The sequence below is a fragment of the Camelus dromedarius genome, chromosome 19 (assembly GCF_036321535.1).
Source record: "Camelus dromedarius isolate mCamDro1 chromosome 19, mCamDro1.pat, whole genome shotgun sequence".
Taxonomy (NCBI): Eukaryota; Metazoa; Chordata; class Mammalia; order Artiodactyla; family Camelidae; genus Camelus; species Camelus dromedarius.
In genome coordinates this window covers 19,902,502-20,008,600 of record NC_087454.1, presented here as the reverse complement: position 1 = coordinate 20,008,600, position 106,099 = coordinate 19,902,502, and the positions used below count along the sequence as shown (strand labels likewise).

General features: G+C 47.9%; 8 protein-coding genes and 1 long non-coding RNA gene across 19 annotated transcripts; 5 read left to right on the top strand and 4 right to left on the bottom strand.

Annotated features, from left to right (window-relative positions):
- Positions 1-13,609: 13,609 nt before the first annotated feature.
- On the bottom strand, positions 13,610-23,829 carry LOC105087479 (MHC class I polypeptide-related sequence B). Of its 4 annotated transcripts, none has more exons than XM_010978149.3 (7): positions 23,199-23,829; positions 20,907-22,699; positions 16,972-17,265; positions 16,407-16,694; positions 15,544-15,726; positions 15,313-15,423; positions 13,610-14,115 (listed from the first exon to the last, which is right to left on the bottom strand). In XM_010978149.3, exons 2-6 carry the CDS (start codon positions 20,974-20,976, stop codon positions 15,350-15,352), a joined length of 909 nt encoding a protein of 302 aa, XP_010976451.3. In that variant the 5' UTR covers positions 20,977-22,699; positions 23,199-23,829; the 3' UTR covers positions 13,610-14,115; positions 15,313-15,349. The 4 variants fall into 4 exon arrangements, with proteins under 4 accessions (XP_010976451.3, XP_064332363.1, XP_031291257.2 ...); XM_064476293.1 differs by having other exon boundaries at positions 16,972-17,232; XM_031435397.2 differs by lacking the exon at positions 23,199-23,829 and adding an exon at positions 23,005-23,192.
- A 5,702-nt stretch (positions 23,830-29,531) lies between these two features.
- On the bottom strand, positions 29,532-30,072 carry LOC135318653 (transcription initiation factor TFIID subunit 13-like). Its single transcript, XM_064476626.1, is given in 3 exon segments — positions 29,532-29,682; positions 29,684-29,935; positions 29,990-30,072. Coding segments are annotated over 3 exon segments (453 nt in total). The 3' UTR covers positions 29,532-29,564.
- Positions 30,073-38,038: 7,966 nt separating this feature from the next.
- POU5F1 (POU class 5 homeobox 1) lies at positions 38,039-42,572 on the top strand. Its single transcript, XM_031435411.2, has 5 exons — positions 38,039-38,443; positions 41,101-41,221; positions 41,492-41,622; positions 41,948-42,106; positions 42,212-42,572. Exons 1-5 carry the CDS (start codon positions 38,039-38,041, stop codon positions 42,476-42,478), a joined length of 1,083 nt encoding a protein of 360 aa, XP_031291271.2. The 3' UTR covers positions 42,479-42,572.
- Positions 42,573-43,814: 1,242 nt separating this feature from the next.
- Positions 43,815-47,713, bottom strand: TCF19 (transcription factor 19). 3 transcript variants are annotated; one of them, XM_031435387.2, is made up of 5 exons: positions 47,448-47,635; positions 46,469-47,029; positions 44,859-45,414; positions 44,382-44,604; positions 43,815-44,260 (listed from the first exon to the last, which is right to left on the bottom strand). In XM_031435387.2, the coding sequence occupies exons 2-4, from the start codon at positions 46,704-46,706 to the stop codon at positions 44,397-44,399; spliced, it is 1,002 nt and encodes a 333-aa protein (XP_031291247.2). In that variant the 5' UTR covers positions 46,707-47,029; positions 47,448-47,635; the 3' UTR covers positions 43,815-44,260; positions 44,382-44,396. The 3 variants fall into 3 exon arrangements, with proteins under 3 accessions (XP_031291247.2, XP_064332362.1, XP_031291248.2); XM_064476292.1 differs by lacking the exon at positions 44,382-44,604 and having other exon boundaries at positions 47,448-47,713; XM_031435388.2 differs by having other exon boundaries at positions 43,815-44,604.
- Positions 47,714-47,918: 205 nt separating this feature from the next.
- On the top strand, positions 47,919-60,153 carry CCHCR1 (coiled-coil alpha-helical rod protein 1). Of its 5 annotated transcripts, none has more exons than XM_031435364.2 (18): positions 47,919-48,022; positions 49,017-49,149; positions 49,228-49,441; positions 50,687-50,990; positions 52,996-53,159; positions 53,280-53,415; positions 53,595-53,705; positions 53,904-54,053; positions 54,525-54,635; positions 54,721-54,827; positions 57,264-57,376; positions 57,551-57,596; positions 57,744-57,880; positions 58,016-58,204; positions 58,301-58,402; positions 59,216-59,367; positions 59,477-59,648; positions 59,887-60,153. In XM_031435364.2, the coding sequence occupies exons 2-18, from the start codon at positions 49,134-49,136 to the stop codon at positions 59,997-59,999; spliced, it is 2,337 nt and encodes a 778-aa protein (XP_031291224.1). In that variant the 5' UTR covers positions 47,919-48,022; positions 49,017-49,133; the 3' UTR covers positions 60,000-60,153. The 5 variants fall into 5 exon arrangements, with proteins under 5 accessions (XP_031291224.1, XP_031291228.1, XP_010976454.2 ...); XM_010978152.3 differs by having other exon boundaries at positions 47,954-48,022; positions 49,083-49,149; XM_031435367.2 differs by lacking the exon at positions 49,017-49,149 and having other exon boundaries at positions 47,974-48,022.
- A 2,029-nt stretch (positions 60,154-62,182) lies between these two features.
- Positions 62,183-63,761, top strand: PSORS1C2 (psoriasis susceptibility 1 candidate 2). Its single transcript, XM_010978153.3, has 2 exons — positions 62,183-62,332; positions 62,932-63,761. Exons 1-2 carry the CDS (start codon positions 62,281-62,283, stop codon positions 63,285-63,287), a joined length of 408 nt encoding a protein of 135 aa, XP_010976455.3. The 5' UTR covers positions 62,183-62,280; the 3' UTR covers positions 63,288-63,761.
- Positions 63,762-68,810: 5,049 nt separating this feature from the next.
- LOC135318613 (uncharacterized) lies at positions 68,811-97,665 on the bottom strand. Of its 2 annotated transcripts, XR_010376836.1 has the most exons (6): positions 97,467-97,665; positions 96,845-96,970; positions 86,321-86,455; positions 81,880-82,025; positions 73,357-73,700; positions 68,811-68,948 (listed from the first exon to the last, which is right to left on the bottom strand). It is a non-coding gene; the product is annotated as an uncharacterized LOC135318613 (long non-coding RNA). The 2 variants fall into 2 exon arrangements; XR_010376835.1 differs by lacking the exon at positions 68,811-68,948 and having other exon boundaries at positions 72,949-73,700.
- Positions 77,010-81,510, top strand: CDSN (corneodesmosin). The gene is made up of 2 exons (XM_010978156.3): positions 77,010-77,127; positions 79,321-81,510. Exons 1-2 carry the CDS (start codon positions 77,043-77,045, stop codon positions 80,742-80,744), a joined length of 1,509 nt encoding a protein of 502 aa, XP_010976458.3. The 5' UTR covers positions 77,010-77,042; the 3' UTR covers positions 80,745-81,510.
- Positions 84,249-85,518, top strand: C19H6orf15 (chromosome 19 C6orf15 homolog). The gene is made up of 2 exons (XM_010978154.3): positions 84,249-84,327; positions 84,560-85,518. The coding sequence occupies exons 1-2, from the start codon at positions 84,249-84,251 to the stop codon at positions 85,435-85,437; spliced, it is 957 nt and encodes a 318-aa protein (XP_010976456.3). The 3' UTR covers positions 85,438-85,518.
- Positions 97,666-106,099: the final 8,434 nt, after the last annotated feature.

The window sequence follows — 106,099 nt, the reverse complement described above, 5'->3', positions numbered from 1 at the left end:
AGAGCTGATGAGGCCACCAAAGAAGGCAGTGATGGCTGTAGAAGAGGAAGGAACAGAACTGAACCCTGGACACTCCCCACCACCAACGCTGTGGGATCTGATCAGACCACACATCTGAGCAGACTCCACTGTTCTGGCTCTGGGTCTACAAGGCATGAAGATCCTGGAGTCCCAGTCTTTCCTTTGTACAGGAAACCCCTGGACATATTTTTAAGATTCAGAAAGTTTGGAGTCGAGTCTGAGATTCTAGATTCACAAGGGTGGTGCTGATGCTGCTGGTCTTCAGATCACACATGTAATAGCAAAAACATAGACCAGGATTCCCATGTGGCTGGGCATCAGCCTCACAGGAAGGGCTTGTGAAATAAACAATTCCTTGGTCTTGTGCCTAATACTCTGAGAAGGTGGTTCTGCGGAGAGGCCCGAGCATTTTGGAAAAAGCAGCACAAGCAATCCTGGTGCTCAGCCAGTTGGGAACCATTGAGGTTAGGGATAGAGAATGCCCAGAAAGGGGTCTTAAATCCACATTTAAAGGATTTTTTTCTTTTTCTTTCAGAAGGAAAATGGAGTAGCTATATTGTCAATTATGAGATGTGATGTTGGGATATACACGTAGTTCTCTCTACCATGGGGCATAGTCAGGTGGAAGATTTAGGAAGTGGTTTATAATTCAGTATAATGAAAAACTCTGAATTCTTGCTCTTTGAAATTATTCTCCAGATTGAGTTCTCATTCACTCTTGGAGCAAACAATAGAATCTAAAATTTTTCTAATTTAAGCATAAAGTACTATATGTATATGGGGGGGTATGTATATCTGATATGGGAGATAAAATTATTTATTTTTATTTTAAAAAATAATTTTTTTTTCCTTTAACAGAGGCACTGGGGATTGAACTCAGGACATCATACACGCCAGGCATACACTCACCTTTGAGCTATATCCCCCACCCAGCCTTATATTATTTTGGGAAGGCCACAGAGCCAGGCTTGAGGCTACATGGGAACAGAATCCACAATATCCACCCTAGGCTGGGTCCCACATAGGAACATTTGTCCCTGCTGCTGGGCACAGATGTCACTGCTCACACCAGAGAACCCCTCAGGCTGGACATGGACCCTGTGGCTAGGACAGCTGTCACTACGGCACCTGACAGCTGGATGCTGTGTAGCTCCCATTCGTACCGCCCTCGCTGAATGCATTATGCACAGTTCCAGCCTCTCTGTGTCACCACATCCCGAGAAGAATCTGACCTGCATGGTGGAGCCTGATCTTCCTGCTCTGTCCACCAGCAAGAATGTTTCGGAAAAAGGACTTTCCTCTTTTATGGAAGGAAGTGGTCTCTGCCTCCTACCAAGACTCTGTTCATGTGGCATTCTCCTAATCTAGGAAGAGAGCTCAGGTTCAGGGGACGAAGGATGGAAAAAGAAGGTCAAATTTCAATTCTTACAGCAAAGATCTGTGACTAGCCCTTGATCTGGTACACTGTAGGCAAGCGGGTTTGGCTGAAAGAACAAGTGACTAATAAATGACACCCAAGGTAGAGGCTTACTTGCTTACTCTTACTCTGAATTTCTAGGAATCAAAGCCCAAACAGGCCCCTGGGAGGTGGAGAGTGTGAAGTGATCCCCCCAAGTAATGCATAGGAGCAGCTGGTGGATTGACTGGCTGGTCAGGAACTTCAGTAAAATAAAGTTGGAAAACAGGTGAAGGAGAGATGTGTTCATGGACCACTTGCTATTAGCAGAGTGGGTAAAGATGCGGGTGTGCGGGGGTGTATGCCCAGAAGAGGGTATGCATGTGGTGGAGGCTGCTTGTAATTGGGTGGGGGACATGAATTGATGGAAGGTGTCACTTAGCCTCTCCCCAGCACCACAAGGTTTGCTCGTGAAGTCCCTGTACAAAGTGGCAGTGACAGCAATGTAACTTTCCACTCTCCAAGGACTCCCTGGCATCTGCCACTGCTGATTACTCAGCCCTCAATTAGCAGCTTTGAAAAGAGAAAAACGGTGAAATTAATTAAGAACAAAACAGAGTTGTCTGAGATAAATATGTCACCGCAGATATAGGAGAGATTTAAACAATCATAAAATTATGAAGAAATTGATGTCAATGGAAAAGACTTACTGCAGGTAAATAAGTTAAAGAAGTTGAATTCCCCAGGGAGAAGATGTAGTTCAGTGGTAGAGGGCATGCTTAGCATGCAGGAGGTCCTGGGTTCAATCCCTGGTACCTCCATTAAAAAATAAATGAGCCTGAAAAAAATTCTGTTTCCCTTCAGCCATATCCAAAATGTTTTGCAGGTAAGCCTTACCAAACCTTCAAGGAAAGCTCCTGATCTACATAAAATATTCAAGAGAATGAAAAATATAGGGAAAAGCCAAACAAATCATTTTATTATTTATGAATAACATAAAACCTAAAATCAGGGAACACATAAGAAAAAAAGGCATAGGAAAATCACTTTTAAGATAGTAGATGTGAGAAGAATGGTAGCGTATATCCAACAATGTACTAAGCAGTTAAATAATTTGACTAAGTTATCCCAAAAATACAAGGCTATTTCAACTTTAAATCTTTTGATGCAATTCACTACTTAAAGAATAAAAAAGGGAAAATTATATCTTAGCAGATACAGAAATTACTGCAGATGAAATGCAACACTCCATCTGACCCACACTTCTTCAGTCCTCTTCCAGTGTTTTAAAATTTATCTTTTAATTAAAGTATAGTCGGTTACAATGTGTCAATTTCTAGTGTACAGCATAATGTCCCAGTCATACATATATGTGCATATATTTGTTTTCATATTCTTTTTCATTAAAGGTTATTATAAGATACTGAATATAGTTCCTTATGCTATGCAGAAGAAATTTGTTTTTTATCTATTTTTATATATAGTAGTTAATATTTGCAAATCTAGAACTCCCAAATTTATCCCTTCCCACCCCCTAGTCCTCTTCTCTTTTTAAGGACCCATTAAAAGATTAGGCACTCACCCCAATAGTCAAGATATTCTCCATTCATGCCTTTAGTCACATCTACAAAACCCTTTTTGCTGTGTATGGTAACATATTCATAGGTTCCAGTGATTAGAGCTTGGACATATTTGTGGGGCTGTTATTCTGCCTGCTACATCATATATGGTGATTCAGTGAAGAAGTATAACATTATTTAAAGTCCTAAAAGGTGAAAGGGGAGTATGTGGAGGGAAGCATTGTATAAGAGATGATGGCTAAGGATTAAGGAAATGTATACAGAGTGATAAGAATGAAAAGAGATCCACACTGAGTCATACATATTTCACGGGAACATCAGATGATAAGGACAAATGATAATCTTAAAAGTAGCCGCAGAAGAAAAACAGATCTAGAAAGGAACTATGTTTAGATTGTGGCTTCTTCCTGTCAGGAATGACAGCCAGAAGACAATGAAATAACATCGTCAAAGGTGAAGAAAGCAAAATCAAACTAGGAATTTGAGACTGAGAAATCTCTCTTTCAAGTATAAGTTAAAAAAATATTTTTATATAAATAAAATTGTTGATTTAGTAGTAAAATATCTACTCTAAAGATGTTTATGAGGTCATAGAGGTATAAAAGCAAGCAGATAAATTAATTGGTAATGATTAAGTGCATGTAAATCAACACTGTATAAAATACTGGGGGAGGATATAGCTCAAGTGCTAGAGCACATGCTTAGCATGCAAGGGGTTCTGGGTTCAATCCCCAGTACCTCCTCTAAGAATAAATAAATAAATAAACGTAATTACCACCCCCCTCAAAAAAAAAAAAGACTCTAAAAAATACTGTATAAAATATAAATGTGGAGTTAAAAGCACAGTTGTAAGATAAATAAAATACTTAATATGTTGTGTTATAATTTCTTCACACAGCCTCCTACACCTACCTAGGCTATATCATCCATGAAGATGGAGAGACCTTGATTCTTTTTACTCAGATTCCAGTCTGTATACACAGTAGCCAGAATAAAATAGCTACTAAAGTACCCAGTATAAAAATAGCTATTCCAGCTATTCCTGCAAGTCCTTAAAAGACCAGGTATGGTGATGCAAAAGCACAATTAAAAAAATTTGAAGGGGATGACATCAGAGAAAATAGTGGTTTAGGGAACTTGAAAGACTTGTGCTCACATAGAACAATGAAAAAACTAGTAACAACAGTCAGAATCAAGTCTATCAGAACCCACGAAAATCATGGAGTATTTACAGCGACTAAGAAAAAGCTAAAAATAGAAAAAAGCAACAGAAACTCGGTTGTTTTGTGGTGCCTTAACTTTGACATATTCCCTCCTCCCCAGCTCAGCGGTCAAAAACATTGCTGAGAAATATTCCAGGTTTTCCCTTATTTAAGAAAAAAAAAAATTGTAAGTGATCTCAGTGGCGTTATTATTCAGTATGTTCTCAACCTTTTAAAGAAGCTTAAAAGTCTACTGGACACATCTTTTCATAGCAATATATTAAAATCTATTTTACTCCTTAAAATGGCCACTTAGAATTTTATCATATGACCTTTCTTTTGGGGACAATGGAAATGTTCTTTATCTTCACTGTGGTAATGGTGACATCGATGTATAAAATGCCAGAACTCAACCAGCTGTGCATTTCAAATAGATACATTATAGTGTATGTAAAGTGTGTCCCAACCAAGTCGGTTTTAAAACCATCGTCCTCTTTGGAATCTGTACTTTGGTTATGTAAACCAACCAACCAAAGAAAACACCTTGTTCTTGTTGCTAAGAGCTTACACCCTGCACATCTGGAAGTAGAGTCCCCATGTCTGCAACTTACTCTCAAGGGGTCCGGCAATAAGAGTAATAGCTGTCTGTGTATTCAGAGGGAGAGCAGTTATGATACATTTTAATAAATGACAGAATTAGATAATAAATACAAAAGTTAGAAATAATAAAAAAAAACTTTAAAATTAGATTTCCCCTGTAGCTTTTTTCATCCTTGTTCTTCACGCTTCCTTTCTTCAACACTTTCTCCCTCCCTTTCCCCCCTTTTCCAGTCTCATTTACATCTTATCCCTTGCACACTGGAGCCCCACCAGCTAACGCAGGTGACTGCGTCCACCTACAGGTCAGGTACCCACAGGCGAGTAGACGTCGCCAGGGCAATTTGTAAGCTATGCCTGGACCCGCTGTTATTGGATCCTTTCAGTGAAGTCACTCCAGTCTTAGATGGAAGTCACACCAGGTCTAAATTACGTTCCCCACAGGAGTAGGCAGAACCTCGGTGGTTATTTCCTGGATTCTTAGTCATTGATTTTCAACCAGACAAGCAGAGACGGATTCAAAGGGGACTCTCCGAAGGGACCCCTTGCTTCCTGGGGTGGGAACGAGAGGCTGGGGGAATACAGGAAGTCGTTTTTGTTCTTAGACTCGAAGGGTGGGGCCCGGGATGGGGGTGAGTGGGTCAGTGTGGGTAGGGGCGGTGGCTGGAAGAAGCATTTCCTCATAAACACGTCTCAGAATAAACCCGGATGTTGTTTAAAATGAGTCTGATTCCAGGTCCTTCTTCCGGCTCTACCGACTCCGAATTCAGGCAGGTCTTCTTTTTCACAACCGGCAGTTTGAGAACCAGAAACCTAAATGCAGCTCGCTCCCCTCCCAACTTGCACATAAGTTCCTTTATTGAATTATTCTTTTATAACAGTGAACAACTTTTATTTCCTTCAAGGTTTGGGGAATGAGTGATTTCCTGTCCTCCCTGTGAATTCTGGCCCCGCAGACTTGAAAAAACTCCAGGGCCTCCCTGCGAAGTCCCGCCTTCGGTGATGTGGACATCCGCTCAGTTTCATTTCCGGACTCAGCGGTGAAGCCAAAAATATGCGGAGATAAAGACGCCACTATGTTTGTGAGTCCAGGGGTACAAAGGTGACAGTGGAGGGAGAAAATGCCTTTTATGGGGTAGAGCAGAGGGGGCTGGAAGGAGCATGTGGGGCAGGGAAAACACTTTGTACAAAAGACAACCTGGGAGGGGAGGGTGGGTGGGGCGGGGAGCAGCCCCAACCCTGAACCCTGTACCATCAGGGCCTCTTCCACCCCAGAATGAATAACATTGGCTTTATCTCTGATTACAATCATCTCTAGATGCTGTGCAACAAATCTGGCATATTATTAATATTAAAGTATTGAGTCTTTTTTTTTTTGGTGGGATGAACTGAATGACACAGTTTGCTGGCACTGCCACAGCTAGAAGTCCTCCAGTGAGGGTTGACATCGTGGAGCAAGGGGCTTGGGACCCGCTGTCAGGAGACCTGGGTTCCATCTGCCTCTCTATATCTCACTATCCTTCTTATCTTTAGCTGAGAATGGGGACAGGACCCAATCCCTGACTGGCTAAATAAATTATGATGCTCAAAGTAATTAACTATTAAAAATGGATGTAAAATCTAAGAAATGGTTAGAACTTCCTGATGCATGACATTTCCATCCACAGAAAAAGTGTAGGATAGGGGTCTTAGCGGAATGCTTAGTAATGATAGGCAGAGTTCAACTTGAAGAAGCATTTGTAGGAAGACAAAGATGAAATGAACACAGTTCCTGGTCCTGGAGTGGCTCATTGCCTAATGGGGGGAGTATATGATGGTCATATGGGGTTCAAAGCAGGGCATGCTGGGTACCATTAGGTTCAAATTATGGGCTGGACCAGTGGTTCTAAGACTTGCCAGTGCATTAGAATCACCTAAGGGAGCTTTAAAAGATTTGGAGGTCTGGGTCCAACCCAAGGGATTCAATTGGTTTTGGCCATGGCCTGGGCATACAGGTGATAAAAACTCTCCAGCTGGTTTTTGTTTTCTTTGAAGGATAGTTGATTTACTATGTTGTTTTAATTTCTGTTGTACAGCAAAGAGATTCAGTTATATATATATATATTCTTTTTCATTATAGGTTATTATAAGATATTGAATATAGTTCCCTGTGCTATACAATAGGACCTTGTTTATCTATTTGTGTGTGTGTGTGTATGTATTTTACATACAGTAGTTCGCTAATCCCAAACTTCTAATTTATCCCAAACCCCACCCCTTCCCCCTTGGTAACCATAAGTTTGTTTTCTATGTCTGTGAGTCTGTTTCTGTTTTGTAAATAAATACATTTGTGTCATTTTTTAGATTCCACATATAAGTAATAGCATATGATATTTATCTTTCTACTTCTGACTTACTTCACTTGATACGAGAATCTCTAGGTTCATCTATGTTGCTGCAAATGACATTATTTCATTCTTTTTATGACTGAGTAGTATTCCATTGTATGTATATATCACATCTTCTTTATCTAATCATCTGTCAATGGACATTTAGGTTGCTTCCATGTCTTGGCTGTTGTAGTGTCCAGCTGGTTTTAATAAGCAGCCAAATTTGAGGACCATAGTGTAGGTATTCCAAAGACTAAGAGATGTGTGTTGGCACAACTTTCAGTAGAAGGAGGTTTACAGGATAGCATTATTGTTATTGTATTATTATCAAGATACAGTTCATATATCACATAGTTCACCATTTTAAAGTTACAGTTAAGTGATTTTTAAGATAATCCCAAGGTTTTACCACCAATCTCACTATGTAATTGGGATGATCTTGTAGGATGTGCAGTTCTGATGGGTTGAAGGCAGAGAATAGTCCATGGGAGGGTGATGCAGAAGCAGTGGCATCCTGGTGGGACAAGTTAAGGAGATGGGCCACTTCTACTGCAACCCAGGGAAGATATCACCAGAGAAGTGGGGGGTGATACCAGACAGCTGGTTGTGTCAGCTGGGGCATCAGTGAGGGAGCAGAGGCATTATGTGTTATATCTGCAGACGGGGCAGCTGTGGATGGCTTGGGCATCACGGTTATAACTGGGGACAGGTACAGGTTTAGGAGACCTTTGCGGTTCTCTAGGCTGAAGTAGATGAATGCCTGGACTAAGGTAGCTGCTGTGGGATGGAAAAGGGGTTGGGGGAGCTGATGGTGAGTCCAAGAAAGGCAGGGGGAAAGGGATCAGAGGGGACCAAGCTGGTGGTGTTGCCAGAGAACTAGGGGGACAGGGAGAGGCTGGTGTGCTGGGAGGTGTAGAGTCTGCTTGTAGACCTGCTGGATTTGAGGGGCAGGTGGCCCCAGAGGTGCAGATGTCCTGAGGCAGGTTGGAAAGGGTGTCTGGAGAGAGGTTGGCGCTGGAGTGGATCATGGGGAGTGGCCTCACTGGACTTGTGATCCCTGTCCCCCCCACCACCCCGCTGCGGGGGCTGAATCTAGAGGTGGCTCTGGGTAAGTCCGATACTTACCGGATGAGGCTACAGGAAAGGAGACCTGGCTGGGTCTTGGAGTCATTGGGAAGAGAAGGAGGAGATCATAATGGTGGTAACATCTAGGAGAGTGAGGCAACTGGGGAAGTGGTTTCTGAGAGGCAGAGGTGGCTGAAATCTGCCAATAGGTCTACAAACCTGATCCCCAGTGACCCTGCCAATAATGTTGCTGTGTGTAGCTGAGGGAGGGGCTGTGGGAGCCAACACTGGGAATGAAGAAGCAGTGAAAGACCAGCCAGGTGGCTGTCTCTAGAGGAGCTTGGTGAGACCAGAGCTGCTCCTGGCGAGGAATCTCCTTTACTGGGGAGAGTGGCAGTGATCTGGGTGCTTCTGAGGTTGGGCTGCTAACACTTAGCTGCTCAGAGCCCTTCCCTGCGGCTTTTGACTGCACTCAGCCCCAGTCACACCTCCGTGGGATTCTTAAAACAAAAAAGTTTTCCCAATCTGAAATATGCATAGTTTACTGTACAGCAATCATACCACAATAAAGGTGTTTAAAAAAAGGAAAAACAGGAGAAAGCTTAAACAAACAAACCAAGAAGGGGAAAAAGTTTCCAACAACAACAACAACAAAAAAAAAAAAAAAAGAGGAGAAATCTTCCAAAAGAAAAAAAAAGCTTGCCCAGCTTTCATTTTTCTCCGGTGGCTCTGGTACTAGGCCCAGCCCACTGACTTCTCCCTGACTCATTTTGTCTGTTCATTTGGCAGGGCTCAAGGGCCTACAAGAGAAGCCCTCCTTCTGATTTTTTTTTAACGCAAGTTATTTCCTCCTTCTGATTTAATTAGAAGAGTCTAGATTTTCTTTTTTAGCTGGAGAAATTCAAATCAGATGTTTTAGTTAATTTTCTAAAGCAGCATCTCCGCTGCTCAGGCAGTTCTAAAACAAAATCGTGGTCACGTGGCTGGACCACGTCCTCCTGCTTCTGTCCAGCGCTGCCTTTTTTTCACCCCTGGGTACCACCACTGGTGAGTGGGGTTCAATGAGGTCCTCAGGCAGGAGGCTGGGGCATTTCCAGGGGTCCGGGAAGGTTTCGGTGTCACTCAAGTGTCTGTTCAGAACTGTCCTTCCCCTTTCTTCCCAATTCCGGCCTCTTCTAACAAGAAGTTTCCAGGAGGCTGTGCTCAAGGGGCCTCCGTCCCTGGAGTTAGGGACATTTTTCTAGTGACCAGAAGCTCTAGGAAGGGTCCCCCCAAAACAAGTACTTTTACTTGTTTTCTGTATTAAGTAATTCTGTAACTGCATGGCAATCTTAAAAAAAATTATTTTTTTCCAAAAAAGCAGCATGTCCTACTGTAAATCTCCACTTCCATGTCACTGGCCAGAATCACATCAGATGGGCACCCCTGACCAACCACTGGAATGAAGGTGGGGTTAATCACCTAAGCAATGATGTCAACCACATATACTTTGAACTTATATGGTTATGGTATATACTGTTTCCATTGTTTCAATGGTCACTCAGAATTCTTTTAAATGAGGGCTATTTTTTTCCCCTAATAGTCTAAGGTTAATTGGTATTTTGGGGGCAGAGTGGAGGTAATAAGGTTTATTTATTTCTTTTTTAGAGGAGGTACTGAGGCTTGAACCTAGGACCTCGTGCATGCTAAGCATTCACTGTACCACTGAGCTATACCCTGCCCCCTCCAGTGTTTTATCTTAACTTCCTCTTGAAGAGAAGATACTTAACAGGCTTTACCTTTTCTCTGAATGACTTCCCTCCAAACCCAACTTTAATAGTGTGATGGAGTTTTGGATGCAGTAATAAGCCATGTGAAAATCAGGGAAACACAGCAAGATATGCTTTGCAGTGCAGGAACCATCTTGTTCTGCAGCAGAGCTGGAGCAGAGTGCCTGGTCTCTGACTCTAGGGCAATAGGAGCCAGGTGAAAGAAAATGTTGGATATGGTGTTTCTGCTAAAACAACCCCTTTATATGGGTCACATTTTGCCTGGTTACGTTTTGCAAAGCTTCACTAAAGCTCAGGTGAACACTATAACCTAACCTTTTCTCACTCCACTCTGGTCTTTACATCCTGCCATGTAGCTCAGAACAGTCATTGTTGCTGATGCTTAAAAGGAAACTCAAGAGGAGTGACTCTCAGTCTCAAATCAACTTAAGGGAAGAGGAGGTCTAGAGCCGTCTTCTGAAGCCTCGTTGGGTCCATGCTCTAGGATGAGTTGAGGACAGTCACTCATGTCACTCAGCTGCTGTCCTGTCCTTTTCCATGGACAAAAATATATGACAAGATCAGTGAACTGAGAGTTCCATGCCCAAACATGGCTTGGTACTGGACTGGTAGAGACAAGGGATTAAAAAAATAAGTCCAAACTCCTTCCCTGGAAAATCTGAGTCTTAAGGTCTTGTTTCCTGGTACCCCAGTTGATTTTTACCTTTACATGCTTTGTGTGATGTTTCTTCTTCCTCTAAATGCCAATTATCACAGCAACAAATACAAAAACGGTAGCCATGAATCTCTGCCACAATCCCTAAATTGCGGGCACGCCTGAAATGGGATTGTTACACTGAAAATTTCTGCATGCCCTCTCTCTTTCTTTCTCTCTCTGTTTCTTCAAGAGAGGAAATAAAAACATGGAGCAATGCCTTCAAAATTCAGAAGGAAGAATCCTGGCACGGAATTCGTCACCTAGCCAAACGATCCATCAAGCCAAAGAATAATACATTTTGAAATACCTATCATGTACTTTAAATATGCTCATAAGAAACCACTAAAATATTAATTCCACCAAAATGAGAGAGGGTGTAAAATAGAGGAAGTGTGCATATCCACGTTAATTGCAGCATTATTCACAAAAGCCAAGAAGCGGGAGCAACCTGTTTGTGCATTGACAGATACATGGATAAAGAAAATGTGGTATACACGTATAATTGAATATTATTCAGCTGTAAAATGAAGGAAATCTTGTCATTTGCGTGGATGAGGTCTAAGGACATTATACTGAGTGAAATAAGCCAGTCACAGAAGACATACTGCATGATTCCACTTACATAAGGTACCTAAAGTAGTCAAACTCTTAGAAACAGAAAAGATAATAGTGGTTGCCAGGGACCAGTGGGGAGAGAAGCCTGGAGAGTTTTTGTTCAATAGATAGAGAGTTTCAGTTTTGCAAGATGAGAGAGTTCTAGTGATCTCACAATAATGTGCAAATATTTAACACCACTGTACTGTACACTTAAAAATGGTTAAGTGGTAAATATTACCTTATGTGTTTTTTTACCATGATGAAGTTACTTAACCCTATTACTCATTGTAAAAGAAAACACATTAATTAATTAAAATGTATTCATGTGAGGGGAGGGTATAGCTCAAGTGGTAGAGCACATGCTAAGCATACTCAAGGTCCTGGGTTCAATCCCCAGTACTTCCTCTAAAAATAATTAAGTAAACCTCATCACCTTCCCCTACAAAAAAATTTCTTTTAATGTACATGTGGATTTACCATTAAAAAAAAAAAGAGAGAGAAAGAAGTAGACTACAGAAAACTGGACATACAACACAGAAGAAAGACGCAAGATACTTTCTACCTCAACTACCAAACACAGACCAGCAGAATCAGCATTGCATGAAAACCAAGCTCACAGTTCCCATCCTTGGCATTCTTATTCAATCTGCATCTTAGTAGGATGCCCAGGTGACACCACTGCACTTAACAACCCTGCCAAGATGGTGGTGGAGAGAGATCCTAGGAGGATGGCTCTGCTCCAGATGTAGAAGAATCCAGCCCAGGTGGGAACCCGTCAGAAGGGCCCAGGAGGGATAGTTCCAAGAAGGAAAAATTGATAGAATACCCAAAGTATCCTCACTTCTTGAAAGAGTCATCCAAATAGAAGAAATGGCAAAGTTGAATTAGTGACAGCTACATAGAAAATAATCAGACGAAAACAAAGGCAGTTATTAACTCCAGGGAGAACAAGAGGTTGTGCAGAAAGTGAGAAGTAGTAGAGTTTACATACGAGAGCATTAGTCATGGAAAAGAAAACACTGAGTCAGCTAAACATGATTCCCATTTAAATATACTGGGAAAAAGAAGGAATGGGAAGAATGAAAGAAAACAATGACTATTAACTATTGAGTCAGCCACTGTTGTGATGCAACCGACAGTGGCTGCAGCAGAAAAATCAAGCAGCAGTAATAAAGGCATGGTGTTTAGAGATTTGGAAGTAAAAGCCAAAGGAATCAGCTGAAAAATACTGAAAGCGGTCCCCTCTGGGAAGGCAGAAAATGAGAGGAAACAGAGAGGACTACAATATAGTATATTTCATGAGAAATCTTGTGCAGATATTTGACTCCTTAACTTACAGGCAATTGTGCCTTTGATTAAAATAACCACAAAAAAATTGAATGGGTATAAAATTTTATGCTTAGTGACAACTGACGACAACAAATGACACTTGAGAATTGACTAAAAAGCAAGAATACTCAAATGGAAACATACATGCACAGGTGTGTGGATGACATCAATCCTGAATAAAAACGTGAAAGAATATGTCAATATACACAAAGCTGGGTAAATAGATGCGTGAATGAATTCTTTATCCCAGCCACCTTACTGTGCACCTTATGAACCAGGGAGAGAGGGAACAGCACCTGACTAGGACCCTTCATCATCCTCTTGCTTCCAGGCAGGTCCTGCTGCAGAAGGCACTCCCCTCAGCTGCCTTCAGTCTGTGGGAGGTCCCCCCTAGCCCACTCTGCCATCAGTGCTTTACCTGGGTGGGGCTAAGTTTGTCCTGACTGGGAAAAGCACTATGCACATGCATGCCCCAAGACCAGAAGTTAGGAAGGACTAAGCATCAGGTGGAGAAATATCTCACCTCCCCACCTGCCTTGCAGAAATCATTCTGAACTGATGGAGAGATATGCTGATGTATGATTGATTCACTCACATTCCATGTTCCTTTACTCTCTCATCAGCTTAGTCCTCAGCAGTCACTTCACCCGAGGAGCAGACGGACCCCTATTCTTATAATCAGGAAACCCCAAAGCAACGTCCCTGTCCCCTCCCCTGATGTCACTCTTCAGCTCTGCTTCATCACATGAGGGTTCCAACTATTCAGGGAAGATTTCCCCCTCAGGGTCAGCCCCTGAACATTGGCCCAGGCGTTCCATTGCATCTTCTCCCAGCCCTGTATGCTTCTGTTGTGACTCTGTCAGTCACTGGGAGCTGGAGGGGTCAGGGGGAGCAGAATTTTCAGTGCTGCCTCAAGGCATGGAGATATACCTCCCCTTCTCTGATATCCCTTTCCAGACCCAGGAAATAAAACATAGACCAGATATGTGTGTTTAAAGAACATTAAAACTTATAATGTGAAATTATAAAGATACTGCAGAGTGAAGTAATGCATATACGAGCGCGACGGGGGTGAAGGGAACATCAGGTTTCCAGAAACCTATAATAAGTCTCCTCAGGAGGAGCCGCAATGAAGGAATTTACAGATAAATCTTATTTATAATAATATAACCAGTCCATTTAATATATTACTCTAATATAATAAGAATAGTGTTAAATAGTGTGGAGCAGCTGGAAGCACCTCATATATATTCCAGTTTTAGTCCTATGAACCTCACTTGGAAATAAACACTGTTTTTCTCATTTTGTGGATGAGGAAACTGAGGTATCAAGAGGGAAAGTTCCAGTCAGACCAGAGTGGGGAGCTGAACTTAGGCCTCCCAGGTGCAGAGTCTAAGCTCCCGCAGTTGAATTAGATCTGACTACAAAGACTTAAATTCCAGTTGTGAGGCTACTACGGTGGTGTGGAGCCAGGTCTTGTAGGCTAATGTGCTCTGGAAAAAAAGAGAAACCAATAAATAAATGACCAACTGGTTGCAGAATATTGCTTTCTATTCCCTTAGAGATTCTCCTTCAGTTGCTCCAAAATCAGACTCTGCCTTTCTCCGAGGGACAACGACACTCCTCCTTTGTTCCTGCTCACCCCACTGTCCCCCGCCCTGGCTGGACTCCTCCCCTGCCTCCCTCAACATCATCACCTGTCCCTGCTTCCAGAACCCTCCATGCAAGGGACAAAAGTCCACAGGACTAGAGGACAAGATCCAGGAGTGGATACTTCAGTCCAGATGCCTCCCTCGACCCGGTGCCAGGCTGCCCACCAGACAGACCCTGGCTCCATGTTCCTCCAGGCCTGGGATGGACACACACACAACTCCTTTCTCTCCTCACTTCTCAGGCCGCTTCACCTGCGCCAGCACCTGCATCTCAGGCCCTGACCTCCCACCTGCAGCCCAGCCTCCTGCCTTCCCCAGGCCCTGAGCCAATAGCTCCTCACTGGAAAGCCCATTGGGAAGCCCAGGTGACCTGCAGACCCAACTAGAAAAACTGGGCCGCCCCAGGCTCTGTACCTGACCTGACCCTGGAGCAGCCCTTGCTCACAGAGGCCTGGCCCCGCCCCGCCCCTCACTCCCCACCCAGGCTCTTGGGCTGCACTTGGCCTTCCCTGCTCCTTCCTGGTCCACTGGCTCCTGAAATCTCAACTCCACCCCAAGTGCTGCTGCTTGGCGAAGCTGCGCGTCCCTCCTGCCCTGTTCCAAGCAGGGATTCAACCAGGACCTGCCCTCACTACTTGTAGGGGACCTGCTTCTCAATGTGGCTAGACCTCTGATTCCAGGATCACCTAGACCCTCCCAACCAGCACATGATCCAACACATCCGCCTAGATGAGGCCTGGTGGGCCTGAGAGTAGCAAGAAAGGGATGAAAACAGAGCACACAACCCTCACTGCCACCCAGTCTTATCCAGAGCAAGGAGAGGCCCCAGCCAGACTCTAAGGGCCCAGCCTAGCCCTGGCTTTGAGCGGGGCTGAGGGCTAAAAGCAGAAGTGGCTCCCATTCCCCTCACAAATATCCATCACCCACTTCCTGTTGCAGAGGCTTGTTATCTTCTCGTTTCTGTGCAGAGGGGCATCTGGGGGGCCCTACATCCTAGGCAGAGCACCCCGCTTCCCTCCCTCTGCCCAGATTTCTCACCTGGGCTCTCCACAGCTGATGTCGTCGTCTTCTTGGATCAAAACATGATGAAAATACAAACCACAACAGCAGCCAGGGTCAGCCATGGGCTCCAATGCATCAGGGTATTTCCTGAGAAAGGGCCTTCTTATAACCCGGGCACCCCAGAGCCACAGGCCTGCTCCCTCTCCCCGACCCTGGTCTCTGACCCTCCCAGGGTCAGAACCCCCTCCGGGATCACCCCAGCCTCACCAGAGGACACAGGGTGTGCACTGTGATTCCCGCTGTGGTCCACGTGGCACGTGAACCTCTGCTCCTCTCCTTGGGGAATATTTACGGTCACCCAGGTCCAGTAAGTCCCGTTCCCATCAGGCAGGACACCCCCAGACTGCTGGGCATCCTGGCTCACGGGGTCCTCATCCTGAAGCCAGGCCACTGAAATATTCCAGGGAAAGAAGTCAAAAGCCCAACAGGACAGGTTGACCCTGCCCTCCAAGGCCTGGCTTAGGGTCACGTTCACTGCTGGAGGCACTGGGGGAGAAAGCACAGAGCCAGTGAGGCTTGTGGCCAAGCCCTGCTCCCCTCTAAGGGAGACGAGAGAATGGGGCTGCTCCCCACTACCTCTCCAACTCTGGCTGAGCCCTCGCCCACCCCAGCCCTTCTCCAAGTCTGCTTTGCACCCTGGGGCCCAGTTCCTTTAGACAGGCAGGAGGATGGGCCGAGACTGGATCTACATGTGATGCTGAGGAGGGAGATGTGAGGGCTGGGCTCTCAGGGACCAGGAGGGAACCTGCTGTGACAGAAAGGCTGGGAGCCAGGGCGCCGACCCCCAGTCTAGGAGCTTCCTCTCCTGCCTGACACCCACCTTCCCTGGGACAGTTTTCTGTCAGAGGGCCCGCTGCTTCCCTGGATTACTGTCACTGGGATGGTTCCTGCCCCTCCCCTCCTGTACCTGCCCGTCTCTCTACAGATGTTTAACAGAACAGCAAATCGCAATACAACACACCAACGCGACATACATGCACCTGGACTGTAGGGAGGGTTTCTGTGGGCAGAGCTGGGGCGTGGAGGCTATAGGGATCTGGGACAGGAAGGCCCCGGCCCAGGGTCAGTACCTGTTCTGTCCGTGAAGCCCATGCGGGACTCCACGTAGCTCCGCAGTCTTGCACAAAGCTCTCCCTGCACATGGGCCCAGTAATGCTTGCTTTGAAAGCCATCTGTGTCCCAGGACTTCTTGATTTTCATGGCCAAGGTCTGATCCAGGGACTGGGGCACTCTACATCCATGGGTCTCCGGGTGACAGGAGAGGAAGAGCTTCCCATCATAGCAGATACTTCTGAAGCCCCTGGCCTGGCCATCTTCTCGGATTTCACAGCCCACAGTCTCCTGCAGGGAATGCAAGCCTGCCCCCACCGAGCAGTGACCCTCCGGTTCTGGTTCCATGTCCTTCTGCCCTTCGGCCCAAGTGAGAAATTCCAGCCAGAGGGCTCCCTCTCTGCTGCCCTCCATGTCTTCCCTGTGCGGGCTGAGTCACGGCCACCTCCCTGCTGACTTCACAGACCCCCTTCCTCAGCATTCCCCTCCCCCACCAAATCCAGGGGAAAGAGACAGATCCCTGTTCTGGGCCCAGACTTGCCTGGGAAATGCCTCACAGCACTCTCGCCCCTTCCCCACTCTCACCTCCTTTATCCTCCTGCAGGGACATTGTTTCTGCCAGAAGTTGTCTGAGGTCCCTTCCGTTCTCTGTCAAGTCCTTGATTTCTGTGTCCCACATCTCAGCTGCAAAGTCTTCTGCCCACGGTCCCTGGGGCTCTGCCCTGCCCTTCCCGCGGTCATAGTGCAGGAAGGCCTGACCATCCAAGCGTCCCTCAGCTGAAAAGCTCGGCTGCACAAACCCATCCTGCCACAGCACTGTGAGACTGTAATGGAGACTGTGCAATCCTGGGGAGGACGGAGTGCAGGTGAGACTGCTTTCTGGAAATGAGGGCCCATCAAATGTTGAACAGAAAGGTTCTGCTGCCCTGACCTTCTCCAGATCTCAAGGATGCAAAACAGGCATGTATACCGAGGGACGAGAATGAGGATTTCCACACAGGAATAAAAGGAAAGGAGAAAGGAAGGAGCTAGGAACTGAGGAACGAATGGGGGGAGGAGGACAGAGATGGCAAACATGTAGGACAGGTGCCAGGCAGGGCAACACTGGCTCCCTAAGGGTCCAGGTAGGAGGTCCAGGGGAGAGGCTGGCCTGCGGAGGAAGGGAGAGGCAGAGAGAGGCAAGAAAACCAGGGTGAGGGGAGCTGGACCAGAAGGGAGGCAGGGGCTCTAGCAGGCCCAGGATCAGAGAGGCCCACCTGGCAGAGGGCTCCCTGGTCAGGGGTGGGTCAGGGGTGGGTCACGGTGAGGTGGAGAGTGAGGCCTGCTGTCTGTGGTGAAGGCTCACTGGGGACAAGGTGGAGTCAAGGGAGGGTGAGGCAGGAGGCAGAGGGGCCTGCGGGGCTGGCTTGTGGCGCTAACAGAGTTTCAGGTAGGCCAGTGCCCCCCGGGGGAGCCGAAGGAGGGGGTCTGGGTCCAGAGTGCAAGAGGCATGGTGAGGCCCCACTTGGGGAGGGGAATAAACCTGCCAGTGTCCCCTGGGGAGAGGTAGGTGTTGGGGGATTCAAAGGGTCAGTGCAGTGTGCCCAAGGGTCATCTAGAATTAGAAGGAGGGGCTGGCAAGAGAAAATAGAACTTCGGTGCCTAGTGCACATTGGGAAGGACCTACATGGTGGGAGTGGTTTGGGGGGCAGGTCTTACCCCACAGAGGGGTAGGGTCAGACATCCAGCGCAGGAGGGGCAGTGCTGGGAGAAGGCCCCTGTAGGGAAAGGCCAGCCCACCAGGTGGCATAAACAAGGACTTTGGATACATGGTTGAGGTAGTGATAGCCCACTGGGGTCAAGGAACCAAAGAAGATATTGAAGGCCAAGGAGCTGGGCAGTTGGACCAAGGATTCTTTCAGGGGGAGGGGTTGCAGAGGGGATCATGCCTGGGATTGGGGAACAGGGGATGAGTGGGGCTCAAGGGTGACTCTGGGAGACCTTGGGTTAGGGTGAAGACAGAACAGGAGGAGTGAGGGACCTTGAGAATACTGGTTCCCAGGGGAGGGGGCTTGTGACTGATGAGAACTTGGTGAGGATCCAAGGCAGGTGGGCAGGGGTGGGAGCAGGGTAAGGTGCCATAGGGGGAGGTGCAGAGGGACCAGGGCAAGTGCAGTCCAGCACCTATGGGGTGGAGAGTGGAGGCCTCAAGAGGGTGAGTTTAGCAGCATACACAAAAGTAAACTCAAAATGGCTTAAAGATTTGAACGTAAGACAAGACACTATAAACTTAAGCCTCTTAGAAGAAAACATAGGCAAAACATTATCTGACATAAATCTTAGCAGTGTTCTCCTAAGGCAGTCTACCCAGGCAATAGAAATAAAAGCAAAACTAAACAAATGGGACCTAATTAAACTTACAAGCTTTTGCACAGCAAAGGAAACCACAAACAAAACAAAAAGACAACCTATGGAATAAGAGAAAATATTTGCAAATCATGCGACTGACAAGGCTTAATTTCCAGAATATACAAACAGCTCATATACTTTAATAACAAAAAAAGAAACAACCCAATCCAAAAATGGGCAAGACCTAAACAAGTAATTCTCCAATCAAGGTATACAAATGGCCAATAAGCACATGAAAAAATGCTCAGTATCACTAATTTTTGGAGAAATACAAATCAAAACTACAATGAGGTATCCACACCAGTCAGAATGGCCATTATTAAAAAGTCCACAAAAGATAAATGCTGGAGAGGGTGTGGAGAAAAGGGAACGCTCCTACACTGCTAGTGGGAATGTGGTTTGGTACAGCCGTTATGGAAAACAGTATGGAGATTCCTCAAAAAAACTAAAACTAGTCTTACCATGTGATCCAGCAATCCCTGGGTGTATATCCAGAGGGAACTCTAATTCGAAAAGATAAGTGCACCCCAATGTTCATAGCAGCACTACACACAATAGCCATGACATGGAAACAACCTAAGTGTCCACTGACAGGTAATTGGATAAAGAAATTGTGCTGCATCTTCTTTGTCCATTTATCTTTTGACGTGCACTTGGGATGCTTCCATGACTTAGCAACTGTAAGTAGTGTTACTATTAATGGTGGGGTGTATGTATCTTTTTGAAGTAATGTTTTTGTTTTTCTTAGATGTATGCTCAGGAGTGGAATTGCTGGGCCATGTGATGGTTCTGTTTTTGGGTTTTTAAGAAACCTCCATATTGTTTTCCGTAGTGGCTACACCAATTTACATCCCCACCAACAGTTTTCAAGGGTTCCCTTTTATCCACATCCTTGTCAACATTTGTTATTTGTGTTCTTTTTGATCATGGCCATTCTGACAGGTGTGAGATGATATCTCGTTTTGATTTTGATTTGCATTTCCCTGATATTAGTGATGAGAAATTTTTCATATTCCTGTTGGCCATCTACATTTCCTCTTTTGGAAAAATGTCTGTTCAGTTATTCTGCCCATATTTTAAATGGGTTGTTTGCTTTTTAATTGAAGTACAGTTGATTTAAAATGTTGTATTAGTTTCTGGTGCACAGCATGGATGGACTTGGAGGGCATTGTGCGGGGTGAAATGGGCCAGACGGAGAAAGACAAGTACTCTAAGATATCACTTACATGTGGAATCTAAAAAAGTACAACAAATACAACAAACTAGTTGAATATAACAGAAAAGAAACAGACTAGCTGATGTAGAGAAGGGACTACTGGTTACCAGTGGGGAGAAGGAAGGGGGAGGGGCAAGATAGAGGTGGAGGATTAAGAGGTACAAACCATCTGGTCTAAGATAAGCTATAATATTGTACATCAACTATACTTCAATTTAAAAAATATGATATTGTAAAATAAACATATAAATAAAATTTTAAATGGTTTTTAAAAACTCAAAAAGGAAAGAAAAAAAGAAAAGAAAAGAAATGTGGTCGGCACTTGGGCCCTTCCTGGAGCTCCCTAGTCACTAAAAAAAGGCCTCTAAGTCCAGGGACTGAGGCTCCTGGAGCACTGTCTGCCTGGAAGTTCCTTTTACCCACAGGCAGCGAAGGGAAGAAGGCTGGGCAGAAAACAGCAAGAAAGAACAGTGCTCAGGCACCTGAGAGGGCAAAATCCCCCTCAGACGGGAAGGAATTGGTAAACTCCAGCATCGGGGGGGGGGGGGGGCGTCGTAATCGGGGTGATGGTGGGGGGAACACGGGTGTGGGGGCAGCCTTCCGACCCAGGGGTGTCAGAGAACTCAGGTCTGAAGAAGAGGAAGGAGGGAGGGAGGGTAGGTGCAGCCGGAAGAGAAGCTGGAAAGAGAGTGCAGAAGCCAGACTGAGCTGTGATGGGAACAGGCGGCACCCGGCTTCCGGCCCCCACCCCGACCTTACCCTACCTCTCCCCATCTCCCCCAGCTCTTACCCCGTTCCTTGCTCCCCACCCGCGCCGCACCGCCAGTGAGTTGGTCCCCTCGGCGCTCAAGAATTCCACCCGACCCCTGAAGCCGCCCCAGGCTCCCGGCTGCGAAGCTCAATGAACCCCACTCACCGGCTGTGAAACCTAGGAGTGGAAGAAGGGTAACATCGAATAGAAACATCAGGACACGGAGAAGCCGCATGGCCTAGACTTTTCCAGCCTCCCGGAGGCTGCAGCACAGCAACAGAAGGCGCCGGGACGGAGCGCTCAGTGCGGCAGTCCTGAGCAACTCCACAAGTTACCCTGAAAGCACGCCTCCCGGCCGGGCTGGGAGCCTAACTTGCAGCCACTGACTCAGCCACGGGGGCGGGGCAGGAACCGCGGGGAGGGGACAGGGATCACAAGCCCAGTGAGGCCACTCCCCATGATCCACTCCAGCGCCAACCTCTCTCCAGACACCCTTTCCAACCTGCCTCAGGACATCTGCACCTCTGGGGCCACCTGCCCCTCAAATCCAGCAGGTCTACAAGCAGACTCTACACCTCCCAGCACACCAGCCTCTCCCTGTCCCCCTAGTTCTCTGGCAACACCACCAGCTTGGTCCCCTCTGATCCCTTTCCCCCTGCCTTTCTTGGACTCACCATCAGCTTCCCCAACCCCTGTTCCATCCCACAGCAGCTACCTTAGTCCAGGCTTTCATCTACTTCAGCCTAGAGAACCGCAAAGGTCTCCTAAACCTGTACCTGTCCCCAGTTATAACCGTGATGCCCAAGCCATCCACAGCTGCCCCGTCTGCAGATATAACACATAATGCCTCTGCTCCCTCACTGATGCCCCAGCTGCCACAACCAGCTGTCTGGTATCACCCCCCACTTCTCTGGTGATATCTTCCCTGGGTTGCAGTAAAAGTGGCCCATCTCCTTACTTTGTCCCACCAGGATGCCACTGCTTCTGCATCACCCTCCCATGGATTATTCTCCTCTGCCTTCCAACCCATCAGAACTGCACATGCTACAAGATCATCCCAAACAGATGGTGGGGAGGGTGGCACAACCTTGGGATCATACTAAAACCAACCTAACTGTATGCTTTAAAAAAAAGAATTATGTGATATATGAACTATATCTCAATAATAATATAATAACAATAATGCCACCTTTAAAGCTTCCTTCTACTAAAAATTGTGCCTTATTGCCAATACACATCTCTTGGTCTTTGGAACATCTAGCCTGTGGTCCTCAATTTCGGCTGCTTATTAGAACCACCTGGGGAGTTTTTACTATCCATATGTGTAGGCCATGGCCAAAACCAACTGAATCAGTATCCCTTGGGTTGGCCTTAGTATTTTTTAAAACCCCCTCAGTGATTCCAATGTGTAGGCAAGTTTTAGAACCACTGGTCTAACCCTGGTTGAAACCTCCTTGATGGTACCAACTCTGCCGTGCCTTGAACCCTATCTGACCATCTTACACTCCTCCCATAAGCTAACAAGTCACTTTAGGATCAGGAACTATGTTCATTTCATCTTTGTCTCCCTGTAAATAAATGCTTTTTTCAAAGTTGTACTCTGCCTCTCAATACTAACCATTCCACTAAGCTCCTTATTCTACACTTTTCCTGTGAGTGAAAATGTCAGGCCTCAGAAAGCTTTAACAATTTCTTAGATTTCATATTATTTTTATTAATTAATTACTTTCACCATCACAATTTATTTGGCAGTTCAGGGATTGGGTCCTGTCCCATCTCAGAGAGATTCTTTTCATTGCTGAAATTCACAAGGGTAGTGAAAGTATAGAGGCAGATGGAACCCAGCTCTTCTGAAAGCTGGACCCAAACCCTTTCCTCTGTGTCAGTCCTCCTTCAAAGACTTGCTAGCTGTGGCAGCTCCAGCAGACTGTCTCATTCAAGTCACTGCACCCCCAACCCTGCAAAAAAAAAAAAAAGACTTAATACTAATATGCTAGGTTTGTTCCACAGCATTTGGAGGTGATTGCAATGAGAGATAAAGCCAACTACTCCTCCTGGGATGTGGGAGAGGCCCTGATGGTCTAGGACTGCAGATTTAGGGTGCTCTCCTGGATCTAGCCATGGCCGCCCCTCCCCCATCAAGCCTTGCAGCTGGTCTTTTGTACGGTTTTCCCTCCACCCCACCCTGTTTCCAGCCTCCTCTGCCCTTCCCTATAAATTACTTCTTCTCCCTCCACTCTTCCTTCTGTAACCCTGGACTCACACAAATACTGGAGTCTTTCAGCAAATTTCCGACGACACTGCTGGGTCCGGAAATGAAACCGAAGAGATCAAGCGAGACACTTCATTCTTGGCAGGGCTTCACCGACCCCTCAGAAGATCACTCCATCCCCCTAACTCTGGCTTAAAGGAAATAAAAGCTGTTCTTTGATATAAAAGCAGAATGAAGGCGCTTACAGGTAGGTTGGGAGCTGCATTTCGGGTCCTGGTTCTCCATCTGCTCCATGATTACTTCTGCAGGCTGTGAAAATGCTGTCCTGCCCGGGTCCGCGGAAATTCCGACTCAGGTCTGAAAGGAGATCTGGAAACCGACTGATTTTAAACAGCCTCTGGATCGATTCTGAGGTCTAGGTGTAGCGCAATGCTTCTTCCAGCCCCGGCCTTCATGGGGCCCACCCTTAGATTCCAGGATCCAAAAACACTTCTTACAGCCTCGCGTCACCCCAGGAAGGGAACAGACCGTCCAGGGCTCCGCCCGCCCAAATGAAAAGCTGAGATCCAGAATCCAGCAATAAACCACTGACGTTCTGCCACGCTTAGAAAGAAAACTACTTTAGACCCCATGTGACTTCCTGAAATCATATAATAACAGCAGAACCGGGCAGCCGTTTTACAAAATAGCCTGGTGAGCGCTGACTTCCTGGTGGGTACCTGACCTGTCCCGAGTGAGTCAGGTATGTTCGTGGCTTCGAATATGCAGGGGATAAGCTGTAAAGCAGAGAGCGGGAAAAGGAGGGAGCGAAGGGGAAAAGGCTGAAGAAAGGAAGAGAGAAGAAAAAGAGATAGAAAAGCTACCGGGGAAATAAAATTTTAACGATATAATTTTATGATTTCTGACTTTCATTTTTATTCTTTATTTATTTTATTCTGTCGTGTATTCGTTTTGTTATAGGTGTTTGAGTTCTGTCTGAATATGCAAACAGCTATTATTGTTATTGGTGGACCACTTGAAAGGAAGATGCAAACATCAGGACCCTTTAACTTCAAATGTGCAGGGTGTAGCTCTTAGAAACAAGAACAAAGTGTTTTGTTTGTTTCTTTTGTTTACCTAAGTATAAATTACAAAAAGGATAGTATTTTTAAAACCAGCTGTGGTGGGGAATGTATGGCTCAGTGGTAGAGTGTGTGCTTAGCTTGCAGGAGGTCCTGGGTTCAATCCCTAGTACCTCCAAATTTTTTTTTAATTAAATAAATAAATAAGCCTGATTACCTACCCCCTCCAAAAAAAAAAGAAAAAACTTCTTTCATTTAAAAAATAAAATTAAATAAATAAATAAAACCAACTTTGAAGGGACATAATTTACATACAACATAATGCATCTATTTGAAATGCACAGCTGGTTGAGTTTTGGCAACTTACATGCCCACGTCACCATTACCAGAATAAAGATGTAGAACATTCCTACTGTCCCCAAAGAAAAGCCTTGTGACATAATTCCATGCAGCCAATATAAGTAATAAGATAGATTTTAATGTGTTGCTATGAAAAGATGTGCCCAAGACATGTTTAAGCTTTTGTAAAAGCTAAAGAACATGCTGAATTATAATGCCACTAATACCACTTATAAAATACATTTTTAAATAGAGGAAAACCTTGAAGATTTCTCACCAAACTTTTGACACTGGTGTCTCCAGGGAGTGAGATAATTTGATGACTTACAATTTGTCTGAAATGTTGGAATTTTCCTTTAGCATAAATTTGGATCTGTATGGGGGTAGGTCAGGGAGATAATATTTGTGCTGAAAAATATTATGATGCTAAGAGCCAAAGTCAATAAGCTACAGATGTTTAAAAACCAAACTGTTAACTAAAATCCAACACTAGAAACTGTATTTTGAAATAATCCTTCACATTTTCAAAGCCTCGAATCTTTCAAAGTCTTTTTGAAAAAGGGCTGTTTTTAGTAAAGTAGACAGATATGTAAACAAACAAGAGTAAGAGGTGCGGGCTACAATAAAAAGAATTGCAGATTGAGTGGGGACACACGGGATCCTGGCACAGTTACACTCAAACCACTTTCGACAACCATATTGTCCTAGCGTTCTCCAGGCAGGAAAAGGGTGGAGTAAATCTTGTTCCTAGAGCCTGGATTTGTCCTTGAGAAAAGTTAGTCTTTCAGAGCAAGTCTGAGGAATGATACTGACTTTCTGATTTGAAAAAGCTTCAAGAATGCTGGGCAATGACAGTGTCTCCGTAAGAGCATCCAGCCCATGTGGGTGATGTTCACTGTGGCTCTCAGGTTGGCAACAGCTCAAAGAGAGGACGCAGAGAAACTGCACCTTCAGGTCCAAGGCCCCCAGGAACTTCCGGGCCAAGCGTTCCAGTGAGGGTTGGGGTGGCAGCGAGGAGGCAAAGAAACTCACATTAATAACCTGAGAGGAAGAAAATACCGAAGTGGGAACCAAAAGCCTCCACACTCATCCGCACTCCCCTTCCTGTTGGCATTGGAGGGGAACCACGAGGCTCTGGGAGGAAGAGAACAGGTGGCTCCTTGGCGATTTCTCATGAGCTTAAATTGAGGGGAGATCGTAAATTTATTCCTTTGGAAGGTAGGCTCCAAATCCTCCACTCTGACTGGTTTACCAGATTCCTCCTGATCAAACACAAAAACAAAGCCTGATTCTTCCTGCCAGTAGGTCTGCACTCTCCTCAACAACTCTATTTAGGGCTGTAGCCCAACAGCTCCTACATCTTGGGGCCCCCCAAAAGGACCCTATCACTTCAGCAGCACGCAAGGAGATCATTTCTAGGGGGGAAAATGCATAATCTCCTTGAATTCCTGAGATTTTTACATTTAGTCAATGACTTTGTAGATGTTGATTTAATCTTTGAACATCTTGGAATTAATTTGCTTTGACTCTGTGTGTAGAACCGGAAGCAGGTAGCAAGGGACTGATCCTGCTCTATTGCCCCACCCGGTGGCTCTTTTATGCAATCTCTTTTATATAAGAGATTACGAACCAATGAAATCCATAGCTAGGGAAACAATCAACTCTCCATTTCAGCAAATGTTTCAGATGTTCCAGCTTGCCTAGTAATAATGTTCTAGCTTTACCCCAGTCTTAACAGTTTAAAATTTCTATTTTTGTTGGCGTTGATTTTTAAATAATTCATGTAGACTACATTGGGTTTATGGCAGTAAGACACCTCAAATCAGCTATAGAATTAAGGCAGGAAAATAAATATGTGGTTTTCCATCGAGTAACTGCTAACACCATCTTTAAAATGTATCAGCACTGAATCCAGTCACTTCTCACACCTCTACTGCTTCCACCTTAGAACCATCCTCTCTACAGTAGTTAACATGTGCACTTTAGAGGTGGGCTTCCTGCTGACTCTCATGCCCTGCTGTCCATTGCCCACATAACAGACAATGTGATCTTTTAAACTGTGAATCAGAACACATCCTCGCCATCACATTGCACGTAACACTCCAGTGTCTTCTCTCAGGCAGAATGAAATCCCAGTCCTTCACCACTTCTACAAGCCCCTTGTGCCAGGGCCCCTCTCACCACCCGGGCCTCATCCCCCCATCCCCCACTCTCAGCCCAGCTCACTTGTCTACTCTCATGGACCTCTGACACTGCCCGGTTCGGTCCCAGGGCTCTTGCCTCTCCTGTGACACCCCAAGTGCACCTCCTCTCCAGAGACTCAGATGGCTGCTCCCCCAACCATTCAGGTCTCTGTCCAAGTGTCCCGTGGTCAAGTCCTCAGAAACATCATGTCCAACAGACTAGCTAAAATATACGGAAGGCTATTTAAATATAAGACTATTAATCAGACATTGTTTATAATGGTAAAAAAAAAAAATGCCAGTGCTACCTGTCCTGGGTCCATGCTTTGAGAACCACACTAGAACCACTTTCCTGGAGAAAGAGTGAGGGTTTATCAGTTTAGTTTAGTGTCTAGTATTGGAAGAGAGGTATAGGATAAACCAGACCACATCCAGCCCATCCTGGAACCCTACTCCCACCACAGAGATCCAGTGTTTGGTTGCCTTGGTGTCACAGGAATGGCAGCCAGCAAGGTGGGGGCCAGATGTGGCAGTTGGAGAGGGCGATCTGGAGGCAGTGTTCTGCATTCAGCACCTGGGGCTGCTGCAGCTGTGCAGACCCACTCCTTCACGCTCAGGTCCTTCCTCAGCCCTCACGACATTGACCTCCAGGTCTTCTTTGCTACACCTAGGCTGTTTGGGCCTACGATGTGACGAGAGGAGCTCTGACCATACTCTCTGATCCAAAGATAAGATGACATATTCTGACAGGCATGAGCAAATTTATAGGGATTACAGAATGGGTTAATAATAAGAGCCCTGAAGTGCTGGCACATGGCTTCAATCAGGTGTCCTAGGAGAAACACTAGTGATTTCTTTTTGTAGACACTAGAGGGCGTTCTGAGATTGCTGAAGCTATAAGCATTGTGTCCACCTACCAATAAATAAATAAATAAATAAATAAATAAATAAATAAATAAATAAATAAATAAATAAATAAATAAAATCCTGCAGATTGGGCCTTCCTGTTGGAATCAAGATTTGGTCAATTTCCTTGACCAAACAAATTGCTTCTGTCGATTAATCATCCTTTATTTTACTTTTTAATGAATGAAAGATAGATATGTAAAGAAAGAAAATACAATTAAAAAAAAGAAAACAACATACTGAATTAAAATAGTAGTAAACATCCTTGTCCAAGGACTGATATAAGTTTTAGACAATTTAAAATAATTTTTTGAGTTACAGTTGATGTATAATATTATATAAGTTATAGATGTACAATATAGTGATTAACTATTTTTATTAAAGGCTATACAATTTTTCTTATCTTGATTAAGGTAAAAGAATTACTTTATCAGAGTTTTTTTAAAAAGTTTTTCATTTTGAGTTTGTCAGTTTTGCTTTGTCTCCTTTGGAATTAGCTTTTGCTTTGTTTTGATTTGGTTCAAAATTCAAAAGCTTTAAAAAAGGTAAGTCTCTCCCACTCCTGTCCCATCCCTGACAGGCAACCACTGATATTACTTTCTTATTTATTCCTCCAAAGACACTTTATGAATATGCAAGCAAACATAAACATATATGTATAAATTCTTTTCCCCTTCATACAAAACGTAATGTGTGCTATCCTGCACCTTGCTTTTTTACCCTTAACATTGTATGATGGAGACCACCATTAGGATATATCAAGAGTATCTTACTTTTTTTTACTTACAGTACTTTTTTTGTATGAAATGTAGTACTTTCTTGTATGCAATGCTTCTTAACCAATTCCCTACTGATAGTCATTTGGATTGATTGATTGATTGCTTTTAAAACCAACACTAGGATGTGGGGGTATAGCTCAGTTGGTAGGGTACATGTTGAGTATGCACAAGCTACCTGGTTCCATTCCCAGTACCTCCATTTGTTTTTTGTTTCTTAATCTTTTAAATTTTTCATACTTTATTACTTGTATTGATAGGTTAAGAAAGTAAAATTTTCCTAAGTACTGTTTCATAGATAATGTTCATAAGCAGCACACAAAACATTCAGTTTCACAAAGAGTAATGTTCAATGATCCCTCTAAATGCAGTTTTAATCGTTTCTTTAAGCTAAGTGCAAGAATAATACAATAAGCTCAATACACACAAAACCTGTATATGTATATCCTGAACTACAAAAGTGGTTTCCACAGCCATGTATGGTTTTAGTCAGGAACACATTTTCACAGTGAACAAGTACTAACAAATATGTTAATAAAAAGTTACTGCAAATGCTTATTCTGCCATCAGCTTTTTCAGCAACACCATTCCTGCTGCAGAAAGCACTTATTATTAGAAGCTTTAATCTGGACCTAGGAAAATGAGTTCTCTTAAAACTTGACAAATAGTGTATTATAAAGTTTTAAATCAAATAAGCCTTCCAACACAAAAGCAGTCACATAAAACTTCTGGTTTCTCAAAAAATAAGAAATAAAAAAATTTAAAATCACTCTTGTTATCTAAAGAAAAGAGTATTAAAACAAATTATCTTAAGACAAATAAACACTCCTACAAAAGGCTGTATTTTCTTATATCATTTTCTCCTTAAAAGAAACACAAATCAGTTCACTACCTTTTAATAACTTCTTTGACTACTGTAGTCTAAAAACTTTAGAATACATGAAACACGTCTTTATGAGCGATCATAAAGTCAAAGGTGCCTTTTAAATTTCACGTATTAAACAGCTACAGTACAGCCTACAATGGCACAAATACACCTAACATATAAATACTACTTCATTTAAATGGTCAAAAGTCAGAAGGAACTGAACGGTTTGCAAGGTACTTTGACATATATGTGGTCATTAAAATCCAAAAAGTAATTCAAGTCTGGTAATATAATGGCAGGCAATTAAAGGCTCAAATATCACTCTAAAAAATCAAAGACATGAAAATTAAGACTGAAAACTTTGTGGTTCTCCACCTTTCATTCACATGGCTAGATATCAGGACCTTACTGTGAAAAATACAGTTATTAAATGTGGTTTCCCCAGAAGACAATGAAGCTTCAGAAAGTACAAAAGGTGTCAAGATCCATAGTTTGCTTCATCAAATGCTTTTCTAGCTTGTTTCAATTCTTCATTCATAGTAAGCAAGTCTTTAAACCTAGCAAACTTTCTTGGGTCCTTTCAAATCAAAAACAGTATCTTCAATTTGTACAAGACCTTGTCTTCCAATTGACATTGCCTTGTGAGTCGTTGCAGTAGTGAACTCTATGACAAGGTCTTCAAGAATATCCACTGACTCAGTATAAGGATTCTGGTCATCCCCAAACCCATACATCATATATCTTAATTCTTTAGAAAAAAGTCTCTTTCTTTTACCCTGTCTACCTTCTGTACCTCTTCCAATTTCTTCATTTTCTTCTTCAAACCGATTCTGAACTTGGCCTCCGCTACTGTGCCCGAAGGGGTAAGGGAAAAAGCAGGCTGGAATAGAGGTGTTCACTCACAGTGAGGTCTTCTTCTTCACCTGCCATTCCACCAGCCAGCCACCTCCAGCAGCCTCCCGCTTCTGCGTGCCCAGTACCTCCATTTGAAAAACTAAAATAAAACCACTATTACAACGTGTAATTTTGAATAGTCATTTTACAGATACGCCAGTATGTTTTCGGACACATTCCTAGAAGTAGGACTGCTGGACGTATGCATTTTTTAATTTGGACAGAGATGGCCACATTGCCCTTCATAAAAACGTTACCAGTTTACAGTCCCATTGGCAATATAGTTGAGTATCTGTTTTGGTGTGGTTATTTTTTAATCTACAAAAATATACAGAGATCCATATTTGGGAGCCATCCACATATAAACGATATTTAAATCCCGGGACTGGATGAAAATAGAGTGATTAGGAAGGCAGTAAGAACGGAGTAAGCAGTCTAGGTAAAGTTCTTAAACATGCCAACATTTAGAGCAAAAGGAGCTGGCAAAGGAGATTGATAAGGAGCAGCTGGTGTGGGAGGAAGAAAACTAGAACTCTATATGTCACAGAAGCTTTAAAGGTTGTGGGGTGGTGGGGGAAGTATAAATATAAATTAATACAATCACTTCGGAGAACAATTTGGCATCACGTGGTAAAGATGTGCAAAAATTCCACTCCTATTAAAATATCCAAACAGGACACACAAGTGACCAAGGAGAGAAGCTCCTAAATGTTCATTGCCGCAAAAACAACCTAAAGGTCAATGAAGAGAAAATACGAGGTACACTGTAGCATTTTTATACAATGAATACCATCGAGGAATGAAAATAAATGAAGTATTTGTATAAACGTGGATGTATCTCATATACAATGTTGACTGAAAAAGAAAGCTACAAAAAAAAAAAAGAAAAACAAAAAAAGTAAAAAATAAGCAAGCTACAGAATGATACATTCAGCAAGGAGCAATTTCTAGTCTTAAAACATACCAAATGAAAGGATTTAAAAAATTTTTTTTCATTTCTTTCTTTTTTTTTTCTGCCTTAACACAGGCACTGGGGATTGAATCCAGGACCCTCCTGCACACCAAGCCTATGCTCTACCACTGAGCTATATCCTCACCCTCTGATTTTTAGAATTCTTAACAAAACATAAAAGCATACACAAAATTCAAGACAAACACACACACACCCCTCAGGCTGTCCTTGCCTGTAAAGTGTTAACTGAAACACACGCATATCAGAACAATGCAAAATGAGGACTGTCTGCATATATTTCTACTCCTTACCATATATACCACTTATAGCAAATGATACTAAAATGTGACAAGCCGACAAACCTGGGTGGTAACTCCATAAAGCTTTCTTACAATTCTCTGTTCCTTTCTTCCAGCTCAAACTACTTCATAATAAAATTCGTGAAGTAGATCCAAAAGAAGTGAGCAAAATAAAGAAAAATGTTATCAAGTGTGGGAAAGCTGCTGTTGGGAGGTAAAGAAAGATGAGCTCATAGACCTCTCTATTAGAATAAACTGTACTGAGTCTGTTAGTGACCTTGACCATAGCAGACTTCCTTGAGGAATGTGAGCTGAAGTCAGAATGAAGTGAGCAGAACCAGGAAAGAAGGATGAAGAAGGACCACAGGCACAAATAAGCCTTAGGTGTCAAACTCTGGGGGTGTGGCAGGGTGGGCAGGAGTGGAAGGCGGAGGTGGGGTTGGATTCTGAGCATTCTTCTTTGGATCTAAAGCTTAGAGAAAGGGAATTAACATTTATTTAGCTCTTTCCACAATCTTCAGAGAGATCTGAAATAGTTTTCACAAACTGAAGAATGAATTCCTCCAATAGCTCCTGGGTCCCTTGGAGAAATTCAGTACTTTGGCCTGTTTTCAGAATACAGAGACAGTCATTTGAAGTTCCTGGGGGCTAGACCTCACAATCTGGGCCATTATTCTTAATGGTGTGTGAAACATCAGTAGATTTTGCTTTCCAGAATAATTTTTTAAAGGAAGGTTCTTTGTTAGAATGTTTGCAGTACATGTATCTGACAAAGGATTTATATCCAGAGTATATAAATGACTCCTATGACTTCATAATAAAAAGACAGAAAGCACAGGGAACTATATTCAATATCTTGTAGTAACCTATAATGAAAAAAGCATTTGAAAAGGAATATATGTATGTATATGTATAACTGAAACATTATGCTGTACACCAGAAATTGACACAACATTGTAAACTGACTATACTTCAATTGAAAAAAAAAAAAGAAATCCTCAATAAACAAGGTTCTAATGTATAGCACAGGGAACTGCATTCAGTATCTTGTAATAACCTATTATGAAAAAGAATACGAAAAAGAATAGATATGTATAGCTGAATCACTATGCTGTATGCAAGAAACGAACACAACATTGTAAATCAACTATACATCAATAAAATTTAAAAAGGGAAAAAAAGAAAAAAGTAACAACAAAAAATGAGTAAGACTTAAACAGTCACTTTACAAAGAAAGATACATGAATGGACAACACATATATGTGAAAAACTTCCCAAGATCGACCAGGAAAAATACAAAGTCAAAACACACTGACAGACCACTGTGCACCCATCAGAAAGGTTAAAAGAGCTCCAAAGCCCTGATATCTGACACCTCCACGTTGTTCAAGAGAAGAGAGTAAAACAAATGTACCAAACGATCCCAGGTTAATGATATAAGATCGTATATAAGATTGCAAGCCAACATACTGTGACTTGTAGTATTTCAGAAAAAAGAGAGATCAATGTGGCCAGAGGAGGCATTAAGGGTTTTGGGGGCAGAAGGTAGAATCAACTGGGAAGTAGCTTGCTTCTTTGCAGCATGTGTACTAATTGCCAGGAACTTTAGGGCAGTATCTCATTTAATCTTCACCATGTTCCTGTGAAGAGGAACCTTCCATTTTAAAGATCAATAACTGAGAGTCTGAAATTTAAGTAACCAGTCTACAACATCACCCAGGAGCAAAGCTGGAGGGATACCCAGGACGCCTGCCTCCAATCCTGCCTGTTTCCATTATCCCACCTCAGGACTCCTAAGAGGAGGGAAGAGTTTGAATGGGTTGTGAGACTGGGGACAATGCATGAGCTAGATCTGCACTAAAACAGTGAAGAAGCACCCTCCCTCCCCTCACCCCATGCCCTCCTCCAAGGACTGCAATCATCCCATCTGACCCTCTGATTTACCAGGCACCCCTTACTCTCCCTCTCCCCACAACAGTTAAGAGAATAGGGGAGGGAAGAAGGAGAAATTGCTTTTGCCTTTCTTGGCCTCTTTCTCCAGGGGTCTCTGCCTTTCTGCCTTTTACTTTTCCCCGCACCAGCGGATTCACTTCACAGTTGAGTGCCTACTGTGTGCCAAGAGCTCTGCCTTCCTCTGGGGATAAGAAAACGAGAAAGACAGCTCCTGCCCCTCAAAGAACTTACTGTCTAGGTGGGAATGATTGTAACAAATTCCTTCAGTGTTAAAATTAAGTATCATCCCCATCATTGGAGGGAGGACAGGGATAATTCAGGGAAGGTGACCTGGATGGAGCTGACACATAGGGTTTGACAGGTTCCAGAACTCTCTTTATTGCAATTCAAATCTGGACACAGGTATATAATGTCTTTCTGACTGAATTCCTTTCAATCTTCCTGACAGATGGGCAGCTCATTCTGGAACAAGGAAGACAGGTGGGGTGAAGAGACCACTCCCCAAGGACATAGGCCCAGGACACTTGTGTTCTCCTGGCCACCACTGCCCACCCACACTTCTCCCAGGACTAGCCTTCTTCCAAACCTTTCACAGCCCTTGACTATATTCTGTGGTGTTCACTGTGGATACCCTGGCCACAGCCAGCCTCAGAGTCAGACTATTGAGAAACAGAGCAACACTGATCCTCGCTGAATTAATATGGGGAGCTGAAGTCTCTTTGAGTCAGAGATAAACTTGGCAGGTCAGCCTCATTAAAAGCTTTAATTACAATTCCAGGGGGTTAGCGCATAGCTCAGTGTTGGAGTGCATGTTTAGCATGCAGGAGGGCCTGGGTTCAATCTTTGGTACCTCCATTAAAAATAATAAACCTAATTACCCTCTCCCTGAAAAAAAGAGAAAAAAGAAAGTTTCTTGGTGATGGCTGCACAACGATGTGAATGTATTTAATGCCACTGTACTGTACACTTACAAATGGTTAAAATGGTACCTTTTTTTTTTAATAGAGTTTATTCTTTTAGAGCAGTTTCAGGTTCACAATAGAAATGAGCAGAAAATACAGAGTTCACATATAGCCCTCCCCACCTACACATATATGCTCCCCTACCCTCATCATCCCTCCTCAGTGTGGTATATTTGGTACAATCTATGAACCAACATGGGCACATTATTATCAACCAAAGTCCATAGTTTACATTAGGGTTCACTCTTGGTATTGTACATTGTGTGGGTTTTGACAAATGCATAATGACATGTTACATGTCATTAAAATGGTACATTTTATGTTATGTGTATTCTACCACAATGGAAAACAAAAACAAAACCAGAAAAAAAGAATGCGTCTTCAAATGAACTGGTGACTAAGAATGGAAGTTGAGACTAGTCAGAGGCTAGGAAATCAGACATGAAAACGGATTTTTAAAAGCGTAATATTTAATTGCTGAGGAGTCATCTGAGCATAAAAATACTTATAATCCCATGGTGACCCAACGAAGAACAATGTAAACTCAGAATGCCAGGGACCTTGTTTTGCAGACCCTTGGTTTATTCCTGCAGACTACAAGCAGAGAGCTGATTCTGAGATTTGAGGTAACATTATCTGGATTTGGGAAAAGAAGACTTCAGTTTGCAGACTTTGCAGGAGAGACCATACTGTCCGTTGTTGAGAAGAGGGGCGTTGGTTTACGGTGAGCGGTGGAATATGTATAAATTGAGATTAAAGGAGATAGTCTCCCAAAGTGGACAAAGCCTGAAACTTCTCTCTTCAGCCCTCCATTCTTTCTCCTTCTTCTGCCTTCAGATTGACAGAAGCTACAAGTCAAAATAAGTGGTTTGCTACCCTGGTCTCAAGCAAGTCTTCACTGGTCCCCATCTGGGTCGTTTCGATTGGTTTTCCCAACCAAACAGCACCCCCATGCCCCAGCGAGGGGACAGCAGCAAGGCCACCATCACGCTTCTTTGCGGCTTGGCCACCAGTCACAGCTGGTGGGGAGTGGTGGCCCTCACTTGCTCTCCCTGAGTCTTGGGGTGCACTCTGCAACCAGATACTCGCATTTGTCTTTGCGAAGGGCCTGGACATTGCACTATAATAAAGGTGTGTGTGGAGAGTTTGTGAGCCCAGTCCTAAATTGGTTTGGGGGGCTTGAAGTTTTTTAGTGACTCCCTGAGACCCGAGAGAGTGGAGGAGCCACATCTAATGACTCGACTCTGCTTCTGGTCTCCTCCAGGCCTGCAGAGAGCTTGGCCTTGGCAGAAGTGACGTGGCCTACCCTTCAGGTGTAACTCCACCAGCCAGAGCAGCCCAGGAGGGGGCTGGCTAGGAGTCCAGACAAACTGAACTGGCCATTAAGGTTCTGGGTCAGACTCCAGGCAAACACGGGACTGACCAGGCTTAGGTCTGGATCCAAGCACCCACCCTGCCTCTGGCTCTCCCTCTGGAATGGGGCTCTTACCCAGGAAAGAAACACACCACCTAGAGCAACTAACCGATTGTAATCTAAAAAACAGAGTTGTGTTGTTTAGAGGGAAATGGGGAAGGTGTTTTAGGGGTTGATGGGAAGACAGGTGTTCAAGGGCTCTATGGACCACATGGGGAAAGGGGCTGCTGGGCGCCTAGAGGGCGGCGAGCCCAGGAGCCCTGCAGCTGGAGATTTCCTAGGCCCACCCCTCCCCCTCCTCTGGGAGGCCGTCTTCTTGGCAGACAGCAGATAGATGCATGACAAAGGGGCTATGATGGCTCTGTCCTGGGGGTTGGGGAGATGGCTGGGGAAGGGCCCCTCCTGTTTCAAAGCACATCTCTCCACCCCCACCAGGCCCCTTAATCTATCTGCCTTTTGGGCAGTTAGTGGTTTAGAGGTAAATACAGCTCCAGCCCTGCTGCCCTGTAGATCTTCCAACAGACCTGTAGGAAGTATTCAAATGCAGGTTACAATTGGTTGCCCAAAAGTATGTACAGATGGTCTGGAACAGGGGCTGTGTGATATAGATTCAGAGGGAAAAACCCCCCCCCAAAAAAAACCCCATGCTCAAAGGACTCCCAGATACCACCAAGGCTGCCACAGTCAGGAGGACCCCCACCAGAACACTCAGACCCTCAGAAGGAAGATGCCAAGACATGACCCCAGCAAACAACCCCAGACCAAGCTGAGATGAAGTGACGCCTAAGTCGGCAGAGTCCCAGGCTCAGGATTCTGGCTTCCAAGCTGTAGGGAGCTCTGGTCCACAGCCTTTCCAGAGCCCCCCTCAAGTCACCTCGGGGCCTTCATTTAGGGCAAGTTTGGGGAGCAGACAGACAGGCATCATCCCAAACAGACAGTCTGAAATCTATTCTCTTGCAAACAGAATCAAGGACTAGGCCAGCAGCCTGAGCCCTTAGGACAGGCCCAGAAAAATAGACCCTGTGGGAGAGAGAGCTTAGGACAGGCTTCCTGTACCCCCTCCCCAAGTCACTCTCCACCCTCTCTGCATCTTTTCGCCAGCCCCCCTAAACAAAGGCTTGGGGGGCTGGGGGAGGGGTGGGTGTCAAGGCTGGACGCCTGAGTCCTCTAGAAGGGGACGGGATACCTGGGTCCCAGCGGGGGGCCCGTCTGAGGCTCAGTCTTTGAGGGGATGTAGGGATAGTTGCTGGAGCTCTTGTAGCTGCTCTGAGGGGGATTCTGTGTGAGGGGATTGGGGCTGGGGGGTTGGGGGGCAGGAAGCTGTCCCCAGGGGAGCCATCCAGGCCCATTCAAGGGTTGAGCACTTGTTTAGGGTTAGAGCTGCCCCCTCTGGGGACCAGGATTGTCCAGCCAAGGCCATTGTCCGGCCCCCTTCCCCCAGTCCCTCCCAAAGCCTCTTTGAACCTGAAGTCAGATATTTTTTTCTCCCCCCTCCCTCCTTGGCTTTCCCCACCCAGGGCCTAGGGCTGGAGGCCTGGGCTGGGAGGTGGGGGAGGGAGAACAGTCAACTACGGTGCGGATATTCGGGTCCCTGAAGTGGGGTGGGGTGGGCAAGAAACCTGATGTGTGCGACCCACAGTGGGGGATCCTTGAGGGGGTGTCCGATCCCTCTGTCTGGACAAAGGTTGGGAGATTCAGGCCCAGTCGGTCCAGAGCTAGCCCTTAGAAGGGAAAGTGGGGGTTCAATCCTTGGGTCTGGTAGGTGAAGGGGCTCTGGAACCAGGAAACTGGGGTATAGAATGGAAGCCTTGTCTGGCAGTCAGCTCCTGGCGATGGGGTGGAATTTGGCAGACTGGGCAGATGGGTGCCGGGCACCATCGCAACTTTGGGGTAACTGAATCTGACCAGTAATCTGGATGGGAATGCCTAGGTTCCCGGATTGGGGTGGGGGAGGACAGCAGCCGGGGTCTGCTAAGGAATTGAGGCATACCCCCAGCAGTACTTGGCACATTACAACGAATGTTTGAGGAGCTGGCTGGCTGGGCTCCAGTGACAGTGCCAAGGTCTTTGGAGAGGGGTCCAGCACCCTGGCTTCTGAAAATCGTGCAGGAGGTGTGGAAGGGATCCCAGACGGCTCCCGATGTGCGCGGACGGTGGAGAAGGCGGGTGGCTTGTCGGGAGTTGGAAGTGAAGGTCCGCATGGGGCACTTGCAACCAAGAGCCTAGGGGTCTGGGGCCTGGAGAGGTTCCCAGTTGGAGCTCCAAGGTTTCGCCTTCCACCGATACCATCGCCACTGTCAGGCAAACACCCTCCGCCTCAGTTTCTCCCACCCCCACCGTCTCCTCCCCCACCCATCCAGGGGGCGGGGCCAGAGGTCAAGGCTAGTGGGTGGGATTGGGGAGGGAGAGAGGGGTTGAGCAGTCCCTTGGAGAGCCCTCGTTTTACTAGGCCCCCGGCTTGGGGCGCCTTCCTTCCCCATGGCGGGACACCTGGCTTCCGACTTCGCCTTCTCGCCACCACCGGGCGGTGGAGGCGATGGGCCAGGAGGGCCAGAGCCGGGCTGGGTTGATCCTCGGACCTGGCTGAGCTTCCAAGGGCCTCCCGGTGGGTCAGGAATCGGGCCGGGGGTTGGGCCGGGGGCCGAGGTGTGGGGGCTTCCCCCGTGTCCCCCGCCCTATGACTTCTGCGGAGGGATGGCCTACTGTGGACCTCAGGTCGGTGTGGGGCTGGTGCCCCAAGGCGGCCTGGAGACCCCTCAGCCCGAGGCCGAGGCGGGAGCCGGGGTGGAGAGCAACTCCGAGGGGGCCTCCCCGGAGCCCTGCGCCGCCCCGGCTGGCGCCGTGAAGCTGGACAAGGAGAAGCAGGAGCCAACCCCCGAGGAGGCGAGTGAGCTGCAGCGGGGCCGGGGGCGGCCGCGGGAGGGGAAGTGGTCGCCTGCGGCTGCCTGGGTCCCGGACCTAGGAGGGGAGCGGGCGGGGGCGGCGCTCCGGGCAGGCAGGGGAGTGTGGGGACTGCGAGCTGTCCCGAGAGCAGGGGCAAGGTGGGAACCAGAGGCCAGAAATTAGAGGGAACCGCAGGTGAGGGCAGGGGCTCCCTGGGGCAGTCGGAAGCCGGCCTTGCTTCCCCCTTCGGCCCTTGTCAAGTAGGTCCTTCCACTTCCTAGGCCTGACCTGGGTCGGGTCACTCATTACCAGTCCAGCATCAGACCGAGCTTGGGGTTTGAGCCCCTTCGACCCGTATCCCTTCTGGAAAATCTGAGCCTTATCAGATCCAGGATCTTGGCCTTAGGGTTAAGAGTGGCCTGAGGGTGAAAACAGTGCTTATCCCAGGGTTATTGTTCCTGAAAGTCTAGGGTGTGACTGGTTTCTGATAGAAGCTCCTGTTTGGGCTGTGTGGACGTGTAGAGTTTGGGTTTACCTTCCATCAAGTTTAGGGCTTGTCTTCTTCCCTTGACCTCTGCCTTGGTTGGGCCTGGTGAGTCACCCTCGTGCAGACTGCACACCCTGGCACCCCCTTGGAGACAGCTGGAAGTACCGATTTCAGCCGTAATTCCACAAGTAGTGAACTGGGGGGGAAGGGGAAGAAGTCATCTCCAGGCCGTTCCCCAAATGTAGGGCTTGCTGAGGGATTGAAGACTTCCGCGTCCAGCCCTGCTGGGGACTATTAAGGATGTATCTTCTAGTCTACCGAATAGACAAGTGCAAGCAATTAGAGATCTAGTACTAAGCCTTTAGACCTCAGAAGGAGGTGTGAGTGGTTTCAGCTGACCAAGTAGCCCTAGACTTTTTGCAAGAGGCTACTGCTGAGCCTTGAATAATAATGGCTGCCAATTGTGGTCCATTTCCTAAGTGCCTGGCTGTGGGCTCAGTTTCTACATCATTATCTCATTAACCAGCACAAAATCTCCTAGGGAGGTATTATTAACCTATTTCACGGGTCTTAACTGCTAAATGATTAACCTAGGGTTCGAACTGGGGTTTCCCTTGTTTCAAGTCCCCAAAATATGATTTGGAAAAGCCGAGATGGGGACAGCTGGGGACATTTTTAGGTTTGCAACATTGGTTGAGCAGAAGTTGGGAATGGAAGTTAGCCTGTTTGAGTTTGGTGTGATTGATCACCCTGGAAATACTTCTCTTAAGTTTCCGGGACTGCACTGGCCTTCATTGGAGAGCCTCGGGGCTCCGTCCATCAAACTCTGCTCTGTCTACCTTTACTTCCTCTCATCCACCCTCAAGGCTCAAATACCTTGTAGACCTGACCACTGCATTTTGTCTCCCGCTGGGATGGCTCCCTGCACTGCCCCAACCTGTCCATTACCCAGTAGTTCAAGGCCCAAACCAGTCATTCTCATTCCTTTCACATCTTTACATCCAAACCTTTGGAGACACCACTATCTTTACCTTGGAAATACATCCTGAATCAATCACTTAGAGCCAGTCTGGTCCCAGCCACCATCATCTATGCTGGGATGACTGCAGTTGCCTCCTCCTTAGTCTATGGCCAATACATCAACTGGAGTGAACATTTTCAAATGTGAGAGATCACTTTACTGCACAAAACCTTTTTGCAGCTTTCCATTTCACTGAGTAAACCAAAGTCGCTGCAGCATCTCCAGAATCTGCCCTGATCACCTCCCTGACCTCATCAGACCCTCTTTTTACCATTCCTCCATCCTCTTACCCTGCTGGCTTTGCTTTTGGCCTTGCTACTACCGCCTCCCCCCCACCCCCCGCCCAACGCCTTTCCTCTTGGCTCCTTCCTTTTGCTCAAACATCATCTCTGACTATCTTATTTAAAAATTTCACCTTCCCCATCATCCCCTCCCCTGCTTTACTCTTCCGTAGCGCTTCTAACATACTGGGTAATAGTTATTTTTCTCTCTACATCAGAATGAAAGCTGCATGAGGCCAGGGAATTTTTGTCTACTTTGTGTAGCCACTGGCTTACAGAAGGTGCTGTTGAAATTAGTGAGGATGCTTCTATATTGCAAAAAGAAACAGTAAAAAATAAGGCATAATCAGATTTTTTAGATTGAGCACTAACTGTATACAAAGCACTTTATTCATACTTCTTATGACACCTGTTTTGTAGTGTGTCTATTTCTGTTTGTACACGCCGTGTCATAGTGTGTGGGACCCTCAAGGCAAGATGGAGAGTATATTTGGAATGAGACTCAGAGAAACATGATGCTCTTTATTTCACTAGTCTCCGAACTTCCTCAGGCTAGGGCTAATTCCTCATCAAAAAGCTTTTGTGAGTATTAAATGACCTAAAAAGACTGGAGGTCCCTTCAGAACCTGATAGGTGTTCTCACTGAGGCTGGGGCCTCTTTCCATTATTGACTGGTGCTCTGTGTCTGATGGATGTGTCACTTTCTGGGGTAAATGACAGTTGTATATGGGTTATTTCTAGATATTAGATGGGCAGTCTGGAGGCAGAGATACTCCCACAGGCCATTCCTTGGGGCCCAAAAGGAAGGGGAGTGGGGTGGATAAATGGTATGTTTATGTTCTCATGTGTCCTGTCTTTTTGAATACAGTCCCAGGACATCAAAGCTCTTCAGAAAGACCTGGAACAATTTGCCAAGCTCCTGAAGCAGAAGAGGATCACCCTGGGATATACCCAGGCCGATGTGGGGCTCACCCTAGGGGTTCTCTTTGGTGAGTCTCCCTCAATGTGTTCTGACCCACGGAACACAGGGACCACATCTCCCCTGGAAGGAACATCCCTGAATTTGGGCCTTTCCTCCCCACCAAGGATACAGTAGGAAAAGATTCTGTCCTTGGGCCTTGATTTCTCTCTGGGAAGAAGTAGGACCCTGGTGGGGGATCTTGTGAGAATGGAAGAGGTGGTGAGGCCTGGGTCTTGCGGTCACAAGGGCCCCCAAAGGCCTGCTGCCTCATCTTGCTTCTTTCAACCCACCTCCCCAGGGAAAGTGTTCAGCCAAACGACCATCTGCCGTTTTGAGGCTCTGCAGCTCAGTTTCAAGAACATGTGTAAGCTGCGGCCCCTGCTGCAGAAGTGGGTGGAGGAAGCTGACAACAACGAGAATCTACAGGAGGTGAGGGTGGGAGGGATGCCCAAGGGCTGACCCTGCCTCAGCCCAATTTCTGCTTCCATGCCTGGCTGGCAGCTTTCCCCCGTGGAGTCAGTAGTTCTCGACAGGATGGAGTGGAATTCCTCAGATCTGCTGGGAGGAGGGCCAGGGCCACTGGTCTAAACCCACTCTTCTGGGATCTGTATTTTTCATATCACCTGGCGACTCATCCAGCCAGTGCTCCTTAGCAGTTTGCTCTGGAGTCACTGACCCCCTGGTGCTGCTGCTCAGCAGGTTCGAGGCTGGCCTTCCCGTTTCCTCCCTTGTCATCCCCTCCCCGCCTGCCCAGATATGCAAAGCAGAGACCCTTGTGCAGGCCCGGAAGAGAAAGCGGACTAGTATCGAGAACCGAGTGAGAGGCAACCTGGAGAGCATGTTCCTGCAGTGCCCAAAACCTACCCTGCAGCAGATCAGCCACATCGCCCAGCAGCTCGGGCTTGAGAAGGATGTGAGTGCCCCTGTCCCCTGTCCTTGCGTGCTCCATCTCCTCCCCGGTCATGTCTCCCAGAGCTTCTGATCGATTGTCACCCCCCCCCATATCCTCCACCCCTAGGTGGTCCGAGTGTGGTTCTGCAACCGTCGCCAGAAGGGCAAACGATCAAGCAGTGACTATTCGCAACGAGAGGATTTTGAGGCTGCTGGGTCTCCTTTCTCAGGGGGACCAGTATCCTTTCCTCTGGCACCAGGGCCCCACTTTAGTACCCCGGGCTACGGGGGCCCTCACTTCACCACACTGTACTCCCCGGTCCCATTCCCTGAGGGTGAGGCCTTTCCCTCGGTGTCTGTCACCACTCTGGGCTCTCCCATGCATTCAAACTGAGGTGCCTGCCCTTCCCAGGAATGAGGTGGAGGGCAGAGGAAGGGGAGAGCTAGGGAGAGAACCCTGGGGTTTGTACCAGGGCTTTGGGATTAAGTTCTTCATTCACTAAGAAAGGAACTGGGGACACAAAGGGTGTGGGGCAGGGAGTTTGGGGTAACTGATTGGAGGGAAGGTGAAGTTCAATGATGCTCTTGATTTTAATCCCCACATCACTAATCACTTTGTGCTTAAATAAAGAAGCCTGGGACCCGGTAGATGGATACACTTGTCTTTGGTTTATCCTCCTTTGGTTACTGAAGGGTGGACGGGGATATCTAATAGTGGATATTAACAGCTCTCAGACCCAAATGACCCTGTAGCTAAGGTGCCCTTTAAGCTGCTCAGAGTCACAATGTCACAGGGAGATCTGGGATTGGAATCTGAGTTTATAAGTAGAGGGCTCATATGGGTGTGAACTTAGTTCTTAGGAGCCTGTGACCTGGCTTCTGGGTAAATTGGAGGTAAGTGCCTTATTTTTGCCCAAAGATGCAGTTACTGCATAGTCCATTTCCTATTACAAGCTGGCTTTTTGCTTCTCCTCACTTTACTCTAGAAGTCCTTAGTGGCTTTATGCCAAGAAATCGAGTCTTCTAGATAACTTCTTTCTTCTGTATATCACCCCAACCAGAAACCCCACTTTTTGCGTTGATACTGGGGTCCATTTGGTTTCCACCTAAGGTTTTTGCCTACCCTGTCTGTAAGTGACTCACCCCACCCCACCCCAATTTTAGTCCTGGCTCTGCCACTACCTGATTGGGGCCCTTGCTCTGGACCTTTCCTCAATGTGTAAAAAAGTTGGGTTGGTAATAAGTAGGAGATGGAAGGGGATGGACATGCAGATTGCAATAGAATAGGTCAAGATGAGGCTTTCCTAATTAGAACCATAGAAATGATGCTTTGATAGCATCTTGGCTTGGAGTAAGACTCAGAAGAGAGTCATTGTAGCATATGTGGATCAACTGATACACTGGACCAGGTTGCATCTGCTCTAGCCCGTGTCCTAGATTTTCTCTTCCTGGTAGTACTGGTGGAACTTGTAAAAGTTCTGCCACCCTCATGAACTTGACCAAATTCCAAATACCTTATTTGAATGGCACTGGATCTGTTTTCCTTTAAACGAGAAACTGTAATTACCTTTTTTCCTGTCTTTCTATCTGCAGTTCATCCCATGCACCTTTTCAGTGAGTAGGTTCATATTTCTCTGTCCCTTGTCTGCTCATCTCTCTTCCCCTAAGAATCTGATTTAGTTCTCCAGACTTTACCAAGTCCATTCTCCAAAGAATTGGAAAGCAAGGAGTATCAGACCCACAGACAGAAGCTGCTTATTCTTTATTTGGAAATGGAAGCAAAGCTCTGAAAAGCCAGGTCACAATCATTGTCAGTGGAAGGATTACTCACAATGTAAGAAGGAAGTCTGGGGCTGTGCCCTAGGTTTTCCCAGAGGTGCCTTAGGTGATGCCATCCAAGGACATTAAGAACTTGCTTGTTCAAGTCTGGGGCTTCCACCTTCCCAGGCATGACCTCTGCAATTTATGGGTGCTCTTGACCACAGACATCCTAGGGTCCATGACAACATCTTATAAGTGGGACTCTCCAGCTCACTTCCTAGCTGGAGCAACTTCCTAGATGCAGCAATATCTTTGGCAGGAAACCATCTCTTCTGTCACCTTGGCCATGAGGGCTTGCTCCAGGCCTTGAATTGACATCCATAGCCATGGACCCTTCCCCTGCAGTCATTCCCTCCTGGGGAGGCAAGGGAAGAAGAGGGTATCTCTTAGGATCCACTGGCACCCCAGTGTCCACCTGGAAGTGCCAGCTCTGTCCTCTGGTGCTTTGGTGGTGGGCCTTAGGTCTGGATACCTACACGACACCCTGGGCATCAAAAGTCGGCTTCCCTGGCAGCCTGGATGCTGCAGCCAACACAGGCCACGTGGAACCAGATGTCACAACCATCACACTGAACCCAGGCTACTGTCTCTTCTTGGGGTAGGCAGCAACAAGGGGCTGCACAGGGCTCCCCGCCCCCAACTGCAGGGGGGGCCCTGGGCGTGCTCACTGGGTGCTTCCGAGGACGCCCACGTCGATTTCTGAAGAAAGTGACACAAAAATCAAGGTCACTGGAAACCTGCAGTAGCCTAGGACTTTCCCCTGGATAACTGAGAGTGAACCTAGATAGATTTACTAGACGAATGGTGAATCTGGTTAGTAGAACCAACCCAGGTCTTGCCATTCCAAAATCTGTTCCACCTCCAACCCCCCAAGCAGAGAGCCACCTCCCAGCCTAGGGCTCTAAAACGGAATCAAGGCAGTGAAATACTGAGACTGAGATTTTTCCACTTACCCACTGGGTGTCGGTGGAGTCTTCTCTACACGGAGTTTCTTCCTGGGCTCCATAAGGACTGGTGGGGGGCTCTCGGGAGCCTCTCTCTCATCATCCAGTTCTGCCAGCACTCGGTGAGCTGATTTCCTCCGGTTTCTTGGGGCTGGGGCAGAAGGGGTGGTCCCTACTTCCCCAGGGGGAGTTGGAGTGGGCCGGCTCTGTAGCACCCCCCCACTCCGAGAGAAGGTGAGGGGCTGGGAGTGGAGCTTGCTGAGGCTGCCAATGGAGTTGAGGATCAGCGTGGCTTTGGGGGCAGGGGAGAGGGTGCTGAGGGGGCGCTGTGGAGCCCCTTGGGAGGGCAGCACGGGCTGGAAACCAGTCCCGGTTCCCTGGTCTCCCCTAGACCGTGGAATGGTAATGGCAGCAAAATCTTGAGGTTTGACTCGGACTTGCTGAAACATGTAGAACTCCGAGGGGCTGGTTCCTGGGGGGCCTTCTGGACCAAAGGTCAGAAGGTCACCATCACTCAACTCCAGCCTGTGACCCCTTGGGAGTCGGACATTATTGACCAAAGTCCCTGTTGATGGTAGGGCACCAGACAGAACGACAAAAACAAACAACTGGTCAGAAGTGGAGAAATCTGGTCCTGTTTGATTTTCTGGGGAACACGAGGAAGAACATGACACCTGTCATTAAATTCTTACATTCTAAGTCCCTCCAGGTGACATCAGATATGAACTCCTTGTGAGTTGGGAATGTTTATTTTTCTTATGCCCCCCCCACAGGGCATGTGGAAGGAATGAACTTCCATCACACCACTGAGGTCTGATTCTCTGAGATGCTGTCACGCAGCTCCAACTCAGCACTTATCAACATAGCTCAGACTGTCTGGGTTCAAATCCAAACTCCACCACTTACCAGCCATGTGACCCTGGACAAATTAGCCTCTTTGTACCTCACTTTCCTTGTCTGTAAAATGGGGATGATATTTGTGCTCATTTACATTTAATGCACTCAGAACAGTGCCTGGCTCTTAAGAGTAAACACTAAATAAATATTGGCCGCTATAGTTAACCAATCCCCACAGCACTTCCTAAGCAGACCTAGCAAAGACTTACATCTTACCTAAGAGTAACCTAAGACATAGAGAGGTGAAGTGACAGGCCTGAGTGACAATGCCAGGGGCCAGTGGCAGAACTCAGATGTGAATCCAAGCCTGAGGATTGGATGTAAATCAGGAAGTAAGGAAGACACTCCCAGATCATTCGAACAACTCAACATATAACTGTCCTAAGCAAAGACCAATGTGCCTTCGCAGATACGGAAACTGAGTCATGTCTGAGCTTGGTCCCCAAAGACTCCAGAACAATCCCAATGTGATACTGCCCTGATGATACCCCATGCCCTGGATCTACCTACCAGCCCTTGTATGAGCTAAACAGGGCCCATCAAGGATCAGCCCTGGAAAGAGCTTCTGATACTGCACACTCCTGGTGGGAAGACAGGTCTGGATGACAATTGTCAATCCAACCTGATGGGGAGTTTGGGAGGCAGGCAGGGTCCCTGTGGAGACTCATTCCAGCCCAGAACTGTGGCTGCCCAGGTGCAAGGCTGCTCTGCTCACTCCTCACCTTGGCTGCTATGGTCCTCCAGGCTGACCCTCCAGTCATCGCCCCGACGCTCAGCGTGCAGCTCTGCGTGGACTCCAGAGATGAGGCCAGGCTCCTGCTGGGGCCGCAGGGCCACATCACACAGGTCGGCCCGGCAGCCCAGGCGGTAGGTGCAGCCAGTCCCGCTTGGAGGGTGGAAGGTGTAGAGATCGACACCCTTGCCGCCCCCTATGCGCAGCAGCTGGAAGCAGGGCAGCATGGGCGGTGCCCCCTCCACAATCTCTTTCACTTCAGGAATCCATCACCTTTCCCACTCCTGGGCCATGCACAGCTGGCCTAAGTTCACTTTCGTTCTGATGCAAACTTGAGCTGTGCTTTGGGCAATTTCAACTTTGGGCACACTCTCTGAGTAATGCAAATTCAGAGTGCGAGGAGCCTAGGATGTGATGTAAAATTGGCTGTCAACAGATTTGCAACTGAAAAATTTGGTGAAGGTCCCAGGGTAGTGCAAAAACGAAGGCGTCCTATGGCATTAAGTTGAATCAGATCCTCAGTCCGCAAGATATTCCAGGAGCCTTCAATCTGTGCAAGGCAACAATACATTAGGCAGCTTCTAGGGAAGTTCTGTAGGTGTATGGGTTGGGGGTGGGTTCCTGCTTGTGTGTGATACTAACTTGTCACCTCGGTGTAATCTGCAGAAGAGAAGCTTCTTTCTGTCAAACATTTTTATCCAAATGGAGTAACCCTCCTGCTAGCCCGCGCCTGGCTCTTCTGGCCAATCCCACACTCATAACTAGTTAGTCTGAACCACAGTAGAAAATGTATCCACTGTCACCCTCAAAAGGCAGTGCAAACGAGTCTCTACGTTCTCCAACCAAGCGGATCTAAAACCCTGCTTCCTGACTTCTCCAGGAGGGGTAAAAACAGGAAAGGGCTCCCCAGGATCATGCAAGGCAAAACCAGCATTTTTCCTCCCCGCCCCAGCCCGGTTCGTATCTACCGCGCGGTGCAGTCTCGGAGTGGTCCCCTCTCCAGGCAGTGCCAGCCTGTGCGGCAGCCCAGGACCTCTCGAGCTCCGGCCGGGGCTGGCTCTCCTGCGGCTGTTTGACAGCGAGGAAGCGAGGCCAGGAGGGGCGCGGCCTCAGTGCGCGGGCAGCGCCGACCCCGCCTTCGGAATTCCCGGGTCCGAACTTCGCGCCGAGCGAGCCCGCCCCTCGTGCCGTTTCTGATTGGCCACCTCGTTTGCCCTCCTTCTCTGCATTGGGTAGCTTGCTGGGAGGATCCCCGATGTCCCGCCTTCCGCTTTTTCTGATTTGTTCACAAGTTTTCCCGGGTTCCCGGAGTCGGGAGGAGCCGCCAGGGCGCGGAGATGCCCCCAACGCCTTAATTGGGCTGGGCTTTAGACACTACTGCGCCTGCGTGCACTTCTTTCCCTCCTCCTTCCGGGGTGGTACAGGGCTTTAGAGCGGCCCGCCAACCTGCCCGCTTTGCGCAGGCGCGGTCTGGCGCGGAGGCCACGCCCGGGATCTAGGTGTAGGGGGTGTGGCCAAAGGGCAGAAGGGTCTCTCGCGCTGGGTAAGGGGCATTCGGGGAGAGTCGGTTGGGGGCGGGAAGGGGCTGTGAAAGGGTTGCAGGGGTGGGTTCAGGGATCCACAAGGTGAAGAGTACACGGGCCGGGGGAAGGAACAAATGAGGTGGTCAGAAAGCCTTCGAGCTCAGCGTCCAGCAGAGTGAAGACTCAGGAGTATCTGGGGAAGAGGAGCGAGGGAGAGCAAGGCTATCGAGTTGAGGGATGAGAGTGAGGGGCCAGAAGAATTCCTTCAGGATAAAAGCGAAGTAGGATGTGGGGAGGGGGGTAGGAATCCCAGATTGGGGGAAAAATAGATGAATTCGGGTGGGAGAGTGGGGAATTCTTGAAGAGCCCTCTCTATGCTCTAAGTCTCTGGAGAGGCTGATGGGCGACAGGAATGGAACCTGAGGGGACAGTAGAGAGAAACTGAGGAAAGTTGCTGGAAGGGTTTGGATGAGATGTCAGGAAGCTGACTTTCCTGCCAAGGGGTCTAGGCTGCCTGGATCCCCCCACCCCCCACCCCGGGGCCCTGAGTAGGCATCCTGCCCTACATTTGGCCACATTCATCCGGGGCCAGGCCTTGGGCCAGTGCTTTGAGAGGGAAGGATCCAGGAGTCATGGCTTGGTGGTGTCTGGATGGGCTTCCTCAAGGCCTTGCTGAGCCGTGGAGAGAACTCTGGAGATTGGGCTCACAGCCCCTGCACTGCATACCTCCTTTCTCACCTCCATCCAGGAACGGCAGAGACTGTAGAAACTTAAGGAGGATGGTAAAGGCACTGCCCAGAATTCTAAACATATGAGTAAAACCTAAGAGCCTCTCAGCCTGTTTCAGTACATTCTCTCCATCTCATGGCTGTTGCTGTAGTTCTATCAGGAACCAAACTGAGAGAAGCAAGTTGATCTTCGAGTATTTCCTACTTCTTTTGGGAAGGAGGAAAAGAGGAGTTAAGAGTTGATGGACCTGGCTGTTGTTTAAGGATTATGACTTTGTTATTGTAGGAGCGCTCTCTTGGGAAGGTGGCCTGAAAATTGAGTTGGAGTGTCCTTGTTTCTCCTATTGTCCAGGGGAACATAGATGGCTGGACACAGAATCTAGAGACTTCAAATAATGTGGAGATGTTTCGACCTTCAGGTCAGTGGGACCTGACAAGGGGACTGGTGATTGCGTCTCCCTGGGGAACTGACCATCTTTGTCCTTACGATTCCTCAGGTTCCACTGGGCTGATTCCCCCATCCCACTTCCAAGCTCGGCCCCGTCCAACTCTGCCAAGAATGGCTCCCACTTGGGTCTCAGACATTCCCCTGATCCAACCCCCAGCCCATCAAGATGTCTCAGAGAGGCAGCCAGACAACCAGAGACTTCAAGTGACCATGTGGGAACCGGAAGTTTCTGGCAAAGGGCAGGAGCCCAGGTGGAGAGGCAGGTAGGGATCCACCGTGGCTGTTTTCTCAGGCTTGGTCGCCAGTGACCCTTCTTCAGTGAAATAGATTCCTTATGCTATTTCAGCCCTTAGTTCCGTGATTTGTTCATTTTTAAGTAAGAAATTGTTGGTGCCTATAATGCGTAAATAATCGTAAGGCCATGTGTTAGCCGCTAGGGACAGGGGTACCAAAAATGAGTAAGAGAGATCCTGATATTAAGGAGTTTAAAATCCTAAGAGAAGAGATAGCTTGGTCCGCAGCTAATATATTAAGCATAGTATAAAACAAGAAGTGTGGGCTGGGCATACAGACCCGGTGCTGTGGCGGTGTGCATTCATTCTGATGGATTTGGCTGTGCTATTTGTCAACGTGCTGTCTGTTAAAATTCTTATTCTTGATGTTTCATGTGGGTCTTTTCCCAAATGGACTGGAACATCATTTTCTGCCATTTTGCTCTCGAGCAGAAATGCTGATGGATCTACCTTGGACCCCACCCTAGAGAAGGGAGCATGATGATGCAAAGGGAGCCCTGGCGTGAATGTCAGGAGATGGAGACTCTCCGTGGCTAGTTTGGCTACCAGTGAGGAGTCTTTTGACCAGTCACTTAATTACTCTAGGCTGCAGATCTCTGCCACTTTTTAAAAAAAGTCCTGTGGTCCTGGGCCTCAGTGAGGGAGCTGTATCAAGAGCCATGTCATAAGCAGCTTTAAACTTTATGTGACGCCAGTAGGCTGTGCTCTCCAGAGGTTGGGACTATGTAATTTATTGAGGTGCTGCCCTCAGACTTCTCACGCAGTATACCTGACATTCAATAAATGATTTTAATGAGCGCCTGGCCTTGCTGTACTGATACTGGAAGCTGTGACCTTTCTTTGCACCTCCCTAAATTTTCCTTGCCCTTAAATCAGAATTCAGAAGTCTCCAAGTGTCTTTCCAACTTGGACTGTGTCACCTCATAATATGCACATTTGATGTTTTAACATATCTGCCTGTGTATCGCCCCCAAGAGAGCATGTTCTGTGATCTCAGCTAGCCTTTAGGTCCTGTGGGCCCAGGTATGCTTAGTGGGGCCTGGATGAATGTTGATGCTGGTGGAAGTGCAGAGATCCCCAGGGCCCAGTTTCATCCCCTGCCATCTCCCCACTCAGGAGCAGAGGGAGTCTCTTCTCCTTCTCCTGTCTCCATTTATGCCTTGGCCACTCTCCTGGCATGAGACAGGTCTCACCTGTGCTAACCTGTCTTCGAAGGTCTGTGGAGCTACCTGGGTCACAGGCCCTGAGCCAGCAGGCTGAGCTGATCTCTCGGCAGCTGCAAGAGCTGCGGCGGCTGGAGGAGGAGGTCCGGGTGCTGCGGGAAACCTCACTGCAGCAGAAGATGAGGCTGGAGTCCCAGGCCATGGAGCTGGAGGCTCTGGCCCGGGCGGAGAAGGCCGGCCGTGCTGAGGCCGAGGGCCTGCGTGCTGCCTTGGCGGGGGCCGAGGTTGTCCGGAAGAACCTGGAAGAGGGGAGCCAGCGGGAGCTGGAGGAGGTTCAGAGGCTGCACCAAGAGCAGGTGAGTGTGGGTGTGGGAAGGGTTCAACTTCTCAACGTGAACTGGGCAGGAGCTCCCCAGCAGAGAGCAGTGATGAGATGTTTGGTGAAGGTGAAAAAACTGGTGCCCTGGAAAGAAGGAGGACTTGGGTGTGTTGGTCTTATTCAGACTGCACTTTCCCCCAGGACTCAGGTGACCTCCCATCACTTGAAGCCCTCCTTCCCCTTCCAGTAGGAAGTAGTTTGTCTTCCTACTTTTCTCTAGGTACCCAGTTCATAAGGGAGCACTGGGAAAGGGGAAGCGGAGTCCTAAGGTGGGCTGGAAAGGGGAGATTATTCAGTCAGCAAGCATTTATCTCTGCTTGCTCTGTGCCATCCTGAGACAGGAGCTGGGACACTGGGGTGAGCGAATCAGCCCAGTCTGCCCTCAGGGGTGGAGCTGACAGCCTAGTGAGGGCACACACATTCAAGGCTTAATTTAATCCTAATTCATTCATTGCCATTGGGAGAAGTGCCATGAAGGAGAAGGACAAAGGAGCCCTAACTGGTCTGGGGGTTTTCAGGACGCCACCCTAACCAGTTGACGTGTGAGGAAGTAAAGACATTGAAAGAAAATATGGGTGAATACCCATAATCTGGGAATGGGGAAGCCTTTCTACCTATGAATCAAAATCCAGAGCCATTAAAGTTTGACATATTGACTTTATAAAACTAAACTTAAGAATGACAAGATAAAAGTAAAATTAAAGGACCAAATAAAGGAGGGAAGATTATTTACAGCTTGTATCATAGGAAGAAGCTAACATCCCTATTCTATAACGTGTGCCTAGAAATCAGGATGGAAATACAGCAGTCCAGTCAGAAAATGAACAAAGGAGATCATTCGAAGAAAAATATATAGGGCCTTTAGATTCATGAAAGACTCTTAGTGATAAGAGGCTGACATCTGTGCGCTAGGAGTGGCTGGTGGGGCGGCCTGTGGGGCGCCAGTGGGGCTGGTGCAACACTGGGCAGCACATGGACGGGAGGAGGCCCGAGGGGCATGAGTGCAGGCAGTGAGGGGGCGCTGGGTGCTGGGGTGGAGTGTGAGGCCTCGGGCTGTTCAACTTTATACTTTACCTTAAGAGCAATGGGCAGCTGTCGAAAGATTTTAAACAGGGAAATGACATGATTGGATTTCTATTTTAGGTCTAAAAGGACCACTTTTGTGATTTATGTCCAAACAGCTCACTGTGACGGGGTTCTGGAGATAGGACTAGAGGCCGGCAGGCAGGAAATGGGGGCAGCCACTTCCCTCCTTCACTGGCCAACCCCTGACTCCTTCAGCATCTCTGACACCCTTAGCACTGTCGGAGGTGCCGTGAGAAAAGGACAGGCTCCCTGTCTTCCTAGAGCTTCCTTTCAAATGGAGGGAGGCAGGTAGTAAGCACGTGTAGAAGCAAGATGGTGTCATAATGATAAAAATGCAGGAAGGGCCTGAACAGGTGATGGGGCCCAGCAGGAGGATCAGGATTAGAGGCCTGGTGAGGCTTTCCCGAGGGGGTGACATCACCTGAGATCTGAGGTGCTGGGGGAACTCAAGCCTCCAGGTTGACTCCAAGGTGGGAAGGAGCGGGCTTGTTGAGGGGACGATGGGAGAGCGCTGTGGCCGGAGTGCCGTGGGCAGTGGAAGAGCGACAAGAGACGGGCTTAGAGAAGCGGGCAGAGGCCAAGGAAGGACACTGGCCTGCACAATGTGGTAAGTAAGCCACTGGAGGGTTTTCAAGACCAGTCAGGAGACTGTTGCCGTTGTCCAGGCCAGAGATGAGGGTGGTTTACCCGAGGTTGGTGGCTGTGGAGATGAGAGGAGTGACAGTACTTGGGGAGAGAACTGGCTGATGGATTGGAGAGTGATGGGGGCGTGGGCCCCCCAGGCTGGTCTCTGTTTTGCCATGCACAGTTGGGTGATTTCCTGGGTGGTCGTCTGAGGTCACATGTGGTGAGAGTGAGGGAGCTCACCTCTGCTGAGCCCTCCCTTCTCTCCGCAGCTCTCCTCCTTGATGCGGGCTCACCAGGAGGCTCTTTCCAGTTTGACTAACAAAGCAGGGGGCCTGGAGAAATCTCTGAGTAGTCTGGAAACCAGGAGGTCAGGGGAAGCCAAGGAGCTGGCCGTGGCCCAGAGGGAGACCGAGCTGCTTCGGAAACAGCTGAGGTGAGTGGACGGGGTGGGTGGCTGGAGGGGAGCCCAGCAGTTGGTGGGTTGGTGGGTGGGGTAGGTTTCCAGCCAGGGTAGCCCCACTGAATGGCTACCCTGTTCCCACCCCAACCCTAGCAAGACCCAAGAAGACTTGGAGGCTCAGGTGACCTTGGTTGAGAATCTAAGAAGATATGTAGGGGAGCAAGTCCCTCCTGAGGTCCACAGCCAGACATGGGAATCAGAGCGACAGGAGCTTCTAGAAACTGTGCAGGTACAGGGCATGAGGTGGGACAAGGGCTCCGGTTCTGGGAAAGGGGCCCCTGGAGAAGAACACAGACCCCTGGAGAGAAGGCAGTGCTATACAGGGGGCAGACTGGCCACTGCCTGAGGGCCAGCTGGGAGCCCAGAAAGAGGCGTCTGCCCTCTCTCTCCCTCCACCCTGACCCGCAGCACTTGCATGAGGACCGGGATGGTCTGCACACCACGGCCGAGCTGCTGCAGGTGCGAGTCCAGAGCCTCACGCACATCCTCTCCATGCAGGAGGAGGAGCTGGCCCGGAAGGTAGGCCCCTCATGCCCTGGGTACCTCCCTGTGGGCGGGAGGGGTGATGTGCCGCAGCCAGAACCTGTTGGCGTCCCTCCTCCCCACGCCTCTTCTTGCTGTGGCTCCTGCTGCGTGGGCAGGATAGAAGAGACAAACCCACCTCCTCCCTCTGCTCCCCGGGGAGCCCACAGTCTCCCCTCTTCCTCCACCCTGCAGATTCAGCCTTCAGACTGCCTGGAGCCCGAGTTCACCAGGAAGTGCCAGTCCCTGCTGAAGCGCTGGCGGGAGAAGGTGTTTGCCCTCATGGTGCAGCTGAAGGCCCAGGAGCTGGAGCACAGAGGATGCGTGGAGCAGCTGAAGGGGCAGGTCACTTGACGCTCTTTCTCCCCACGTTCTCCCCCTGCCCTCCGCTCCTGTGCTCCTTACGTAAGGGATGACATTTAGTCAGTAAATACTGAGTGGTTCCCATGTGCTGGCAGCACAGCCCTGAGCAAAGGGAGACAAGGACCTGTTCTCAGGGGGCCGACATTCTGTGAGTTGGGCCAGCCTTGGGTAAGATGGTCAGTGACGGCCTTCCCAAGTTGGTGACAGTGTCCAAGGATGGGTGGGTGGCATGAACAGAGGCCAGGCGTCCTTCTGGGTGGGTCACAGGGTGGCTCCTCAAGGTGTGGACACATGGAACATGCTTCCGGAAGGAAACCCTGACTCAGACTCCATTCTCGGGAATGGGAGCTTCTGGCCTCCCTGCGTGGCCTTCTTTCAGAGACCTCTGCCCCTGGTCCTTCCTTCCCAGTGCCCCCACTGCAGCTTTCAGCACTGCCTCCTCTCCTACCCCAGGTGGCAGAGCTCCAGGAAAGAGCTGAAACTCAGAGTCAGGAGCAGGCCATCCTGCAGCGCTCCCTGCAGGACAAAGCTGCAGAAGTGGAGGTGGAGCGAATGGGTGCCAAGGTCAGTGTCTGAGACAGGTGGAGGCTGAGGGAGGGCCGGGGTCCCCCAGCGGAGGGCACCCTTTCCTTAACCGCATCCTTCCTAGGCCCTGCAGATGGAGCTGAGCCGTGCTCAGGAGGCCCGGCGCCGGAGGCAGCAGCAGATGGCCACAGCGGAGGAGCAGCTGAAGGTCGTGGCCAATGCTGTCAGCAGGTATCTGGGACTGAGGGTGGGTGGAGTAGGGTTTCTGCTTCTCCCTGGCTCCCTGGGCACCTTGGAGTTTAAGAGCCTCAGGCAGGAGGGGCTGGAGAGCTGGCTGGGTGGAGGATGCAGGGCTGGAGGTACCTGGTCCTATAAAAGGCTCTGTGTTTATTTTTACCTGGGGCAACCCCTGCACATTCACATCAGGGTCACTTGTTATGACTCCCACCCACTGCGTGTTTGGCTGGAGGAGAGGCAGCGCTTCCCCTGGCGGTTAGTAACAGCTTGAGCTCAGTAGAGCACCTGGAGGGTCTCCACTGTCAGAACTGTTTGAGGATGGGGCGTGCAGACTCTTTAAAATTGTACAGATGTGCCCTGTTCAGTTGGAAAAAAATTAATCTATTTATTTTAAAGCTGTACACCCACAGGCAGCCCTTGTTTTGTTGTATTTGGCTTTGTGCTTCACAGATACTGTGTTTTTTTTTTTTTTTAACACATTGAAGGTTTCTGGCAGCCCCACGCTGAGCAAGTCTATTGGCACCATTTTCCCAACAACATTACTTTTTAATTAATGCTGCTTGTTAGTGTTTCGTTGTTTTTTTTTTTTTTTAGACATAATGCTATCGCCAACTTAATAGGCTACAGTATAGTGCAAACATAACTTTAAATGCCCTGGGAAACCAGAAACTTCGCGTGACTCGCTTTATTGCGACATTCACTTTATTGTGATGGTCTGGAACTGAACCACAATCTCTCCGACATCTGCCTGTACTTGCTTACTAGATATTCTGTCTCAAATGTATGCCAGTTTCCTTTTTAATGAATTGCAAGCCTGTCCCTGAGACCAACTTCCTAGGTGTTTCCTTCACAGCTGTTCTATAACCTTTAGAAAGACCTCTAAGGAGAAACACAGGTTTCTTTGCACTGGTAACAACCCCTCCTCTGCTTTGGATGTTGGGGGCACTGAGGTGGTCCACTAGAGCACTTAGCAGGGTATCTGGCTTGTCATCTGTGCCCTGTAAATATTCACTGTTACCACGAGGCTCTTCTGGATGGATCACATAACACTTTTTGGCTTAGCTAATTGTGATGCAGGATGGGTCCTCACTCGCCATCACCTTCTGTTGGACTTGTACCTTGAGGACTAATTTAACTAAAAAAAAAAAATCATAAAAAATTTCAAACACACATGGCATTAGAGAGACTAGTTATGATGAAGCACCACCCAGATTCACTCCACCCCACCTGCCTCCTACCTCCAGGAGAACAGAAAGATACGCCGTGGACAGGGTTTTACTTTGGTACCAGGACATTACTGAAATGGTTCTCGGTAATGATTTATTGCCAAAACATCCACAAGGCTTAAAACAACCCAAATTTGGATTGTTGCCCGGTTTGTTAGTCTCTAGATGGCTTGTGGATCTTTTCAGGGAAAGGCTTTCAAAAGAGTCACCGTAGGTGTTGGAAGCATCCGCTCCAACAATTTTCGGGTAGAAGTGATCTCTGCTGTGCTGCTAGGGATACAACCTTCAGCCTTGTCGTCTGCTTGTTTTCCTGTTGGTGCAGACTTGCACTCTCCTGGGGAGTTCCAGCCCGGCCCCTGGTTGCTGCCTGGTTGTAGTCCTCCCTGGGGGCCTGCTTAGACTTTTCAGCTTTCCTGAGCCCTGTTGGTCCTGCTTTGGGCACAGCCAGCTGGTAAAGCACTTGGCCTTCATTGATATCAGGGATTTGCTGAAAAGGATAACTTTGATCTCTGATACATAGGAGTGATTGAAAAACAGATTGTGAGAAAGAAACTTCACAGGTTGCTTGATAATATACACATTTAATGCCTTCTTAGGGTGAGGGTCGCTTAGGAAACTGATGGAAGCTATTGGCTTCATTCTATAGAAAAATGCACATAAGTTCATACATCTCAAACGTGGCATACAGCTCCAGGAGATTCCCAAAAGCCAGAGACATACTCAGGGGCCTGCAGGTGAAAAAGTCTAAATCAGCTAGAGATTAGCCCACTTTAGGGCGCTTGTTTTAGCCCCCGTGGAATCACTACTGGATGCTTTACCGTGTGATGGCACCTGGGCCCAGATAAGGTGCGACTCTGTGAACCTCATTGTTTTTCCTGCAGTGCTGTTATTAAAGATGCTGATTGCTAGGACCCAGATGACAAGCTTTCTGTAGGTTTTGGGACCAGGAATAGCTGTGCTTTTCTTATGAGCAACTGTATCACTTTTATCTGACGGTCACTACAGGACTTAATCTGTCAAGTTTTCTTTCATGACTAGCAGGGCACAAACTTGGGGCCTCTGCTTGCCTTCAGCTTCTCTTCCCCCTGCTCTGATTCCCGCTTCCCGGCTTCCCCCATGTACACAGCAGTACAGGATGGAGAAGGTAAAGTCCTTTTGGAAGGGAGGTGGGGTTGATGGGTCAGTGACCTTGTTCCTGCTCCAGCTTTCAGACCTGGTTCCAGAGCACCGTGGCCGAGGTGGAACGGGCCACGGCCCGACTGCCCAGCATCAGTGCCCGAGTCAGCTATGCCGTCCGCAAGGTCCACACCATTCAGGGTGGGTAGGGCAACTGCCGATCGCGCCCTGCCCCTGCCCCTGCCCCACCAGCTCCCTCTCATCCTATATCCACCCACCTGCCTCCTCCTCCGTGGTCCAAGCACCCCCTTTTCCATTCCTCCTCGTGTCCTCTTTTCTGTTCCACAAATTCATCTCTACCCTTTTTTCCCCCAGGCCTGATGGCTCGAAAACTGGCCGTTGCTCAGCTGCGCCAGGAGAGGTGTAGTTTGGGCCACTTGGAGGTGGATCAGGGGAGGGGGTGGAGCTTTAAGGTGTTGGTTGCTGGGACCCAAAACAGCGAGGATGGGGACTTAGGAGTCAGGCAGCTGGGTGATCCCCCTGACTCTGTTTCTTGTCCCTGTCTCAGCTGCCCCCCACCCCCACCGGCCAGGGACATGAGCCTTGAGTTGGAGCAGCTGCGGGAAGAGCGGAACCGCCTGGACGCGGAACTGCAGCTGAGCGCCCACATCATCCAGCAGGAGGTGGGCCGGGCCCGGGAGCAAGGTATGCCAGGTCCCAGTCACTGGAGTCACCAAGCTCGAGCAGGGGCCAGAGTGTGAGCCTTGGGGTTGAAGAGGAAGAGGGAAGAGCTGGGGCCTAGGGCGTTGAGAAGCCTGAGAGGGCACCACATTTTCCCAGGGGAGGCGGAGCGGCAGCAGCTGAGCGAGGTGGCCAAGCAGCTGGAGCAGGAGCTGCAGCGCACCCAGGAGTCCCTGGCCAGTTTGGGGCTGCAGCTGGAGGCGGCTCGCCAGGGCCAGCAGGAGAGCATGGTGGAGGCTGCCAGTCTCCGGCAGGAGCTGACCCAGCAACAGGAGATCTACGGGCAAGGTGTGCAGGAGGGGGCGTGGGCGGACTCATCAGGGGTGGGAGGGAACCGTGAACCAGAGTCCCCGGAGAGACACTCCGTGTGCACCTCCACCCCAGCGCTGCAGGAGAAGGTGGCCGAAGTGGAAACTCGGCTGCGGGAACAGCTCTCAGAATCAGAAAGGAGACTGAACGAGGCTCGGAGGGAACACGCCAAGGCCGGTGAGATTGGCCGGGGTGAACATGTGTTTCCAGGACGTCATGAGGCATGAGGTTATTTTAAAAACATTTTTTAAAGCTTTTTTCGAAGAGTGCCAATCCTGGCACCAATAAACTCTTCGGTGGTAAACACACCCATAGATCCAGCACTCAGATCAAGCAACAGCACGTGACTAGCCCTGGAGCCCTCATCCCCTCCCAGTCACTCCCCTCCACAAAGACAACTACCATCCTGACATCTCACACCAGCAGTGACCCCCAGCTTCTCATTGGGGAAAATTTCAAAACACCTAGCCAAGTGAAAAGACTCATGTAACGGATACTCATGTACCTTCTCTGATTAGAGGCAGTGGTTAATATTTGGTCACATTTCCTCTCTATCTGTGTATGTACACACATTGATATATACATTTCCGGGGAGGAATCATTGAAAGTAAGTTGCAAACATCATGACCATTTAGCTGCATTGCCCACAACTAGGATTGTTTCCTATATAACCTCAATACCATTGTTACACTTTAAGAAAATGAACATGAATTACACGAAATCTGATATCCAGTCCCTGTTCAGATGTCCCCTAAGGGATTCCACGAAGGTTCGGGGATTGGGGGAGGTACTTTGGATTCATAGGATCCTAAAGCATCAGCCACCCCTCTGTAGGGAAGAGACTGAAAGCCACAGAGCATCAGTGGCTCCCCGAGTTACAGAGCTGGGGACCCAGTGTTCCTGTCCATCCTTCCAGGCTTGTTTTCATGCTGCCTCATGGCCTCTAGGCCACCCTACACCCGTCCCCTCTGTGGCCTGGCTTTCCCGTAGTGGTTTCCCTGCGCCAGATCCAACGCAAAGCCACCCGGGAAAAGGAGCGGAACCAGGAGCTCCGGCGCCTGCAGGATGAGGCCCGAAAGGAGGAGGGGCAGCGGCTGACCCAGCGCCTGAAGGAGCTGGAGCGGGACAAGAACCTCATGCTGGTAGGAGGCGGCAGAGACTGGGCCCTTCTTGGGCTGGTTGGGGGCAGAACTGTGGACAGGGGAGGGGGCTGTGCCCGGGCTCGGTGGCGTTTAACATTCTCCTTCCCAGGCCACCTTGCAGCAGGAGGGTCTCCTCTCCCGTTACAAGCAGCAGCGACTGCTGGCAGTTCTTCCTTCCCCACTGGATAAAGGGAATCCCGTGGAGCCCAGCCCTGGGTGCCCAGGGTCTTCAGTGCCTGCACCTCCAGCAGCGGCCCTCTGCACCAAGGAGTCCATCAAAGGTGAGGGGCAGAGGGTGGGGGACTTCAGGAACGTCTCCTCTAGATGCTCTGGAATGCACAAGCCTTGTTCTCTGTGACCCTTAGAGGCCCACAGCCTCTCTTATCAGCGCCCACTGGGGCCAGGAGCCTTCTCCCTCATCCCCCTCACTTCCCGCGGCAGCCCCGGTCTTCTGCACTGTGAGTGCCCCTGACCGCCTTCTCTTGTCCGCCTCCTGTCCCTCTGGGCCTTCTCTCTCAGGATCCCTCTCTGTCCTGCTCGATGACCTGCAGGGCCTGAGTGAGGCCATTTCCAAAGAGGACGCTGTTTGTCAGGATGACGACCAGAACTCCTCTACTTCAGCCTGCCTCTGAGCAGCTGGGAGGACTGAGAGGATGAGGGTGGTGGAGAAGTGGGTCCGGGAGGGGCCAGGCCAGCTCTCTTCACCCTCCAGCTCCCCTTGGCAACACCAGCCACCAAGATGTCTGAGAATTCTCCTGTGGCTCAATAAAGGTGACTACAGTAGAACCGTGGTTTGGACAGTTCTCTCTGGGAACATAAGGGAATTTTCTCCCTGCAGCCTGTCCTGTCTGGAAAGTGTGGGAAGTGGTCCCCCACACAGCTCTTTTTCTAGATGTTTCTTTTTTCAAAAGCCCTTTCTGAGGCCGCTAACAAAGTTTTTTCAAGAAGCTCCAGGTTTTTCGTTTTTGTTTTTATTCTCAACTTTTGTTTTTAAACTCTTTGCCTCTGGAAGATGACCAGTGCAGGGAGATAAAACATTCACGTGTTCAGTTGGCATCGCAGAGCCAGGCAGGCCCCGGCTCGGGCCACCGCGGCGGGCTGAATGGCCGGGTCCCTGCTCCCGTGGCACTCACGTGCTGGTAGGACAACAGACAAGTACTTAAGTGAACAAACCAGCATTTCAAACAATAGAGGAAGAAAGTTACAATGACATGACAGAAGCTGGCTCTGTGGGGAGGGGGCACGAGCTGAGGGGCCAGGCAAGGCCTCTCTCAGGAGGGACGTTGTGCTGAGACTGGAGTGAGGTGAGGAGCAGGCTGTGCAGCCACCTGGGTGCCCTGTTCCTGCCTGGTGAGTGAAGGCCAGAGGGCGGGCACAGGGTGGGCAGGCGCAGAGGCCAGAGAAGCATGACAGAGGATGCTGTGGGAAGAGGCCAAGACCTGGTAGAGCTTGAGTTTTACTCTTAAGTCAACAGAAAGTCCTTGGAGTACTTTTAAACAGAGAAGCAGCCACGAAGTTCGATTTACTTTTTTTTTAGTGGAGGTACTGGTGATCGAGCCCAGGACCTCCTGCATGCTAAGCACCAGCTCTACCACTGAGCTATTACCCATGCCCCCCACCCTGTGGTCTTTGTATTTTTAAGAGATCTGTTGGCTGGCTGTGGAGGATGGGTGTTTTTCTGAGGGGGTGTGGAAGCAGGGAGACCAGCAAGGAGGGTCCTGGGGAGACTGGGAAGAGGCAGTTCCCCAGGCTGGGGTGGTGGCAGGTGGGGGGTGGGGGAGGAGAGGAATGAAGGCTTCCAAAGTGGGCCACAGGGGGACAGCAGTGTTCCTTCCGGGGAGCAGACCAGGTGGGGACAGCCTGGGGAGGAGTTCTGTTTTGGACATGTTACTTCTGAGAGGCTTAGGAGACCTCCAGGCAGAGGAATCCTTGCGGAGGGAAGGTTCCAGGGGGGTTGCTGAGAGCCGCAGACAAGACCTAGACTGACATCTGAAGGATGAGGAGAAGGAGAGGATGGGCATAGAGAGGTGGCGCCAAGACCGCAGGAGGGGCCAGAGGGGCCGCAGGGAGGACTCCAGGGGGAAGAGGAAGAGGCTGAGAGGACGGGGGAGCTGAGGCAGTGTCTTCCTGAGCCTCTTGGGTGTGACTGATGAAACCAGCCCTAGGGTGGGGAGAAGGAATCAGGATGTCCTCGTATTTCCTTCTTCATCTGCAGTCACCCCAGGTGCTACTGGATGAAATTCCTTGGCTATCCCTGTGTGCCTGAAGAAGGCACACCCTGGAGAGAGCACATGGGGCCCTAAGGGGAGCGGAAGTTCTGGGGAAAGAACTGAGCCCCAAGTGAGAGGGTTCAAATCAGGATGAGGTGGGAGAAGCTTGGTGTACCAGCTGAGACCACCCTGGCTGCATCCCAGGTGTTCCAAGGGAGCACCCCATTCCTCTCCTCCTTGTCCCCTGCAATCACCCATCCCCTGCCTGGCACCCTGCTTCTCAGCCTGTGTAATTAGGCCGCTTCCCCACGCATGGTTTGCTCTCATTCCTTGCCTACCAATGGCTTCAAGGGATGAAAGGTGGAAGTCCCTATGATTATGGGTTCCCGCATGGTGTGTGTGAAGGGGGTTGTGAAAACAAGGATGGAGTGACCAAGGTCAAGTTCATCGATAAATCCAGGATGGCTGGATCCAGAGCTGGGGAACTAAAATGAGGGACGCCACCATCAGAGGTTACACATTAGCTGTGGCCTTCCAAACGGGTTTGACTAGTTAAATTCTGGTTATATTCCTTGTGTCACTGGGCTGGGCCCTTCCCAGAGATTGGCTTCCTCCTCTCTCTCCTCCCTTATAAAACCTCTTGAGGTTCCCAGGCACCCAGACTTGGCCCACCCCTGACTTTGGGGGCCAGGAGACAGCCAAGATGTTCAACTGGAAGCTACTGGGGATCCTGGTCCTTTGCCTGTTTGCCGGAGGTGAGCTGGGAAGCAAGGCCTGGAGTGCAATTTGAGGCTATGGGGAAGGTCAGGACGATGTGAGAGTAAAATGGATGCACAACAGGGGAGATTCTGAGAGATTCTGGGAATTCAGTTAATGGGATGCAGGTGTCATGGAAAGGTGCATTTTAGCTCAGAATAAAGGTTTTGCTGGTTTGGGTGTTGCTCCGTGTGGCAGTTTAGATCAGAATTTAGGGGTGCAGGTGAGTATTTGCTGGAGTTGAGGTCTGTGTTAAGGGGGTGGAGGTCATTGTAGACATGGGGTCTGGGTGCCACACAGGGTCAGGGTGTAGAAAGCTTTGGGATTGCAGACAGGATAGGGGCCATGCCAGTGGGTGTCCCAGCCATTTTAAAGTCAGTCCAGTTGGAAGTTCAGGGTAGGGTTTTCATGCCGTTTTAAGATCCCTTTGGTATTTTGTGAATGTGTGGAGAGCTACTTTTGAGTTTTGTCTGTGGGATCAGCTCAGGCTGTGGTCCATTGAAGAGAGGTTATGCCCACCCCCTGGGTCCATAGCTGTGGGGAGGTGGGGATCTGGCCCTCAACACCTCTTCTTACCTTTCTCCTTCCTCCTCTACAGGCATCTCAGGCAGTGGAGACCACCCATCTGCCCCATCCACAGAGGCCTCAGAGGAGGAGGGCTCCCCACCACTGCCTCAGGGCCCCCCAATCCCTGGTGACCCCTGGCCAGGGGTACCCCCTTTCTTTGAGGACCCTCCACCTCCAGTTCCCAGTCGTCCCTGGAGAGACCTGCCTGATTCTGGAGTCTGGCCTCCTGAACCCCCTAGAACTGATCCCCCTCAAACTCCCCGGCCTGATGACCCCTGGCCAGCAGGACCCCAGCCTCCAGAAAACCCCTGGCCACCTGCCCCTGAGGTGGACCACGGATCTCAGGGGGAGCCAGACCTTGACCCACCCCAGGAGGAGTACAGATGATGGGATCCCCCAGAGGCATCCCGGGCCTCCAGGCAGAGTGCACTCAAGATACCTCTACCCTCTTGATTTCCCTTGAATCTCCCCAGTTTAGCCTTACTCCTTAATTCCTTTGCTTACTCCTTCAATTTTATTCTGTTCCCTGAAGGTGTTGTCATCAATATTTTCTGTCCCCTCCTGAGATCTCTACTTAGCACCACATTCCCCCTCCTTTTTTCTCTGACAGCAGAAGCGTACACCCCTGCCTCACGTCCAGTCCTCTCCCCTCCCACCTCCTCTTCCCCAAGCCCGGGTCTCCTTGGGCAGGGCTGGCAGCACTGTGTCTCTGCTGCTACCTGGTGGCCGAAAGCTGGGAACTATCAGGAGCTGACTGCTTCCATGAAATGGAAAAATTAAAACGATGTTTTCCTAATGTTGAATCTCAGCTGCTTCTTTGCCAATAAACATTCGAATGTCCTCCTCACAGCCACAAACCTACAGAGATCTGACAGTCATTTGTGTTTCTGTCTTGCCCATATGCATAAGGATGTGGAACTCAGCAGGTGGAGGGTTGGAAATTTGACTATCAGAGTCACAATGACATTCAGACCCACATGTCTCCCATTTCTGGGACCTCTATTTTGGAGAATGGGAGATCAAGTTAAGTCTCTGTTTAGTAGTTTGTGGTTTGCATACCTCTGGCTGAACATGAAAACTTTTCCAGGGGAATTGGGGGGAGAACCAAATTTTAAGGGGATCAATTTTCAGAAATACATGTGTCTCTTCCTAAAATGAATCTGCCTGAGAAGTGTGTTCTCCTTTTCCACCTGTCTTCATTAACAACCCGCACCTTATCCCACTAGACAGAGATAGGCCAAGCTCTCTTGCCTGTAACTGAACCGGACCAGGGAGCTCTTCCTGGCATGGCCAAGTGAAATCAATGGAAAATACAAATCAGCCCTTTCCATTGCATTAAGAGATGCATTTTCAGTAAAAGTTTACTTTTCTGTTGACTCATTGTCAATATTTGTAGTTTTGATCAATAGCATCTTGTAATAATTGTAATTATAAACCCAGTGCAGAATATCTATTTTTAACATTTTGTGTCTTACGGTCATAGAAAATAAATTTCAGTTTATGTACGTATTTTGTTACAGGGATATACAATAAAAGACTTTCCAAAGATACACTAAAATACAAAAAAATACAATGAAAAAAGTTTCATTAGGATAAAACTCAGTAGAGAAAGTGAAATGGGAAAAGGAACTAAAAAGAAAAAGAAATGAGGTAAATTGGTTGACTGGCTAACGGACTTGTTCACTTATTAAAAGGGTGTTAATGAACATGAAAAGGCTATGGTGTTATAGTCCTGCTACATTTAAAACAGTGGTGTGACTTTTAAAATATGTAAGAATTTACATATTTTAAATTTACATATTCAGAAAGTATACCCTTGGCAATATTTAAACATGATTAAAAAATGTTAGTTGTTGACTCTAAAATGTTTAAGAGGTACATACTTTTCCAAAATTCTTTAAGGGAGTATTTGAGCAGGAAAGTTCGAAGGACAGGAGCCCAGAGATCCCGATAGCCTAATGTCAAACAAGCGGCTGGACAGGGTGGGGTTGAGGAGAGGCTCAAAGAAATGAGAGTTCAGTGACCTTAAACTCTACCCTTTAGGACCCAGTTTGCTTATGTGGTAACTCCCATCAAAATCTATAAGAGACTCTTCAGAATTCAGAAATAACCTTAGAACACATAAGTATTGTAGGGGTAATTTGACAGGCCCCAAAGTGGACTAGATTCTCTCACTCATTCATTCAACCATTATCTTCTACCCTTAACATGTCCACCAATGTTGGGTGCCACAGGAGATTCTAAAGAATAAAAATATACAGCTCCTATTCTCAGGAAGCTTAAAATTCGGCCAGGGGACACAGGATTTACACGCAAAGTTAAGTGACAATGTCACAGACTGTAAGGTGTATTAAATAATTACATGAGTAAACATCACAGTAAGAGCAGTAAACGCCATGAGCTCATAAGAGTCACGCACCCAGAGCTGGAGTAGTCAGAAGAGGCTTCCAGGAGGAGGCCCCAAGCCAGGTGCGGCTGGAAGGGTAGGCAGCATGGCAGGAAAACCCGCCAGGACGACCCGCCAGGCAGACCTGCCAGGAAAGGGCGGACCCGGGGCCGCAGGCGCAGGCGCGGAAGCTGGGTCCTCGCCTCCTCGCCTCCCGATGCACACTAGCTTCAGGACCTGCCCTAAGCCTCTGCTCCTGTGCGTGCTGTTCCCGCTACCTGGAATGGCCTTCCTCTCCCCACACAGCTGTATTTCTCTTCAGCGTCGCTCCCTACCCTCACCTGTTCCCCCTGCCTCGCGCCACCTGGTTCTGCGGTGCACTGTGGCTGGAACAAAACTCAAAGGCCAATGATTAATTCCTGTCTCCCCTCCGCTCCCTGGCCCTGAGCCTCTGGGGAGCAGAAACTGTATTCATTTCTTCCCGGACCCTGTTACCGTTTTGGTGCCTACTGACTCCCAGTGTACTGTCACTCCCAGCAGCCCGGCTATGCTGTCGCTGTGCAGGGAATGCTGGAAGCACCTGGAATTGTTTCTCCCCCACATACCACCCCTCCCCCACCCCAACCCCCGCCCACAGCTCCTAATGGATGATGGGAAAATATGGGTGTATCAATACCCCCATCCTCCAGATTGCCCTTTGTGAGACTTTGCTTGGTTCCACAGAGTTGCTTGGCCTCCTTCCCTTCCTGGCCCCACTTCCCCGCTCCCTTTCCCTCCTCCTCACTCTCATAACTTAAAAAAAAAAGTTTTAATTTTTTTCTAACGGAGGAGGATTGAAACCAGGATCTCCTGCAATGCTAAGCAGGCACTCTACCACTGAACTATATCCCTCCCCCTCATAACTTTTCTAAAAAATTTTATTTATTTATTTTACATTGTCTTTTTTGTGGGGAGGGAGGTAATTAGGTTTATTTTTACTTATTCATTTTTTTAATGGAGGTACTGGGGATTGAACCTAAAACCTCCTGCATGCTAAGCAGGCAGTCTACCACTGAGCTATATCCTCCCCACCCCCATAACTTTTTAATAAATCTCTTTTACTTGAATTTTTGTCTCAGGATCTGCTTCCTGGGCATCCAAGCTCAAACACCACATGTGGTTTGCTACAGACTATTGGAGCTACTTTGTACTGTGCATGTGCAGTAAGGGGACTGTTGCCTAAGGCTGTACAGATTAAGCTCTCACTTAATTTGCACAATAACCCTATTGTTATTACCATTTCTCAGAATAGAAGAGGTTACCGTGACTCAGGCAAAGTCATACAGGGTACAAATGGCAACACTGGGATTTGAACTCAGGTCCATCTTGATTTTAGCTACATTATCCCATCTCTCTAGTCATCTATGTAACTCTGACGCAGGTTAGTTTCTGGGCCTTCATGGACCCCAATATTAGTCAGAGTTCTCCACAGAAACAAAACCAATAGAATATACATGGAGATTTATTATAGAAATTGGCTCCTGAGATTATGGAGGATGAGAATTTCCCCGATCTGCCATCTGCAAACTGGATAGCAGGGTGGGAGGGTATAGCTCAGTGGTACAGCGCATGCTTAGCATACATGGGATCCTGGGTTCAATCCCCAGTACCTCCATTAAAATAAATAATAAACAAACCTAATTACCTTCCCCACCCCCCAAAAAACAAACAAAACTGGAGAACAGGGAAAGCCAGTGGAGCAATTTAATCTCAGCTGAAGTTGTGAGAACCGGGGGAGCTGATGGTTGTTAAGTCCCAGTATGAGTGCAGAGGCCTAAGAATCAGGGGGCTGGTCCAAAGACCAAGAGCCAGGAGCGCTGATGTGATGTCTGAGGGCAGGAGAAGATGGACGTTCTGGCTTAAACAGGGAGCAGATTTGCCCTTCCTCTACCTTTTTGTTCTGTTCAGCCCTCGCTGATTGGATGGTGCCCACCTTGGTGAGGGCGATCTTCTTTACTTCGTCTGCCAGTTCAAACACAAATCTCTTCCAGAAACAGCATCACCGACACACCTGAATATCCTGTTTCACCAGCTCTCTGGGCATCTCTTAGCCCAGGCAAAGTGACACATAAAGTGAACCATCACATACATGATCTATGAATGGCTGAATTCATTAATGAATGGTGAGTTTGAGCAGGAGAGAGTAGGTCAAAATGATTAGAGTGAAGGGACTGTAGTCTGGAGAAGAGGCAGATATCATTGGACAGGTAGGTTGGGGGAAATTAGAGGTCTTGGTGCCCGGGCTTGGGAGCTCATATCTGACAGTCTTTCTCCTCTGCTAGAACTGAGCCCAGTGGTGGGGACACACACGGACATAACTGGGTGTACCACAGTGGGGAAGTATGGGATGGAAGGGAAGAAGAAATCTGGACCCCTCAAACTGACCCTCAGCAACTTCCCAAGCCAGTGAGATGGAGTTCATTGGGAATGGAAAGAGAAAAAATTTCTCAAAGGAGAGAGAAAGTAAGGGAAAGAGCTGAGTCCCTGATGTAACCCAGGAAAGGATCTAGGGCTCTTTATATTGTGCGGTTTGGTCTTCATTGCCACCGCATTATGTTGGTTTCCATGTCTCTCCCCTTGTAAAGTATGAGCTTCTTGAGGGCAGGGATTGTGCTTTGTCTGTCTTCGGATGTCTTACTTCTCTCCTAGTTCCTGGCTCAGATTATTAGCCCCATTTCACAGACGAAGAGACTACTGTTAACAGAGGTAACTCACCTGTCCAAGACATAACACAAGTGCCGAAGTCAAAACTGGATGCTGTGGGGAGGGTGTAGCTCAGTGGTAGAGTGCCTGCTCAGCATGCATGAGGTCCGGGGTTCAATCCCTAGTACCTCCATTAAAAATAAATAGATAAATAAATAAATAAGCTTAATTACCCCCCACTCCCAAACAAACAAAACTGGATGCAGGCTCCAAAACAATTCTTCCCAGTTTGACACAAGAGGTGGGTGAGTGGGAGAGGGAAGAGGAGGCAAGAAGTAAACTGGAGATTTTAATACCTATTAATAGACAGCAGGTTTTGGCACCTAAAAATGGGAGGAGGCTGAGTGGGACTGAATGGTAAGGAACTGACACAGCGGAACCCATTGTGCCAGTTTATCCATTCAGATTAGACAATGCTGATTCTTTCCCATCCGCCTTGGCTGATCTCCACCTAGGAGTGAATGCAATGAGGACACCACTGCATCTTATGTCAACATGGAGTCATAGGATTATATAATAGAATAGGATCACAGACTTAGAGAACAATAGCTCAGAACTTTGGACATGGCAGGTAGTCAATAAATGCTTAACCAGTGAGAACATAGAACCCAGAACTAGTATCATGGTATAATCTAATTATAGAAGCTGAGTTACCTTGAGAAAACATTGGGTACAGCCCTCAGCCTTTGGACAGGCAAATAATGTCTTTGGGCTAGACAGAAGAGATGTCTAGTTCAAAGACATTGTCTGTTCTCCTTTGAAGATTTTTTGGGGTAGGGGGAAACTCCAAACCATTCATTTGTTTATCTATTTTTCCATATAATGATCATTTATTAAGCATCTACTGTTTGGGATGCTAGGTGATGGTGACAATTCCAGGGAGAAGTTTTGGTCCTCCCTGCCATCAAGGAGCTCTGTGTCTAGAAAGGAAACAAAGATGTAAATCACAGCAATAAAATGTGATAAAAGTTAAATTAGAGAGGGGCACACCCTGAGGTAGGATCCCAGGAGGGAAGTCCTAACTCCTCTGCCAATTTCATGTTTCAAATTCATTTGACCAAAAACTTGCTTTAGTATACACTTAGGCTCTCTTACTGTACACTTATCACCCTAATCTTTAATTAAGTGCCCACCAGGTGCCTAGCACTGGCTCAAATAACTTGTTGAATTAAACCAAACCCATCTCCTAAGGCTTTTCCAGCTAACATCCTTCTGTTCTGTGGTGTAATTTCAGCCCCTGTGAGGGGGACAGACAGAACAGTGTAATGATGAAAGCGTCAGACTGTCACTCAAGTCCTTGTTCCTACTCTGCCATCTGTTCTCTGTGTGGCCTTGGGATGTGACTAGGGGATTTCTTCAATAATCTCTAAAATTCCCATGCAATGCTGATAGCCTAAATTCCTTGTCTGTGGTATTCCAAGATCTACCACCAGAGGGCAGCACAGAGACTCCTCCAAGGTGTTTCCCTCCAGAGTCCTCATTTGGCGTCTAACAATATCCACTCCCCGGGTACTCGGTCAAGCCCTTCTTAGTCTCCAGGATGACCCCTCTAAGGTGAGTCAGGTACCTGGGGTGACAGGAGGAAGGCTCTGGCGACCTAAGGGAAATTCAGGCACAGGCTATTTGGCCGAGTGGTCCACACCTTCATTACTTATTCTTTCTCTCATTGCCAACTGAGTTCCTTCCATGAGCCGGGAAGTGCTCTAGAGCTGTGGATACAGCGGTGAGTCAGAGAGGAGGGCCTCGCCTGCAGGCCCTTACCTTGGGGGGGGGGGGTGAACAATAGGCAGATGTATACATGATGTATGTAATAGGATATCTTGTGGAGATAAGAGCTACGCAGGGGGGAGGGGAGGGCTCAATGGTAGAGTGCATGCTGAGCATGCAGGAGGTCCTGGGTTCAATCCCCAGTACTTCCATTAAAAAATAAATAAATAAACCTAATTACCTCCCCCTCGCCCTCGCAAAAAGGGGCAATGAAGAAAAATAAGGCAGAGGAAGGAAACAGTCATAAGTGTGGGGATGAAGTGGAGCACAGTTTTAATAGGGAAGTCAGGGAGGGCTTCCACCAGGACTGCATGAAATGAGGGACTGAGTTGGGTCATGTAAATACCCAAGGAGAAGAGGAAAAGCTAGCTTGGTGCTGTGTGCAGAATACCGCATCAGGATTCTGGGTAAAGTCCCCGGCTACTGGTAGTAGACATCATCTTCACACCCTGAACTTGCGTCTGCAGCTCCAAAGGATAAATAATAATTTCTGTCTCCTAGAAGCATTGAGGGAATCAAGATCCATCCCCTATGTGCAGATGTTTGTGACCAGCTGATGGATACACACTGTCAAGGAGTCAGGGAGTCAGTGTCCTTCTCTGGTTCTGGTCCTGGGGTCCCAGAGAACAGAGCTGGGCACGGGATGCCAGTGTCTCCAGTAGGATTCTGGGTTTCCTGGTCACCTGTGTGTGCAGGTGATGCATCAGGTGCCAGGGACACACTGGGGGAAGCTCCCTGCCTATGAGATACTCTCAGCCAGAGGGATTTAGACAGGCTGGAAGGAGGGGAGAAGACGCTGATCCTACCCCCAGAAGCTCTGAGGGCCACACCCTGCTTAGCAGAAGTCCTTCCAGCCTCTCCTGAAAGCACATTCAGACCGTGCCCCGGTTCTCTCTCACCCTCTCCTGCTGGATCAGGAGGGAGCTGGGTCTCTATTCTGGGTGACCAATAACAATAAAATGCATTAATAGCGACTGTGGGAAAGAATGACTATTTAATAGGTGAGCATCATGAGCAGACAATGAGTGCTGGTTTCTCTAACACTTGTTCCACAGAGCAGAGAGGATGAAAATATTATGGTTACTCTAAGAGCTAATCACAGCCTCCACATGCACCTCCTCATGAGACAAGAGGGCTGGTGGCCAAATCAGATGTGACTTAAACAAAGCGATGAAGTCTTGAACCCAAGGACCATGACTGTCACTCAGCTGACTCCCTATTGTTTGCAGGAATTGGTGGGAAGGGAGAAGGATGGGGGAGGAGGGAAAGGAAACAGGAGTGGGGGTACAGATAGCCTGGTGGGCAGAGCTCCCACCTGCCACATCTTCCTCTGCAGGATTCACTGGCTGAAGATGGCCCTGGCTCTGACCCCAGCCCTCACTCCCATGTCCCAGCTGCGGTGCCCTTCGTGCATTGGAAGTTGCTAGTGGGGCTGCTAAGATGGTGAGAACAGGGCCAGGGGAAAGCAAATGTGGATACTGTCCAGGCCAAGTTCCAGGAGGTCAGTCCTAGAGGAGAGAGTGATGGCCCAGGGAGCCAAATGGAGAAGAAAGAAGGTGTGGCTGAGTATGGACCACGCCACTGAGTAGATTTGAGGAAGTAGATGTATTTTGATGGGGTGGAGACTGCTCTCCAGAGCCGTGATTCTCAGCTAGAGGCAACATGTTGTGCTGGGGTGAGATTCCCTAAATGAATCACCTTGGGGATTTTTGTAAGGACACAGCACTGCCTACCCCACCCCAGCATCAAATCAAAGCCTTGTCCAGGGGAAATCCCAGTACTTCCTCATCGCAGCCACGTGAGCTCTGCTGTTTGTCAATGGAAGTGTGCTGCCTCCTGCAGAGGACAGAGCTCATCCAGGGGAGAGAAGAGAGGCTCAAGGGAGAAGAGTCAACCATGAGGAATGAGGGCGGGACAGGCAGGCCCACGAGAGAGCACGGGCGAGTGGCTCTGCGTCAGAGCCAAGTTCATGAGCCTGCTGCCCCTGCCCGGCTAGACCAAGCATTCTTGGAGGCCAAGCTTTGGCCATTGGTGTATCCCTGCCAGCACCTCTAGTGATCTTTGCAAGTAGTAGACGTGGGGAGGGGTGGAGGGCATGAAACAGAGGAAGAAGATGTGGTCCAGACAAAGGCAGAAGAGGGGAGGGTGACCTGGACATGTTCATTCATTCTTTCTTTCCAAAAAATCGCCAAGTGCCTAAGTGCTTGGGATTCAGTGGACAGACATGTGTTTTGCCCCCTGCCATGGAGCCTTACAGTCCAGGGCCGAAAGGTTTGGTGGCATTTTGAGGCCAGGCAGGGGCTGCGTAGATGATGTACTGCAGAATCTATCTGAGGAGAGGGTAAAGGAGTCAGACCAGGTGGAATGTGGATTCGGCCTTGATCGTCTACCCGAGGGAAGGAACTCCAGAGGCAGGTAGAGAAGGGGAGACTAAACTGAATGAAGTTCAGCCAGTCCTACGGGCACACCTGGGCGAAGGAGGGGCCATCCAGCTCTGAGTGGGTAGGAACCTCCGAATGTAAATGCATCCTCTCCTTCTATGTTCTGGGTCCTGAGAGGGACCAGGTGGAGAGTGTGGATGACTCAGGGCCACCCATCCCCACCATGGGAGAAACAACTCAGGGGGTCGACCCTCCTGGGATTGGATCCAGAGTGTTGGCTCCCCCGTGTGAGGGAGGGATGAGCCCACCACAGGCAGAGGGAGAGAGAGAGAGCAGGAGAGGAAACAGCTTTGACTGGAGCAGAGCAGAGCCGGGTGCAGAGGAGGGAGAGCCCACAGGTCCTGGAGCCCAGGGTGGCCCGGGGGGGCCTCTCTACCTCTGCCCACCACAAAATAACCTTTCAGGCCCTTCCTCTTCCTATTTTTTTCACTCCCTTTCTCCCTCTCTCAAGCCTATGCCTGAGGTCTGCCAAGAACCCCTGCATGGAACACCTGTTCTAGAACGTCTGTCCGGACTTTTAGGCCCTGGGTGAAATGCAGGGGAGAAAATGTTGAGTGGGAGAGACTTTCTCACTCAGGACTTAACCTCTGAGACTTTGATGACGCACAGGAATTTGTACACATTCTTACAGGGCTTAAGGAACCTGAAGTCAGCCCATGGGCCCCAGCCATTAATTTACGGCATGGTGTAAGCTACACGGAGAAATGGGACCTGTGTGGATTGGGTCTGAGTCCTTTCCAAACTCTTTGGCTTGTTACCAGCTGGTTTGGGCAAATAATTTTAACTCAGTTTTGTCATCTGTGAAATGCGGGATTAAAAACACTGACCTGTAGGGCTAGGATTAAACACCAGAGCACATGTCAAGTACATAGGATGATATGTGGCCCACAGTCGGCAGTCAGGAAATGGTGGTTTTCTGACCCAAAGACTCCTCTCTGACCCGGGTCCTCCCCACTGAGAGCATTCAGCTCCCGCTCGGTTCCCGTGAGCTCCTTCAGCCCGGTGTCACAATCACCTCCCGTGCTGGGCCACCACGCAGCCTGTCCACTCTCCAAACCCGCTGTTCCTCTGCGTGTGCATGTCCCACGCCAACCCAAGCCAGCGCTCCTTCTAAATTTACCTTCAGCACCGCCAAGGCCCTCAGTCTGAGCCACCTGCTCCCTGTTCTTCTCAACATACTCCTCAAGGTCCCAGGGGAAGTCCGGCCACCTCCTTGAAGCCAAGTGCCTGCCCTCTTTCTTCACACCAACCTCCTCTTGGCGCTTTGCGTTCTTGGCTGGACTGCAGCCCCTCCAGGGCAAGGACTGTTCATCTTCCTCCTTGTTGCAACTTCCAGAGCCCAGCACAGGACCACGTGCACCGAACCAATGCCTCGTGCAGAACACAGCAGCACAGAGCAGCCAGGGTGGCTTGGAGTGGACGCAATCAGCCTTCTTCAGATATGGGGCAGGGGCCTGAGGTCTCCTGCTTATAGAAGGCACGTACTTTAAGCTGGGTTTTGTCTGGTGGGGGGCTGCCTGGGGCCACCCTCACTCTCTCACTCATTGGCGGGGTTTGGGGTAGACTTTGTGGCTAGGGAACACAGCAGACGCATCTGCACCACCCGGGCGGTGTCTAACTGGTGAGCATCCCAGAAGGTGGTCTTGGTTTGGGTGGGCACTCGGCAAATGTCCCTCCCCCGCCATCCTTGGCCTCATTAGCTTCAGATCTTTGCTATGTGAGCTGAGAGGAGACCCAGGGACACAGCAGAGTAAAATACATCAAGGCTGATTTCAGTAAGAAGGAGGGAGAGCTGAGGAGAGGCATTCAGAGGGCCCACGTGTGGGCAGGCAGCGAGGGAATGGGGCAGACATGGGTGGTGGGATGGGTGGACCGGGGGGATGGGTGGACCAGGTGGATGGGGTGGACAGGAGGACAGCAGTTGGGAGGAGGAATGTGGCCGCACCACTGGGCTGTGTGGGTGGCAGGAGATATGGCAAGAAGCCCAGAGAGACTGTGCCTCCTTCGGCCCTGGCTGTCCTGGCCCAGGTCTGACAGCATCCTTGGGAGGGATGGGAGGAAGAAAACAAGACAAGCATCGCCACCTGTTTGTGCTGGAAAAGGGTATCCCACAGGGCCGGCTGTGCCTCCTCTTCACCCCACCCACAAGGCTCCCAGGGCCCCTCCCTCCTTCCCCACTGGAAACAGAGCCAGTGGGGCCTGAGAGTCTAGGGAGGAACTGACTTTCAGAAGGAGCAACATCATTTTAAATAGCACCCCTGTGTGCATGGTGTGACTGCTGCTCTGCAGAGGGTGGGGGTGGGCAGGGGAAATTCTTTAGCTCAGCTGGACTGGAGGCTCCAGAGAGGGCCTGGGGCTGTGGGTGAGCACATTCCGTGCTATACAGAAAAAAATTTGTTTTTTAAATCTATTTTTACATATAGTAGTTAATATTTGCAAATCTCAAACTCCCAATTTATCCCTTCCCATCCCCTTTCCTCCTTGTAACCATAAATTTGTCCATTTAATCTTTCTGGTAATTTCCTATTTGATCCTCATAATAGTCCTGCAAGCTAGGCATAATTTGTTTATTTTTATTTTTAATTTTTAAAAATGGAGGTACTGGGGCTTAAACCTAGGATCTGGTACATGCTAAGCACGTGCTCTAACACTGAGCTATACCCACCCCCACCCCCAGGTAGGCATAAATTATAAGATTCCCATTTTACAGATGAGAACACTGAAGTTCAGAAAGGTTTGGTGAGTTGCCCAAAGCCAGGAGGTTAGCTGGAACTTGAACCCAGGTTATACTGATTCTCAAACCAGTGTTGTTTTTCTTTTTCCCTCCTCCCTGCACCAACCCTCTTCAGGGGACACTGTCTCATCACTCCCTGTCCCCAGAGCTCCCACAGACCCTCTCCCTTCCACTCCCATTGTGGGTGCTAGCAGACCGTCAAGGGCTGGATTAGAAGGTAACTACTAGCCGCATGTGGCTATTTACATCTAAATTAATTAAATTAAGTAAAATGATAAATTCAGTTTCTCCCTTTGGTCACACTAGCCTCATTTCACATGCTCAGTAGCCACAGGTGGCTGCTGTATTGGACAGCACAGACAGAAAGTTCTATGGACAGTGCTGGGCTGGGCTCAGAAGCAGAACAGGAGATGGAAAGAAAGGCAGAAACCAGCCGAGGAGAGGGCTCCAGGGTAGGGCTGCCTCTGTGAGGAGTCTGAGCAGGTATAGAAATGAGAGTCTGGGGGAGGGGAGCAGGGAGAGGGCTGGGTGGGCCTGGGGGAGGAGGACAGAGAGCCTGACTCCCAGGCCCCTCCCTCCGATACTGATACTCTCTCTGCAATACCACTGAGCAATTAATTGGCTGGGGTGGGGCCAGGATCAAAGCAGGATGGAGGGGAATGCGATGGAGGAGGAACCGCCCCCCTCTTAGCAGATCTCAGGGCTCTGGTCCTTCATCCTTTAGGGACCTGGGAGTCTGCTGACCCTCCTTTACCTTTTTTTTTTTCTATTATAGACAAATCTATTCACAGTATGCTTGACTACATTACATGTAAATTCATATGGCAAAAGAAAATGAATTAACACAGAACATAGGAAACTATCCCCCTCCCCATGTTTTAAAATGCGCTGCAATTTTCACGTTCAAAATTTTATGCATCTAAATCTAAAACAAAATTATATGGAATATCTTAAGATATACAAACTGATAATAATTGACTGTATTTTTTACTCTAATAGGAGCGAATGACCACATACTTGAACAAAGTTAAAATACTATTTCTTTATAATAAATGTGATGAATGATTTACTTTACTTGTGTCTTTTCTTTAGTTGATAAATACAGCATATGCAATCCACAACCCAGGCACGAGCTGGCTGCTTCCTGTTCGCTCATCCAGGCCAGGCGGCCAGCTAATGGGCGGCAGGGCCACCACCTTCCCATTTAGTCTCATTAGCCTCTTGCTCACCCACTGCAGTCAGGGTCACCCCGGGGGAGGGGCTATGAGTGGCCTGTGAGTAACCCAGGCCCAGCTATGACAGGGGTCCCCAGCCCAGGCCTGCCCCTGGGCTGAGGCCCTGGTGTCTAGCACCTCACCTGCTGTCCCTGGAGCACCCCCCGGAAGGGAGAGGTCAGGGAACTGGTTTTGGAGTGCAGACTCTGAAGGCACACTCACTGATGGAGCACATTATAGCTGTGTGGCCCAGACGGTACTTGGGCAGTGACAGCAGTGGGGCACTCAGTTTGGGGTGCAGATCTTTATATCTGGAGGAGGACAGCGGAGGCTGAGTGATGGATGGGTCCCAAGGAGAAGGGCAGATCTAGAGGCTGTGGATGGGAACCCAGGTGGGGTTAACCATGTGGCGGGGTAGGGGCTGCAGCAGGTACCTGGTGTGGAAGGGAAAGTTGAAATGTCCATGTCTTGTGCATGGAGGAAGGATAGGGAGTCAGGCAGGTCAAACCTGGGGAAGGCAGGAGAGTGAGGGAGCCAGGCACCTGGGCCCCTTGGTGAGAGTGGCCGCCCCAGAGTGGGAGGCTGTAGAGGCAGAGCGCCTGGTTCCGAGTTAGGCAATGAGGGGCAGGCCAGCCAGGTGGCCCCGGTACCCCAATGGCAGCCATCTCTGCTGCTGAGTAGGCAGATGCTCGAGCTGATTACTTCAGCTCCTCCCGGCACACCAACTTCCCCCAGGCACCTATCCCTCCGCCTCTCCTCCCCTCCCCACATGACTCCTGACCAGAGAATGTCCAGCCCTGGCATAAAGGCCCTGGGTGTCCACGAGCTGCTGTCAGTCAGAAGGCCGCAAGGTCCAAGATGGGCTCTTCGAGAGCATCCCAGATAGGGCGTGTGGGAGGGCGAGGGATGCTGGCTCTGCTGCTGGCCGGTCTCCTCCTGCAAGGTAGGAGTGGGGGACCCTGGGCGCAGGGAGAGTGGGGAGAGAAGGGAGGGAGGGATGCAGACACTAGGTCCAGGAAGGCTGGAGGGAGCTGGGGTTGGGAGGGATGCCACTGTGTGAGGAGCATCCTGGAGGGGACCCAGCCAGCTGGGAGGGGGCAGCTCTGAAATCTGATGCTTGAGTCTGGGTTTTGCTCGTCATTGCCTTGGCACCTCAGGCAAGTTAAAATTTCTGAGCCTCAATTTCTTCTACTTTTCCTTTTTTTTCTTTTTTTAGGTTCGTACTTATAAAACTTTATTGTCTTAATCCATTTATTATCACCCCTTTGAAACTTAAGCCCTGCAGTGTAGTCTCAGCTGCACTGGTGAGCCCTGAGTGACAGATTCACTGCTTTACGGCCAGCCTCTGTCCATGGTAGACAATTGTTTGTAGTGGGTTTTGCTCTTTCCTGAATGACTGTAACAAAAGTCTTAGTTTGGCTGAATAACTTATTTTGCTTCATCCACTAACTTGCTTTATCTTAGCTGAGCTTTGCTATTCAAGAGCAGGAAGCTCTGGATTTCTGCTTCTGGACAAGTTTGTTTATGAGCCTTTCCCGCCTCCACTACTGCTTTGTCTCCCTTTACAAGTTTCTGTGGTGTGTAAATCTGGTCATTTTTACTGACCATTACTGCAGGCCGAATTCTTCCCTATAAACCTAGAATTTTGTAATCTGGGTGAGCCTCTGTTTCTGAAATTCTAAAATGAGGTAAATGTTAGCACCTAGCTGCTGTTTCTCTGTGAGTCTCTAATTAAATAATGGATGCGACAGTGCTTTGGAAATTCTAGAGGGTTATATAATGTTGGTGGTGGTTGTTATTATTAGAATTAGTATTATTATTAGAGTGCTAGAAAAGTGCATATTTAATACTCATAATAACTGCTACCATTCATAGAGCCCCTTTAATGTGCCAGACACTGAACTAGCACTTTAAATACATCAGCCCTTTTGATTATTAGAAGAACGATTTGAGAGATTTCTTATTCTCACTCTACACACGAGGACACAGGGGTTTGGAGAGGGTGGGAAACTGACTCAAGGTCACAAGTTAGAAAGCGGTTAAGCTGGGATCCAAACCCCAGGCTGGGTGACTCCAGGGCCTGTGCTGTTGACACTGGTGATCTTGCCCGTGGCCCCCCAGCAGGCTGTGTGGCCTCCGGGGAGTAGAGAGGACAGCGGGGGTGCTGGATGATTCGTGCAGCCGAGTGGAGGGGGCTGCAGGCAGAGTTGGGGGTTGGTGTGGAGGTGGAAGCATGGAATTTCTTTTTAAGAGTGGGAACTTCACAGATTGTGGAGACCTGGTTGTAGGTGGAGGGGTCTAGGAGGAGTGTCAGTAATAAGTCTTAGTGGCTAGTGCTCAATGTTTTTGTAAAGAACCTTCTGCAGAGATGATCACATTTAGTGCTCACAGTAACACCGCGAGGGAGGCAGGGCAGATCCAGCCTCTCCAATGTACAAGCTGAAGTATGTGGCTCTGTCCACGCCCCTGGGAGCTGAGAGGGTTGAGGTGCAGAGCAGAGGGAGCATGCGGGAAAGTGAGCCTGGGTTAGGAGCAAAGGGTCAGTTCAGGAAAGAAGTAAAGGCAGGAGTGGCCAGACGTGGGCCTGGGGACAGGCAGCTGTGTGCTGGGATGACTGGGCGGGGAGAGAGGGCAGTATAGAGAGGCCAGTGGCCTCGGAGGAAGGTTTCATCCCACGGTCCCTGGGCTGGGCCAGGAGAGCAGGGGTGGCTCAGGGTGAGGTGTCTGGTCATGCTGGTACCAGCAGGTTCTGAAGCAACAGTGCATGCCCCTACATCCTGGCCCCCACCCATCTTCCCCTTCCACTTGGTCCCACAGTCTGGCTGGGATTTCTTCCCTTGAGATTTATGCCTCCACCTCCCAGAGGTTGTCCTTTCTTTTAGACCTCTTTGTTCCTGCCACTTCTCTGTTCTCTCTTATCTTCCTCCGAGGCCTCCTGCTTTGGAGCCTCATTTTCTTTTTCTCTGGTAGATGATTGTCTTCCTTCCCACCTCTCCTCTCCTGCCATCTCACTTTCCTTGATTCCCTGGGCTCCTCTAGGGAGAGACCAGAGTAGAAGATGACTGAGGTGGGCCTGAGAGGGGAGGGAGACAGCCCAGCCTCTCTGGCCCTTGCTAACCACTGCTTTCCTCCCTAGGGACCATGGCCAAGAGCATCGGGACCTTCTCAGACCCCTGTAAGGACCCTACACGTATCACCTCCCTCAATGACCCCTGTCTCCTGGGGAAAGGTGGCTCCAGCAGTTCCAGCAGCTCCGTTTCCAGTTCCAGTGGCTCCAGTGGTGGCTCTAGTGGCTCCAGTGGCGGCTCCAGTGGCTCAAGTGGTTTCAGTGGTGGCTCCAGTGGTTCCAGTGGTGGCTCCAGTGGCTCCAGTGGTGGCTCCAGTGGCTCCAGTGTTGTTCATGGTGGTTCTTCAGGATCTTTGTTATTTAAGCCGGGAACAGGGTATTCCCAGATCAGTTACTCTTCTGGATCTAGCTCTAGTCTACAAAGTGCCTCTGCCTCCTCCCACTCGGGAAGCATCAGCTCCCAGTCGGGAAGCATCAGCTCCCAGTCTGGAGGAGGCTTAAGTTCTTCTGTTTCCCAAACCTCCTGGTTGTCCAGCAGCGGTGGCCAAAAGGTCAACTCCAACCAGCGCCCCTGTAGTTCTGATGTCCCTGACTCTCCCTGCAGTGGGGGGCCCATCATCACCAGCTCCCACTCCGTATCTGAGAGTAAAAGGCCTGTCGTGGTGGTGGTGGAGCAGCATGGCTCTGGTGGCCCCGGAGTCCCCTGTAGCAGTGATGGCCTTCCAGGGAAGCCCTGCCCCCCCATCACCTCTGTAAACCAATACGGTAGCTACGAGGTGGTGGGTGGCTCTTCTGACAGTTATCTGGTCCCAGGCATGACCTACAGTGGGGGCAAAATCTACCCCGTGGGCTACTTCACCAAAGATAACCCTGTCAAAGGTTCTCCAGGGGCCCCCTCCTTTGCAGCTGGGCCCCCCATCTCTGAGGGCAAATACTTCTCCAGCAATCCCATCATCCCCAGCCACAGCTCTTCAAGCTCTAACATCTACCAGTCGGGAGGTTCCTCGACCGTTGTGCTCCACCCAGTGGGCTCTGGTGGGGTCCGGCTCTGTGGTGTTGGCTCCAAGGGGCCCTGCTCCCTCCCTAGCTCTGGAGTCCACAGCAGTTCGAGCCTTTCCAGCAGTTCTGGTTCATCCTTCCATCCCTGTGGCGGTGTTTCCCAGGGGCCCTGCTCCCCGCCAGGCACTGGCTCCTTCAGTGGCAGCTCCAGCTCCCAATCCAGTGGCAAAACCGTCCTTCAGCCCTGTGGCAGCAAGTCCAGCTCCTCCGGTCACCCCTGCATTTCTGTCTCCTCCTCATCATTGAGTGGGGGTCCCGTCGGCTCTCCCCAACCTGATCCATCAGCTGGTGCGAAGCCCTGTGGCCCCAGGAGCCCTGGAAAGATCCCCTGTCGCTCCATCCGGGACATCTTGGCCCAAGTGAAGCCTCTGGGGCCCCAGCTAGCTGATCCTGAAGTTTTCCTGCCCCAGGAAGAGTTATCTGACAGTCCCTAAGCTTTTGCCTGTGCGCGTGTGCAGACACACACACACACACACACACACACACACACACCTCCCAGGTGGGTGAAGTCCAGGGACTCAGGCATGGGGTTAGCTCAGTTTGCTCTCCCAAGAGAGCTGCTCTACTTCTCCCATCACCCTGATGTGGCAGACTCCCTCTTATCACCTCTTTTTTCCTTATCTCCCCAAATTGTAGACTCCAAATCCTTTTCCTCATTTTCCCCTACTGCTTAGATTCCCATTCTCCTGCAGTGCCCTCCCGGCCAGATACTCACTCCCTAGAATTTCCTCTGCGATTTCTTTGAGGTGATACGGTCCATCTGCTAGCCCTACCCATTCGGATTTTTGAATAGGAAACTCCTGATATGTCTGAGAGTAACTCTGATGCCTGGACAGGTCACCCCTCCTCCCTGGCTTTGCCAAATAAAGCACAATCCAAATGATTATTTGGAGACAATGACCACCTCTTACTGATTTCACTTCGCCATCTTGTCAACCAGTGTGATAATGCTATTGGGTTCTCGCACTCCCAATTCCACTTCCACTCTCCATTATAGAACTCATCACACCTTCTGTGAATCCGCAACACCTCCCTTATCTCTCAATGTCTCCATCTCAGTCCCCCTTCCTGGTTGTCACTTCCCTCAATGCTCAGATGCTTCCCTGTGTGTGGGAGATACCAGGGCACCTGCAGAGACTGGAGCAGGCTCCCTATTCTCTCTGGATCCTGGACGGACACCTCAATAAACTATGTGACCTACATGTAGACCTTTTGCCTTTGTGGAGTCCTGGGTCTCCCCTTACCACCTGGGTGATGTTCTCTCATGCCTCTCAAGGTTCCATGTTCCCCATTTTCATTTATAAGTTGGCCCAATATTTCTCATATATCTTACAGTTCCTTCCACAAGGGAGGAGAATAAATAATAAATATTTGTTGAACTGAAAACAAAGGTTGCCTAATCCTCCTAGATCCATCCTCCCACCTCTCCTCTCTCTCATTGCTCCAAGAAATCCATTCTGTCTCCACTCCCTATTCACCCTGGGGTCCTCCCCTCTTTTTATATAGGGCCCTAATTACTTCTTCCCCTCCCCATGAGGCTCCTTCTCCTCTACCATTAGTTTGCCTCACCTCTGGATGCCATCCTCTCTGGGAGTCTGGAGCATCGATTTTCTGGGTTTCTGGGACACCTGGAACCTTGGGAAGGCTGGAACACAACAGCCTAGACCAGATTCCTGGTGACTGAGTAGGAGCCCAGGCGAGTGTTGTTCAGGGAGCTGTGGGTGGAGAGAGTAAAAGACAGAGAGGATGGAGCATGACAGTGTTTGCAGCCAAGCATGGTGACTCATCGGCCTACATCTGAATGCCCCAGCCCATGGCAGAACAGAGCCAGCAGTGTCCTCTCCACCTTCACACTCTTGCTGCCTGTGCTGCGTTCTAGAGTGTGCGCCAGCAGAGCTGAGGGGGCAGGGCCCTGGAGTGAAGAAGGGCAGGTGGCCTCCATGGGAGAAGACAGAGAAGGTGGACAGGGTGCGGAGGGCCATACAACCATGTCCTGGAGACAGGCCAGGGAGACAGGGAGGCCGAGGAAGTTCTCATACCCCAAGGAGGGGAGAGTGGGCTGTGCTGATCCCTATCAGAAGGACCTCACCCCAAACATAGGCCACCTCTCAGAGCCTCTGCTTGGCTTCAAATGAACTGACCCCTACCCTAAGATTTAACTCATTCTCTTACTTGGATGTGTTAGCTTGTCTCAATTTGGACTACTGTTGAAATTTGAAGTCCCCAACCAATAGAAATGTATTACATTAACCAGAAGTGACCTGGAGCAGCTAAGCCAACCTGCAGGGTTGACTGAAGACAGAAGAGGGCTCCAGATAGTCCTGTGTCTGTCATCATAGTGGAGTCACCCTTGGTCTGGCCTCTGGCCTCTGGACTGCAGCCAATGACAGGAATCCAGGCCCTTAGATCCTCTGGGGCCTGAAATTGTGGGAGGGGTACAGCCTCAGATATGGGGATTCCTTTAATTCCTGGTGTGATCCAGGTCAAAAGGTTTTGCAAAACTGGTGGATATCATCCCAAAAGGCTGCTGCCCTGTGCCCAGTGGCCAGTTTTGGAGAGGAACACTTCACTCTTCCAGAAGCCAGCCAGCAGGGGCTCGGGATAAGGCTGGGACAGTAAAATCTAACAGCTGATGTTTAGACTTCATGCAACAAGGGAAGCCTATTCTGGGTGCGTCCTGGACCCAACAGAGAAACAAAGGCATTTAAACACTTTTCATTGTGAAAATTTCAAACATATTTAAGAGTAGACAAAATAGCTCATAAATCCCTATGCTCTCATCACCCAGCCTTAACAATGATCAACTCATGGCTATTTGACAACAGCGTTTCAATGCCTTCCTTCTACCTGGTTGGAAACATCTGCTCTGTATCCCTCAGTATCTTTTGGATGCGGTGGACATATCTGACCATCTGTGGTAGGCAGAATGGTGCCCCCCACCTCCACCATCACCAGAGATGTTCATGTCCTGATGCCTGGAGACTGAACATATTAGGTTACAAAGCAAAGGGAAGTTCAGGTTGCAGATGGAATTAAGGTTGTTAGTCAACTGACTTAAATAGATTATCTGGGATTATTTGGGTGAGCCCAATGTAATCACATGGGTCTTTAAATGCGAGAGAGGGAGGAAGAGGAGACCAGAGTGATGCAATGTGAGAAGATCCTGCTGTTTCCGCCTTTGACCATGGAGGAGGGGGACCATAAGCCAAGGAATGCAGGTGGCCTCTAGAAGCTGGAAAATGCAAGGAAATGGATTCTCCCCCAGGGCCTCCAGAAAGGCTCTACCAACACCTCAGTTTAACCTAGTGAGACCCATGTTGGGTTTCTGATCTTCAAAATTCTGAGAGTCAATTTGTGTTACCATTAAGTTTGTGGTTATTTGCTATAGCAGCCATGGGAAACCAATACATCATGTCTCAAGGATGGGCAGCAGGTTTATCTCCCTAGACACTGAGTCTCATCTAGGAGTAGCCCCTCAGATGGCAGCCACTTCTGTAGCCCAGAACTTCCTGCAGGTTGAGGAATGGAGGCAATGGAGCTATGGGGATGCATGAGAAAGGGGTGCTGGAAGAGAAGGATCTGGATCCCAAAGAGAAAAAGAATCAAGTGTTTCTATTGCTCAGAAGTCAGTGAAGTGGGACCCTAAGGTGAATGTCCTTGTGTGCTTGGGGTAGGGAGCCAGGGAACCAGTGGCAGCTAGTGGTGAGCTGTGAGCCAGGACACCTGGGTTAGGAAGGGGTGGGGAGCTCGAAGAAAGAGCAGGGTGGGAACACCCAGCTTCCTTGGGTCATTCAAGTGGCACCTGTTGCCACAGAATGAATTAGGAATGGGGGTGGAATGTGGAGATTTATTGTCTCCACAGCCACCGGCTCGGCCTGTTTCTGATGTCCCCAGCCCCACTAACAGGATAAAGGGCTGGCTGTCTCGGGCCGAGGGAGATGCAGAGCAATATGCAGGGCTGTGTGGTGGGGAGTTGGGCTCCCTTGGGCCTGCTCCTGGTCTGTCTTCATCTCCCAGGTATGGAGGCTGTGCCCACCCTTGGGCAGAAGGGGACTGGGGGCCTCAAGGGAACTGAAATTGAAGGAAGGGGTAAAGGTAGAGGGTGTACACTTGGATCCCCCAGGGAGGTAAGAGTTGGCAGAGGGGAAGTGAAGGGACCTGAAGCAAAGGGAATCAGGGAATCAGGGAAGGGAGGGCATTGGGACCAAGCATCTGGTCCATTGGCTGCCTCCTCCTCCCTTTTCCTCAGGCCTCTTTGCACGGAGCATCGCTGTGATGGAGGAGAAAGTTCCCCAAGACTTGGGGATCAACTTGTCTCTGCTCAGACAACCTTCCCTGACCAGCCACTCCAACTCCCAACAGCCTCAGCCCAGACCAGACCCTGGGCCTAATAATTTAGCAAGGGTTCCTCTGAAGCCCAATGCTTCCCCATCATACAGCTCTCAACCTGCAGGAGGTTCTGGGGTGCAGAGGTGGTCCCCATCGCCCTCCGTGGATTCCTGGCCCTGGGAGGACCTTTGGCAGATGATGGCTGCTGCGGCTGAGGACCATGAGGGGGAAATGCTGCCTGAAGAACTGTCTTACCTTTCTAGGGTGTTTGCCCTCCCTCCTGGCAGCGGTCCTTTGCCTGCAGGGCCAGCTGCACACTCCCCAGGCTCCTCACCTAAGGCTCCACTCCTCCAACAGGACTCTGAGTCTAGACAGCCACCCCGTTCTAATGCACTGGGAGCCCAGGGAGGAATCTTTGCCCAACACCCACTGTGGTCTTCCATCAACAGGATTCGACGGCCACTTCTGCCGGGTCACCCCTGGGGGACCCTGAATCCCAGTGTGTCCTGGGGAGGCGGAGGTCCTGGAACTGGATGGGGAACAAGGCCCATGCCAGACTCTGTGGGAATCTGGGGTCACAGTAATCAATACCCAAGTACCAGTTGGGGGAATATTAATCGGTATCCAGGTCCCAGCTGGGGGAATGTTAATCGGTATCCAGGTTCTAGCTGGGGGAATATTCATCTACACCCAGCTATTAGTCAACTTCCTCCCAGAGTTCTCCATCCTCCTGGGTCTACATGGAACCTCCCAGCTGGCTTCCCCAATCCTCAAAACCCTGGGTCACAGTGGAGTTAGGGGAATGACAGAGTGGGAGAAAACCCTACGGTAGAAGTCCGAGAAGGGAGTCCTGCTCCCTCCTCTTGCAGTGTGAGCGAAATCAAGACCCTATCAGGTGTTTCCTAGCACCATCCCCTCTTTCAGCTGCCTCTCCTGACTCCCCAGTGCCGATCCCCAATAAAGCACAAGCATTTATGGAATCTGCTCCTTCTCAGTGTCTTTGTTTCTGGGTGCAAACTGAAGTGAGTTTTGTCCGTCCCCATTTTCTTTTTTTAAAATTATTTTTTATTATTTTTGGGGGGTGTGATTAGGCTTATTTATTAACTTATTTATTTAGTGGAGGTTCTGGGGACTGAACCCAGGACCTTGTGCATGCTAAGCACGCACTCTACCACTGAGCTATACCCTTCCCCCTCCCCTCCATCCCCATCCTCCGACACTCTCTTGCCAACTCCATCTTTTGTAAAAGTTCAAAGCCCAGGTGTCTGAGGGTGGAGCCCACATAGTCTCACCTGGGCCAGGTGGGAGACCTGGTTCCAGAATTGTCCTGGAATCTGGAAAGGGGAGGAGGGGCAGCAGGACTAACTGAGATGCCACCTGTGGCAGAAGGGAAGGAAGTTGGTACCAGGGCCAAGTGGGGAATGAACGCCCTTTGATTCACAGAGACACAGAGGGTCAGAGAAAGTCACTCTGTCTATGCTCATCTTTTCTTCCCAGAGAATCATGCTTCTTGGAAGTGGAGGATGCATTGATCTCCTCCCTTACACGCATCACTTGGTACATTGTGTCCCAGAGAACCACAGACTTTGGGCATTTGCGGAACAAATAGCAGACCTCAATAGAGGAAGAAAAGAAGGGGTAAAGGGACAGGGAGAGAAAAACTTGGAACGAATAATCCTACCTGCGGCGGCATTTGATGCTTTTATTCCCAAATGATGACATAATCTCTCCTTTTGGTCATACTGCCTTCCATTTGGCTTTCCCAGGGGCTTGGCATCCTTGTTCAGGAGTTGAAGTGAGGTGGGGAAGGGTCATTCTAGGAAATGGAAGTTAACGTAAGCCGGCTGTGGGTGATGGGGTTTCCGAGGGTAAGCTCCTGGTGGCTGCCCAACGTCTTCCCTGTGCTGTGTGTGGATTTCACCAGACTGGTCCAGGTGTATACACCCTCCATATAGCCCCAGGTCCCGGGAGTTGGGCAGGTTGTGGGGGACAAAGAAGGAGGATAAACACCAGAATTGGACGGATGGGGAGCCGTCTGCCTGAATGTGAGGTGGGTGTTCTCAGAGAAAATGCTCCTGTCTGGTGTCTGTCATGACGCTCCATCCTATGCTAAGAATTCCTTCATGGGACACCTTCCCATCACCAACCACACGGCTGTCTATCACCTCAACCTCTTCTCCCAATTCTTTCCCACTCTGGACTCTCAGTTTCTCTCTGTCCTTGGCCAAGCGGTTCTGTTTTCAGCCCCTGTCTCTTCCACAAGCCCAAGCTCATTCTCTTGGGCTTGGTCTCATTTCTCTGTTCTTCTTTCAGGCTGTCCCCTCTCCCTAGTTCACTCCTATTTGCACTTTAAAATTCTGCATTGGCACTCCTTTCCTCTGTTCCCCACACATCCCAGAGCGCAAGCACCACTGGGAAGGGACTCAGTATTGTACACAGCTGCACCCCCAGCACCATGGATAGTGTCTGGACACCGAGTCAATCAGTGCACCCTCTTTCTTTCTGCAACTCCCCCTGTTTTCTCGTCTTCCACCTTATTCCTGAGCCACAGGGCTGCACAAAGACTCCCATCTGTCCTGCTGCTGTGGGCTTCCCAGAACCTCACTGACCTCTCCCTACAAACTCCACAAAGCCCTTCTAAGCTCATAAATGCTCTGTACACGCCATCCTTGAAGTTTCCTGGATATCTGTGAGGAAGGTGTTGGTGTTATAAGGTAAAAAAACAGAGATTTTTGCTCAGAGAGATTAAGCAACTTACACAGGGTGACATAGCGAACAAGTGACAGTCAGTGACTCAAACCAATTTTTTTTTCATTATCTGTCCAGGGTGTGTTCAAGGATAATATGCAATTAACAAAAACCCGTCTAATTTTTACTGAGTACCTACTATGTGCCAGACTCTGGACGAGGTGCTTTGACACACACCTTTCCAGCTAACCCCCACAGCAGTCGCATCGGGGAAGCATTGCTGGGCTCGTTATACAGGTGGAGTTACTGAGGCCCAGAGAGGGAAGGGAGCCAACACTGACAGAGGTAACTCTGAGCAGAGGGAGTGGAGTTCATCCTCTCCTTGGTGCTGATGGAAGGCTCCGGGAAGCTGTGGTCAACCCCAGCAGAGCCCTGTCTTTGCTTTAAGGTCAGCTGCTGCTATTAAGAAAAAAAAAGCGGAACTGGTCAGTAATCTGCGATATAATGAAAGTCCTAAGTTTTGCAGTGGGAGCTGCTGCTGGTGTGCTGAGTTTTATGTTTTTGTTAGTGGCTGACCGGTGGGAGTGGTGGCTGGAGTAGCAGGAGTCATTTCTCCTGTCCCAGGAGGGACGGTGTGGCAGCAGAAAGAGCCCTTGTGCGGAAGTTAGAAGACAAGGTTCCCCTTCCATGTGCCCACACAGCCTTCTCTGCTGTGTCCCATAGGCTGGTCATTTACCTCTGTGGACCTTAGTTTTCTCGTCTGTAAAACAGAGTAAAAGCAGATGTCTACCTCGCAGCGTTGTTATGAAGTTTAATTAAGAAAATGATAAACTGCCTTAGAGGCTGAAAAATGGAGCAGTTGTAAGAGCTTGATTATAACGCAGGACGTTGTCCCAGTGAGGCAGTCCTGGCGGCACCACAGACAAGGAGCGCTCTTAGCCCGCAGTGGGCTTGTCTCTGAAGTGGCCGAAGTTGACTTCACAGCTGATTGGGTTTTTTAAATTTTAATAATACATTTTATTAAACTTAATATTCCAAAATAGTATCATTTCAACATATAATCAATATATTTTTAAAAAAATAAATGAGATTTTTTTACATTCTTTTTTTCCCATAGTAAGCCTTTGAAATCTGGGGTAAGTACAATTTTATACTTACAATGTATCGCAGTTGGGATGAAAAATTTGAATTGGAGATTATTGCTCTGTATCTAGATTTCAAAAATTTACAGTTGAAAAAAAGTAAATTTGTAGACCTAAGGAATTCCAAACATACTTAAAAGTTTTTCCAATTATGGAATCGAGTATCAGTTTTAAAATTTAACATAGAAATTAATGACATTATGCTAAGTAAAAGAAATCAGACACAAAAGGTCAAATATTGTATGATTCTATTTATATGAAATGTCCTCAATAGGTTAACCTATCGAGACAGAACATAGATTGGTGGTTGCCAGTGGCTGTGGAGCGCAGAGTCAGGAGGAGAGGGGGGAGGGTATATCTCAGTGGTAGAGCGCATACTCAGCATGCACCAGGTCCTGGGTTCAATTCCCAGGACCTCTATTAAACAAACAAACAAACACACACAGCTAACCACCCCCACCCCTGCCAAAAAAACAAAAAGAGTGAGGAGTAATTGCTCAATGCATATGGCGTCTTCTCACAGTGGACTGTTGAGTGTGGAATGATGCTTCCCCATGGGAATCACTCAAGAGAATCATTCCAAGATCAAGAAGGGAGAGTCAGCTTCTCATTGAAATATTTCATTCCTCAAACAAACCTTCTTGCAGAGGTCTTTCACTTACACACTTGCTCTCGGGTGATGATAATAATAGCTTCCTTTCTTATATATTTACCATGAACGAAATGTGTTACAGGATTACCTCAATTCTCACAGCAATTCTAGGATGTATTTACTCTAATTATGTCCCTTTTACAGGTGAAGAAATTGAGGCTCAGCAAGGTTAGGTAACTCACTGAAGGTCACACAGCTAGTAAGAGATGGAGCTTGAGTTTTGTCCCACTTAGAAACTGCAAGCTCAGGTGGGCAAACTGTACCGAGCAGGTGAAGGCGAGGTTCTCCAGCCCCCACAGCTTAATCGCCACCTGGAGTCCTTCCTCTGCCAAGTCCATTTTCACCCGTCTCCATGTCACCTGAAGACTAGCAGCCAGGTTTTGGTTTTGTCTCTCTCTCCAGACCAAGTGCCTACCTCCTGTGTTCCTCTTATTATTCCGTTGGAAGGTTGTCCCCTAGTGTCTTTTTCCACCTCTTTCTAGGTCGGCATTCTCCTTTTGCTGTCAGAAAACTGGTGAACACATCCAGAAGACACTGACCTTTACAAACCCATATTGTCACATGTGAGAGTGAGCACACCAGCCCTTGGGAAGGTCGGTCATACAATGTGTGGTCCTCTGTAACTGGCCTCTTTCACTTAGCACAATGTTTGCAAGGTTCAGCCATGTTGTAGCAGATATCAGTACTTCATTCCTTTTTATCATTGAATTCTTTTTGATTTCATTGTTTCGTTGTATGGGTGCAACACTTTACTTATCTACTTATCAATTGATGGGTAGTCTGAGCTGCCTCCACTCTTAGGCTATTACGAATCATGCTGCTATGAACATTTGTGCGCAAGTGTTTGTGTAGACATATATTTTCATTTCTCTGGAGTATATATCTTAGGAGTGGAATTTCTGGGTCATAAGTTATCTCCATGTTAAGCTTTTTGGGGAACTGCCAAACAGTGATGTTCCAAAGCTGCTGCACCGTTTCATGTTCCCACCAGCTGTGTATGATGATCCCAATTTTCCCACATTCTTGTCAACACTTGTTATTATTTGTCTTTTTATTTTAGCCAGCTTAGTGGATGTGAAATTATATCTTACTGGGGGATAACTCTTTTAAGTGCATAGATTTTAGGATTTTGCAACCTATTTTCTTCCCCTAATATAACATACTTAAAAAAACCCTCATGACCAGTGTTACATAGTATGTTTCTTTCTCATTAAGATTGTCTGATTATTAGCATTATTAAATCTTATTAATTCTTATTTTATTATAATTAGTAGGGCAATCTAGATTTTTAATCTTCTCGGAGATGAGGAATTAGGCTGACTTTATTAGCTCTCTTTTTTAGTGGCTTTTTTTTTTTTTTTTTGGTTAATTTATTGCCTTAATACGTACTATGGAAACCACCTTCTCCTTCATCCCTGCCTCAGACATCCTCTCTTGTCAGATGTTCCTGTTTCTGCTAAAGTTCATTCTCAGAGTGGGGCTACTTGGTTTTCTCACAGTTGCCTGCATTTTTCTTTTCTCCTTACGTAGGTGAAAGCAAGCACCTATCTCTGCTTTATAACCACACATATAATTAACAGAAGAAACAAAACGAACAATTCCTTTTTGATTCAAATCAATTTTTAATAACTCCATCCTTTCTTTTCTATTACAGATGTCTTTTGTGAACTTTATATGAACTTTTATCTTTCGAGTATCATAATGATCTCATGGCCTTTACAGCCACAATTTACTGCAATTAACCATAATTACCATTCCTCCTCCTCATCTTTCTTCTCATGCTCATTGACTCAGGATGAACAATGGAGATCCTTTAAATTGGCTCCTTTGTCCTTTATAGCACTTTCCTTGACACTCTTGAAGGCATCCTGGCTTTCTGGCAACAACTGAACATTCAAGATCTGTCCTGAGTCTTTCTTTCCCTGAGACATGGAATCAGCTATCATTGGAGACTTACTGATGGGTTCTAGTTTCTTTAAGTGAAAAATAGTATTTGAAACAAAAACGAGGTGCTGGGGGTCCACATGAGAATTGTGGTAAAAATCCTACCTCCCTTGTTGGCCACTTTTAAGATAGACAATTACATGGAGTTTGTGAATTTAACATGATACGTGTTTTGTGTCCTATTTTTGTGAGACTGTGTGGACCATCAACCACAAAGACGTTCAACATCACCAGGAGACTGAAGGGGAGAAACACAGCCTGGACCAGGTTGTGTGCAAGAATGAAGTGGAGGGACATGCGGAGGCCAGTATAGATGTGGGCGAGGTTGGAGGGTGTGAATTGGGTAGCATTCATCTAAGGTAAGATTAGGAACCAGGGCCAGTTCACTGCGGAGATTCTGGAGTCATCAGATTGGGATAGGATGAAGGGTTCAGTGATTTTTGCACCTGGCTAGGGCCTGTTTGAGCTGAGGATGGGAACATATTCAACCCTGTTATGGGTTGAATTGTGTCCCCCCAAAAGATATGTTGAAGTCCTAACCTGTGGTACCTATGAATGTGATCTTATTTGGAAACAGGGTATTTACAGAGGTAATCAAGTTAACATGAGGTCATTAGGGTAGGTCTTAATCCACAGGACTGGTGTCTTTATAAACAGGAGGAAATCTGGACATAGACACACACAGAGGGAAGACCATGTAAAGACACAAGGATCATGTCATCTACAAGTCTAGGAATGCTTGAGGCTACCAGAAGCAAGGAGACTGGCATGGAAGGATGCTATCTCACGGTCCTCAGAGGGAACCAACTCTGTTGACACCTTGAGTTCAGACTTCTAGCTCCAGAATGGAGGGACAACAAATTTCCATTGTTGAAGCCACCCAGTTCGTGGCACTTCATGCGGCAGTTCTAGCAACTAATGCAGACCCTTTAACTTCACCTCCTTCACCTGACACCCCTCCAGCCTTTCTCCATCACCTGAGTTGTTGCCAGTTACCTGCAACTCAGTGCAACAGACTCTAAGATGTGGGTTCGTCACCAGTTGTGGGTTCTGGCCAGCAGAAGTCCCACCGAGACGGAATGAATTACTCAAGACTCTGGGGAAGTCAAGAGAGCAAGAGGGAGTCAGGAGCCAACTCCACGAGCCTCTCAAATCTCTCATATTTATTGAGTACAGTCAAAGCAGGAATTTAGGGAAGGACAGGGTGGGATCACAATGAGTACAAAGGCTTTGTTTATTGTTGGTGTTTGGCTCAAGGTTAGAAGACCCTTTTTGGTGAATCATAATCGTGTTGAGCCTTTCAGCTTACCAGGGCGGAAGGTATGAGAATCAGCTGCTTGACAAGATTTTCCTGGACTCAGGCGGCTGTGCCTGTCTTAGGTTGCCCCCTCAGGGGATCTTACCTGTCATTGGCTAACCAGCCTTCTCACCTCTGAGTCTGCAGCTTCTTACCATTCCAGCCCAAGGCTGTTTTGGGGATAGAAGACTAACAGCAGGCATGCCCAGCGTTTACAGCTGGGGGCCTGGGTCATTGCTAAAATCTCAAGGCAGGTACTAAGCACATCTTCTTTAAGGAGGTAAGTGGCTGGGATTGTTACAATTTGTTAACCCAATCATGGGCTCCCACACTAAGATACTTTCTCAAGAGCAGGTTACATTATCCACTCATTTAACTATTAACATTGCACATTTACCACATCCAGGTACTGGGGCTCCAGCAGGGAACATGACTCTTGGGGTGCTCTCCTCCTGGAACTTCTCCAGGCTACTGGAGAAGGAAGACACATCACATGGTTACACAAAGAATACTGAATCTAAAACAGTGATGTGCTAGAGAGCAGGGCAGCCCTGTGTGAGGCGCTGGGAGATGGTGGCGGGGCAGGAAACTTCCAGGCAGAAGGAGCCATGGGGAGCCCTGTGGGGCAAAGCCTGGGGCATCTGCAGAACCAATGGAAGCCTGAGGGCCACAGAGAGGGGCCGAGGGGAGGTGCCAGGGCAGATCCTTGGGGCTTGTAGGCCCTCTTAGAGATCTGGGGTTCTATCCCTATCTGAAGAACCATGGGAATTCAGAGTTTAATGCAGGGGAGAACACATTCACCTTTTAAGATAATTTCTCTGAGTGGAGATGGGGCTGTAGGGGAGTGTGGGTGAGCTAAGGGGTAGATTTGGGTGACAGGGGAGCTTCAATAATGTGAGAAAGGGGTACCGAAAAGGGCTTCACGTTTGCTGGGTGCTGACTCCAGCTGGGCCAGTCACTTGGAGAGGAAATGACTCCTCAGATGGCTCCGCAGAGCCTTGCACAGTGTGTGCTTTATGTACAGGGAGGGGCTTTTGTTTAATTACTAAATTTGTTTCCTGTTTGTGTCCTTCTTTCTCACATGGGGATCCTCACGGCCTCCAGCCTGGGTGGCTCCAGCCACCTCCTGATCGGCCTCCTCCCCACAGGCCCTGTGTCCTCCAGCTCATCCTAAGGGTCAGCTCAAGCTGAGGAGAGGGGAGGATGGGGAGGTGTTGTTTAAAAGGCATAAAGGTACAGACTTTCAGATTTACAGGATGAAGAGAGCTATGGCCATGGAGGGTGATGATGGAATGTGATGATGGCTGCACAGCAATGTGAATGTTTTTAGTATCACTGAACTGTACACTTAAAAAGGGTTAAGAAGGTAAATTTTTTGGGAGGGGTGATTAGGTTTATTTATTTATTTATTATTTTTAATGGAAGTACTGGGGATTGAACCCAGGACCTCATGCATACTAAGCACGCATTCTACAACTGAGCTATACCCATCCCCTAGAGCTGACTTTTAAAAAAGTTATATTATATTAAAATACACATCATATAAAATTTACTGGGGGGAGGGTATAGCTCAGTGGTAAATACGTGCTTAGCATGCATGAGGTCCTGGGTTCAATCCCCAGCACCTGTTGGCTCTAGTCAGACCACTCCCCTACCCAAGGGTCGCTAGCACCAGAGCCTGGGGCTTGCACTGAAGGTCATTCCCAAGTGGCCAGCTGCCCCTCTGGATGCTGGCTTCCTCTGCTCCTCACCCTCATCCCCGGGCCTGGCTCTATGTTGGGCACACAACACTGGTGCAATGTCTTTAGAACCAATGAATACATGCAAGTAAGCAGCAGGCCCCCTGCCCAGCCCTTGAGCCCATGGCCACCCAGCACCCTCGCACCTGTCATCCACCCTCCTCTTTGCTTATTAAACGGTCCCTTCAACCACTGAGATTTGAGATTCCAGTTCTAGAGATTTGAACAAAACCTGGGGAATCCTGGGAGGTTCCTGGGGAGAGAGCAGTGAAAGTTTGTTTGGTTTAGGGAAAAACTTAAGATACTGATTAACCTTTGATGCTAAATAAAAATACAACTTTAAATAAGTTTGTTAAAAATCTAAGGGCAACCACAAATTCCACTGGAACTTGAAGGTCCATATTTAAATCACTGGAAGAGCTGAAACAACCACACTGAGAGTAATCCTTTCAGTAAAAAACAGGAAAGAAAAAAAAATACCCAGAAAAAACAAAATATAGAGACATACAGCTTAATCTCTTTTAAACAGTTCATTCGTGGAGAAAGTTGGGTCAGGATGTTTTTCAGTGGTTACTCCCTGGTGGTGGAGTTTCTCAGCTTTTTACTTTGTAAACACAAGCACCGTTTGAACTTTTTCAAGGAGCATAAATATACGATACTAGATTTATAATGAAAGCAAAGAAACCAAACCAACAAACAAGCCAACCGGTCTGCAAAGGATTCCTTGTCCCCGAAATCTTTCTTGACCCCTCACTGAACTCCCCTTCCCTGTGCCTTTCTCGTGACATTGAATAATTATGGTTGTAACTACTATAACTAGTGAGCCAGGCATAAACCCTCCAAACTTCAGTTTCCTAATCTGTAAAATGGGGATAGTCAGAGTGTCCATGTGATAAAATTGTTGAGATGACTCAATCAAATAATTGCATGTTAAATGCTGAGCATAGTATTTGGCACAATAAGAACTCAGTCAACTTTTGCTGCTGTTACCATGACTACAATATACTCTAATTCCATACAACCTTCAAAGGTAGGCATCATCAATATTAGAAATGATGAAAATAAGGCTCAGAGAGGTTTAGTAACTAGTCTAAAGTCACACAGCTAATAATGGGCCTCCTGGGAAGTGAGAGGAAGTTCATCACCCATGAGTGAAAACTGGTGAATTTGCACACAGTGAATGAGAGGACCATCTGGGGGAGAAATCACAGATGTGCTGAGGAAATTCGGGAATAATCAAGTCCAATCCAAGGGTAACACTAGGAAGCATGTCTGGTTGGAGACTATAACTCAGGAAGGAAAAACTGGTATCATGGTCCTGTGCCCCATCTGAGGAAAGAATGTGGCTGCAGCAGGGGGTGTCCTCTATGGGATCGAGGAAAGGGGGACCCAGGGGCCAAGAACTGTGAGCTGTTTAATTGCTCCCTGTGGGGAGACAGGCTCATTCTGGCTATGAATATTCTTCCTGTTGTAACCTACTTATAAACAGCAACATTCAATGGCTATGTCAGGTGTATAATACACTGAACTCACAGTCATGCTCTATGTATCAAAAGGTGGGTGGAGAAAGGAACTTCTTATGTCAATTTGAGGAAAGAATATGTATGCCACCTATACTGTGATTACACTAGAATCTCTCCCTGACTTAAGCCAGACCAACAGCACAGGCACACAGACTGCTTTGCTCTGAGTGATTCTGCCTGAACACAGTACCACCAGCTGTCACAGGGACACTGGAAGAAATGAATAAAACCTATGAAACTTGTACTTACGATAAGGATGCGTTGAGATGCTGCTCGCTTTATCACACCACTTCCATGGGGACCTCCTCATCTCAAGGGAAGCAACAGCCATGCATCTCCTGAGACTATGGACTCTTTTTACTTTGTGTACGTTGGGTGCCATGTAATGACTGTGTTTCCTTCTTTGAATTGGCTGCTAGAGAGCTCAGTTCCAAATTTGTGATCTCCCTCCCGGCATGATGTTTATACTAACCTAACTCTTGGTTTTGTCTGATTTTTCTAACTATTTATTTTCCCTAGTTGTAATTTTCTATTGTTTAAGCTATTTTCAATTATGATTAAAACAACGCTGGTATAAATGAACACTGTATTTATTCCAGGACTGGGGTTCATTGTGACCTGGATGAAATGTTCCCAAAATATCCACCTCTCCTGATTTTGATTTCTTGGTCACCAAGCAACATTCTGATTGGCAGTCGGCCTCCCCTTCTAGGAATCCTGCTACTAGGAGGTGGGGGCACCCTGGATTCCACCTCGGGAGCTAAACGGTCCCACACCAGAGATCCAGCAATATTTTGTGCCTGTCCCATTTTCTTTTCTGGGAGTAGAGATTGTTCTAGAGTTCAGAAGGGAGCTTCCTGGGCAAACGCACAGTGCAGCCAATTCTCTTGCTTCATTTTATACAAGGCAAACCCATCTGTAATGCTTTCCGGGGGAAGATAAGGGGAAGGAACCAGCACTAAGGAGAGTCAGAGAGTACCAGGCAGCTTACTGTATGAACATATTTCATTCTGGCAGTAGTAGCGGTTTACCTGGAGCAGGTTAGAGCAGCTTTCTCTCTCTTTTATTTATAAAATAGAGATAATAATATCGCCTCCCAATTTGCATGAATTAAATGAGATAGCCCATGTAAATCATTTAGCACCGCTGCTACAACTATTGCCAAGACTAGCCATTAATTATCATCGCTGTAATTCTATGAGGTGGGTAAGATTACTCACGTTTTGAAAAAGGCAAGTGGGGAAGCCCGCGCTCCTGTAAGTCCGCGGTCTTCCACTAGAGGGCAGGCTGAGGCAGGGGAATACCTGAAGGAGGCTCCCTTTTCCGTAGCTTTGTTAACCAGGAACCTGCGGTAACAGTGGGGAATGACAGCAAACATTGATGCTCTTGTTGAATAAGTGTGAGCCTCTAAAGTTCTAGAAGTACTAGCCAGGGTTCCATCTCCATCTTCCCCTCGCTCTGCCCCTGAAGTCACTGTTCAGTTCAAGGTCTCTTATGGTCTTTGTTTCTTTCCCTATGACTCACCGTGACATCTAAATTTAAGTCAATAAATAAGTAAGAGACAGCATACCGAACCTTCCCACCACCTCCCGCGCAGGGCAACTCAGATTTCTCCTTTAGGCCGACTTAGACCCACGAGCTCATTTGATCTCCACCGCAATAATTCCGGTGACGACTCTGGCCTGGAGCCCTGCCCCTTCCCCGCTCTTCCCCCCTCCCCCTCGTGCTCCACGTCCACCCCGCAGCTCCTATGCAGAACCTTCTGGTAATCCAGGGGGCTTGGGGAAGGCGCGGTGCCCTTCCGGGTACAGGGCTGGCAGCAAGGAAACTGTAAAAACTTACCTTTAGGGAACGGGGGTGCACCACAGGCAGGCACGGAACCCTGTCTACTGACTTCCTTTTCTCCCAGATTCAGAACTCCCGAGTCCAGGCCACCTCCCAAGCTTCTTCCCCAAACACACTCCAGTCTCCAGACCCAAGAAGCAGCTGCAGCCATCTCCGTGCTTCTACCTAAGGAGTTTTTGTTTTCCCGCCACGGGTAGCGAAGGCACTCGGGACTGGGCGGGGGCTCGCACCGGGGCGGGGCCGGGCAGCCTTGGGCGGAGCTGGACCGCTGGGTGGCGCTGTTTCTCTCGGTGAGATACCGGGTCTTCCGTCGGCTGTTCTACCTGCCCGGCTCCGCTCCCTTGCCTCTTGCTTCTCCTTCCTCGCCGCTTCTTCTTCTCCCTTCTCCCTTGCTCTCCTTTTCTTTCCTTCCACTCTCACCCTCAACAGTTGAGGGGTTTAGCTGTGCTGGCCCAGGGCCTGGGGATTTTACCTTCTCTGAGGCGGCTGCTTAGAGGGCCTGTGACCCTGTGGGTGAGGCTGCGGTGAGAGGCCACGACGCGGACGACGGAGGACGAAACCGGGGTCTCCTCTCAGGTTGCTGCCTCGGGGAGTTCCACGCGGGGCCCTCACGGCGAACACCCCACCTGGAGGAGACACGTGCTTGTGAGTTCGAGCACACACGGTTGCGTCCCTGTACTTCTGTGCCCATCGTAAAAGATAATAGTGTATCTCTGCAGAAGGGGCTTGATCCATGAAGAATAAGGATTACCCTCAAGGCCTGGAGTATACTGACGTTTCCTGTTTTAATGATGTTTTCCGCCACCTACATACATTAGGAAACCCACTGAAGTGAGATATGTTCCTCATTAAAAACGACCCGGGGCAGGGGTGGAGTGGGTATAGCTCAGTGGTAGAGCGCATGCGCAAGGTCCTGGGTTCAATCTCCCAGTACCTCCATTAAAAAAAAAAAAAATCCGGTTAACTTCTCCCATAACTGCTAAATTGACTCTTTAGCTCCCCTCCCTGATGAGGGCATACCCCTGAATTAATCCTCTAACATCCATCAGTTCAGATCTCTATGGTGACAGTCTGTAGGAACATTTCCATTCCTTGACTCTCCAGTGATTCTTAGCCCTTCACCAGCAAACCAGACCAGAAAACTGCAGTCTTGTGCCACAAACATTGGCTTGGATTGGTCTCAAAGCACTTCCTCCTCAAAGGGCGATACTTTGAAAACTATGAACCTATTTTGTTAGTGACGATGGAACGAGATTTCTTGGGTGTCAAGTTCCAAATCTACCTACTGTAACTCAATGCACAGAGGAAAGAAATGTATTGGTTCCCAGTTTTGAAAATGTACTATAGTACCTGAGATGTTATCATTACAGTAAGCTGGGTGAAGAGTGCATGGGACATCTCTGTACTATTTTTGCAATTTCAAAGCAAAAGAAGGAGGGAAGGAGGGAAAGAGAAAGAAGAAAAGGTGGAGAAAGAAGAGGGGCATTAAAAATATGTCCTTAGGGGAAAATTTGATAACATTAAGGAAAAGGTACTCTATTCCTGACATTTAGCTACGGCTCTATTGTGGCTTCCTGCTTTAGTGAACTGGATTAATGAACATGTGTGGTTGCAATGACTTTACCTAGACAAGAGGCAGGGATGTGTAGAAGCCATCAGCCTGCCCTGTCACATGCCCCATGAGTCCCTCACTATTGGGCCTCCCAAAGAGAGCCAAGTGTCCTTTACCAGCAGGCGGGGGCTCTGAATAATTCCTATAGCACCAGCTTTCAAGAGTGATTCTGCCTGGAGCGACTGTCATGCCTGTCTCCCTCAGGACCCCAGTAGGCTCACTGCAGCTGGTAGGTGGCTAATGGAGGTTTATAGGATGGAGATCTTGATTATGTCATCTTTAAAGACTTGACCAACATCTGGCGTGGTCTGGAAGATGCCATCGAAGAGCTTATACACACAGAGCCCCAGGAATTGGGGAGCTGAGTCACTTGAGAGTCTGAAAGCCTGAGAGCAGCTGCCTTCTCCTGGGCACAAGCTGAGACTGAGGGAGACTGAAAATATATTGAATCCCCTTGGTCCCCAGGGGCACAGGCTCATTTGTGACCGTAGCAGCCTCATTGGCACCAGGCTGAGGAAGCCTTGGGTTTCTGCAGGGGTGTGAGGAATCAGAGAGGAGAGCAGCAGATGGAACGGTGGAGATTGTAGGACACTGAAATTGACTTGAGTGTCTGCTAGAAATGTGAAATGTCATATTTACCGAAAAGTGTAAGGATACCAGTCTCAGGGTACCAGGGGAAAGGGATAAAAGAAGACAATTTCTTGTCTGTTGGAGAGAAAGACTGAGAGGCTTATACATTTATGAGAGGCGTCCCTACTATACATTTGCAAATTTTCCATGATGTGGGAATGCCACTTTTTTTTTTAAGAAACTGTCCTTCTCTTCTCTGAATTATTTTCTAAAAATTTTTTAACTTTTTAAAATTTTTAACTTTTAATTTTTATTATTATTATTTTTTAATGGTACTGGGGATTGAACTCAGGACCTCGTGCAAGCTAAGCATGCGCTCTACTACTGAGCCATACCCACACCCCCAGATGCCACTTTTAAAGAAACGGCACAGTCTGCATGGATTGTGGAGCTTATTCTTAAAACTCAGTATATGTCTTAGTGCTTTACTGTATATTATCTCCCAAGTGTGTTTTTGCTTATTTGACTATTTTAAATTTTTACCAAACTTATACATGCATGGAATTTTAAAAGGCAAAAAGTCCTACAAGACTTATAACAAAAGGCTGTGGTCTCTTAACACTACTTTCGCAATCTCTAATTCTCTTTTCCTAGATGCCAAAATTTCAATGCTCAATTGGTTTTATCTTCCTATTTTTTAATAACAAGTTGTATCAGCCAGGGCTGAGTGCAGGAAATGGAGATTACTCTAGGTATATTAAACAGGAAGGGATTTTACAAAGACTGTTAGGAGCTTTTGAAATCTTTTAGGAGGGCTGAAGGAGCAGGTTCTCAGCTGAGCCTTAGGGAATGATAGCAGAACAGAGCAGATCTATTAGGTGACCCTTTGATGGCTTGTCTATAAATTTATCACAAATTTGTCATCAAATTCTCCTTCAACAGTGTAGTTTTCCTCTCCATTCAAATGCACGATAATTAATTTGTCTTTTTCTTGGACGTAGCCTTCTGTAACCAGGTAAAGAAATTCTCTTTATTCCTGAGGTTTTGGCCCCAAACTCCTATTTCAATCTGGACCTGTTGATCCCTAGGTGTCCCACATAGCTGCCTCTTGGGATGTCCCTTTAGCATTTATATATATATGTGTGTGTGTGTGTGTGTGTGTGTGTGTGTATAAAATGATACTGCTTAACACCTGAAGGTGACAAGAAAAACTCTGGAATTTTCTTGACCCAAGGAGGGATAGGAAAGAAGACAGAACTATTGGTTGTCATGGGCACTGTTTCCACAGCTGCATTGCCATTTTGACTGTCATTACATATAGTTTGATGGACTGTGCTGTGACAAAAATATAACTTTTTCTTGATTTAACAGTGATCTAGGCAGGACAGACAACAATAGCCCCACTTGATAAATGGACAAACTAAGGGTGAGAGAGATTATACACTCTATTAAGGAGCAGAACTGGATTAGAACCCAGGTTTTCTGGCTTTTTCTTTTCTGATGTCTGTTTTCACTCCGTTAACTCATTCACAGTCAAAAAAATGACTGCCTTACAGTTAATGTGGCAAAAATCACCAGAAATCCTACAGTCACTAGAAGAAAAATCCCACAAAGTAGGACACCTGCTCACTACTGGAGCCTCAGTGCTGAAGTCAGTGCCTGTCCCAGAGCTGGCACTTAATGAATGTGTATAAAATGAATGAATGAACGGTGTAGCTGTTTATTTAGTGAGGGAGCAAAGCTCCAGAAATTTTAAGTGACTCATCAAAGGTCATTTGTCATATTTTATAAATTACAAGATGTGTAATAATTTTCACACTTAGTATCTCTTAAATGGGAGTATATCTTACAATCAATAACACGTCATAGTTAATTGACTGTGTTTTTCTTTCTTAGTGGTGCATGAAACAGTGGTATGTTGACAGCAAATGGAGTCTTAGATTCAGTGAAAAATGGTGGCTGTTTGTGGCCATATGCTGGGCCTCAGTGCCCAGAAAGTGCAACACAGGGAGGGAGCTGGGGTGTTACACTATGAGCTGTAACACCAGCCAACTTCCCCTGAGGCACTCAGAAGTAGGCGATCTATTTTGAAGAGAGATGCCAGTCTCTGAGAGGGCTGCTCCCCAGGCCTGGCCACTAGGGGCCTCATCAAGACATTTCATCAGAAAGATACTGGCAGTCTGGGAGCCTGTCTTTGGCCAGGCTATTGGTTGCCATGGATACTGTTTCCACAGTTGCTTTGCCCTTTTGACTGTCACTGCATCCGTACCTACCCCCGCCATTATCTCTTTTCCTTGCTGAATATATATTTAAATTAAATATTCATTCATGTCAATTTAACAGGTTTACCATATCCAGATTTTTCTAATGGTTGATTTTCATTAATGTTGACGTTTATGGTATCTATTTGACTTTACTAGTTAGTTCTGCTTTTTATAATACTTGCAACCCTGTGGTCCAGTATCCAACGCTCCATTATACCTCAGCTCCATTCAAGTTGGGTATCAGCTGCAAGCAGCTAAACACAAGCCGTGAATACTGATGAGGACGAGGAAGAATGGGTCTGTTGTGAGACCCAGTGTGAGAGAAAATGCCTCTGCTCAGTGGGTACGTCTGTAGCTCATTTGCTCGCTGCTCTGAATGGTTCAACTGCTGATGGTAAATGTCACAGCTGAGAGTTCCATGAGTTTTTCTGTTAAGGTTCCCAAATAGGGTGTAGTCACAACTTTTGCATCGTTGTAACGGCCGTGTCCACCAGCTTCCACCAGCCCCTTGAAGGCAGATGCTGTTTATATGACTCTCCACTGTGTCCTCGGAGCCACATATAGTAACTGGCGTATGTGTCCTCATTAAAGATCCGATGTATGGTGAAATGAATCATCACACATCACCTCTCCCGTGCGTAGAGCATAAAAGCTGAAAAACTCTCCTGGGCGGAGAAAATCATAAATACCTTGAAGCATCCTTGACTCAGGGCTTACAAACCCTTGGGTGGAGTCCTGAGCTTAAAACAGAGCGACTCTGCTAGTGTCCAGTCTTCAGGTTATTTCAAGGGTGGGGCCTGAGATGCTGCAAATATTTTAAAAAGCAGAATGCATCTGTCAAGGCAAATAAATGTCAAAACTGACCACATATTTTCCTCTGTATTTTACACACAGAGATGGGTTTATTTGTGTCTATGTATCCACAGCTCATTTTCAGACTGGGGGCTCCCCAAGAATGGGGACGGTGTCTGTTTTCTCTTGCTTGGCTTAAAGCCGAAAACAGATTAAAGACAAGGTTATTCATCACCTGAGAGGCAGCTGTAACAGTGAATGATCTTGGAGTCAGAAGACCTGAGTTTAACTCCACCTTCTCCCTCCCCACTCTGCCACTCACCCTCCATGTGACTCGGGGATAATTTATTTAACTCTTCTAAGCCTCAACCTTTGCATTTTTAAGAGGGGATGATTTTCTTACCTCACCGAGCTGATGTGAGGATCAAAGGAGATCACATATGTGAAAGCAGCACAAAGTGCCCATAAACATGTCATAAATGTCAGGTCAGTTACCCCCTCCCTTGGGAAGCTGTCCTGGGTCTGTGGCAACTGAGAGAGGCCCCTCCTTTGGGCTCCACCTTAACACTTACCTCTATTATAGCACCTTACAATGTAATTGTTGGTTTTCTTGTTCTCCAGGGCAAGACCTCTGTCATTCATTTCAGTTAGTCTCATGTCCTTGTTCTCAAAAGAACACCCAGCACATGCTGGCCACTTATTTAAAAAATTTTAATTTCTTTGTATTTCCTAACAAGACCGAAACCAAAGAAATAGCATCAAAAGAAAGTATGCGTTCATTCCTTTATTCAAAAATACATATTTTGTCAAATCTAAGATGACACTGAGTTCAAGATGCACTATCACTTATGTCACCCTAAGAAAGAAAGATCTCTGCCAACTAAACCACGAATCGCCACCAGTGGTAAGACACATCTTCATTTTATTTATTTATTTTTAAACACCTCCTTTCCAGTGTTTTAATGTCAAACTGAAATTTCAGTTTAAAATGATTTGTTTTATAATTTTGAGTGCACACACATGCAAAAATCCCCAAATACATAGTAAATAATTAATACAGGAAAGAAACTCTGCTAGGTGTTCTAAAGTTGCACTAAAAGTGGGGAATGGGTGTTATACAGATTTTGTATTTTTAGATTCAGATATTTGTTCATGACAGTGTTGGTTGGAAGGGTTTTGTTTGTTCAATATAACATTGATCTAATGATAATTTCCTTTAGTATTTTTTTAAGAAGAAAAACTAGCTATTAACCTTAACAGTTTGTTTAGAAGTAGAACCTGGTATTTTTTAATTTCGTTAAACTTTGGTGGAGACTTTTGGTACTTTTAGATCCAGCCCTCATGTGCGGTTATAATCTAAAATCTTAAGGCTTCTGCTGTCTCCAGTATCATATTTTTCTTATAGGCTCTTTCATTAATAGCCAAAGGCAACTATAGCAGTTAAAGGAAAGAGATTTAATTGAAATTTTTAAGGTAACACTAACTATTTTTTTTGAGGTATAGTTGATGCACAATATTATATAAGTTTCAGGTGTACAATTTAGTAATTCACAATTTTTGTAGGTTATTTTCCATTATAAAACATTGGCTATATTCCCTGTGTTGTACAATATTTCCTTGTAGCTTAATTATTTTATTCATAGTAGTTTGTACTTCTTAATCCCCTCCCCCTGTCTCCCCTCTCCCCTCTTCCCTCTCCACACTGGTAACCACTAGTTTGTTCTCTATGTCTGTGCATCTGTTTCTTTCTTGTTATATTCACTAGATTTGTTTTATTTTTCAGATTCCACATATAAGTGATACAGTATTTGTCTTTCTCTGACTTGTTTCACTTAATAATACCCTCCAAGTCCATTCATGTTGTTGCAAGTAGCAAAATTTCATTCTTTTTTATGGCTGAGTAGTGTTCCTGTGTGTGTGTGTGTGTGTGTGTGTGTGTGTGTGTGTGTACCACATCTTCTTTATCTAGTCATCTGTTGATGGACACTTAGGTTGCTTCCATATCTTGGCTATTGTAAATAATGCTGCTATGAACATCGGGGTGCTTGTATCTTTTAGAATTAGTGTTTTTGTTTTTTTCTGGTATATACCCAGGAGTGGAATTTCTGGGTCATATGGTTGTTCTATTTTTAGGTATTTGAGAAACTTCCATACTATTTCCACAGTGGCTGCACCATTCCCACCAACAGTGTAGGAGGGTTCCCTTATCTCCACATCCTCACCAACATTTGTTATTTGTGTTCTTTTTGATGATTAGTCATTTAGACTCCATTTTAAACTATAATGTAATGGAGGAAAATGTACATCTTAGGGTCAGTGAAGAAAAATGTTTATTGAATGCCAATTCTTTTTTTCCCAATTCTTGTTTCATATATTGCCCCCAATATCCCTTTTCTCAAGGAAGTAAATTCTAGTGGAAGGAGACAGTGAACAAATAAAACAAAAGTTCAACTTGTGATCAGTTCCACAAAGTAAATAAAAATGATGATATATGGAAACTAGAGTTAAGAGTTTTAGATAAACCACAGGAAAAGTCATGTCTAGGTTAGAAGAATAACTGTGTGTTATTAAGGTATCAAAGAATATCTTCTGTAGGGAGAATGATGAATCACTTTTGCTGGATAACTTCACCAAGCATTCTCATTTATAAAGATGGGGAGACTGAACCAGAATGTGCAGTCATAGACATTCTTGTGAGAAGCGACACACCCAAACGGGCATAAATCCTGTTCAGGCACAGTTCTTTAAGGGGTATGTTTGCTCGGTCTCCTCAACCTGGCCAGCCTAGTAACAGCACGTGCCATTTGGGGTCACTTGGATGTTGTACCACTTTTTAACAATAAATGCCTGAAAACATTCTCTAAACACTGGACTTCTTAAAGAAAAAAGGAGGATTAGCTGAGTGGGGCTGGCCCTACATGCTGGAATGAGCTGTATACATTCACTGAAGAGATGACAAGCATCGATACTTGTAACAAATTACAAGTGTCATAATGAGTATGAGTATAATGTGACTTGGAATCCAGCCACCAAAGCTTGTAGTTCAAGGTCCCGGAAGTGGTCAGGGAGGGATTTCCCTTATTCTTTAAGGCTTCATTTTTCCCTTCGGGGTGTTTTTGCAGCATCTTTACCTTGTCCCTTTCTACCTTCAGTACTGTCCAGAGACCAGATGATCGTGCATTTGTCTCTGGGTCCTCACAGGCAGGAACCATGCCCTCCTTCCCAGCAGTACCTTGCAGAGGTGGCCACATTCTGGAGTTGGAGGCTACGTGGTGAGATGAGGGAGTCTGACTCAGCAAAGCCTCTGTGCTTTTGGCAGAACTGCTGACCCAAAGGGACATGAGTGTCTTGAGGGTAATCAGTATGGACCAGTTGACTTTAAGAATTTCACT

Coding starts and splice junctions, on each gene's coding strand:
- LOC105087479 (XM_010978149.3), bottom strand. CDS start 20,976: ATGCGGCTTCTCCGTGTCCTGATGTTTCTATTCGATGTTACCCTTCTT. Junction 17,266..20,906: donor ACTCCTAGGTTTCACAGCCG/GTGAGTGGGGTT, acceptor CCTCATTTCCAG/AAAGCAGTCTCACCTGCACT. Junction 16,695..16,971: donor CCTGCAGGAGGATAAAGGAG/GTGAGAGTGGGG, acceptor CGGTGGGGGCAG/GCTTGCATTCCCTGCAGGAG.
- PSORS1C2 (XM_010978153.3), top strand. CDS start 62,281: ATGTTCAACTGGAAGCTACTGGGGATCCTGGTCCTTTGCCTGTTTGCC. Junction 62,333..62,931: donor CCTTTGCCTGTTTGCCGGAG/GTGAGCTGGGAA, acceptor CCTCCTCTACAG/GCATCTCAGGCAGTGGAGAC.
- POU5F1 (XM_031435411.2), top strand. CDS start 38,039: ATGGCGGGACACCTGGCTTCCGACTTCGCCTTCTCGCCACCACCGGGC. Junction 38,444..41,100: donor AGGAGCCAACCCCCGAGGAG/GCGAGTGAGCTG, acceptor TTTTGAATACAG/TCCCAGGACATCAAAGCTCT. Junction 42,107..42,211: donor AGCTCGGGCTTGAGAAGGAT/GTGAGTGCCCCT, acceptor CTCCACCCCTAG/GTGGTCCGAGTGTGGTTCTG.
- TCF19 (XM_031435388.2), bottom strand. CDS start 46,706: ATGCTGCCCTGCTTCCAGCTGCTGCGCATAGGGGGCGGCAAGGGTGTC. Junction 45,415..46,468: donor GGAGGACCATAGCAGCCAAG/GTGAGGAGTGAG, acceptor TACCATCAACAG/GGACTTTGGTCAATAATGTC. Junction 44,605..44,858: donor ACTCCACCGACACCCAGTGG/GTAAGTGGAAAA, acceptor CACTTTCTTCAG/AAATCGACGTGGGCGTCCTC.
- CDSN (XM_010978156.3), top strand. CDS start 77,043: ATGGGCTCTTCGAGAGCATCCCAGATAGGGCGTGTGGGAGGGCGAGGG. Junction 77,128..79,320: donor GGCCGGTCTCCTCCTGCAAG/GTAGGAGTGGGG, acceptor TTTCCTCCCTAG/GGACCATGGCCAAGAGCATC.
- CCHCR1 (XM_031435364.2), top strand. Junction 53,160..53,279: donor CTGCTTCGGAAACAGCTGAG/GTGAGTGGACGG, acceptor CCCCAACCCTAG/CAAGACCCAAGAAGACTTGG. Junction 59,368..59,476: donor GGGACAAGAACCTCATGCTG/GTAGGAGGCGGC, acceptor TCTCCTTCCCAG/GCCACCTTGCAGCAGGAGGG.
- C19H6orf15 (XM_010978154.3), top strand. CDS start 84,249: ATGCAGAGCAATATGCAGGGCTGTGTGGTGGGGAGTTGGGCTCCCTTG. Junction 84,328..84,559: donor GGTCTGTCTTCATCTCCCAG/GTATGGAGGCTG, acceptor CCTTTTCCTCAG/GCCTCTTTGCACGGAGCATC.